This window comes from Natrix helvetica, assembly GCF_964273705.1.
Source record: "Natrix helvetica genome assembly, chromosome: 5".
Taxonomy (NCBI): domain Eukaryota; kingdom Metazoa; phylum Chordata; class Lepidosauria; order Squamata; family Natricidae; genus Natrix; species Natrix helvetica.
The window spans coordinates 153,921,388-154,054,604 of record NC_138551.1 but is presented as its reverse complement, the minus strand read 5'-3'; the positions used below and the strand labels follow the sequence as shown (position 1 = coordinate 154,054,604).

General features: G+C 52.7%; 13 protein-coding genes across 18 annotated transcripts in view; 5 read left to right on the top strand and 8 right to left on the bottom strand.

The window, feature by feature from the left end:
• VWA5B1 (von Willebrand factor A domain containing 5B1) overlaps window positions 1–11,977 on the top strand; it is a 23,877-nt gene extending 11,900 nt beyond the window's left edge. The window contains exons 10-22 of the mRNA XM_081954182.1: window positions 64–266; window positions 575–689; window positions 2,508–2,693; window positions 3,190–3,373; window positions 3,692–3,885; window positions 5,917–6,238; window positions 6,702–7,037; window positions 7,469–7,606; window positions 7,939–8,064; window positions 8,536–8,610; window positions 8,798–8,858; window positions 10,075–10,192; window positions 11,045–11,977. Coding sequence (XP_081810308.1) covers window positions 64–266; window positions 575–689; window positions 2,508–2,693; window positions 3,190–3,373; window positions 3,692–3,885; window positions 5,917–6,238; window positions 6,702–7,037; window positions 7,469–7,606; window positions 7,939–8,064; window positions 8,536–8,610; window positions 8,798–8,858; window positions 10,075–10,192; window positions 11,045–11,722 — 2,736 coding nt within the window. The 3' untranslated portion in view covers window positions 11,723–11,977. The remainder of the gene's footprint in view (window positions 1–63; window positions 267–574; window positions 690–2,507; window positions 2,694–3,189; window positions 3,374–3,691; window positions 3,886–5,916; window positions 6,239–6,701; window positions 7,038–7,468; window positions 7,607–7,938; window positions 8,065–8,535; window positions 8,611–8,797; window positions 8,859–10,074; window positions 10,193–11,044) is intronic.
• Window positions 11,978–26,032: 14,055 nt separating this feature from the next.
• MUL1 (mitochondrial E3 ubiquitin protein ligase 1) lies at window positions 26,033–31,236 on the bottom strand. 2 transcript variants are annotated; one of them, XM_081955526.1, is made up of 5 exons: window positions 31,182–31,236; window positions 30,288–30,431; window positions 29,603–29,690; window positions 29,091–29,211; window positions 26,033–28,221 (listed from the first exon to the last, which is right to left on the bottom strand). In XM_081955526.1, exons 2-5 carry the CDS (start codon window positions 30,405–30,407, stop codon window positions 27,525–27,527), a joined length of 1,026 nt encoding a protein of 341 aa, XP_081811652.1. In that variant the 5' UTR covers window positions 30,408–30,431; window positions 31,182–31,236; the 3' UTR covers window positions 26,033–27,524. The 2 variants fall into 2 exon arrangements, with proteins under 2 accessions (XP_081811652.1, XP_081811651.1); XM_081955525.1 differs by lacking the exon at window positions 31,182–31,236 and adding an exon at window positions 30,962–31,161.
• A 1,891-nt stretch (window positions 31,237–33,127) lies between these two features.
• On the bottom strand, window positions 33,128–40,851 carry PLA2G2F (phospholipase A2 group IIF). Its single transcript, XM_081954730.1, has 5 exons — window positions 40,226–40,851; window positions 35,197–35,248; window positions 34,509–34,653; window positions 33,618–33,724; window positions 33,128–33,490 (listed from the first exon to the last, which is right to left on the bottom strand). The coding sequence occupies exons 2-5, from the start codon at window positions 35,234–35,236 to the stop codon at window positions 33,324–33,326; spliced, it is 459 nt and encodes a 152-aa protein (XP_081810856.1). The 5' UTR covers window positions 35,237–35,248; window positions 40,226–40,851; the 3' UTR covers window positions 33,128–33,323.
• LOC309392751 (basic phospholipase A2 Sms-N6-like) lies at window positions 36,191–40,110 on the top strand (the record flags this gene model as incomplete). Its single annotated transcript, XM_081954181.1, is given in 6 exon segments — window positions 36,191–36,300; window positions 38,290–38,308; window positions 38,631–38,887; window positions 39,062–39,168; window positions 39,820–39,938; window positions 39,940–40,110. Coding segments are annotated over 6 exon segments (642 nt in total). The 3' UTR covers window positions 39,970–40,110.
• A 345-nt stretch (window positions 40,852–41,196) lies between the features above and the next one.
• On the top strand, window positions 41,197–44,990 carry LOC309393016 (acidic phospholipase A2 5-like). The gene is made up of 5 exons (XM_081954729.1): window positions 41,197–41,338; window positions 43,544–43,599; window positions 43,884–44,016; window positions 44,374–44,474; window positions 44,737–44,990. The coding sequence occupies exons 2-5, from the start codon at window positions 43,560–43,562 to the stop codon at window positions 44,925–44,927; spliced, it is 465 nt and encodes a 154-aa protein (XP_081810855.1). The 5' UTR covers window positions 41,197–41,338; window positions 43,544–43,559; the 3' UTR covers window positions 44,928–44,990.
• Window positions 44,991–47,333: 2,343 nt separating this feature from the next.
• LOC309393019 (group IIE secretory phospholipase A2-like) lies at window positions 47,334–50,990 on the top strand. Its single transcript, XM_081954733.1, has 4 exons — window positions 47,334–47,962; window positions 48,858–48,999; window positions 49,781–49,887; window positions 50,584–50,990. The coding sequence occupies exons 1-4, from the start codon at window positions 47,917–47,919 to the stop codon at window positions 50,718–50,720; spliced, it is 432 nt and encodes a 143-aa protein (XP_081810859.1). The 5' UTR covers window positions 47,334–47,916; the 3' UTR covers window positions 50,721–50,990.
• Window positions 50,991–51,083: 93 nt separating this feature from the next.
• On the bottom strand, window positions 51,084–56,175 carry OTUD3 (OTU deubiquitinase 3). The gene is made up of 8 exons (XM_081954719.1): window positions 55,915–56,175; window positions 55,090–55,238; window positions 54,605–54,717; window positions 54,062–54,184; window positions 53,742–53,873; window positions 53,538–53,634; window positions 52,469–52,626; window positions 51,084–51,896 (listed from the first exon to the last, which is right to left on the bottom strand). Exons 1-8 carry the CDS (start codon window positions 56,109–56,111, stop codon window positions 51,720–51,722), a joined length of 1,146 nt encoding a protein of 381 aa, XP_081810845.1. The 5' UTR covers window positions 56,112–56,175; the 3' UTR covers window positions 51,084–51,719.
• Window positions 56,176–59,908: 3,733 nt separating this feature from the next.
• Window positions 59,909–66,661, bottom strand: YBX1 (Y-box binding protein 1). The gene is given in 9 exon segments (XM_081954717.1): window positions 59,909–60,301; window positions 60,807–61,072; window positions 61,173–61,255; window positions 61,591–61,893; window positions 61,990–62,079; window positions 62,851–62,884; window positions 64,113–64,176; window positions 66,183–66,523; window positions 66,525–66,661. Coding segments are annotated over 8 exon segments (1,272 nt in total). The 5' UTR covers window positions 66,647–66,661; the 3' UTR covers window positions 59,909–60,301; window positions 60,807–60,837.
• Window positions 66,662–67,705: 1,044 nt separating this feature from the next.
• PPIH (peptidylprolyl isomerase H) lies at window positions 67,706–73,023 on the bottom strand. Of its 3 annotated transcripts, none has more exons than XM_081954726.1 (10): window positions 72,875–73,023; window positions 72,734–72,798; window positions 71,959–71,982; window positions 71,444–71,488; window positions 71,190–71,232; window positions 70,417–70,509; window positions 69,633–69,720; window positions 69,211–69,251; window positions 68,326–68,394; window positions 67,706–67,831 (listed from the first exon to the last, which is right to left on the bottom strand). In XM_081954726.1, exons 1-9 carry the CDS (start codon window positions 72,938–72,940, stop codon window positions 68,326–68,328), a joined length of 534 nt encoding a protein of 177 aa, XP_081810852.1. In that variant the 5' UTR covers window positions 72,941–73,023; the 3' UTR covers window positions 67,706–67,831. The 3 variants fall into 3 exon arrangements, with proteins under 3 accessions (XP_081810852.1, XP_081810851.1, XP_081810853.1); XM_081954725.1 differs by having other exon boundaries at window positions 67,706–67,805; XM_081954727.1 differs by lacking the exon at window positions 67,706–67,831 and adding an exon at window positions 67,907–67,975.
• A 773-nt stretch (window positions 73,024–73,796) lies between these two features.
• On the bottom strand, window positions 73,797–87,774 carry CCDC30 (coiled-coil domain containing 30). Its single transcript, XM_081954202.1, has 22 exons — window positions 87,700–87,774; window positions 86,276–86,431; window positions 84,011–84,131; window positions 83,298–83,494; window positions 82,747–82,827; window positions 82,024–82,192; window positions 81,336–81,458; window positions 81,060–81,220; window positions 80,657–80,794; window positions 79,833–80,047; window positions 78,065–78,275; window positions 77,825–77,989; window positions 77,441–77,650; window positions 76,810–76,961; window positions 76,379–76,547; window positions 76,058–76,179; window positions 75,825–75,966; window positions 75,499–75,635; window positions 75,286–75,400; window positions 75,015–75,088; window positions 74,039–74,405; window positions 73,797–73,841 (listed from the first exon to the last, which is right to left on the bottom strand). The coding sequence occupies exons 1-21, from the start codon at window positions 87,715–87,717 to the stop codon at window positions 74,222–74,224; spliced, it is 3,060 nt and encodes a 1,019-aa protein (XP_081810328.1). The 5' UTR covers window positions 87,718–87,774; the 3' UTR covers window positions 73,797–73,841; window positions 74,039–74,221.
• Window positions 87,775–88,530: 756 nt separating this feature from the next.
• On the bottom strand, window positions 88,531–91,790 carry PPCS (phosphopantothenoylcysteine synthetase). Its single transcript, XM_081953577.1, has 3 exons — window positions 91,201–91,790; window positions 90,638–90,741; window positions 88,531–90,154 (listed from the first exon to the last, which is right to left on the bottom strand). Exons 1-3 carry the CDS (start codon window positions 91,700–91,702, stop codon window positions 89,822–89,824), a joined length of 939 nt encoding a protein of 312 aa, XP_081809703.1. The 5' UTR covers window positions 91,703–91,790; the 3' UTR covers window positions 88,531–89,821.
• Window positions 91,791–92,068: 278 nt separating this feature from the next.
• On the top strand, window positions 92,069–98,476 carry ZMYND12 (zinc finger MYND-type containing 12). 2 transcript variants are annotated; one of them, XM_081955104.1, is made up of 9 exons: window positions 92,069–92,239; window positions 92,831–92,972; window positions 93,454–93,625; window positions 94,335–94,504; window positions 95,180–95,305; window positions 95,528–95,648; window positions 95,850–95,989; window positions 96,533–96,672; window positions 97,444–98,476. In XM_081955104.1, the coding sequence occupies exons 1-8, from the start codon at window positions 92,118–92,120 to the stop codon at window positions 96,650–96,652; spliced, it is 1,113 nt and encodes a 370-aa protein (XP_081811230.1). In that variant the 5' UTR covers window positions 92,069–92,117; the 3' UTR covers window positions 96,653–96,672; window positions 97,444–98,476. The 2 variants fall into 2 exon arrangements, with proteins under 2 accessions (XP_081811230.1, XP_081811229.1); XM_081955103.1 differs by having other exon boundaries at window positions 95,850–95,995; window positions 97,444–98,471.
• An 88-nt stretch (window positions 98,477–98,564) lies between these two features.
• On the bottom strand, window positions 98,565–123,476 carry SLC2A1 (solute carrier family 2 member 1). Of its 2 annotated transcripts, none has more exons than XM_081955101.1 (10): window positions 123,211–123,476; window positions 109,239–109,331; window positions 106,178–106,338; window positions 105,799–106,039; window positions 105,048–105,210; window positions 103,723–103,910; window positions 103,452–103,556; window positions 102,567–102,668; window positions 101,906–102,109; window positions 98,565–100,848 (listed from the first exon to the last, which is right to left on the bottom strand). In XM_081955101.1, the coding sequence occupies exons 1-10, from the start codon at window positions 123,226–123,228 to the stop codon at window positions 100,651–100,653; spliced, it is 1,473 nt and encodes a 490-aa protein (XP_081811227.1). In that variant the 5' UTR covers window positions 123,229–123,476; the 3' UTR covers window positions 98,565–100,650. The 2 variants fall into 2 exon arrangements, with proteins under 2 accessions (XP_081811227.1, XP_081811228.1); XM_081955102.1 differs by lacking the exon at window positions 123,211–123,476 and adding an exon at window positions 112,558–112,579.
• Window positions 123,477–133,217: the final 9,741 nt, after the last annotated feature.

The window sequence follows — 133,217 nt, the reverse complement described above, 5'->3', positions numbered from 1 at the left end:
AACAGGTTGGCCCAAGGCCCCTTCCTCAGTGTGCCCAGAGGCCTTTCTCTGCCTCTCCTGCAGGAGAACCTGGTGGGGGCCTGCGAGAGCATCAAGAAGATTCGAGCAGACATGGGCAGCGCCAACATCCTGCCCCCTCTGAAGTGGGTCATCCGGCAGCCGATCCACCGGGGCCACCCCCGCCTGCTTTTCCTGCTGACGGACGGGGCGGGGGCCAACACCGGCAAAGTCCTGGAGCTCCTGCGCAGCCACGCCTCCTCCACCAGGTGGGCCGGGGGAGTCCCGGCCACAAGAGGGGCTCACCTGGTTGCCGGACGGGTGCTGGAGGAGGTGCTGAGGAAAGGGAAGAGGGTTGACCCCAAAGCCCATAAAGACAACGAAGCACAGGAGCCTTTGGGGAAAGTTGCTTCGTTTTTTTCCAGCAAAGATTCTCCTGTTGAATCTGTGGCTAAAGTTTGCAGAAAAACCAGCCAGAGTTTCCCCCAGAGTGGCATCGCTGACAGGCATCCCTCCGGTCCCCCTTAATCCCCGCTTCTCCTTGCCCACCTGCTCCTCTCCCCTCTTTCTGCTGCAGGTGCTACACTCTCGGCCTCGGTAAGAACGCCTGCCGGAGGGTGCTGAAGGGCCTGGCTGCCGTAACCAAAGGAAGGGCCGAATTCCTGGCCGAGGGGGAGCGGGTGCAGCCAAAGGTGGGTGCTGCAGTTGAGAGGCCCTACAGGGGGGGAAAGTCCCACTTCCATCACCCCCCTTCCATCTGACTTCTTTTTTAAAGGAACGGCTTCCTGTTTCAACCCCAAGGATGAAGGTTAATTTGATTCAGTTCCTATCAAACAGGACGAGGAGGAAGGAAGAGGAAGGAAAGGAAAGCAGAAGAGAGGAGGGGATAAGAGAGGAAAGGAAAGGGAGAGAGAGGAAATAAAGAGAAAGAAAGAGAGAGAGAAAGAGAGAGAGAAAGAGAAAGAAAAAGATGATTAGAGGGCTTCATAAAACGTGTGAAGAAGAGTTGCAGGAACTGAGTATGGTCAGCCTAATGGAGAGAAGGACCAGGGTGGACATGATGGCACCTTCCAACATTGGGGGTGGGGGGCTGCCCCAGAGAAGAGGCGCTGGTCGGATCCTCCAAAGCAACGGAAGGCAAATTGAATCCTGTTTATTCCTCCCTTTCATAACCTGCCTGATCTCCATGGCCCCAAGGCAGCAAAGGAAAGGACTTTCCCCTCCTTTTCACCCCACCACAAGGACCCCGTAAGGCGGCCTGGGCTAAGAGAGGGGAAGGAGCCTGGGATTACTCCGCAGTAGATTACTTTGATCAATCAGTGAGAGCTGAAATGCTTGCCGGATAAAAACCTAACCACCCCGAGGACTATGACAGACGCTCTTCCAGAGTCTCTCTTGCTACAAATCCATTTCCCCTTCTGCAAAAGGAAGGCGGTGGGAGAATGAAAGGACCCCCACCTCCAATAATGATATGTGGTTCTTTCTCAGTTGCCGAATCTGTGAGATAAAAGCCTGGCATCAGGAGAGAGAGAGAGAGATGGCATCAATTGACCTCTTGGTGTGGTTGAAGGTCAGAAAATGCCAGCTCTTTGCGCAGGAGGTGTTTATGAGTTTTGTCACAGCCGTCATTAGCGAAGGGAGGGGGGAAATCTATAGCTGGAAGAGGGCAACGGCTCAGGTCTACAAAAGCAGGAAGGAGGGGGTTAGAAAGGTGCCTCTTTTTTAGAAGGGCCGCGTTCCTGTTCGGAGACCTGCCACAAAGCCCGTCAGGCATCCGAAACCTCTGGGGGCATCCCATTGTCCTCAGTGTCTCAGGCGTAAACCTTCTCAGGAAGATAATAGAGGAGGGGAGAATGCCCTCAGCCTTGTGGAATTCTGTCGCTTGTATCGTTCTAGTAAAAGTAATGCAACAGAATTGCAGAGTTGGGAGGGCCCTTGGAGGTCTTCTAGTCCAGCTCCCTGCTCAAGCAGGAGGCCTTATGCCATCCTGGGCAAATGGGTCAGTCCAGACTCTTCTTAAAAACCTCCAGTGTTGGATGGAGCACCTGCAATTTCTGGAGGCAGGAAATTCCTCTCCAGGATGAGTTTCCACCCGTGGCTTCTTGTCCTGCCTTCAGGGGCTTTGAAGAACAGGTGGACCCCCCCACTTCTTCTTTGTGGAAGACCCTCAGATATTGGAAGGGTGCTGTCCTGTTGCTCCTGGATCTCCTTTTCACTAGACTAGGCGTACCCAGTTCCTGCAACCGTTCATCGGATGTTTTAGCCTCCAGTCCCCTCATCCTCTTGCTTGCTCTTCTCTGCACTCTTTCCAGAGTCTCCACGTCTTTTTTACATGGGGGGGACCAAAACTGGATGCCGGATTCCAGACGTGGCCTTATGCAGTGGCCTTCCCTGCAGACCGGTCAGAAGAGATGGGTTTTGTTTGGGGTTTACTGCACTCAGGACTCTGCGTTTTAAGGGCAGCGATCCAGGTGACCCCCGTTCTGAGCTGAAAACGCCTTTGTCTTTAGATGATCAGGTCTCTGAAGGCAGCCATGGCACCGGTGGTGAGCGACGTCTCCGTCGACTGGGTCTTTCCCGAAACGACAGAAGTCTTGATTTCGCCAGTCAACGCCAGCTGCCTTTTCCCAGGGGACCGCCTGGTGGCCTACAGCATTGTGTGCGACACGTCCCTCTATGTCTCCAACCCCCGGCTGGTGAGTGGCCGTGGCCGACTGAGGTCCGTGCTGGCCCTGAGGTCCGTGCTCGGTCATCTGGGGTTGATTGAGCTTCAGTTTCCATCACGGTTCCTTGACACACAACGCACGAAAGAAGCCGCACTGAACGCTCGTGTCACTTCTTCCAGGATTGTTGTGACTTTGGACAGTCACTAAATGAATGGTTGTAAGTCAAGGACTTCCTGTATTGAAGCCAAAAACCAAAGATCTTTGATAGGAGATCATTGACCAATAAAAAACCATCGGGGGTCTTCTGGGAGGAGAGAATACGTCAATGCTTGGGTTTCCTCATAGGTAGAGGAGACCATCATGGTTTATCAGCGTCCCTAGATCTAGAAGGTAAAGAGTTGTCCTACCATGGTTTCCAGTGGCTCAGTCGGCTTCCTAAAGTGTTAGCCAGAGACCTGGCACTCTGCCACTGAGCCACCGGCCTGGAAGCCACGAATGCATGCCAGCCTGACCTTCTCTTCCCCAGAACAAGAGACGCCGGTACAGGATGCTGCATTCGCAAGAATCGGGAAGTTCCGTTTTCTTCCACTCCCAAGAAGAAGGAGGAGGAGGAGGGCTGGAGAACTGGGAGGTTACCAAGGATCCCGAAAGTGGATTTCCTTCGGAGAGGAGCAGTGGGGAGATGGGAAGCGAATCGGATGTAGATTCAGGTGGGTTTGGGAGGATTCAGCCACCGATCGTCTTTTTTACCAATTTATTCCTTTGCTTTGCAGATTTTGTTTTCCTTTTTGGTAAACGGGAGAACATTGGACTGTGGGGAGATAAGAATGTGGATCCTTTGGGCAGCTTTTAGGGAGAAGAGAAGCATGTTGGTATAAACATCCGGAGTGCAACTTCTATTATCTTTGCATGCTGGGGCCTCCTGCTCTTCCAGGGCTCCCAAACCAACCCCTTTCCCTGCCCAGGGTTAGCGAGCCTCTCCCGATGCCTAAAGCCAACCGATTATTTGATGCTGGTTGTTTTCTCAGGCATTGACCCCGTGACCTCCTCCCAGCGGAGGGCCTACAGTACCAATCAGATTGCCCACCGGGAGCCCCCACAGAAGCTCCCCACGGCCAGTGACTCCAGCTCCGTCCAGGGCTCAAATCCTCTGCGGAAAGCCCACCTGCAGGAGCTCAGCCGGATCGCTTCAGAAGCTCAGTCTTGGCAGGTGGAGCTTCAGGTGAGGATGGCGGAGGCTTTGAGGTGGTTGCTTAGGGCAAATTCACAGGGGGCTGGACTAGAAGACCTCCCAGCAGGTCCCTTCCAACTCGGTCCTTCTGTATTCCGAGACCCATAGTCAAAGGAAGGAGGGATTTCTCGACGGGCAGAAGGATGAACCTGGCCTGCAGAAGTGGCGGCTTCTCCATCAGTGGATGTGTTGAAGGAGAGACGGGCCAGCAGTTTGTCCAGAAGGCTCGAGGGTCTTCTGGCTGAGCAGGGGGTGGGACTAGAAGACCTCCAAGGTCCCTTCCAACTAGAGTTTAAGCACAGCTGGCAAACAAAAAACACAGTGACAATTCCATTGTTCTTTTCATGGACGCCCAAAGGTTGGGGCAATTCTTCTGCAGGAGGAAGTGTCCCCAGGGTGGGTGTGTAGAATCTGTACCTGTGGTATGTGTGTGTGTTTGATCGGACAATCACACACACACACATCTTTTCCCAAATGGGAAAACAGCCTTGGGGGAATTTGGTAGAGACCAGAGAGCAGCAGAGACCCAGCAGCCACTCCCAGCCCATTGCAACCCCCCCTCCCCCTTTTTAGGGAATTGCCAGAGAAAGCAAAACAAGGCAGAAAAAGAGACGCTTGCAAAGGAAGAAAAAATCCCACCTCTGGGCCTCCTCAGGATGTGCCGGGCGTGAGAGGGATCGATGCCATCTCTAGGACTGGCAGGCAGGTGGCAGTGCCCCCCCCTCCCCCCCCCGGCAACCCAGCTGCCTCCGCTGGCTCCAGAGAGCAAAGGTTTCCATAGCAACCCAAGGTGGATTGGTCACCCAGGCTGGTGAAGAGGCCTTAGAGCAGACCCTCGGAGGGGCTCCACGGGCCAAGATTGGCGGGAGACTGAAGGGCTTCGAGGGGATGATGGTTAGATCGATGCTGGCTTGATTGGCAGGAGACTGAAGGGCTTCGAGGGGATGATGGTTAGATCGATGCTGGCTTGATTGGCAGGAGACTGAAGGGCTTCGAGGGGATGATGGTTAGATCGATGCTGGCTTGATTGGCAGGAGACTGAAGGGCTTCGAGGGGATGATGGTTAGATCGATGCTGGCTTGATTGGCAGGAGACTGAAGGGCTTCGAGGGGATGATGGTTAGATCGATGCTGGCTTGATTGGCAGGAGACTGAAGGGCTTCGAGGGGATGATGGTTAGATCGATGCTGGCTTGATTGGCAGGAGACTGAAGGGCTTCGAGGGGATGATGGTTAGATCGATGCTGGCTTGATTGGCAGGAGACTGAAGGGCTTTGAGGGGATGATGGTTAGATCGATGCTGGCTTCCGCAGAGGCGGGCTCCTCCTGCGCCTGGGCTTCAGGGCGATCCCCTTGTTAAATCCCCCCCCGGTGCCCAAGGAGACCCTCAAGGAATGTAAAGCTGCCTGTGAGTCTCTGCAGCACAAAACCCACTGCCAGCCTGTTGCGTTCCTGCCAGGACAGCTGAGGCACAAGAGCCGGCTCTGTTGAGCGATCCAAGGAAGGGGCCTTGGAGGTCATCTAGTCCAGCCCGCTTCCCAAGCAGGAGACCCTCTGCCCTCCTGTTCTCCGCCTTCCCTCTTCCCTCCTGGGTCCCAGGCAGCCCCACGGGGGAAAAAAAGGGCTCTGGCCCCTTACTTGCGACCCAACTGGACTCCTTTCCAGAAATGGTCATAAGTCGAGGATAGAGGGAGTCAACTTATGTCCATTCATTTAATGACCGTTCGAAGTTACAACACGGCACTGAAAAAAAGTGACTTAGGGCCACGAAGCATCGCCATGGCAACGCGACCAAAGTTCGTGCGTTTGGCAGCTAACTCATATTTATGACGGTCACAGTGCCCCCTTTGGCGACCTCCTGACGAACTAAGTCCATGGAGAAGAGCCAGATTCACTTAATGACCGGGTTGCTGACTGAACAGGGGCTCACTTAATAATTGTAGCAAGTACGGTGGTGAGATGGGGCAAAGCTCACTTAGCAACCTTTTTTTTCAGTAATTCCTTTGAGCAGTCACTAAACGAAGCCTTTCAAGCCGATGGCTCCTTGTACTGACTTGGATGGCTGCATCCCGAGTCACACGTGTGTGGGGGGGAGGGAGGGGGGGCCTTCGTGTCTCCTCCTCCTCCTCCTCCTCCCTCGAGCGTCTCCCTCTGATCAGCCCCTCACAGCTGGCCCCACCCCAACCACCAAGAAGACCCGAGGTGCCGGCCCACGGAGGCCCTCTCTGCTCCAGGACCTGCGGCAGCTGCACGGGGGCCCCACGCAGGCAGGGGCAGGGGCAGGATCCGGGTCCCAGGACCCCAGCTCCCTTTCGTATGTGGACAGCCGGAGCCCCGGAGAGCTGGGTAAGCTGCAAGGGGGGGCTTGCATTGACTCTAGGAGGCTCCCTCTCCTTTGGATGTTGGCTTGTAGACCTGGGTGGCCCAACAAGGCCTCTTGCGTTGGGTGGCTTTGGGGGTGGACGCATCCACACCACACGCAGAGGTAGGGAACCCTTTGCAAAGTCAGAATCCCACAGGTTGAGCTATTCTTCGTGTCGTGTGCAACAGCCCTGCACTTTTCCCCCAAGTTCTCATCCTGCAGATTTTCCTTCCAAGTTTCTTGCAGAGGTATGAGAATTTGTGGGGGGGGCGGGGCGGGGGGGATTGGTGTGGACCAGGAAGGACCAGACCCACCTGGGGCTGCTTTAGGGAATGTTTCCTCTTGTAAGGCTCTCCGGAGTGGGACAAGGACCCCCTGCCCAGATGGCCCCACGTGACGTATGGAGTCCCATCACAGGGGGAATCATCTCTCTGACGTTTCTTGCAGACTCTGCCCAGCATCCTTCCTTCAACTTTGAAACAGAGTCCACCTCGGATTGGGACCTTCCCGATTTGGAACCAGGCTCCTCCGCCGGTGGTGGCTGGAGGGGGTCTCGGAGGTCGCTCTGCAAGGCCCTGGTGAAGGGGCTCCAGAATGGGCAGCCGGTCAAGTGGGAGATAACCTTCGACCTCGGCCCCCTCTTCCAAAGCCGAGGAGACAAGAGCCGGGAGGAGGAGGAGGAAGAAGAAGACATCTGGAATGAGACTTTCCACCACTTGGCTGCCAAGTCCATCGTCCAGGACTTTGAGCAGCTGGCCGAGAGGGAATTTGAGATTGAGCACGGTACTTGGGCAGCCCTGGCCTTCTTCCACTGATTTCCCAGCTGCCCCTTTCTCTCTCAGGGAGGCCTTGGGACTGCCCTAAATATATTTATATATATTTTCTGACAGGTTGTTTTCTCCAGAAAAAGGCAGATTTCTTTCTCGCCCGGAATTGGAACAAGACTAAATTGGTCTTTGTACATCCACAAGGCGAATCCCACGCTGCTCCTGGATGTTTAATGCAAAGCAGGGAACTCCAGTCTGTAAATGGGTCTGGGGTCCTAAGTTCCCTGGCTCCATGATGGGCAGGAAAAGGATTTTTTTAAAAAGCATGCATTTTCCATATTTTTCAGCAGCACAAATGATGGGAGAAAGAAAGAAAGACGTCCGGAGATTAGCTGAATCCCAGCTAACACGCAATTTGTCTGATGTCTTTGCTCCCTCCGTCTACAGGCTCTGGGCGGAAGTACCAAGCCAATGCTGTGCACACCAGCAAATCCTGCAACGTGATCAGCAAATTCACGACGTTTGTGCCGGTCGACCTGAGCAGCAACAACTATTTGCCAACCCTCGTGAAATATCCCAACACAGGTGAGGCTCAAAAGCCCTTGGGCAGGTACCTGCGTCGGCATCCAAAACCCAGATAGTGTTTCTCAATCCCGGGCCCTTAAAGGTGAGCAGACTTCAACTCCCAGCATTCCCCAGACAGCATGGTCCATCAAAGATTGTAAAACCAGGTGTGACTCACTTAACAACTGCTTGGAAATCCTGGTCATAAATCAAGGATTTTCGAGGCCCTTTTTTTCTTGGGCCAGATCGCTATCCCTTGTTCATCGCTCCAAAGTATTTCCTTGAGTTAAAACAGGGTCCTCTGAGGCCCTTTTAAGATGGACCTCCCCTCCCCTCCCCCGTCTTTTGTTGAGGTCTGCTGATGAAGCCCTCCAGCCAACGGAGCTCCGAGTCCGAGAGCCGACGACACCGGGGACTCTCGGCTAGCTGGGGTCGGATTCACGGCGGCGGCGGCGGAGACCGTGGGTTGCCAAACCCAAGTAAGATTTTCCCTGGAGCTCTTTTCCCATCCTGCTCGGTCATAAGTCATAAGGGCTACCTGTGCAACTCTGACGTCCTAACAAGCAGATCCCCTGGTCCTTAAACGGAGGCCCCCTGCCTTGAAAATCCATCCACACACACACACACACCCTGTTTCTTTGTTTATCCCGAGAGAGAGCAACCCATCCAGTGCTCAGCAGCCCCTCTACTTGGCTGCCAGAAAAAAAGCCCCCCCCCAAAAGCCCCCGTGGAGCTTCCCCTCTTGTCGTTTCTTTAATTTTCCTCCTGCAACAAACCGTTTGAAGAAAAGGTTTCTGAACTTAAAATTGGCTCCAGGATTGCATCACCTTCCCCAGCTGACCAATTTTACTCCGGGTGATGCTGTGCACCAAGGCGTACAATGCCTGAACAGGATTTGCTGCTTCAGGGTCCTTCTGATCCAGGGCCACTTTTTTCCCCCCATTCTGCAGGCGCAGAAGAGAATATTTCCTCTCCTTCTGCCTCACTTTTCCCCGCAGGAGGGAATCGCCAGAGTTTTCCAGACGGTAGGAGAGAGGGAGGGGGGGGAAAGCATTATTTATTCCTTTGGTCTGCTCAGCTCAGGCTCCTTCTCTTTGATTGGCAGCAGCTTCCTATGAGGGGTGGTCAACAAGTCTTAAAGCTGCCAAATTTGGAGACCCCCTACTCTAATTTATACCATAGGCCATTGCTAACGTCCACTTGTCTTTACAGGGTCACCACGCAGCCCACCCGTTTCCTCTCAAAAGCCCATCGAAAACTTCTTCGGTGCCAGGTAAAATTCGCTTTTTCTCCCCGAGGGTGGTGGCTGTTTACTCACACAAGAAGAGAAGAAAATATGCAGACTTTTAAGGAAATTGTCAGGGATTTGCCCTCCGCACAGTCACCCATACGCTTGTGACGTCCCGGCTGGACTACTGTAACGCTCTCTACATGGGGCTCCCCTTGAGATGCACCCGAAGGCTGCAGTTGGTTCAGAATGCGGCCGCGTGGGCAGTTTCGGGAGTCGCTAGGTACTCCCATGTAACACCTCTCCTGCGCGGGCTGCCCTGGCTACCTGTGGCTTTTCGGGTGCATTTCAAGGTGCTGATTATCATCTTTAAAGCGCTCCATGGCACAGGACCTAGTTATCTGCGGGATCGTATCCTGCCCCATACATCCCTTCCGCCGATCCGCTCGCACAGAGAGGGACTCCTCCGGGTGCCGTCCACTAGGCTATGCCAGCGGGCGACGCCCAGGGGAAGGGCCTTCTCTGTGATGGGCCCGACCCTCTGGAATGACCTTCCCCCTGATATTAGAACAACTACAGACCTCCGCTCCTTCCGTAAGAAGCTTAAAACCCACCTGTTCAATTTAGCCGGCCTGGCCTAATCCCAGCTTACCCACCTCAGTCTGCATTTTTAAATTCTATGGGTTGGTTTTAGGCTGAGTTTTAATTTTTACCAATTTGTACAGGGGTTAAGGTTTAATTTGATTTTAATGGTATTTATTTTAATGTGTATGGTTTTTAATGTGGTGCCTGTACACCGCCCCGAGTCCCTTCGGGGAGAGGGGGCGGTCTAGAAATCAAATAAAATTAAAAGTGAAATTGAAAATTAAAATTTGGCATTGTTACTAGATTCCTAGCAATAAACAGGGTTTATTATCCCTCTCTCTGAATCTTCTGAAGATTACATTCCCCATGTTTTAAATATGAATATTTTAAACTTAAAATATTTTGCACGTTCTGTGATCGCCACAATTGGAACTCAGATCAAGCAATGAATGGAAACTAATGTAGAAAAGACCCAACCTAGAACACAGGGGGGATTTCCTAGCAGTGAGAACAAATAACCAATTTTGACTTTTGTTTTCTTAGAAGGTGAAATGTTTTCCTTTTAAAAAGACACCCTGGGTGTGTGTGGGGGTGGGGATGGGGGCCAGGGGGGTGGGGGGGATAGGTCTGGCCGTGTGATTGCTTCTTTTTCTGCCTCGGTTCCTTCTTCCTCCAGGCTGAAGTTTAACAAGGCCAGGCTCCTGACTAAGGCTGCCCGAGGCTTCATGCGGAAGTTTCCTGCCAAGAGCAATGAGCTCAGTTCGGAAAATGAAAATGTCGATTATCTGCCACTGGTGAGCACTGGTGGGCAGGAGGGGGGGGACGGACGGACGGTTGGACGGACGACTGGGGCTGCCTGGGAAATTTAGTTTTGAGGAAGTTGGAAGATTTTATTTTCCTCCAAACTCTCTCTCCATCTAAGCAGGAAGGTGGAGGAAATGTATTTCGGTTCCATTCCCAGGACCAGGATCTGAACCAAAACAAGCTACAAACCAGGTTCAAATCGGATACGGCAGTTCACACCTTAAGGGCTGGGGTCTCCAAACTCGGCCCCTTTAAGGACTTTAAGGACTTCAACTCCCAGAATTCCTCAGCCAGCCATGCTGGGAGTTGAAGTCCACATGTCTTAAAGGGGCCGAGTTTGGAGACCCCAGCCCTTAACAGCGCATGCAAAAGTGCCTTGCGGGTGGACCATTTCACTGCCCTGCCTTATCCAGAGTCCGATGGCCAATGCTTCCATCCTAGTTTGTAGAAACCTAGTTCTCTGTCAGGTCTCCATTGGGGGGGGGCCTTGAGCAACCTTAATTTGCCTCCGAGCGTCTGCTGTTGGGGGCCGGCCTCGGCCGTCAGGTGAGTCCCTCCCGAAGAGAATCCATACCCCTTCTCCAAATCTCAGGTGGGCTTCTTCACGTCCCAAGAACAGGTGAGAAGGTTGTGGTGTCCCCGCTGGAGGCGGGGAGAGAACCAGAGCAAGAGACAGATGCTGTGGGACCTTCTGGCTGGGCTGGCTGAGGAAAAGCTGGCTGCCCTTGAGGGGCCGCTTCTCAGCTCTTCCTGCCCTGTGTGCTTTGGAAAGTCCACAGCATCTGAAGAGATGAAAGACTAAACTCTTTCACTGAGGCCCTCTCCTCCGCCTTTCTCCTCAGGTGTCTCTCCAGCTGGCCTCTGGCTCCTTCCTCTTGAACAAGGCCTTCTCCGAGGCCATCCACGTCCCCCTGGAGAAGCTCAGGTGGACCTCGCCCTTCGCCTGCCACCGCCTGGACCTCAGCCCTTCCAGCAGCTCCAGGAAAGCGGAAGGTCCGGGAGAGGCCAAGAGCGCAGGAGAGGCTGGGGCTCCAGGGAGACCCCTCCAACAAGAGGCTGAAGGGGTGGGGGAGGCCACCCTGCGTGGACCAGCAGAAGCCTCCCCCCCGGCCCCCAAGGCCCAGGCCAGCCTGTCTCCTCCCTCCATCACCATCCAGAACTTCTCTACCCCAGAGGACGCCCCATCGCCGCCGGACAGTGGCCGAGGCTCGGAGACCGAGACCTCCGAACTCCAGGCGTGGCTGGTCGACGTTGAGCTCCAGCAGCGAGCCGAGCCGGAGGGGATGCTGTGGGCCACGGCAGTGGCCTTGGCGTGGCTGGAGCACAGCTCGGCCTGCTACTTCACCGAGTGGGAGCTGGTGGCCGCCAAGGCCAGCCGGTGGCTGGGAGAGCAGGACATCCCGGAAGGGCGAAACCTGCCGGCCCTCAAGACGGCGGCTCAGCAGCTGTTTGTGCTGCTCCGGCACTGGGACGAAAACCTCCAGTTGAACCTGCTGTGTTACAACCCGAAGGATGTCTAGGAACGGGGGGGGGGGGGGGGGGCGAGCAGAGGCAGGGAGGCCGCTCTGGGCCCCACCCCAGCTCCATCCAACGTCAGCCAGGCTGCCGTCCATCCGGTTGATGCCAGGGGCTGCAGCTCCCGCCTTGGGTTGGGCTGCCTGGAGCTGGCGCTGGCTGGGGAAGGTGGGAGCAGGTGGCCCTGCCACCCTCGCCCTCCGCTCTGCCCCATGCCCCATTATTCAGCTCTGGACGCGGTGCTTCTGGGCAGCCGTTGTCTTCCCCCAGGGTGGGGGTCGCAGTTGCCCTTTGCTCCATCTGGGGCGGGGAGGAGGGGGGATCAGCAGATAGGTGGACCCTTCCAGGCTGGACTTCAGGGCTCCAGGGAAACGTTTCTCCCAAGGATTTCCCCTTGGGAGAGGATGCTGGCAGGCGTGGGGGTGAGTCTGTGGAGCTGCCCCATTGGGTGAGGTGGAGGGAAAGAGGCACCCCGGATTCCAGGGAGGGGCCAGGGGGAGGCGTAGGAAGGTCAGGGGGACCGTGCAAAGTTTGCCTTGGAGGGGTGGGGGTGGGGGTCAGTCTTCCGGGAGGGTCTTGGCAGGACCCAAAAGGATTAGATTGGCTGCAGTCGGTCTCTGGACACTTCCAACCGCACCCTCTCAGGCTGCCTCCCCACCCAATGTGGATTTCCCCCCCACTCCCCACAGGGAGTCCTTCCCCTCAGCCCAGTTGCCCGAAAGGGCCCCCGTGCCCCTCAGCTGCTCGTCCACATGCTTTGCTGCCGGCGGTGTGTTCGAATCCCCCCCCCCACCTCCGCATCGCATCGATCCTGCCATGAGCCAAGGGTTGCTAATTGCTCCCTGGAGGCCCCTCCTTCCCCGGGGGTCTCTGCTGGGGGCCCAGGCCTAATTATTCAGACCCTGAAAGGCCGGGGGGGGGAGGCAGAGGAATCTAACCCCCCCCCCAGCAGAAAACCTTCTTTGCAGACACTCCAAAGCTTTGCCTGGCTCTCCTGTGTGAGATGCCCTTGTAATCTTGCAATTTCGCCTTCAAGGTGGCAGATCCTGTGAAGGAAAGACCCCCACCTCACCCCCACCCCATGTGAAAATCTAAGAAAGTTAGCAGTGATGATTTTCTTCAGTTTCCTTCCCCCCCCCCCTCTCTTTGCTGGTTTCTTGTTACCATTTTATCATTTGTGGCTGCTTCAGTGACTTACTAAATGGAGAACTGTTGGGAAAGTGTCTGTCTGTCTGTCTGTCTGTCTGTTAAGCCCCCAGACGCTCCCAAGAAAATTCTCTCTCTCTCTCTCTCTCTCTCTCTCTCTCTCTCTCTCTCTCTCTCCCTCCCTCCCTCCCTCCCTCCCTCCCTCCCTCCCTCTCTCTCTCTCTCTCTCTCTCTCTCTGTGCATTGCTGGGCAAAGCCACTGGGAGGCACTGCTGGGCTCCAGTTTGGTCTCCAATTGGGGAGGGGGCTTCTTTTCCGTTGCTCAGGCAACAAGAGAGCAGCTCTGCGCTCAGCCAATGATGCTCTACGCAGTTTACTGCTCTCCCCCCCTCCGACCCCCCCCTCCTTGGATGCACAACCAACCTGGTGGGAGATGTTTGCAGAGCTGCTCCATCATCCAGAGGTCCTGCTTGTCCCAAAAGGCAACGGGTCCCATTGCCCACCATTCGGTCAGAACTGAAGAAGCTTCCTGGCTGAGAAGCAAAACCTTTTCAAGGAAAAAAAAAAAAACCCCAAGAAAACCCAGTGGCTTTTTGGAAAAAAACCACCTTCGGGAGTTCTGCCCAGGGCTCTGAATTTTGCAGAGGGGAGGGGGGGAGTTGTCTATATAAAAACTTCTGTTAGGGAAATGTTTTCCCTCCAGTGAATATCTGGACGCAGAGGCGGCATTCAGCCGGTTCTGACCGGTTCTGGAGAACCGGCAGTGGAAAGTTTGAGTAGTTTGGAGAACCGGCTGGGGATTTTGCAGTAACCTTCCCTTGCCACGCCCACAGAGCCACGCCCACAGAACCCGTAGTTAAAAAAATAATAATCCCACCACAGCCTGGATGGGAAATCTTTTGCAAAAACGGGTGACGTTTGGGAAAACTGCAAGGGAGGAGGAGGAGGAGGAGGAGGAGGAGGAGGAGGAGGAGGAGGAAAGACCCCAGCGTTCTTGGTGCTCTCTGAGCCTGGTGCTTTCCTTGCAGACGTTTCATGACCGAACTAGGTAACATCACCAGTGGTGGAAGGGAGTGGGGTTTGCAGGGAGGAGTTGAAGGAATAGGAGGAGAACTCCTCTCTTTTCCATCTACAAAGCCAGCGGGACAGAAGCTCCACAAGGCCAGGAAAAATTTAGCCATCGGCTGCCAACGATGAGAGCCAGAAACTTCTAAATGTGCGCATTGGCATTCCTGACCAATGTCCAACTATGTAACACGCAACGCTTCTCTCCGCACGCCAATTCACGGGCCTCTCCTGCAACTGAATCCCATGACGACCAGATCACGCCTGTCCTTCTTTTAATTGGAGGGTCGCTTGGTGGCAGGCATACGAGCGGGGGGGTGGGGGTGGGGGGGTTCCAACACCTCCCCCGGAGACGTGCCCCCCCCCCAACGGGGGCCCGGGGGAGAAGCAGCCGCCGCGAGAGCGAGGCTACAGATGGTGAGTGGGACAGGCGGAGGAGGACAACCGTGGCCCCAGGGGGTTTGCGTTGAAAAGACAACAAGAAACACTGAACAAGCTCAAAGTAAGAAAATAACAACATCCGAGGTCTGCGTGTGTGTTTTTGTGTCTGTGCGGAGCCTTGTGTTATTAACCTTTGCGCAACACCACAAGCACACATGGGCTAACAATTGTGGGTCGAGGGACTTTCCACTTACAAGCACTCCTTAACGGTAATGGAGGCTCTAAACCGCAACATTTTAATAACTGCGAAGATTCGCTTAATGACCACTGCAAAAAAGGTTGTAAAATCAGGCCAATCCTGCAGGTGACCCATTTTACATCATCCATCACGATTTACAACGTACAAGTAGTCCTCGACTTACAACAGTTCATTTAGTGACCGCTCAAAGTTACAACGGCACTTTAAAATGTGACTTAGGGGCATTTTCCACACTTACGACCACTGCAGCATCCCCCCTGGTCACGTGATCAAAATCCACCCGCTTGGCAACTGTCTCGTATTTATGACGGCCGCAGTGTCCCTGGGTCACGTGATGCCCTTTTGCGACCTTCTGAACAGCAAAGTCAAAGGGGATTCACTTACTTAATCACTGCAGTGATTCACTTAACAACTATGGCAAGAAAGGTCATAAAATGGGGCAAAACTCACTTAACTGTCTTAGCAATGGAAATGTTGTGCTCAATTGTGGCGTTTAATACAAGGCCAGCATTTTTAAGACGGAGGGTTTTCACATTTTATTATATTTTGTTTACATTTCATGCACCACCCAGAGGCACCTGATGGATGACTTTTATGATGTTGGCAGCGAGACAAATGCCATATACATTTAATAAATATACATTTGCTAAATAAGCAAACAAACCGAGGCTTATATGGTGGAAAGTGTGGTGTGAATCCATTCAATAGTGGTTTATTAAGTGAACTGTCCTTAAGCACATCACAGCTTTAGGTGCACCAATCTCCATTTAGCCTCCTTTGGCTGTTTGCTGTGGGGGGGGAACCACACATTTTGCACACAATCCCTCCTCTCTCTTCCCCTCCCTCAATTCCCCCCACACACACACTAGTTTCATAACTATTTCATGGTAAAATGCTGACCTGATTCAATGTGTCCTACTTGGACAGAGGAGGGGGGCGAGGGGAATTGCTTATGAAAATATATGAATATTTATGTATATACATTTCAGGCTTCGCTTCATCTGAGTGAGGAAAATCAGCTCAGAGAGAGAGAGAGAGAGAGAGAGAGCAGTTGTCAATAATTAACCTGTTTGTCTTTGTTTTGTGTGTGTGTGTGCGTGTTGAAGCTCAAACTGTGCAAGGAACATGCTTAAGAGACCCCACTTTGCAAGAGAACGCACTGACCTGTTTCTAACTCAGCTGGGTAACTTCCCGGTCCTTTCTGTGGCCTTCTCAAGAGTTGCACACTGGCTGAAAGTGGAGCAGAAGCAGCTACGGGGTTAGGAGTGGACACAACAACTGGCCCGATCTCCCCAAAGGCCTTTTATTGGGGGGGGGAGAGAGAGAGAGAGAGAGAGAGAGAGAGAGAGAGAGAGAGAGAGAGAGAGAGAGAATCAAGAGCTTAGAAACAGCAGCTCAGACCAGGTGCACAGAGAAAACATTTCGCTCACCTGAAAAACTCACTATAAGCAGAATAACAGAGCTGGAAGGGACCTTGGAGGTCTTCTAGTCCAGCCCCCTGCCCAAGCAGGAGACCCTGTGCCATTCTGGGCAACTGGCCGTTTACCCCTTGCCAAAGCTAAGCAAAACAAAATGCTTTCCTTTGGATGAGATTCTAAGCATCTAAGGTTGCTTTCTCTGGAAGGTTTTGCTAATAAATAGGAAATATAAATGCCCCAGGTCAGTAAAATACTCCCCATACACATACACACTCAAGGCAGTTTTAAAAAAAAGGGAACCATGAAATCGTTTTTTGGAGTGGCTTTTTAAAGTTTATATTTATTTATTTAGGAAATTTATAGGGCTGCCCAAGATAAAATCCCAAAGCAAAAACCCCAACAAGCCCTCAATTAAAAGGGTGAGGTTGTTAAACATTGGCCAAGGGAGAGGGAGAAGAGAATGGGGCAGAACGTCAGGGAGCTTCTCCAAACAAGGACCCCACGGAGTTCCCTTCGGGCTTTTGCATGTTAGCCTGTGACTGCAATTAACGTTGGATTGGGCCGGAAGGGATCCCAATCCCCTTTGACACCCAATCTGGAAGGTGGTGAGGATCACCCTTGAACCTCCTCTATTTGGGAATCTCCCCAACGCTTCCTGAAGCCATCCCACCCCCCGAGATCCTTGGTGGGGCTTGGAATTGGTCCCTCATGGGTGCACCACAGTTGGAAACGCCCGGCCTCTGAGGTCAGAACCGTTGGGCCGAAGAGCCATCTAATTTCTCAAATTTCTGCTTTTCTCTCCCCCCCCACCCCCCCAAGTTCCCATCACACAACAACAGATATGCCCTTGTTTCCATGGCAACCTGCAAGTTAATCCAAGTTATTTCTGTGTTTCGGGGGCAGGTGGTGTTGAGCTGTGTGGAAAGTTTGCTGCGTATCTCAGGCTCTGGAGAAGCTCCACGTCCAACGTGGCTCATTTGAAGCAGCCTCCGGTGGTCCCGTTGGTTTCCATCCTGGACCAGCTCCTCCCTCTGTTCCACTCCCAGCCTGTGTCTCAACCGGGGAGGAAGACGGGCACCTTCAGGGAGGGCAAAGGTCTGCCCAGGAATTCCAAAGCTCATTGTCAACTCGCAAAGCAATCGTGGGCTGCTCTCGAGTTGCCATGGGCAGGAAGTGGGGAGGACTGGCGGGCCACTGTGCAGAGGCCCCTTCCATGCACACCTTCCACCCCGTTGGACCAGGACTGAAATCCAGCAGGTTCTGGAGAACCGGTAGCGGAAATTTTGAGTAGTTCGGAGAACCAGCAAATGTCACCTCTGGCTGGCCCCAGGGGTGGGGGGGTGGGGGGAATGGGGATTTTGCAGTATCCTTCCCTTGCCATGCCCACCAAGCCACGCCCGCAGAACCGGTAGTAAAAACATTTCAATTTCACCACTGCCTTGGACCTCAGATGACCGGAGGGCCTCTTTGGACAATGTGATTAATGAGACACTCTGGGGGGAAGGAGGAGGAGTGGGCGGGGGGGGGGGGGAAGCAGGGTCAGAGTTGAACCGTAAGTCACGTGCGGCAGAGTTGGCTTCACTCGGGAACAGTGCTGGCCTGTTGCTCCTAATAAATAACTGGAATTTAAAATAAAATAAAATAAAATATATGGGCTGGAGGCTGACACTCATTCCAGCCTTCGTGATTCAAACCCTGCCCTTGTATGACGTTGCCTCTTGCGGGACCTAGGAGGAGTTCCGCCTCGTGGACCACATTTTAGGGGTTTCTTCTACTCGAGCAGACGGGGCCCGTCTCTTGCTGCTGAGTGACGCAGCAGGGCGGGGTAGAATTGAGACAGCAAAGGAAAGGAATCGTGATTTTTCTGCCCTAAATCGCGAATTGCTCCAAGCTCGGGTGAAAAGGAAGGAACCAGAACTTCAGTGGAGCTGCTGCACTGCATAGTCTTCAAGGGACGTCTGCTGCATCCCTGGAGGTTTTGTAGAAAAGGCCGGAGTCTCCCGGCTAGGGCAGGGGGTTGGACTAGAAGACCTCTGGGGTCCCTTCCAGCCCTGGGATTCTATCTTTGCCTAGCAGCTGCCCATCAGAACAGGCGAGCCCAGGGTTTGGGGGATGCGGTTGCTATGGCAACGGAGCATCCAGCCCGGCTCCAGGACCGCAACGTAGCTTCTCTCTTTCTCTCTACCCCAGTGGGGACGTCTCCTGCGGCCTCCGTCGCCAGCTTCTCTGCACGTAGGAACGAAGATCCCAGCCTGACCTTCCACGCAGGGGGCCACGCAGAAGGCAGAAGCAGCCCTTCACAAAGGAGCTGCCTTTGTGATGGGCTCCCCGGAGGCCCTCAGGCCTTGGCAAGCATTTTGTGAAGGTGGTGGGTAAAGGCAGGACCTCCCGCAAAGGGCTCCCCTTTCTCCTCACAATACCCAGGCCCTTAAGGTCTGAAAATAGAACAACAGAGTTGGAAGGGACCCCGGAGATCTTCTAGCCCAACCCCCTGCTCAAGCAGGAGGCTCCAGACTAGTGATTCCCAACATGGGGCCCTTGCCCTACAGGGGGGCAATTTGGACCTTCTTGAAAGGAAGTGAGTGGCCTTTTAGGCTTCCTCCGGGTGAGTAGAGGTCACTTTTTGAGTAGAGTAAGAATGGGGAGTCGCAGGGTCAGGGTTTCAGAGACGCTTAGGTGGGGCATGGCCAAAGAAAGGTTGGGAGCCACTCCAGACAAACGGCTGCCCACTCTCTTCTTAAAAGCCTCCAGTGATGGGGCACTTACAGCCTCTGGAGGGAAATAGTCCCACTGGTTCCTGGCCCTTCCTGACTGTCAGGAAATTCCTCCGTAGTTCCAGGTTGCTTTTCTCCTTGATTGGTTTCCACCCGTTGCTGCTTCTTCTCCTCCTGCCTCCCTTCAGGGGCTATTTGGGGAATAGATGGACGCCCCTCCTCCCTCGTCTCTGTGACAGCCCCTCAAATATTGGAAGATGCTATCATGCCCACCCACTCACCCCTGGCTTTTTCCAGCGGGACCCTTTCCTTGGGCTTTCGCTGGAGAATCGGATGAACCTTGTCCTCCCTGCGCGGTGGGACTCACAAGGCAGAGGCACGTCCGTCCTCCGTCCGGCATTCGCAAAAGAGGCGTTGAGAGGCCCTTTGCACCCTCTCAGGTTGCTCAGCCCTGTATGAATAATAGAAAGCTTCTCTGCGCATGGCCGGGCAAATGAGAAGGGAGCTCGAGGTCCTTCCAAAAGCCACCGGAGGAATCAGGATGCGGCTTGGGAGGAGCAGAGCAGCCATCGGAAGCTCCGTGATGCGTGTCTTACGAGCAGAGCTGCTGGAAAAGTCGTTAATGAGTAATGATGGCATCCTGATGGACGAGCTTCCCTGGAATGCTTAATGCCTGGTTGGGAGGCAGAATAGCGGAATGGCAAGAGCTGGAAGGGATCTTGGAGGTCTTCTAGTCCAACCCTCTGCTCTGGCAGGAGACCCTAACCATTTCAGTCCAATCTCTTCTTAAAAACTTCCAGTGTTGAAACATTCACAACTTTGGAGGGAATCCCTTCCACTGGTTCTTTGTCCTCTCACTGTTAGCACATTTCTCTCTATTTCTAGGTTGCTTCTATCCTTGATTAGTTTCTAACTGAACAGAAGCACAAGTGGGGGGGGGGGGGCATGATAGCAGTCTTCCAGTATTTGAGGGGCTGCCACAGAGAAGAGGAGGGGGGGATTTCACTGTTTTCCAAAGCACCAGAAGGAAACAATGGATGGAAAACAATGGAGAAGACCAAATGTTGTGGCCTGCCAGCGGCCAGTGGAGTAGGAAGCAGATTCGGAGAGTGAGGAGGTTGGGGAGGAAGATGGGCCAGTCCTGGAGTCTGGGGAAGGCTCTGTTGAGGGCTCTGTGTCGGAGGCAGAGAAGGGGCCAGGGCCGTCCGACAGTTATCAGCTGCCTTCGGAGTCAGACATCAGTGAGGTAGAAGAACAGCTGGAGCCTGTTCCCAGTGTGCGCATGCGCAGAGCGGCCAGACGAAGGGAGCAGCTAAAGAACAGGGGTTGACTAGGGAGTCAGGCCACAGGTGGACGATGAATTTATCTCCCAGAGGAAATAAAAGAGGACCGAAAGGGGAGTGGAATTTGCAGGACAATTCGTTTGTTCGGTCATTAGATTCGTTTCAGGAGTGTGAAGATCTGTCCATGAATCTCAGAGACTCTGTGCCAACACTTTCCTTGCACAGCACCTCATTTGGAAAATATTTTCATGGCAGCTTTCCAAGCTAGATAAGGTTTGTGGTCATAAATTCACCTTTAAAAGACTGTTTGCCAGGCCTTGGCTGAATGGGAATGAGAGGAATTCACATTCGTTTTAATAAAATGGGTTTTTTCGGGACCAGGACTCTCTGCCTCCTGTTTTTTGGGGAAGCCCAGATCAGAACACCAACCTGGAACTAGCGGCTGTATGGTTCACTTAACAATTGCAGTGGTTCACTTAACATCGACAGCAAAAAAAAAGGCAGTGGGCTAGCACAGCTCCTGGTAAGGCCGAACAGAGGATACAAGAAACATGATCAGAAACCACCGATTAAGTCATCATAATTTATTGTCCATTGCAGAAACACTCTTGTGCAGGATACACAAAGCTTGTAGGAAAAGACGCAAAGAACCTTTTTAAAACATCATTGCAAAACGCAGCCAAAGAGAAGGATAAACAGATGGCAGGCAAGGCAGCCCTTTTTCATTCTCTGTGTGTCATGCAATTGTTTTTAAAACAATCAGACTTCAATCGGTACAAAAGAGAAGTGAACCACAATCAAGAGAAAATTCTTTATGCACAGATCAACCAGTTCGGTAAAAAAAAAGTCCTTACAGAGAGGCAAGAATTCCTCAAGTACAAAAAAAGCAACTTCGAGTACACACGGAATTCTTACAGAGGAAACAGAGAAACAAATATTTTACATTTTGGAAAATATTTGGCACTCTTCTTTCAGGATTACAGTTTGTGTATACACACCTTTCATTTGTTTGTTTCATTGCACAGTAACAGAAGAGAATCAACTTTTCACCAAAGTATTTTTAAAAAGCAAAGATTGGTTCGACACCAGCTTTCGTTTGCTAGGGAACATTTTAAAAATGCACGCAAGTACTTTTTAAAAAACGCATCTCCCATTTTCCATATAAAATTACATTTCTCTATTTGCAGCACCTGAGTGACTTGAGCATTGCCCCAAAGGTCAAATACTAGAACTACAATCCAGTTTTGGGGAAATAAGGATAACCTTCTTCCTGGTTCAAACTTTCTCTTTAAAAAGTTCCTTACATTCCAGAGATTTCAAAAGGTAACCAGAATCACATACAGTGTGTGTTGGTTTGTGTGTTTGTGTGTGTGATTTACAAACCATCCTTTTGTCCCTCTTTTACCTTTGCAAAATCCAAGAATAAAGATAAATATATATATATTTAAAAATAGAAAGTACAGAACATGTTACGTGCAAGCTGACGGAATATTTTTTGCAAGGTGTCATCATGTAAACAAGAACTCCGAGACCCTCTCTGCCCACCACCCCAATTATTTCTCTTTTTGCAAGACTTTTTAAACGTCCAACTTGAAAACTGTACTTTCTGGAGAGCGTGCAGGAATAAAAGGCTTTAATTCTTCAGCCTCCCGGCCACTCCTTGAGAGGCGTCTCCAGTTGGATCCCAACGTGGTGCTGAAGAAATCCAAAACCCACCATCGCTCTCTGCCTCTTTCATCCAAAAAAAGTTCTTCCTTTCTTCATGTTTTTTTTTTTTAATGAACGATTTTGCCCGTTCTCGTGCTGAAAGGTGAATTATTTTTGCACCCCTCATTTGTTTAACTCGGTGTCTCTGGGCGAGACATGAAAATATATGTATATATATATATATATATTTAGACCCCCGGTGGTGGCTTTTCTGAAATGTTTTTCAGTACGTCATCAATTCGATCATCCTCAATGACAACTGGAAGCAGGGGGAAAAAAGGAAAGGAGAAAGAAAGATGAGTAAACACCTCAATTGTTGCCTTTTCGTTTATTTATTTCTTTGTTGTTCGCTTTGCAACCGCCGTGCTTAACTCTGGTCGTAATTCGAGAGCTATCTGTATCTACATCCAGGGATCACTGATCAGGCCAAGTAAGAAAACAGACAGGTTGGTTTACACAACTTGTGAAGACGGGGTTGGGTCCTACCTCACCTGGAGACACAAAATACCCACCCCGGAAAATCTGGTCTAATGAGTTGTGGGAATCTAGTTTAAGGGGGTTTTCTCTATAAGGCAAACACTCTTTTTTCTCTGTAGCACCGAAGGAGGTGAGGTTCTTCACGAACATGCGTGCATTGCACAAGGTTTGCACACGGACAGATACACCTGGTACACACCACTATCCTGTTGCTCAGGAAACATCGGTTTGGGTACAAAACCAGGTGAGTTTGATTGCTATTTTGAGAAGCAGATTATAGCACAGTCAAGCATTTGATAAGGTTCCCTTCAGATTCTTAAACAGGCGTTTTCACGGTCAACAAAAATGACCCAAACACACAGAGAGAGACACACACACAACAAGCAGGACTCAAGTGGCAGCAAAAGAGTTTTCTGAAACCACAACAAAAAGCATGTTTGTGTAGCCCTTAATTAAAGGCAGGATCTGTGTAAATGGAGACTAGAGACACACAGGCTTTTGTTGTGTCTCAAAGGCGGCCACTGTTCTCCAGTCAGCCTTCTGTCCTTCTGGTCAACATCGGGTTGACTGACTCAGAAACCTCCCAATTGGTTTCTCTCCGGGATCACCAGACGGCTGCAAAGGGGGGATACAGGGAGACCCTTCTGTTGTTGGGTCCCTCCCTCCCCCTAACACACCGGCCTCCTCCAAAGTTTGTGATCGCTCCTGTCCCGTCTTGGGAGGGGTGGAACCGATCTGCTCCATCTTGACTTCTACCCATCTGGCTGCCCTTGGAGACTGTCCGCACGAGCCCCTCCTTAATGGTAGGAGACCAGCCCCCAGCCCCACCTGGACGAGTCTGCTAACTCAGCCAAATATGGGGGCGCAGACCCCACCCAGCTGAGCAGAAGGGCTGACCCCCTCCCTGGGCTGGGGGCTTACCTGGACCCCTTCCTCCAGAGGGCTTAGGAGGGGGTCAGCACCCACCTTTTGAGGGGGGGTGCATAGTGAGGCATACACACCCCTGGGGCAGCCCCCCTTTTCACAGCCTTCCTCAGCACCCACCCTTCCAAAGGGCTGCCTTTTGTCTCCTTCTCCAAGGGAGGGGGGATGAAGGGGCTGCCACCCACCCAATGCAAGAGAGTCCAGCGTCCTGTCTGGAAAGCGAAACTCGACCTGAGCACAGACCCCCAACCGCCTTCATCACCAGCCAGGAGGAGGAGGAGGAGGAGGGGGGGATGATGGGCTTTGCGCTCTCTGCACGCCTCACCCAGGCTGGGTTGGGCGGGTGAGCAGAGCAGCCCACCAGAGGGGGAAGCCCACCCCAAGACCCCCACCTGGGGTTCAGGGGGAGAGGGGGGGGAGTCTAAAGCCCCTCGCCCTGCTGGCAACGTTGCAGAGGGGCCGTTGTATGTGTGTGGGGCGGTTGTCTCCTCCCTCCCTCCCCGCCTCTCTTACCGCACTTGCTGCGTCCGATCTGGGCCAGTTTGGGGGCGCGCTTGCCGGCGCCCCCCGACCCAAAGCTGCTGGTGTCCTGCAGGCGGCAGGCGAAGGCCAGCGGCGCCCCTTCGCCCGCTTCCCCGCGGGGGCTCAGCTGCACCTCCGACATCGCGGCTGCCCGGCCCGAACGGAGCGCAGGTGCCCGCAGAAGGAGCGAGCCCAGCAGCCGCGCAGCAGCGCTCCTGGCTCAGCGGCGCCCCGCGGGAGCCTCCCTCGCCCTCCGCTCCCACCGGCGGCTCTTCCCACGCGTGGGCCGGGCGGAGGAGCGGGGCAGCCTCTCCTCCCGCCGCTCTCCCGCCTCCCGCGCTCCTTCCCCGCATCGGAGTCGGGAAAGGAAGGAGAAAAGTGGGATGGACGCCGGGAGCGGGCTGGGCTGCAAGTGCACAAACACACAACACACACACAACACACACACAACACACACACACACGCAGAGAGACAGACGGACCGACTGACTCACTGACTGGGAAACACACACACACGGAGGGAAGGGGGGATCCTCCTGCTTGGTCTCCACAAAGCGCCTTTCTCTTTCCCTGCCTTTGAATGTCCCGGTTGGCAGCCCCTCCTGCCCTTGGGAGCCCAGGAGCTCCTCGACTTACAACCACAACCGAGCCCCCCCCCCTCATTCCCTCTGCTGAGCAAGGCAGCTGATGGGTGAGTCCCCCCCCCCCTTTTCCACAACCTTTCGACGGTCAAGCGAATGGCTGTGGTTGTTCAGTGGGCCACACGGTCGTTAAGCGGACCCAGCTTCCCCCATGACTGTGCTTGTCACGTGACCCCGGGACATTCCGACCGTCATAACTATGTATCATATGCCAAGCGTCCTAATTTTGATCACCTGACCATGGGGATTATGCAAGATTGATGCGATCTAAGAGAAATCAGGACCTTGGAGGTCTTCTAGTGGAGGTCTTCTAGTGGAGCAGGAGAGGTCTTCTAGTGGAGCAGGAGACCCTCGGCCACTCCTGACAAACAGCTCCCCAGTCCTTCAAGACCCACAACTTCTGGTGGCCAGCTGTTCCACTGCTTAACTGTTCTCACTATCAGGAAGTTTCTCCTTAGCTCCAGGTTGCTTCTGTCCTTGGTTCGTTTCCACCCGTTGCTTCTTCTTATTTATTATTTATTTATTTATTATTCACACTTATAGACCGCCCCCTCTCCCGGAGAGGACTCGGGGCGGTGTACAGTCACTAAAATACATTATAAAATACATACATAAACAATTAAATTAATACTGGTGAAGGAGGTTATGAGACTGTAATCGAATAATAAATATAATACGTTAAAAGCCTATAAAACCCTTAAAACCCAATTAAATAAATCCCGGGAGGTAAAACTAAGACAGTGCCAGGCCAGCTGATTGAAATAGGTGAGTCTTTAACTTTTGCCGGAAGGAGCGGAGGTCGGTGGTGGTTCTTCTCCTGCCTCCTTTCAGGGGCTCTGGGGAATAGGTTGACCCTCGCTTTTTACGGGGTGGTGGTGGGGCAGCCCCACAAATACTGGAAATCTGCTATCTTGTCGTCGTCCCCCCCCCCGCCCTCCTTTTTACTAAACTAGACATCCGCAATCCTTGGGTGTGGATCCTTGGGTGAGTGTCCATTTAAAGTTAGTCCCTGAGCTGGAGGCAGCCCCGATTCTCGATTCTCGTGTGCCCAAGGCCCTGGGGCCGCCACTGTCCGCCTGCAGGTGCACCAAGGAAGTTCTGTTTACTTGGCCACGGATGCCATGCGGTGGGGGAGGCGGGGCAGAGAAATTGAGCTGGCTGGCTGGCCAGCTTCCCGGCTGCTTTGCTTTGCCAAGGGAAAGAGCAGAGGAGACCACAAGAACGAGGCTGCCCCCTAGTGGTCTCCAGAAGAGAGAGGAGAAGAGGCCTTCCGATCCCCCCAAAAGCGGAGAATCTCAGGGCTCAGAAACTGAGAAACACCAAACTAAGAGCTTCTAGCTGCGCCAAAAGGGTTAAATATTGATCAGGCAGAGGGCACACTCGGGACGCCCGTTGTGTGTGCACACTCCTCTGAGTGTGGGATTGCGTGTTTGGGCTACCCAGGTTAGTTGTGTAGGCTGTTTGAAAGAGGCTCAGTTCTGGGTTTGAAACTCCATGCAGCCTTTGCTAGGCTAGGAAGCAATTCCCAACACAGCAGCAGTGGTTCTCTCTTCCTTAAATACCCCCCCCCTCCGTCTCTTTCCCGACACACGGAGGGTCCTCTGGAGGCCAAAAGGATCCTCTGGAGGCCAAAGGGAAGGGCGGCCCTGCTTTATTCTGGGACCTGGGTAGGCAGGGAAATGGGACCGAAAAACGACATTTGGGGCCAAATACAGAGGGCTGATAAAATAAGAAAAGGTGTGAACTCCACACGGCTCCAGAAACACCCATCCTGGGGGGTTCAAGAGAGAAGCAACGTCTGAAGACGATTTATTCACACGCGCCAAGAGATTTTGGCATTTTTACCAAAGCCACAGCCAGCAGTTCAATTCCGGACTGAGTGGGAGAGCGACATCGCTCGGCTTTTGTTGATCTGCACAAAGAGCTACAGCTAAGCCCCCTCCCCACCCACGAACCCCCCCCCCCATTTTACACAGCAATGTCCAAGCCAGTTCCTACAGCAGCTACAGAAGAGATGGGAAGAAGATCGCAGGGTCGGTTTTATGGATAAAGAAGTGGAACTGATTAAGCAGATAAAAGAGACTGGCCCAAAACAAGTTAAAAGAATATATAATGTACTGTTAGAAAGAGACTCAGAAAGTGAATTGGTTAAGGATTGTATGATTAAATGGGCTCAGAATTTTGGTGAAGTGGTTATGTTGGAAACGTGGGAAAAAATATGGGTTCAGAATGTTAAATTTACACAGTCACAGAATTTAAGGGAGAATTTTTATAAAATGTTTTACAGATGGTATTTAGATCCTAAAAAATTATCATGCATGTACCCAAATGTTCAACCAAAATGTTGGAGATGCGGGTGTCTAGATGCTACCTTTTTTCATGTATGGGGGACTTGTAACAAGGTTAAAGCTTTTTGGATAAAAACATGGTGGGTTATGCAGAATGTATTTAAGAAAAGAATACAATTCACTCCGCAAATGTTTTTATTGGGTATAGCTAAGGATTTTACCAAAGGGGAAACAAAATTGGCCTTGTATATGGTCACAGCAGCTAGGTTGTTGATTGCGCAACATTGGAAAAAAGATTTTTTACCGACAATTGATCAATGGATTCAGAAGCTGCCGGGGTTCGCCGAAATGGCAAAAGTTTCAGCTTTCTTAAAAGCTCAGAAACAGGAGGATTACACACAGGAATGGGCAAAATGGATTGATTATATACAGAATAAATACCAGACTAGGAGTTATTATGTAGCCTTTAGGTAAGAATGTTTAGACTGATAGATGATCAGAGTAAATAATATATGGGATGTTTGGAATTGTTAGAGTGGTATACAGCGGAAGTCAGGGGGGTGGGTTTGTGTGGGAGGTGGGGGAGGGTTAGGGTGGAGGGCGGGGCAATATATATGTATGAATAAATTAGAAGATGGGATTAACGAAACATTGTTATTTTAGGAGAAATTTATATTAAGAGTTATAGATGTTAAATTAGCTTAGAAAATGGGATCAATGTGTTATTATTAATCTAAGAGAAATTTATATTGTGTTTGTTGGGAGGAGAGGGGTTACGAGTAATTTACTTTAAGACGGGGGGAGGGGAGGGGGCAAAGTATTTGGTATATTTGAATGTGAATTTTTGCGGGGGGGTTGGGGGGGTATAGCATTTGTATGAGATTTACATTGTATGGCGGGGGGGTGAAAAGGGGGAAAATCTGTTTGTACAAAACTCTTTTAATTAAAAAAAAAAAGAGAGAGAGAGGGAGGGGCATCACCCCTCAGCTGTTGTACAAAGGCACCACCCGGGCGATCAGCTGCCTGCAGATGGGGCAGTGCGGGGGCCTGGGCAGGGCCTCGTAACACTTGAGGCAGGAGCACACATGCCCGCAGTCGAGGAAGACGCAGGCCCGGCTGTTGCCCAGGCAGACCACGCAGGAGTTGGTGGCGTCCCCTCCGGCGGCCAGGCCCTCCAGCATCTGACGCAGCCGCCGCTTCTCCCGCTGACACCGGTACTGTTTGTGCAGGACGAAGATGAGGAGGGCGCAGCTGGCCAGGCCGCAGATCGTGGTCAGGACCTTCCAGAACCGGACGCTCGACTCCTGCCGCTCGAGCAGCGCCTCGAACCGCAGGCTGCTCAGGCAGTAGCGCAGGCCCTGCTTGGGGGGCTGCAGTTTGATGGTGCTGCTGTCCAGGACCAGCTCGCCGATCCCGGTCAGGGCCGTCCCAACGGTCAGCATCTCTTCGGTCTCCTTGATGCCCTTGGGTCGCTCTCCGCTGATGTAGTGGCCGATGGCGTCGGTCAAGGACTGCACCGAGGGGTGGAATCTCTCGTAGACGGTCTCCAGGCTCAGCTCCGCAGCACTGAGGGGCTTCAGGACCCTCACGGCCACGTCGGGGGGGCCCTCGCTCCCCGGGGCCACCAGATCAAAGGGGACCGTGTTTGTCCTCTGGTGGATGATCTTTTCGTAGTTGTTCCTGGGGAGATTTCATCCAGAATGAAAAATACCATTCTTGCACAATTTTAGAGTCTCTCCCTTCTCGCCCCCTATGAACATGCAGTGGAAAAACCGAGGGACTTTAAGACGGGGGTTCTTTGTCAAAAGTCTCTAGAAATCTTTGCTGCTCCCATCTTCTCTGAACGTCTGGAGCGATTGCTTAAAGTAGGGATGTCACGCAAAGTGGGGCAGACACCCCTGATCTGCACTGAGTCAGCCTCAAGGAAGCCGTTTCCCAGCCTGGATCCTAAGTTTCAGATCTAAACACCTTTGCCCTCCACGGGGGAAAAGAAAATGCCAGGAACGAGACTGCTGGTCCCAAAAGCCAGACAGCTTCTTAAAACTGACAACATTTAGTGTGGCAGAGATCTGAAATCTATTTCATTAGTTATAGTAAGACAAGCAAAGTATAATGACAACGATAATCATAATTCAGTGCACCCAAACGCCCATACATGTAAAAAACAGTGAAATGTATATTAAATTCGTAACAGGGAACTGCTCAAGGGAGAAACACTGGGATATTTCAATGCCTAGGTTAGGCCAAAGCACTTGGAATTTAAGCAAGAAGCTGAACATTTTGATCATTTCCATATACATGAAGAATATTTTTATAGGTCTTATGACCATAAATTAACCTCTGAGAAATCATGAAACGTTCCCACGGCACCTGGAAATAACATCTGTGAGCCCCCAAAACTTTATCTCAGAAATAAAACAACCGCCTTTCTCAAATTCTTGGGTGTTTTCATGTGGTAGCTTACAAGACTTCAGGCTACAATAATCCCACTGATGTTGTAGTTCTCATCCGCCAGTTAGCAAGTTCCTAATTCCGAAATGAGGCCTTACCAGAAGTGGGTAGTCCGGTTCCACACCATCTTGTGCTCCTGAAGGGTCAGCCTCTGGACCACCCCCTCGCAGCTGTCCACCAACTGGCTGTGGAGGCTTTCCTTGACGGAGCGCACCACACCTGATCGGGGCAGGAGAGACCGGGCAGTGGTCAGTGAACGGAAGGAGGGAGACACCCACTGTGCAGAAGCCAGCAAGGAGTTGGATGGATGGATGGATGGATGGCAGGCTAATTGTTTAGTGCAGTCTAACGGCTCTCCAGATGGGTGGAGGGATTTTTTTGGGGGGTGGGGGTGTCATCAAAAGTTGAAGCCCCCCCTGCCCATCTGGAGGAGAGTACCCAGGAAGTCAAATGGCCAGCAACCTCCTGGATGGTCAAGCATCTGTAGGCCCGTTTGGTGAATGCTTACCAGTGGTGTCCCTCATGGAAGATGGTACAGGTCAGGAGCCTCCTCTGACAGTGGAAATACACAATTACACTTACACAATATTACCCCACAGGAAGGACATACCTTCTATCACCGCGTAGGGGACGCATTTTCCCGGAGCTCCCATTAACAGGTTCTTTAAGTCCTGGTCCAAGGTGACCTTTTTAGCACCCTGGGGGAAGGAAGGAGAGAAACAGACTTCGCAACAGCATCCTCTGAATCACAGCAAAGAGATTGCTTAAGTTTTCAAACTTCCCCAAACATATTTTTCTGGAAAATTGCAAAGCGGAAGGAAACTAACTGTTAGTGAAATTATAAGTATCAGCAGGCATGTCAAAATAGATCCCCACCATTGAGATGACCTCATCCCCTTTTTAGACACATCCACCTCACTGCGTTTGGCAAGACAACTTCTGAGCATGAACAAAACATCCAGAGTGGTGGATGTGGGCTTCCTTTATACCCAACCCTTGTATGATCACACGTGCAAATGAATGCCAGCATAGATTGTGCTTTCCTGAGTGCCTTTCCTGAGCTTGCCTCCAGGTATTTAAAAATCTTCAAATGGACTCCTTGTTTTTCTTTTGGGGGGGCTCGGTATTTTGAAGATTCCCAGATATACAGTGTCAGCCTACCAATAAATCTCTTTTTAAACAGTTTCCGTAGCTGCTCTGAAAAGTTGGAATCAAGCCAGCAAGGCAGATGTTACAAAAACAAGCACAGGGATCTCAAAAAGCTGCTTTAAGCCAGGATCCAAATAGCTGCTCACCTTCAGACTGTCTGCAACTTTTGACTTGTGTCTGTAAACGGCATAGAGGATTGCGGTAACGGCTGAACTGGTTGCCAGAAGGATAATTTCACCCATGGAAGGGTGCCTGGCGGAGTCCATGATTATCGCTCGAGGGTGCCTTCCCTGTAATAGGAAAAGAGAGAAGCATCAATTCTGCCTTCCTTCAGTCCACATACTTACAACCCACTCGTTTAGTGACCGTTGAAAGTTACAACGCCACTGAAAAACTTAGGACCATTTCCCCACTTAATAACAGTTGCAGCATCGCTGCAAAATCAGATGCTTGGCAACTGACTCATATTTACGACGGTTGCAGTGTCTTGGGGGTGGGTGGGTGTCACATGATCCCCTTTTGCGACCTTCTGATGAGGAAACGCAATGAGGAAGCTGGATTCACTTAACAACCGTGCTACTAACCAAAAACTGCAGTGATTCAGTGAACAACTGTGGCAAGAAAGGTCGTTAAATGGGGCAAAACTCACTTAACAACTGTCTTGCTTAACAATTGTGGTTGTAAGTCGAGGACTACCTGTCTATTCCCTCCTCTTATCTTTCTTAGTCAGTAGGTGTACAGTCACAACACAGAAGCAACCCCACAACTATCGCAAGCTGGGCGTCTTTGGCCCGGCCCCCTCATTCTCTGTGGAGCCCACCTTACAGGGTTGTTGTTGTTGCTGTTGTTGGGAGAACAGGAGGAGGAAGGGTTTTGGGGGTGCCCGGAAGGGAACTGGCCCGCTCCTGTGGCAGAGAGTTCCGCAGGCGGACGCGACCTCCCCGCCCGCCAGACACTTTCGGGGCGCCCAGAAGAGGCCCAACGCTGCGCTGACGGAGCCCCCCCCCGTTTCCATAGCAACCGGCGGGGAAGGCTACTACCTGCGTCCGTGCGCTCCGTCAAGGCACTTCCGGGATGGAGCGTCGCTTGATGACGTCAAAAGGCCGCGCGCTTGGGCTTTTACCATAGAGAAGGTAAATACGGGGCTAGAACCCGGAAGTGAAACTCTGAGGAGCCACCATATGGCCACCAAGGGCCCATAGAGTTTGGAAAAGTCTAGAGGCGACTTCTTTAAAGAATCTTCTTTTAAACCCATTTTACCGCCTGTCTGGCCTACCTTGCAATGCTGTTGTAGCTTTCGTTTTTCTAAGGTTTTTAATGGGAACATGGGGGCCTGGAGCTAACCGGCAAGGGCTTCACCCCAGCTACTTTGTCCTCCTCCTTTGCACTGCAAACTAAATGGTGGCCATTCCTTCCTGGCCTACCTTGCAAAGCTGGCATCCTTGTCTTTTTGCTCTCACCCACAGTTGCACCTGCGGGATTTTGCATCTTCAACCCCAACCTTAAATCTCCTTTTTTTATGCAAATTAAAATCCGAGTGGGAGGAGGGCAGAATGAAGCCCCACCCGTGTGTTTCGCACCCAGGACCTCCAGCAGCAGCAGAAAACTCCGTCGAGCACCAAAGTCCCTGAGAAAAGCGTCCTTCCCTAATGTTCCATGGTGTAGGGGACTCCAATTCCCACCATCCCCGGCTGATGCCATTTGGGCAGGGGACTATGGGAACTGAAGTTCCAGAGGATGGCGCTGGATTTGGGGAGGGCAGGAAGCATTGCAAGGAAGCCCCAAGGGCAGGAATTCAATAGCATTAGGATGGGAGGCCACCAGGTGATCTAAGGGTTGTATAATAAATAATAATAATAAATTTATTTCTTAGCCGCACCCTCTCCCGAAGGACTCGGTGTGGCGTACAATAAAACACATAAAAAACAATATGGACAATACACACACAGAATAAACGAACACGCGTACATGGAGGAGGTACGAAGATAAGAAAAGACAGTTAAAACATAGTTTAAAATCCCCTAATAAAAGTCTAAAAGTCACAAAAATTAAAAAACCCGTCAGGAGCAGTGTGAACGAACTATGGTTGAGCCAGGCGGACAAAAACAAACATCCTGTAAATGAGCAAGCTTCTTCCAGGCTCTTGCCAAGAGATCTGCCTGATGCTTTGGAGCTGAGCTTAATCCTGAGGAATTGTGCAGAATTCTCCTCCTCTGTGTAAATTTAAGAGCCCCCCCCCACCTTGCTCACTCACAGCTTCTTAAATGATTCAATTTAATCCTCCTCGAGAGGAAGAGCCAACGTCGCGACAAAACAACGTGCGGTCTCGACTGTCCTAGACCGCCGTTGATACTTTTACCACTGCACGGTCCATATGGATCTAAACCTATTAGATATAAGCTCTAAATAGTGAGTTGGGGGGGGAAAGGGGAGGGAATGCTTAGATATTTTATTAATTGATTTCTTTTTTTTAAATATGTTTTAAAGGAGTAATGTTATTGGAGGTTTATTGAAATTGCTAATGAATGCGAGGCGGTGGTTGTGTCTTTAAATACAAATGATTTCAGATAAAAGCATGTTTAAATAGTTATAGTTAAAGGACAATGGTGGTACATTGATATTAAAATACATAAAGATTTTTGATTTAAAATGTACAATTCAATATGGATGAAGTAATGATTGTGGTAGAAATGCACGAAATCCACTTGTAACCAATCGACACGCTTTCTACAAGATGTAATGAAGGATGATTCTTTTTTTGTGTTTTTGTTTAATTAAAACAATAAAAAAAATTCAAAAAAAAGAGCCCCCCCCCCTTGCTCACTCGCAGCTTCTTAAATGATTCAATTTGAATTCAACCACTTTTTTTGGACTCAGCAGGATCCACCATCCTATTTGTTCCCACACTCTAGATTTCTGCCCAAGTTTTCCCTTATGCTCATCTTAGGAGACTCCTTCCCCAAATGTCAAATGAATGATTTAAAAGAAAAATAAACGTTTATTATACACGCTTACACCACACGCAAAGGCTTCCGATCCTTGGTTGAGGTTTGGGAGAACCCGAACACAAGTCTCTGTCTACAAGCCCCCCCCCAAAGGCCCAGGCTCCGGGAGCGGGTGGGGGCACACTGGCCAGGCTGAATGCCGTCCATCTGGCAGGCACCAGAGCGCCCCCATCCCCCTCAAAAGTCGGGGCCGGGGAAACACTTGGGGGTCACCTCTTTGCACATAACGGCGGGATAATGTCGCAGTTTGCGGTTGTAGGTCGGCGCTTCCCTTTTGAAGCACAGGCTGGTGTGTTTGTCGCACTCGCAGGCCGAGGTGGCACACACGGATGCGTTCTTGTGCTCTGCCGGTCGGAGGAGGAGAGAAAATCAGGCCAAGGGAGGGGAGGGGCATCTCAGACTCTTCCCAACCTCTCCCCCCTCCCCCCGCAAAATTGTGAATACCACAAAAAAAAACCTGGGAGAACTCACTACACAGCACGCTGTTGTTGACCATCAGGTATCTGTAGTGGTCGATGTACGGGTGGCAACCTTGGTGATGCAAATGTTCATAGCAGCATTCGTGGTCATAGCAACACCTGGACAGAGAGGCAGAAATCAGATTTTGGAGAGAGGGAGAGTGGGGGAGAGAGAGAGGGGGGGGAGGGAGGGAAAAGACCCAACACAAAAAGTTTCCTTCCTGCACAGAAACTGTTTTAAAGTCCCTTTCCTTCTGGCTCTGGAATGTGTTTCCATGGTTATTCTGCCCGTCCTTTCGAGATCCTGAGGCAGCCTCCCTGGGCAAGAAAGAGAGAGGAGTGCCAATAGCTCTGGACTTACAACCATTCGTTTAGTGACCAAAGTTACAACGGCACTGAAAAAAGTGACTGTTTTTTCACACTTACGACCGTTGCGGCATCCCCCATGGTCACATGATCAAACTCCAGACGCTCGGCAACTGACTCACATTTATGACGGTTGCAGCGCCCCTTTCCCCTTCCTCAGTGGGGAAGCTAGATTCACTTAAGAACCGTGTCACTTGCTCAACGACTGCAGCGATTGCGTTGCATGACTTTGTGTACAACAAAATTTGCGCAACTTAACAGCTCTGGCAAGGAAGGTCATAAAGGGGGGGCGAGACTCGCTTAACAACTGTCTTGCTTGGCAAGTGAAATGTTGGGCTCAATTTGGTCATAAGTCGAGGAGCAGCTATTGCTGCAGAAGGCTGTTGCTCTCCTTCGCACCTCGTCCCACAGCCAGAGGGGTTCACGTGGGTGGGGCTCTGGGCGCTTCAGGAAGGGAGGTCATGCCTCCGGGAGCTGGGTTCAAAAGAGGGGGACGCAGTGGGGAGGGGGAGCCGCCATCTCAGGCGGCCGCACTCACGTGTCTGTGGGGTCCTTCGGCTTCCCTCGCCCGCCCTTCCCGCAGTAGCAGCCGTAGCCGTTGAAGTAGATGAGCGCATTCTTCTGCGTGATCCTCTGGATCATCACCTTGAAGTTGAGGATGCTGCTGGCGGTGATGGCAAACACTGCAAAGAGAGGGAAGAGGCTAGTCCTCAAGAGGTCGGCAGGAAGGACATGCAGGCCAGCATGGGTGGACTCCAACTCCTGGAATTCCCCAGCCAGCTAGTCTGACCTTACCCGTTTCTTTTTCAAACGAACCCTAAGGCATAAATGCTCCTGCTTTGGCTTTGAAAGGGAAGGCAGGCGGAGGAGAAATTTCCCCCTCCTTGGTAGAGCTGAATGCGAGCAAAAGTCCCGAACCAAATAAAGGAGGGAGGGGGGGAAAAAACACAGAAGGAGAAGAAGGTTGGAGAACAAAAGAAAGGGAAGAGTCAGGGGAAAGCAGAGCCTCCCAAAGGGGCTTTTTGAAAAGGCGAGTGGAATTTATTCCAAGAAACTTCAGTTGCCTCTTGAAAAAGCTCTTTTGGGACCTGACATGACTGACAACTGCCATAGAGTTTTAGGGAAAGCAGATCCCTCTTCCTCTTTTCAGTGTGTGTGTGTGTGTGTGTGTGTCCCTGTGATGAAGAGGAGGAGGGTGGGAGACCCCGGAACCTACCATCACTTACCGCTCACCCCCATCACCATGGCTACGTGAGACAGCTGCATCTCTGGAAGGGCCTGGAGAAGGAGAAGAAAGAGACGGTCGCCTTTATCATTCCTACAAATAAGTCATGACTGAGTTGGAAGGGACCTCAGAGGTCATCTAGTCCAACCCCCGGTCCAGCAGGAGACCATCTACCATTCTGGGCAAATGGCTATCCAGTCTCTTCTTGAAGACCTCCAGGGATGGGAGCACCTTCTGAAAGAAGGCCATTCCACAAATTAATTGCTCTTATTATCAGGAAAGTCCTCCTTAATTTTAGATTGCATCTCTCCTAGATTAGATTATCTTTATCCCCTCAGCATCCCTGGTTAATTTCATGCCTTCTAGCATCTTCCTTACTCTTTTTGTGGGTGGGTGGGTGTCTGTTTTCCCCACTGTTTTTGTCCCTTTCATTTTGCTTCTGAATTGCCACCGAGCTGCGGGTCCCAAATCAAGGGAAGCGGGGGGGGGTGTTGGAAAAATATTTCTCAAAGACACCCATCCTTTTGGAAACCAGGAAAGGCTAGTAATAAACATTTAAACCCCGGCAGTCTGCAAAATCCAGCAGGCCCTGCGAGGAGGAAGCTGCCAACTGAAAGGGACTTTCACGTAAGGGGGTTTCTCCTTTTCTTACTCCCCCTCCCGACCTTCCAGAAAGAGCCTGGAGGGGAAACCCACACCAAGAGAGGCAGGAAGCAGAAGTCAAACAAGTGGAATTGTGCAACTTTAGCCCTGCAAGGCTCAGCTGGGTTATATACCTTGTCCCAGGTATGACGGGGAGCCTCTCTCGGCTGGTCACCTCCCACCTCTTTCCTCTGCTCCGGGGGGCTCCATGGGGACCCCCTGGGAAAGCTCAAACCCCACAGATTGGCTTCTCCAAAAGCGAAGCTGGGTGACTCTCCGCCACTGGATGGAACCACTGCAGTTTTGTTCTGGAAGGCAAAGTGACTGTGATGCAAGGAACTTTGGAACGCTTGATGGGGAAATCAGGGCACGAGAAGCCCCCGGGCAGCCAACGTTTCTCTGACGGGGGCCTCCTGGGAGAGTTTTCTCCTCCAGGAAAAGAGATACGAACGGAGAGAACCGAGTCAGAAAGGACCTTGGGGGCCTTCTAATCCAGGGCTCAACAGCCACCAGTGCACAATTTATTCAGCTTTTTGACCCTCGGTAGGCCAACCATGGATAAACCCAAGAAAAGAAAAGTTTCAGAAGAAAACAGAACTTCTTATTCAACTCCATAGGCTAATTTTGTGGCCGCTCAGGAAACAGTCCAGGCACGGGAAAGGTTTTGTGGCTCCGGGTGTTTTCTCTTCTGTGGGAAACGGGTCCAAATGGGTCTCCGAGTGTTTAAGGTTGCCCACCCCTGTTCTAGCAGGAGAGCCAATGCTATTTCACACAAACGGAAGCCCTCCTGAAAGCCTCCACTGATGGAGCACCCACAACGTCTGGTGGCAAGCTGTTCCACTGATAAATCACTTTGTCAGGAAAGTCCTCCTTACTTTGAGTATGGATGTCAGAATACATTTGGAAGGGACCTTGGAGATCATCTAGTCCAACCCCCTGCTCAAGCAGGAGACCCCAGACAATTCCAGGCAAGTGGCTGCCCCGTCTCCTCTTGAGGACCTCCAGTGACCCACAACACCCAGAGGGAAGCCGATCCACTGATTAATTGTTCTCACTGCCAGGAACGTTTTCTTAGCTGAATCTGTTACTTCTCATCCTGCCCGCGGCTGCTTCGGAAAAGCTGTCCTACCTCTCAGGGTCGTTGTGAAGCAGAGACAAGCTGACTAACGGGAAGCCTCCTTGATCACCTGGCATCCTAACTCTAACCCTAACCCAAGCAAACAGTTCTTTTTTCAAAACTCTTGAGCAATTTCTTCTGGATTGGCCTCCTACGTTTGCTTTTTCATCTTCGTTGGAACCTTGATGCAGGGAAAAGGGGCTGCCCAAATTGCCAAGGTCAAAAATTCACTTCTGGCTTCCTGTTTTTGGGAGGGTGGGGGTGTTTCAGGAACAAAGAAACTGAGGGGGGAGGTTCCTCTGGAGCCCTCTATAAACCCCCGAGGGAGCCACGTTCGACTTCTGCAGCTCAGAGTCCTCTCTCTTGCACTGCCAGAAGAGGTAAGGGGGGAGGGGGGGAACGGAGGGCGGGAGGGGGGGCCTTGCACCCCACAGCAGCTTCCCAGAAGTTTCTTCCAGTTCTCTTTCTCCGCCATAAATTAAAATGCATTTGCAAAATTGTAAATTGTAAGGTTTTTGTCCACGTCCAGAATAGAGTTCTTTTTTCCACTTCTGGCCTCCCACCCTCTGGAAAAGAGAAGCCAGGGATTCTCAGGTTTATTGTGGGATAATTTGAGGGAGTCCGTGGATTAGATTAGATTTTAGGTCTTTTTGGGGGGGCCGGGGGGGACGACCTGCCTTTATTATTTTTACAAATAACTCCAGGCAGTAAAGTTATGTAATCCTCCATCCTCCTGGGATCACTGCGCTTCACAGAAAACATTTCCCCAGATGCAGAAAAGTTCCCCCTCACCTGTACAGGTGGCCCTCAACTTACAACCATTTGTTTAGTTTCGAAGTTACAACGGCACTAAAAAAAGGTGACTTGTGACCATTTTTCACAGTTACAACCTTTGTAGCTGAAGATGGGACCCTCCTTCCTGCTGCTGCTCCTCCTGTTGACTACTGGTAAGGGCCAAAGGGTCTTCTCCCCACGGAGGTGGTGGGTCCAACCTTTCTGAGGAACAGCTGGACAGCTGCCCCTCAAGGAAGGTTGCGTTGCCTTCCCTGCACCGTCCAGAGGGGTGGACTACATGATCCTTAGGGTCCCTTCTGATTGGGCAGCTCAGCCCAGAACCCTTCGGAAGACGGATCTGACAGGCATCCAACTGAGTTCACCGATCAAAGCCGACGTTTATTTTAATCATGATTTGCTGAACAAGCCAAGATTAGCAGGATTCACGTAATGTATCAGAGCATAAGCCAGAGTTTGGGGCTGGGCTGCTTAACACACGAAGCCTAACTGACAAACGAGGCTTTGGCCGTGGTGGGCTCTAAGACGGACCTCAACTTTCAGGACCAGGGACAGCAGCAAGGCAAGGAGGGAAGCTGTTTTTTTTATTTTATTATGACTCTGGCAAATGAAATCGGGCAGGACTCATTCAATGACCAAATTGTGGTGGGTCCCATTGAGGTCACAAGTCAGGGACTCTCTGCAATTCCTCACTTTGGTACTGGAGATGACAAACCTAGTCCTCAATTCCTAGGACATCCTCCATAGGACATCTCTAATAAATTAAGTTTCATCATGGCTTAAAGCGGGTTTCTCCCAACGTTTCTCCACTTTAAGACGTGTGGAATTCAACTCCCAGCATGTCCGACTGAGGAATTCTGGGAGCTGAAGTCCACAAGCCTTAGAATGAACACGTTGAGAGGCCCCTTGGTTCCTGCTTCACACGAGACCACAACAATCCCACAAATCTCGGCTGCTTCTCACTTCCGGGGGTTCCAACCGCCCTTTGTCTTCCAGGGCTGCCCACAACCCAGGGAGGCTTGCTGCAACTTCACCGCATGGTCACCCAGATGACCGGCAAGGCGGCCATCCCGTATTATTCCTCCTACGGGTGCTACTGCGGCCTGGGGGGCAGAGGGAGGCCCAAGGATGCCACCGACAGGTAAGGGGGTGACCCACCGCCATGCCCCCCCCATCTGTGAAGCCGGTGAGCCTCCAGGTGTGCTGAGGCTCCGAATCCCAGAATCCCCTCTGGAAAGCGTTTGAAAGACCCCACGGAGGCCAAATGGGAAAGGGGGCTTCCCGGGAGACACCCCTTCTTTTCCTGCTCCCCCAGGTGTTGTCAGAGGCACGACTGCTGCTACGGCTGGCTGGAGGAGTGGGGCTGCCGCCCCCATTTCACCCGCTACAGCTACAGCCTCCGCTGGGGGTACATCCAGTGTGGTGAGTTGCCTTGGGAGCTCTCTGGGGCCATTCATGCACCCCCACAGCCCTTCTGTTCCTGGGCACAGCTAGCCCACGGCCACAGTGGGGACCAGAATCTCTCTGGCCGGCAAGGTGAATCACACCTCATTTTACGGTCTTTTTCCCCCCGCCATGGCTGCTAAGCCAATCACCGCAGTTGCTAAATGAATCACCTGACCATTAAACGAATCCGGCTTCCCTCACTGACCATGCAAGAAAGATTGTAAAATCAGGCTGGGCAGGTGAGCGACCTGATTAACGACCGTCATGAGTTACGACCTTGACCGTTACCATCGTAACTTAAGGACCACCTATCATTACTTTATGGTTCTACTCTTTTATCTGGCTTTCACTTTGTTTAAAATTCCTTTTTGTGTCTTCCTAAAACGCCTACGGGGAGATGGGTGGTAAATAAATGTAACTTAATAATAACGGACAGCTGAGCCTCTGGTTCGAGCCCCCCCTCCCCCCCGGGCCTTTCACTCCCTATGGGACTGTGAAGGGGTGAGATTGAGGGGGGCTGTGAAGGGAGGCTGGGGGGCCAGGGTGGGGGCTTCAGTCTCACGGCTGTGCACAAGACCTGCTCCTTGGGGCTCTCTCTTCCTCTCTCACGGGGCTCTTCTATTGCAGGCAGCGATGCCAACTGGTGCCAAGCGGGGACCTGCCGCTGCGACCGGGAGTTGGCGCTGTGCCTGAAGCAAAATGCAGGCTGGTACCAGAAGAAATACACCCTCTACCCGAACTTCCTTCTGCACTGGGCCGTCTGCCCCCTGCTTGTAGGGCCCGGAGGGGCTTGCCTGGCAGGCTGCCAAGCGGGTCGAACCAGAGAACAGGAAATAAAAACCCCTCTTAAACTCTCTTGTCCTTGCCTGGGGAGGCTCTGGGCAGACACATCCCAGACACACAATGGTCACACACAAAGGGAAGGCCACTCAATGCCCCAAAGTTTGGGGCTGAGAGGGCAACCCCATGAGGGTGGGGGGGGGGAGGGGGGAGCGGCGGTTGGGAGGGCGTTTTTGCATCCGTCTGCACTTACACAAGAGTAAGGCTGGTGGGGTCCATGGTGCTCTCTGAGCCTGGAGGTTTCCTTGCAGACGTTTCATGACCCAACTAGGTTACACCATCAGTGCTAGGAGAGAGGGAGGTTGGAGAAAGAGGAGGAGGAGGAGGAGGAGGACGACTGTGGGGTCCTTGGTGCTCAATTCTGGCCCTATGTCAAGGACCACTGCATTAAACTGCAGGATTTCCTTCTCAAGGATGAATCTGAAGATGGGGGGCTTATCGGGACAGACCCCGTTCCAAGGTTTCCAAAACTTTTCACCCCCGTGATAAAAACGCGGAGGCCAGGAAGAAGCAGAAACTCACTTGGCTGCTTTAAGGCCTTCAGGTCCCAGGGCTTCACTTAGGGCCTCATTTTTACCCCAAACCTCTGGCACGCCCAGATTAAGAAAATGGGCTTGGGTGGACCCAACAGAGAACTGCCTGGCCTTAACGGATCCTATTCGAGAGGTGCAAAGGCCCACCCTAACCTCACCTGCGAGACACACACACACACACTCACTCCATTTGAGCCTCGGCCGGCGTCTTGGACAGCCCCAAACGATGCCCCAAAGGTGTGGCTGGCATTCCCCTGCAGGCCGTAGGAAAAAGATGCTTCCTCCTGCGGGGCCACTGGGAGGGCTGCCATTTGGCCCAGACACCCCCTGCGTGAAACCTGGCTCCTGAGAGGCTTGCAAAACAGACCCCCTTTGCCAAGCAAAACCACTTTCCATTCCCCCCTCCCGCCCCCGCTCTTCCTTGCCCATTTCCGGGGCCAAATCTGTAACAGGAAAGAGGGTGATGAAAGATGCCTGCGGAGGGGCCAAGCGCCGACTTTTGCCACCCGAGTGGACGAAAGGTCAGATTTCTTGCTCGGAGGCAGGAAGGGAAATCGGTTGGAGAGGCCTCTGAAGATGGTCCTCCAGATGAGAGCGTGAAGGAATGGGGAAGCAGGTGCCCTCCCTCCCGCCCCTCCCCTCCCCTCCCCTCCCCTCCCCATAAAATGTGCCAGCCGCAGGGGGCAGAGAGGCAGAGGGAGCTTGGAGGGAGAAGACACGGTGCTTCCGCCCCCCCCACCCCACCCCCAACGCTGACACAAAGGCTGCCCGGTGTAAGTATCCACGCCTTTGCTCTTTCCCCCCAGCCTCTCTTCTCTTTTGGATCCTGGCTATCCTTTTACAGGGAGCCCTCGACTTACAACCGTTCAGCGACCATCCAAAGTTACAGCAGTGCCAAAAGAAGGGACTTAGGACCGTTGCAGCAGCCCTCACAGCCACGCGATCAAAATTCGGAGGCTTGGCAACTGGCGCGTACTCACGACGGTTGCAGTGTTCAAAATTTCCGTTGCTAAGCGAGACAGTTGCCAAGTGTGTTTTACCTCATTTTACCACCTTTCTTGCCACGGTTGTTAAGTGAGTCACTGCAGCTGCTATCTTGGCAACGGCTGAGAGTTGTGAAGAAGCGTCAATGATTCCCTCTTGCTGGGACTGAATTCCGGAATTTAGTTCTGGAAGCAAAAGAGGCGAAGGAGTCATAAAATAAACCCGACGGGAGAGAAAAACACGGATAAGTAAAGAATTGGAAAATATGGTATGTATATATTGTTCGATAGGTAGGAATTGGATATGTACTTGTACTGATAGTAACTATATAATGAAATGAAATGAATGGGTAGGTAATTTTTACTTTAACCACGTATGCCTGTGTAATGGATAGATAAACTGTTATTGCTGTAAGATTTTTTTTAAAAAAAAATATGGAAATGACTTATGCCAGAAATGCCGCATTATTTCCAATGTTTTTAATGTTTACTTAAAAAAAAGGAGAAGAGCAAAAAAAAAAAACCCACCATCCCATTTTAATGGGTTTCAAGTGTTGGATCGCACCCAGTTTTTAAAAACTACTTAAAACTTTTCAAGCAGCCACGGCCGGCCTTGGTTAGATTTGGCTCCGGTCACCCCCAACCGAAATAAGCTTCTCCTGGAAGAGGAGAAAAAAAGGAAGCTTCGTTCGGTTGCAAGTGGCCTGTCCGGGCAGCCAAATTACCCTCCTTTTGCAGCCCCCCTTGCTGCGATTCTCTCTGGTCCCCTGAAAGCAGATGGGCAAAACCAGACCTCTGGGTGTCTCTCCTTGGATCCCAGCAGAAATTCATTTTTTTATAGGTTCCATTTATGAAATGTAATGCACCCGTCCACCCTGGGTGGCTGACAAAGCATCCTTCTCGATTAAAACGACGAGCAGGATAAACTCCAGGGAACAAAGGAGATAATCTGGATTAAAAACAAAAGAGGAGCAAAGGATACGGGACGACCGGATGAGGAGCTGGGGTCAAAACCAGTTTGCTTTTCCGCATGTCAAGCTTCTTGTTCTTCTTGGCCAGGGGAAGGGACCCTTCGTGGCCTGTTTTGGGGAAACTGAGTCACCTTGGCTACTGCGAGACCTCCGAGGGGTTTCGATTTTGGTAACCCATCTTTAGATTCCTCAAGTAACCATGTGACTCACTCAACAACGGCAATGATTCACTGCGGCAAGAAAGGTTGCCATGTCGTAGAAAAACCTCACTTATCAAATGTCTCAGCAACAGAAACTTTGGGCTCAGTTGTGGTCGTAAGCCGAGGACTACCCATAGTTTGAATTTTACAGCCCCCAAGGAGGGTCTCTTCAATCCTCCTTTCGAGGTCACAGCCTCCCTCCATTTTTTTAGGGCGAGGGGAACCTCAACCCAAGTGAAAATCTGTGGAAGGCGAAGCCAGGACAAAGTTCCTTTGCCCAAAGTTCACACCAGCAAGAACAAATCTAGTATTTTTTTTTTAAAAAAAAGATTTTTTTTTTTACCATGGCTAGGTTTCAAAGCAAGAGCGGCCAGCCATTGGACTGGGATGGTGTACGTCCTCCTGCCTTAGGCAGTGGGTTGGACTAGATGACCTCCAAGGTCCCTTCCAGCCTTAGACAGAATGCTATAGACAGAATGTTTATTTCTGTTCATCTGGAGACAGCTGCTCATTAGAATCTTTGCTGCTTTAATACATCTTAACAACCATTAAAAAGGAAGAAAAACAAAAGGATTCCATGATCCTAAAATTAAGCCCCTTTTACCTTCTGCCGTCCATTTTTTCATTTCTCAAATTATTTTGGCCAATATTTCATGTTCGAGGGGCATCGGATTTTTGGGGGGAGGAGGGCAGCAGAAACAGCCCCAAAGCCCACCCTCCATAAATCGGACGCCCTGCGAACCTTAAATGTTGGCCAGAATAATTTGAGGCGTCGAGGTCATAAACCAAAACGAAGGACGTTAACGCAGTCTGCTTGCTTGCAGGTCTGGATTCGAGAGGATGAAGGTTTTGTGGATGGTGGCTGTGCTGCTGGTCAGCGGTGAGTGAGTGAAGCCGAGAAGGGTGGAGGGGGAATACAGGAGGATGTGCAGATAAATTCTCCCTTCTCCGCCGAAGGCAAATGGGGGTTAAAAGCTGACTTTAAGGACCAACGTCGTTAAGCGAGGCATCATGGGATCCCACCTGATCTTACAATCTGTTTTTTGGCCATGGTCATTAAGCGAGGAACAGCTGCATCTGCCATTAGAGAGAGAGAAGCGGAGAAAGCGTCCCTTCTCCTTGGGGAGGGTGTGTGTGTGCTGAGACTTTTCTGTCTTTTTAAAGCCGAGGGGAGCCTGATTGAATTCGGGAGGATGATCAAGGAAGAGACCGGGAAATCCCCCTTCCCCTTCTACACCTTCTACGGATGCTACTGTGGCCTGGGGGGCAAAGGCCGGCCACGGGACGCCACTGACCGGTAAGCCCCCAGGCTCCATGACTTCTCACCCCCCAACAGTCCTTCTCTCACTTGGGCTGCGGGGGGGGGGATGGAGGGGGGAGGAGGCCGAAAGAAATCCGGACACTCAGCAACTGATTCATATTTATGACGGACACACTGGGGGGGGTGTTTGTGTCATGCGATCCCCTTTTGCAATCTCTGGACCAGCCAAATCAAGGGCCCCCACAACTGCATTGCTCACTGAAGAACTGCAGGGAACCAGGAACGTTTTCCAATCTTGGGGTGCAGGGGTCTCATCACCCCCATTGCTGGACGGGGGACTTCCTTTCGGCTAACTCCGTCCGGCCTTCCCCCTCCCTCCCTCCCTCCCTCCAGCTGCTGCTTGATGCACGACTGCTGTTACGAGAATCTGACCGACTGCCACACCAAAACAGACCCCTACCAATACAGCCGGGAGAGGGGGGTCATCCATTGCGGTGAGTGGGCTGCCCGGACCCCGGTTCAAATGTTTTCCCACCCAGAACCAAGATCCTTTCCTCAACTTCGAGCCATCTTTGACTTAAGGTGTCGTAGGGTGCAAAACCCAGCCTGTCCACTAGATGGCTGGCAATAGGAATTCCTTGCATCTCTGCTGCCCTCCGGTGGCCAGGCCAGGATTGGCAGCCTCACGAGAACACGGGCTGAGCAGCCCTGGGAAAGGGTGGGCAGGGCTAAGCAGCGGCTTTCTTCTCCTTGCAGAAGGGGGCACCTGGTGCAAGAAGGAGATATGTGAGTGCGACAAGGACGCGGCCATCTGCCTCCGAGACAATCTGGACACGTACAACAAAGAATACCGCTTTTACAGGGACTCCAATTGCAAGGAGGGTCCGAAGAACTGCGAAGTCTCCGCAGGCCAGGACAACCCCCCCCCTCAAATTACACAATTGTAGTTGCGTTACCCTATTTTTCTGAATGCAACACTGGTTAATAAACGGGCGCCAGCTTGGCACAAACGACCGGCTTGTGACCTCTCTTATTACGCATTTTTTGTGTAAAGTGCACACACAGGATAGGAAACCGGCTTGGCCTGTTGCCCTATCAAGATTTTCTGATCCCCCGGTTGCTTCAGCAAATTAGCATTCTAGTCCTCAAGGTTCTCAATAAAGGAATTAGAGGATTCCTTCCACCAAGCCAGGATACAGAGTCAAGTTCAAAACCTGGGGACCGAAGCAAGAGGCTCTGGAGAGGCTCCCCCCCCAAGATCAACTTAAAACAACCCATTTAAGATTCTAGTCCTCAAGGAAACCCTTTGTGCAGCGACACATTTCCACTTCCACAAAAAATAATAATAATCAGTGGTGTAGAGGCGGCCTGGATCTCTTTTCACGTCACTGCCCAGAGGGCAGGAGTGGCTGATGGGCCATGGGGTGGATCTTTGCGTCAGAAGACCTCTTCCTCCCCAGAGGAATCCTTTGTTTACATTGCGGTTTTTACAAACGACCCTGGCATTTTGTTTCCCTCTTGTGTTTTTGTTCCAGGCTGATTCCACGCTTAATTAGAGTTGCCCAAAATAAACACACTCACAAGGAATTGTTGGCACAGCTGGCATTGCACACGCAGCGGGAAAGAGCTTTGTGTTTGCTTTTCGTGGGCTGCTTAAAACAGCTTCCCGGGGCACAGGGCACAAGCCCACGTGAGCTCCGTGATCTCACTCCTGGCTCCGGTTGGGCGAAGGGCTGGGACTTTGATGGCTGGCTTTGTTTGTCTTGGAAGCCAAATACAGGTAGGCTTACAACAGCTCATTTAGTGACCGTTTGAAGTTGCAACGGCACTGAAAGAGAGAGAGATTGGGGATCGTTTTTTCACACTTACGTCCGTTGCAGCGTCCTGGGGCCACACGATCCCCTTTTGCGACCTTCCGAACAGCAAAGTCAATGGGGGAAGCCAGATTCACTTACCGACCATGATTCTAACAATATAACTGCAGGGATTCACTTAACAACAGTGGCGAGAGAGGACATAAAATGGGGCAAACGTCCCATGACGACTACCTTGGGCTCAATTACGGCCGTAAGACGAGGACCCACTGTGCGCAAGTAAAGCATGGCGGAGAAGCTACGAACACGGCTGCCAAAAGGGAAACCGAGTCTGGAAGTCGCACGGAAGCTGCCCGTATTTTAAAAGATCACACAAGATAATTTTTTTAAAAAACCAAAGAAGGCAAAGGCTCTTTGCTCACTTTTAGGGACACAAATAATGCAGCCCCTGAATGTCCAGAGAAAGAGGCTGGAGAGGCAGGAGGGGAAATGAGAGGAACCCCAACGGGTAAATTCGCATCCAGCTGCCCACATTTTCATGGCCTGGTAGGATGGCTTCACTGTGGCTCCACCCAAGGTCAGATTGGGAGCCACGGACCAGTTTCCCCAGTTCCACCAGGTTGGAATTTTGCCAGCGGTTGAAAAGCCACCAAAGATCCCTTGAGGATAAGGAGTGAGCAAACTTCTCCTTATCTTCTCGGTCCTTCCTTCAAGGGCTTCCTTTGACCTTCCTCCCCGCTGACTTTGGATGCCATCCAAGCCCTTCAACATGCGGAGGAAACTTGGATGGGCTCTCCGTGGTCAGAGAGCTAGGAAGCCGTGTTGGCAGCTGAGAAGAAGGGGGGATTATGCCCACAATGGAGACCTGGGACGTCTTAGGGTGTCCTTCCACCGTCCGTGGGTCAATGCACAGCTACGGATGGATGATGGCGAGAAGGTCCCACAGCAGACCTTCTCTGGAGCGTGAGATGGCAACTTCTGGGCCGGATGAAAAGGAACGTTGCGTGTCAGGACTTATTTCCGTGTCCTCTGCACTGGGCAGGCCACAACTGAAGCCCCCCGTGTGGTTCTGGGCACCCCATTTCTGGAAGAAAGCGGATGATTCCGAGAAGTGAGAAAAGGATTTAGAAAAACCAACTGGAGGAACGGAGAGATTTAAAAACCAGAAGAAGAAGAGAAGAAGAAGAAGCTGGGTTTTACATACCAGAAAAGAAACGAACAAGCAAGATATTCAGGAAGTTATATTCCACATCCACAAGGATTAAATTTGGATTACTCCAAATCTGGATAAAAAAAAAAATCAGGTCTAAATTGCAATTAGCAGAATTAAATATAGGAGGTCCTTGACTTACATCCATTCGGTTTTGGACCGCAGCATTAAACGCTTCAGCTCCGTCAGGTTGGTTTTCCCGCTTGCGGCATGGATGGGCTTTGTGGTCCTTCCGAACCAGGGTTTGCCGGGCTGCCTAATGTCTGAACCACCACACGGAGAGCTTGTGAGGCGGGTCAACAGCTGAGCTCCCTTGGGGGCAGGTTTCCTTCCAACTCTATGGACCCCCCCCCGCTCAAAAGCCCCCCCTCCCCCAGATCGGACCTCTCCCTCCGAGTCCACCACGAAGGGAGTTACAAAAGGGTGTCGCTTCTCCTAGCGCGACCTTCTCTGGGGTGGCTGACTTGGAGGCTCTGCGTAGCTTGTAGCCATGGAAGGACTGGAGGGAAGATGGACTCGGCTTTGCCCATCCTGGCTTTGCACACTCCCTCTCTGAAAACACTTTGCTGGGGCCCGGAGGCTCCGCTGGGCGAGTTGTGTCCTTTGACTTGAGGCTGACAGATCCAGGGTTGCTCTGACGAAGGTTGAGCCTTTCTAGCTGTCACGGCAAAGAAAACATCCCTGGGCTGACGCCTGAGGCTCCCGGCATCCGCTTCAGAGCCACTCCTGAGCTGGGGTGGTGGACTGCAAGTCCGCTGCCCTGTAAGCGTCCACCGGTTGGGCTTCCTCTGGGATTCTGGGAAGTGAACTTAAACCAGCCGGAGGGGGCTGGACTAGAAGACCTCCGAGGTCCCTCCCAACCCAAGGATTGTACGGCTTCCTGTCTGGCGTGGACACCTGACTGTCTCCAGGATGGCCCGTCCGCTCTGTGGCAGCAGCCCCGTCCTTCTCCTCTGTGGTGAGTCCTTGCCTGAGAGATGGAGGGGAGGGGAGGAGGGGACGAAGCAAAGGATGAGGCAGAACCCAGCGGAGGCCAGGAAAGGCAGCGTTCCCAAGACCCCTAAGAGTCTCACAACTCAATAAAGGAATATTTCTAGCTCAGGGTTGAAATGAGGGGCCCCGGGTGTTCTCTGAGCTTTGCGGTTTCCTTGCAGACGTTTCATGACCCAACTAGGTAACATCATCAGCAACGCTGGCTAGTTTGGTAAACACCTGCAACAAAACAACCAAGGTCAGAGACCAGCAAGGACCCCCTTCTGCAGCTCTGCACGGTGGCCCAAAAGGTGCAGAGTTTTGTTCCTGCTGATGTGGAAACTCCGTTCCTTTGAGAACAAACTGAGAGAGAGAGGAAATATCCCCTCTGTGAACTGCCCCCCCCCCAGGCTCCTTGGCTGGGGCCAAACCCCCCCCCCCCAATTTTCTGAAAAACACCCTGTGCTATTTCACCCTCTGGAGTAGAAGGGAATTAATTCCTGGGGCGAAGAGGGAAGTATTTGTCCAGAAGGGAGGAGAGAGCAAAAGGAGGGATTTCTTGATAGCAATAAGGACAGTGGATTCTCCATCCCAGGAGGTCTTCAAGAGGAGACTGGAGTGGACAGACATTTGTCCGGAATGGTAAAGGGACTCCTGCTTGAGCAGGGGGTGAGACTAGAAGACCTCCAAGGTCCCTTCCAGCTCTGGGATTGTTATTCAGGTGTGTGTGAGTGTGTGTCAGAATGGCACAAAGGATGCCAAATCCTTTGATTGCAGAAGCATCGCCCGGGGAGGGTGGGGGGGGGGACAGTGGTGGTGGGGGTGAGCGAGGGGCCAGGTGGGGGGTGGGGTGACAGCTACCCTCTCGCTCTTCCTTCCAGTTCTGGTCTTTGCCAGCGCCAATTTGATCCAGTTTGGACGGATCATTGAACACTTGACCGGAAGACACGCCCTCATCTACAACGGCTACGGCTGCTACTGCGGATGGGGGGGCTCCCGGCAGCCGATGGACGCTACGGACTGGTAAGGGGGGGAGGGGGCGCTTGGGGGTGGTGACGACCCAGGAGGGGTCCTAACATCTCCTGAGCCCCCCCACTCATTTCTCAGAAGCTCCAAAGCATGCCGGCACCTCCGCTCGGCTCGGCTATTTCTTCCCCATCAGCTGGATTGCAAGTAGTCCTCGGTTTACGACAGTCCATTTAGTGACTGTTGGAAGTTATGGGATCAATACTCAGATGTTGGGCAATGACTCATATTTATGACGGTCTCAGTGCCTCGCAAGGAAAGTCAGTGGGGAAGGTGGACTCACGTCTCAAAACTGCGTTGCCAGCGTCACAACTGTAGTGGCTCACCTAAGCAGTGGGGCAAAAGTCACATAATTAACTGTCTCGCTTAGCGACATAAATTTTGGGGGATTGTGGTCGTAAGCCGAGGACCGCCTGTAACTACGGAACAATGACGTGAAGGACGACAAAGGAGCCCAGTGAAAATGAATACCTCAGTCGGAGAACTGATGAGCCGTGTGGGTCAAGGAGAGGGGGGGGGGGAAGAGCCTGCCACTCAAAAGGTTTCCCAGCCAAAGAATCTCCCCCCAAATGCAGGAGAGATTAAAAAAAAGAGCCCCAGGGGGTGGGGGGGTCCCCTGACCCCAGACAAAGGATCCCCTGTGAGAACCACAATGCAACTCTCAAGTCAAGGCTTTGCTTAGCAAATATTGACCCAGGCAGGCGCCCAAAGGGACACACCAACGTTGTTATCTTGTGGGATTTGGCCGCACAATTGTGGGTCTGTTTTTTGCTTCCAGGTGTTGCCGGGTTCACGACTGCTGCTACCAGGCCCTGTCGCTCCGGGGCTGCAAGCCCAAGGTGGAGAAGTACCTCTACTCCGCCAGGAAGGACACCGTCACTTGCGGTAGGTGGGGGGCACAAACCAGGTCAGCACGGAGGGGGCAGTTCCCAGCCCCCCCCCCATAAGTCAGACTGGCTGGGGATACTGGGCTTTGAAGTCCAGGGAGGGGGCCAGGAGGATCCTCTGATGCAGCACCGGGACTGCATTCGCATGCAGCATTATAGGCAGTTCTCGACTTACGACGGGTCGTGACCGACTAAATTCTAAGAAAATGTCCTTAAGTGAATTCATTGTCCACAATGGGCTGTTTTTTGGCCTGAAAATTAACAACTTTGAACAAAAAAAATTAAAAGTCACAAACTGAGGCAAACGGCCGTAAACGCGGATTAGTTGCTGAGCAGCCAAAATGTATTTCTTAAATCTATTTGCCACTCATTTCACTGTGGGGGTAAAATGAGTAGGGGGGCAGGGCAGGCACCCGGATTTTGAACCTGGGTCGTCAGTCTCTTTTTTGGGGGGGAGTTTTCCATCGTAGCTTAAAACCGTCACTAAGCAACTGGTCATTAAGCAAGGACCGCCAGTGGAACATTTTCTCCCCTAATTTCTTTTCGATGAAGCCCCTCTCTCTCTTAATGAGGGGGGCTAATTAAGAACCGCCTCTCCAAATCCGGGGAAGGGCCCAGGCGGGAGAGATGGGCTCCCAGTTTTGGAGGGGCACAGATCAAAAGCAGGCAACCCCCTCCCCTCTCTTCTCCCCAGGTGGGGAAACCGAATGCCGGCGGCAAACCTGCGAGTGTGACAAAGCGGCCGCCCTCTGCTTCCGCCGCTCGGCGTTTCAGGACAAATACATCTGCTACCCAAACGTCTTGTGCCAAGGACCCACCCCGGCCTGCTAGGGCCTCTGCCGCCACTGGGACCCCCAGAAAGGCCAGCCCTTCCGTGCCCGGGATGGGAGGAGCCCACCAAAGCGCCCCGTCCCCACACGGCCTTCTCTTTGTGAGTCCCTGAACCATTGCGTCTTCTTGGGCAATAAAGCGACAGTTCAAAGTTACGACAAAAATAGCAACTGACTAAATCCAGGGGTCCTTTTTGGCTCTGGCATCCCAGGAGCGCTGGCGTCTCCCTTCCCCAAACTAGTCCGAGGCATTTTCATGGCAGGGTAGCGCCCCCCCCCCCCAGGGAGGAGACCCACTTATCAATAGACACCCCCCCCCCAAATGCATATTTTGGAAGGAGTTGGAGAGAAAGAAACGCAGAAATTGTCTTTGGAGAAAAACAGGGTTTTTAAAGCAAAAACGGCAATTTCGTCAACATTGATATAATTACAAATTGAACCAAAAGGCGAGATCTTGCAGGCTTTGCAGAAGAGCTGCCCACTGGGGTGGGGGGGTGGGGGGTGTTCGGGGCATGTAAAAGCCCCCCCCCCGCCTGTCCCTCTGAGCTCTTTCAGCCCCCAACATCTGACGCCTGAACCAACCGAGGAACAGATATTTCGGGGGGGGGGGGAAGAAACTCCCGCAAATGTTGTCTTCTACCCGCAAATGGCTTTTGGAAGCCCCAGCATTGCCCTGCCAAGACAGCCTTCCCCCTTGTGAAGCCCCCCTCCCAACACTCACCAAGGGAGATCTGCCCCCCCCCACCAGCCCCCCCCCTTAAACCTCTTGTGCTGAACCCCGCGGCAATGAAAGAAAAAACGAGAGCAAAACCTTTGGCCAGCGATTCTTCCCATGTTGATGGAAGAAAGGAACCTGCCAGGAACGTGAGGAGGGGACCCCCAAATGGGCAAAGTAGCCCCCTCCTCACCCTGTCCCAATCAGCACCCACCGAGGTGTTGTTTGTGTGTCTTGGGGCTTCCCCCTCTCTGGAAGAAGCGAACGCCGTCCAGCGCGGCCGAGTCAGATGCTGAGGGTCGCAAAGGTCTTGACCAGAGTGACCTGCGCCTGGGGGTCCCTGGCGACCGTGTTATTGTCCGAGGGGCTGTCCTTGCCGGCCAGGACTTTCTGCCGGTGCCTGTCCTCCTGACGCTTCTTCTTCTCCAACCGCTGGAGCTCCTTCTTCTGCTTGGTGGACACCTGCCGGAGGGGGAGAGGGGTGGGTAGGATGGGTGTGTGTGGATGGGCCAACCCAAGGAAGCATCTGCCCGGGACCTTCTGGAGCCGACTCCCCCCCTCCCAGAGATTTGGGGTTCAGGTGTCTGGAGTGGTTGCCCTGACAGGCGGAAGGCGCCTCGGAGAAGGCTGGCAGGAGGCCCGTGAGTTCTCTGCAAAGGGGATAAAAAGCAGCCAAGGATGAACGAGACGGCAGCCCTCTGGATTCCTGCTGACGGAGGCGAAGAGGGGAGGCAAAGAGGCTGCCGAGGCCCAAAGACGGGGATGAGGAGGGAAGCTGGTCAAGGGTTGGACTGGAAGACCTCTGGAGGTCCCTTCCAACTCTGGGATTCTTCCACCCAAGGGGGAAACCACCAGAGGTCAGAGCAAGGCTGGGCAACGGAGCCGGAGCTCGGCAGGAGGGTTGCGGAGGGCGAAATGAGGAGGGGAACGAAGCAGGAAGGGGCGAGAGATGGCGGAATCCGACCACGGGGCTGGGGTGATTCAGAGCAAGCAGGGCCGGGAGGGGGAAGCTGCAGTTCTCTTCCTTTAGGTACCTTCTGAGCGGGGCGGTTCCTTTCCACGAGATTCCCACGAGGGTTATTATTGTTTTCGACTTCCTGGTGGCCCAAAGTCCTGCCTCGGCTTCCCTTCTCGTCCCACGGGGCCGGCTTGGGCTGCGGGTTCGGCCTGTTGGCCTGGTCTTCCTCTGCGCCTACAAAGAGAAGGGCCGTGCTCAGCCGCGGGACTCCCGGGCACTGGGAGTTTTCGAGAAACAGACTGGGCTGCCATCGGTCAGAAACGGGTCTCCTGCTTGGGCGGGAGGTTGGACTAGATGACCTGCAAGGTCCCTTCTGACTCCGTTATTCTGTTACCCTATGACAAGCCCAGGAAAGTGGCCCTCCTTTGCGTGGGGAGCAGCCAGGCAAACGGCAGAAGACCCCGGCCGATCCAATTTAAGCAATTTGTAGAAAATATCTGCAAAGTCTCAAAAGCCGAAGCAGGGAGTCCGGTGCCGCATTAAGAATCAAGCCGGAAATCTGGTGCGGACACTGAACTGTCTCTGAGCGGGAATTCCAAAGAGAACGGGGTGTTCAGCATCACGTTGGGGCTATTCCTACTTCTCTAAGAAAAGAGTTTTGCGTTGGCACAAGCGGTGCCCTTTTGGTCCCTGTGGGTGAATTTGTGCCCCTCCTTTCGGTTTTTCTCTTCTTGGGTCAGGTTTGGCCAGAGGTTTTGTGGAGGGAGGGAGGGAGGGAGGGCTGGCCGAAAGGTTAAAGAAGTCCCTTCGCCTGAACGAAGGTGAGCTGAAGGCCTACGGCCCTTTGCAAACGCACCTGCGCACCAACCCACAAACGGACACAAGCTTTTCCAGCAAGCAACCGACGCTTCTTCACTGTAAGAATACTTTGCAATAAGCACAAGTCTTTGCAACAGAGTTTTCCCTGGAAATTATGGGGCTTCAGGGTAGTGGTAACTGCACTGATTTTGTATTTATGATTCTCATCCCTGAAGGAAGGAAGGAAGGAAGGAAGGAAGGAAGGAAGGAAGGAAGGAAGGAAGGAAGGAAGGAAGGAAGGAAGGAAGGAAGGAAGGAAGGAAGGAAGGAAGGAAGACGGGACTTACGGAGTTTTTCCAACTCTTTCATCTGGAAAACGGCAAAGATGGCGGACTCAATGCTGTAGCCTTCTGCCTCCAGGACTTGGGAGATTAAACCAACGTCCTGAGAAGGAAAATAAAATGAGACACCCCCCCTGAACACATTTCAAGCGCCTGCGTTGTCGTGGCAAACAGAACCCCTCCAAATTCCTCCTGCACAAGGACCCTCACTGAGCATCCGGTGGCGTTGTGGACTTTCTGGAGAGCGTCCTCTATTTCCTCCCGAGTTTCTTCTCTCGGCTGCTGCCTCTCCCCCTTCGCCTGGGGGGCCTCCTTGTTTGGGGATTCATTTTGGCACAGCATCTGGGCAAGACGAAGGAGGGGGGGGAAGCGTGTGAGTGTGGTTTGTGTGGAAAGAGACGGGTTCCACTGGGTGAGCGTGAAGGCTTGGGAAACCCTGAGGAAGCCCAAGGCACGTCAAGGAGAGACTGTATACCCCACCCTACCCCACCGCACCCTTTGGCTCCAAAGCCCACTGGGCACAAGCCAACCTCCGTCTGCAGCCAAGCGGGAGCCGCCGAGTTGTCGTTGACCTTTCGGACGCTGTCGTAGTGCTCGCCGTAGCGGTAGGCGATGTGCAGCTCTCGGGCGTTGCTCTTGTCCGTCCCATGGATCTGAGAAAGGAAAAGGGAGGCTTCTGATGGGGGAAGAACTTTGCTTCGGGGGAAGGGGGGATATTAAAACAAATTTTCAACACGGAAGGAGGGAAGGAAGGAAAAGGAAGGAAGAAAAGGGGGAGGGAAGGAGGGAGGAACAAACAAGCAGAGCTAGGAGGCAGGGGTGGCCAGGACCAGCTGAAAACCAACTGGATGGAGTTTAACTCCCACTGTGACAACACCTGGCAGCCGTTTAACACATTTCCCTATTTCGTTCCCATTAAATGTTACAGCACAAGAGCCCCTGGCAAAGGTTTCCCAAACCTCCTTAAGAGACCTCCAAGGCTTTCCTGAGTTGGGGGAAGTCCCCCCATGGCAAAGCGATTGCATTGGGGAGCCTCCCCTGGTGGGACCGCTGCTTTTTCCTGGGAGACCCACCTGCCAGAGGGGGGCGTTTTGCTGGTGAATGACGATATTCACTTGGTTGTTCCTCGCAAAGGCTACAATGGCGTCATTGCCAGCAAACGTGCCCGGCTGGGTCAAATTGGCAACTGGAAAAGATAAAAAGGAAAGGAAAATCCAAGGATGAGAGTGTGCAGACCCAGGAGAAAGAGCCTCCATGGAACAAACCAACACCCCTCACCCCCAATTAGGGGAGGGAGGGAAGGAAAGAAGGAAGGAAGGAAGGAAGGAAGGAAGGAAGGAAAGAAAAGGAAGGGAGGGAGGAAGGGAAGGCCCACCAAGGCACCCCAACTCCTCAGAGGTCCCCTGAAAGGAAAGGAAACCAAGTTGGCTCCTGGACTGTGGTACAAGGGGACAGTCGGTGAAAAAGCCACCGTGGCTATTGGAGGGCTAACAGTCCAGCAGGGCAAAGGCAGAGGAAGTGGGCGGAGGGGAGTTTGGGAGAGGCCAGGGACACCCACTGTGCTTCTCGAAAGGGACGTCGTCCTCCACGAAGGGCTCAAAGTCCGACCGCTGTTGGATCATGTAGGCCACCGTGTCCTGCCGGTGCTTGAGGTGGTTCCGGGAGTGGCCCTCCAGCTGGTCCCCGAGGGCCCTGAACAGGCAGTTCCTGGTGGGGGTGGGGGGGAGATGGGGGAGAGAAAACACAGGGAGGACGGATGGAGAGCCTGGCGCAGGGACTGACTTTATTCTAATGATTGTGGCATTCCAGTATTCCACCTTTTGCTCCCCTTCCGTGTTACGGATCCTGTATTTGTTTTCATTTATTATAGTGCTCATATCCTGCCTTTATTATTTTTACCAAATAACACTTTGCTTTTATTTTGTTACATTTTTTTCCTGCTGCCCCTTCTCTCCCCTACAAGGAGCCTCGGCATAAAATCTTCACCTGTATTTTATACCTGCTCGATTTTTAGGTTGCTCCCTGCAGCCATATGGGCAGCCATAAAGTTATTGCATTGGATTAACTGGACTCGAGACTGTCAGATGGGCAGCATATAAATTAATAAATTAAAATGAAATGAAATGTAAAATAACAAGGCTCCAGTCCTCAGTAAGGAGCAGAGCAAGAGGGAGACCAGCCCACAAAGAGGGCGTGGCCTAGAGTAGGAGGAGGCCTACGTGGCGCTCACCAGCCCAGCCCACCTCACAGGGTTGTTGTGTGTTTGTCGGGGGGGGGAAACTACAGCAAGGAAGTCCCCACAACACGAATCAGTAAGGTCGCCCTCGATGACGTCAGGGCCGCGCCACGTAGCCGTCGTGGGCGAGGGGAGGGGCTTGCTTACCCGTCGCCCGGCACTTCGCGCAGGCGCAGTCCGAGAGCTCGCAGCTGTTCGTTGAGGCCGCCGCCGTCGTGTTCGCCCTCGCCCTGGGCCCGGTTGCGCCTCTCGCGGGCCAGCGCTCTGCGGGCCGCTCGCTCGTCCCGCTTCCGCTCCACCTCCGCCTTCCCCGGCCGCGCCCGCGCCGTCTGCTTGCGGGACATCGCCGCCGCCGCTGCCTTCGGCGCGGCCTTTGCCACTGCGCCTGCGCCGCCTTGCGACGTACGCGGGAGCCTTTAGAGGCGAGTGCCAGAGCGGAGAGGGAATCAGGCTGAAAAAGTGGGAGCCCACGTGGTGGAGGATTGGAATTACACCTAGTGGATGCTCTTGATTTTTCCCTACTACGCCCATTGCAGAAAATGAGCATAAAGAGAGTTTTCGGCCCTTTTTTACTGCACACAAAATCTTGAAGTGACTTAATTCTTATCAAACCGGAGTAGAATTGCCTGGTATAAAGCCTGGTTTCTTGCAGCGCCCCCTTCAATTGGGATTGTTCCGTACACTTCTTTCTTTACTCAATGTTTACAGCTGCTCACCTCACTTTTATTTATTTTATTCATTTAAATAAATATAAATATTATTTATTTATTAAGTGTCTGTAGGTGGCTTACAATAAAATACATCGTTTAGAACAACAACAAAACCCCAGCTGGGCAAGATAGATGCTGTCATCCAAACAACGGATGCATTAAGGCAGGAGTGTCCTGGCTGGAGAATTCTGGGAGTCCAAGTCCACAAGTATTAAAATTCCCAGGTTTGGACCCCCCTGCATTAAGGGATCCAAAGTGGAGGTGGATGATTCCACCTAGAACTCAGGGGAAATTAACTGACCCATCCGTGGAGGGGGTTGGCCTTCAGAGCTTGTGGGTGCTCCCATCCCTGGAGCCCTTCGAGAGGAGATTGGACAGCCCTTTGCCCAGAAGGGTACAAAGCCTCTTGCTTGGGCAGGGGGTTGGACTAGACGACCTCCCAAGGCCCCTTCCAACTTTCAGGCCCTTTAAACAATTGCACAAGCGGAACTGACTTGAAGAGTGGGTCAGCCGGGAGTCTTGGCAGGCCTCGTGGGTCACTCAACCTCATCAAGTGGCCGAGGGAAATGTTAGGGTGCTTCCAAAGCGAAGGCACGTCCCCTTCATTTATCGCCCTGACCTCTTCCCCATTATGTCTTTTTTACTAGCCCCCTGGTGCTTTCCAGAGAAGGGCAGCTTCACAGCCATCAGGGGGTCTCCCCGGGATGCACTTTTTATCAGCCTGGGGGTTTCCAGAGCAGGTTTCTGGCAATAAAACAACCCCCCCCATGTGGTTATGGGGGGACTCCTGGATCCCTTGAATGCTCCACACCTCAGCTGTAGCCCTCGCATCATCTCACGCAGCCCGGGTGCCCCCTTCCCAATGCTTTTTTTCCAAGAAGACCCTCGCTTGGTCCATTTCCGCAAAGGTTCCTTGGGAGGGTCTGCCCCTTGCAGGAAGAGCCGTGTGGCACGTGGCTTTTGAGACAACGGCAGAAGCAGCTGCTCTTTCCAGACTTGGCAAGTGTTTTGTTGGTTATCCGGAGTTGGCTTTCGGCTGTTGCTACCCCAGGGAAAGGGCAGCGGGTGTGTGTTTGTGTGTGTCAGTAACTGTGATCACCGTTTGTTGACTCAGGCATGTTTGTGTCACTTTTAACCATTTCGCTCCATCCCGTCTGTCGGCTGTTGTTTGGTTTAAAGATCATCTTTTCTCACAATGGACACGCCCTTCACCTCACCTAACCTTTCCCTAAACCGGAGATGACAATTTCTTTCATTATTATATCTGAACTCGACAAGGTATTAATTTTTTTTAGGAAACTAAATATGCCCCGGTTGACCTACTGCTATAGTAACAGAATACCAGAGTTGGAAGGGGGACCTTGGAGGTCTTCTAGTCCAACCCCCCCCCTCCAAGCAGGAGACCCTAGACTATTTCATGGTCCAGGTAGACCCAGCTGCCTATGATCCCCTGATGGGAGGGGTTCTCGAGGGGATGGGGTCAAAAACGCCCGTTTCCTGTGGAAGCAACAGAGGCAGCTGGGTCTCTCCCCCTGCTGGCCTAAAAACACACTTAACCTCAAGCGTTTTCCTGAGAATTCTTGTGCTTTGGAAAGGCCCTTGAGGCCTGTTGACCAAGGTCTCAAAGGACCACACCCGTTTCCAGGTGGCAAACACACCGTCTCCTACTAGACTTGGTGAAGTCTACTTAGCTGCCCCAACCTGACCTCCGGTGACCTGCTCAGCCCAGACGTCCTTCTGCCGGTCCAGGGCACCGTCCCAAGCCCGTCAACCTGATCTCCTAGTAATGCAGGAGGCCCTCTGGCCAGAGAGACCATCGCCACCAAATATGGCTGTGATACACTGGGGGCTCCGGCTGAGTCATATTCCTTTTCTTAACTGAAAGCAGCTCCGTAAAAGATCTTGAAGGGGTTGAGAGAGAAACTTTCTGATTCAAGACGCCGTTGTTCAAAACTCAGCCTGCTGAGAAATTGGGACTTCTGAGGTTTCAGTCTCCGTTTTTTTCTGGAGATGACCATCTTGATGAAATCAGATTATTCCTTCCCTTTTCATACGTTTACATGAATCATACGGACAACTGTCAGTCAAAGGAGGGTCACGTGGGGGATTCTAGGCTATTGACTCAATGCAGTATAGAACTCAATGCAGTGTAGAAATCCTGGACAAGCCCAGTAAAATTCCCTCTTGAAGAGCATCAATGAAAAACACAACGCAACCTCCGGCCTCTTGCCTTCTTGGCACCCCCAGACTCACAAAATCAACCTTCCCCCCCCCCCAAGGCTGTCTGACCATCTATTATTTTTTGCAGGTTTCACCCCAAGATCTCCCCGTCAAGAAAACATCAAAGCATCTTAGCTGTTTGGGCTTATTAAAAATTGGGGGGAAAGGGGGGAGCACCTTACACGTTTCAGATGCTCCCAAGGCTGCTATAACCAGAAAAAGTCTATTTCCTTGAATTCCGTATGGGGAGCTCTGAGTTCCTACTTCCATGGCGAACGGGGCTCTCCCACCCATCACCTGCTTAGAGGAAAAGGAGGCCGGAATTACGCTTCCTGTAGGAAAAAGGAAGCTGTTTTCGCCTGCCTGCTTGGGAGACACGATTTCCCTTGCCATACCATTTGCTCCTTTCCTCTGCAGGGAGGACACTCCCGTTTCCATTCAACTCAACTTCCTAGTCCTCAGCTTTTCTGAAACGGCAAGTATAATCTGCAAACGCAGGCAAGCCTGCTCTGAGAGTGTCAACACTTTTATCTCAAGCACCAGATGATCCCAGCTACAAACGAAACCTCGGCATCTGAACTGATCTAAACACAGCAGCTTCCTCTGAAGCCCTCGACTGCACTCCTAAAGCCACCTGCGGGAAGCACAACGTTCCTAGCTAAGAATATTTAACTCCAGGTGGAATTCAACAAAACCTGCTTAAAAGCAGAGTGCAAGTGCTACAAAAATCTAGTTGTTTTAAGAGGAGGGTATACCATCTGCACGTACAGAGTTCCTGACCGATGGCTGAAAATGTAAATATTGCTTTCTGCCATGCTGAGTGGCCAAATACTTAAAATCCCCAGTTGGAAGCCAAAAATATATCGAATGGCAAAACACAACAGAACACCCCTAAATTTGATGAGAATCCCTGGAAGCATGGAACCTGGTGGTAGTTGAGGAGGGTTGCAAAATCCCCAAATCCCTCTGCCAGTTTGCTCTTTCCTGGGGACACTGGGCTGACTTTCAGGTCCCACCAAGCAGCTTCTCCCTGGGAAGTTCATCTCCTCACCCCAAAATTCAGTTGCCAAGTCCTAAACAAAGAGGTTCGGTCCAGGGATTTCCCAGGATTTCCCTGCAACAATCCAGAAGTTTCTCTGTTTACAATCTCTCGCCCATCAGCCCTGCCCTGGACTGGCCAGCATGGAATCAGACTCACAGCCAGACCACACTGAGCAATTCTTAAGACCTTTATTTAAGAGATGCTTGCAGTTTGACGTGAAAAAATCAGGTGTATTCATACAAATTAAAAATGAGGTTCTTAAAAATCGCAACTTGACCAGATATATGAAACAATTTAAAAACCTTTAAAGGTGTATTGAGAAAAAACAGGCCTTTTAAAAAACATGTTTGTCGCTCCCAAAAGGAGGAGACAGCTTTATAGGTAAAAATAATAGAAATCCCGTGCTGCATAGATTAATGCAGAGAGTTCGAGGAGTTATCTGGTCAACAGCAAAAAGCAAGCACTTAAGGTCTTCCGTTCCAATTCTTCCGTTCATATTTCTTATTGCTGGAATTTCAGATTTTGTTTTATTTCAGACTCTCTCTCTTCTTTGATGACTAAACTGGAAATAGAAAGAAAGCCACAAGTAATAGGACTGTGTCCGTCCCCCCCCCCACCTCCCACGCCAAAATCCACGGTGGGTCCCGGCTCAAGGTTCCCACCCACCCACGCCCATTGAAAGCAATGAAAGCCAGAGAGTTGGCAGATTCAGATCACGTCCTAAAAGTAGGCAGACAAAACAGGCAAGTGCCCATTCCTATTTTGTTCCGTTTTCTCTCTCTCTCTCTCTCTCTTCAGGTGAGGCCAGAACTGGGCTAAAGAGCCACCTCCAAGTTCACCCCAGCAGAAAACTGACCGCAGGACTCGCAGGGGAAAAGGGCTCCCCCGGCAGGAAATAATGGGCTACGGAGAACCATAATGCAGGCTCTTCGAAAGCAAGCGGGGGTTATGTGGGGGCGTCTGATGCCCAAACAAGGCCTATGCTGCATTAACTGGAGGGCCTACTTCGCTTAATACGGGCAATTTCCATTGCTAAGTGAGACTCCGGCCCTCTCTCAGCCACTCACCCGGATGATGGTAGAGATGGTAAGCCGGCATTTACTCAGCCCCGCCCTGCTCGGCCTCGGGAGCGGACGTGTTCTCAGCTGATGGTTCGGCTGCCTTGGTCTCTTTGCCATCTTGTGGTTTAGGGTTCTCTGGGCGTCTGCGCCGGTAGTTGAAGTTGCGACGGTACCGACGCTGAGGTGGCTGCTGACCCTGGACCTCATCTGCTTGGTTCTCCTTGTCTTCTTCGTTGCCTTCCTCCCGGGGCTGCCGCTGGCGAGGAGGGCCCCTGAAAAACCCGGTCACGCTTGAGACATTTCACCTTGGCTTTTATGGCCGGGCCCACTCCGGATGCGGCAGGGCCAGCAGCACGGCCTGTAGGGACTCACCTGCGATAGCGCGGTCTGTAACCCCGATACAGGTTCTGTCTGACAGGCCTGCCTTGTTCCCCTGCACCCTGGTTGTCGGCGCCCTGCAGGACGGAGGAGGGACACGCTGAAGCCGGCCCATGAAAGCCAACCTCTGTACGGACACACATGCAGGCTCTCGGGATTACCGTCCGGCCATCATGCGTTAACTCCCATTAACAAAACAAAAAGCCCTCTGCTTTTAAAAGCTGCTTTTGTTCTGAGCCAGCTGGGAGGCCTCTTCCCAGCAGATGCACCACAAGCAACGGCCAAGGTCTTGCAACTCTATGTCCGATTTCCACAAACCCAGAAACAATTCTCCTTCCACAGCCCCCCAACCTACCTCCCTACCTCCCTCCCTCAGACAAGCAAGCAAGCAGAATAATAATCCGTGAGTTACCTCCACTAGGTCTCCTTGCACAGGGGCATTGGAGTACTGTGGCCGCCGGCCGTAGGGCCGACGCATGTAGTAAGGGGGGTACCGCCTCCTGCGGTAGGGGCGGCGCTGTTGGGACTGCCCTTCCGGCAAGTTCTCTGACCCCTCATTCTTTTCCCCACTCTCGCTGTTTTGGTAATTTTGCGGGTAGTTGCGCGGAGGGCCTCTGCGCCGAGGGTATCGTCTGTACTGGTTACGGTCTGCTGCGTATTTGCTGCCTTGCACAGGAACACCGCCAGGACCTGTAACGTTGGCTGCCTCTGCTCCCTAAAAAGGAACATTCCCCCCCCCCATGGTGGTCAGTAAGCGTCAGCCCCCTCCCCTTTGGGGCTGCCCCCCACCCAAGAAAAGCCCCTCACCCACCTTTTCGCCTTCGACCACATCAAACTCCACAGTTTCTCCATCTCCTACACTGCGAAGGTATTTCCTGGGGTTATTCTTCTTGATAGCAGTCTGAAGAGGAAAGGAGGAAGGTTTTAGAGAGAACACGGCAACATACTGGAAATATTCCAGTGAAAACCTATGTTTGAGAAGAAGGTGGGGTGGAGACCTGGGAGTTGACCAAAAGGTCAACAAGAAATATAGGAGAGGCAATCGTGGGATACAGAACAACAAGAGTTGGAAGGGACCTTGGAGGCCTTCTTGTCCAACCTGTGTTTGCTTAGGGGACCTTAGGCCATTCAGTCAAATGGTTGCTGTGCTTCTCCAAAGTCAAGGCCTCTCATGGCAGGGGGTGGGCAAGAGCAGGACTCGGACTACTAGGCTTTCAAGGATAGAGAACCTGGTCCTATTCTTGTGTTTCCTCTCCCAAATCACACCAGAATGCCGTTAATAGGCCCCTAACTGCTGCCTCAAGCAAAGCAGACAAAGTCTGTTCCCAGGGAGAAAAGCATACGGAAGGTGGGAAGGCCAGGACAAGGACCAACAAGCTCACCCGATGCAAAGTTCACTGCCTGTGGCAGGCAAATAATACTAAAGAAAGGTTTAAGAAATAAGTAACTAGAAAGAAATTGCACTTCTGTGGACATGCGCAGGCTCTCAGAATCATAGTTTGGCCATCATGCATTAACTGAGATCTCCCATTAAAAGAAAAACTACTCAAAAAGTTCTGGGCCAACACAGACTTTCTCCCTCCAATAAACTTCTCTTTGTTTCAGGAAGGCAGAAAATGCTTCCGTTTCCTCAAAAGCTAGCAAATCCGGTTGCATCAACAAACCATCTCACCTGGTGGACAAACACATCTTCCTTGGTGTCATTCCTGCAAAACAAGGAGTATCGATTTCAGAAAACATTTGACACAAAAGAACCAGCATTCCCTGGCAAGGAGTGGTATCACTTGGACGGAGGCCAATCCAAGGCTGGGCCCTGCCAAGGAGAGAGAGAGATCGTCCCCAGTCTACGCCCTCCACTTTCTTGAGCTAAAAATACAGGAGGCGGCGATTAACTTGACGTTTCAGATTTCTCCTTTGCAAACTCCTGCAATTAACAAGCAGCCAAAGCTGGAAAGGTAGGCCAAGCGTATTGCTGGCTATGTGGCAGCTCTCTTCTGCAGAGGCATTTTCATGAATTTTTGATGAAGGGCTGGGGTGTACATGTGTGTGGATTACCTCCTCAATACAATTTCTACTTTCAGGGTGACGTTTACATAGGACAAAGAATAAAAGCAGTGGGGATTCCTCTGCCTGAAAGGACCCAGTCTTCACGAGCCCAGCCCGGACGAATCATACCGCCTGGCGTAAGAGAGGTGTCAACCGCTGGTAGGAAACGCCAACCTTTCCAGAAAAAACATTTTCCCAGGTGGTGCACCTCCACGTGGGAATTGCCACAGTTGGGACACGTAATTTAAACTTCCTGCCCAGGGAAGACGATTTGCACAGGGAAGGGCAGTTCACAGGTGGCCCAGCTGTGCAAAGGTGAAGGACCTTCTCTCAGTACCTTAAAACACGTAGCATAGTTTTGAGAGGACTATAAAAATAAGGGAAACGCCCAGAACTTGACTGAATGTTAAAATGTTACATTCCAGAACATTTATTGGGCATTATTTATAGAGGGCTGATAAAGTATGACTCAGAATCCAAACAGAGCATGATTAACTGGATGCAGAACCTACATGCAGCAGTCAGAGAGGGCACAATAGGGATTTCAACAGAAACGTGAATCAAGTACCCGGAACCAGCTTTGTCTGCACGACAACTGTTGCAAGCCTCTCTCTCTCTGACCTCTCCCATGCAAGAAAGACTCATTGTTTGTAACCCTCAGAATGGGGATGCACACTTAGTGTGAGCTTCTAGACCAGACCAGCTGCCACCCAGGTGCCCCCATCCCTGACAGGTCACCTGGTCAGGGAGGGTGGGAACTAACAGTCCAACACACCTGGTGGGGGATCACGTGGAGGAGGGCGTGTCTAAATCAATAGAAGATAGCTACAAACTGAAAGTAATAACTTCACTCCCAAGCAGTTGTAACGAGAGCCCTGGTCACCTCACCTGTTGATGAAGCCATAGCCATTCCTTACGTTGAACCATTTCACTGTCCCCAAAACCTTCAATGCTGCAAGAGAGAAAAGGTGCGAGACAGGTAAGAACCAGCCCAGCGCAAGACCTCTGTCCTTCTTGATTTGGACTTCCCACGTAAAAGCCCCTCTGTATAACCCGCCTTTGTCTTTCAGCTGCAGCAGCAGAGATTTCCCTATCCTAAGATTCAAAGGTTTGTTTTCATACTGGCAGCCAGAAGAATTTCATTTCAAAGCCCCAGACAAGAACTCTCCTGACTCGCAAGGAAAAACATCACAGGAAGCCTGAAAGGTTGCCAATACAGAGGTAATTATGAACCAGCACCCCCAGTGCCACAAAGGTGCTTCTCCCCTCCCCCCCACACACCAAAGGCAGCTGGGCTTTCTTGATGCTTTCTTTCAAAACCTTTCGCTTCTCATCCAAGAAGCTTCTTCAGTTCAGAGCATTCTCAAAGAAAGCACCAAGAAAGTCCAGCTGCCGTTTTTGGGGGTGGGGGGAGCACTTTTTGGACAGGACCTGGATGATTGAGAAGCTCTATCGCCATTTGTCCCTCCCGATGTGCTGGAATTTTGTTCATGGCCAAAACTGCAGAGAAAGAAGCAGCACCACTGACAGTACTCTACTGATACATGTTAAAGCTGTACTTCCTCTATTATCCTCCTCATCTTTCCTACCTTCTCCTATTGATATCTTGCATTACTTGGTTGCTTGTATGTACAGGTAGTCCTCGACTTACGACCACAACCCAGCCCAACATTTGTTGTCATGCGAGACATTTGTTAACTTTCGCCTCATTTTACCACCTTTCTTGCCACGGTTGTTAAATGAATCACTGCAGTTGGTAACTTAGTAACAGGGTTGTTACTAAGTGAATCTGGCTCCCTCATTGACTTTGCTTATCAAAAGTTTGCAAAAGGGGATCACGTGACACAGCAACGTCATAAATATGAACCAGTTGCCCAGCCTTTTGATGTGACTACTGATGCTGCAGGGGTCTTGAGAAAACCAGTCCTAAGTCACTTTTTTCACAGTGCCACTGTAACTTGAAATGGTCACTAAATGAAGTGTTGGAAGTCAAGGACTCCCAGTATTGCAAGTGGTATATATTAAGGGCATATTAATCGTATACTGAATTTTAACACCTTCTTATGGTTGGGGGGAGGGGCACCCTAGCACCTTTGCTCAGCCCAAAACCCCAGCCTGAGCAAGGAGGGGAGGATTCCTGGGGGCCAAACGGGGGCTCTGCCAAGGCAAGCAGGGGAAACCGAGCCAGGAAAGGGGGGGGCGTCAGTCCCTCTCTCCCTCCCCTCCCGCCATCTGCTCCTCACAGCCAGCAGCTGAGGCCTTCCTTTGCCAGCAGCAGCAGCCCACCCCCAGCGCCCCTTCCCCAGCAGACCAGCCAAGGGGGCCATTGCGAAGCCCCCCCCTCTCCCCAGGCAGGCCCCCAGCGCGCATGTCATAAGCAGACAAAGGAAGGAGGTGGGAACCGGCGCCTCTGGCTGTGGGGACCAGGCGGCAGCGGGTTCTGTGCTCGCCCCCCCCCCCCCGCCGGCCGCCTCTCCCGGCTGACCACCCAGCACCCCGAACTGACCACGTTTGAGCCGGGCCAAGCTCCGCGCAAGCGCACAGAGGAGCGAGCAAAAAAAAAAGGGGTTCCGCGCGCGGCGGACATTTTGGGCCGCCTCGGCCCCTCCCCCTCCCACGCGCTCTTTTCCCCCCCTCCCGCCACACTCGGCGCAGGCGCGCTGAAGAGTACGAATCGCCTCAAAACGGCCGCGGCGCGCGCCTCAAGCGGGGTGGGGAGGGAAGGGGGGAAGAGTGAGGAATGGGAATGGAGAAGCGGGCGAGCCAATGGGGGAAGCGAGGGAGGGCGAGAGAGGCCAATCAGCGGGCGGGACAGCGGGACGTGCGCGAGGGGGAAGGGAGGGAGATGGGAAAAGCTGAGGGAATACGGCACGCGCCCCCCGAGGGCCCGCCCACCCTCCCCTCACGCGCACGCGCACACCCGCTTTCTCACCACCACCCCTCCTCTTTTTCCCTCACCGATGACCTTCTTGTCCCCGCCGGCGGGGGGCGCCGCCAAGCCCAGGCCGCCGTTGGTTCCGTTGCCGCCGCCTCCGCCGCTGCTGTTGCCGCCGTTGCTGGGCTTGGCCTCCGCGACGGTCGGGGAGGGGCCGGTGGGCGACGCCAACGGGACCGCCGCGGGCGGGGCGGCCGCCGGAGCCGCCAGAGTGGCGGCGGAGGGGGGCGCCTGGGTCTCGGCCTCGCTGCTCATGGCGTCGCTGGCTGTCGGTGGACGGTGGTGGTGACTGGCTTTCGCAGCAGCAGCGCCGCCTCCCGCGCGGTGTTGATGGTGACTCGGGGGCCGGCCGTGGGCGGGGGGGCTGCTCCCTTGCTCCGGGCTCGCTGGGCTCCGCTCTCCGCTCCCGATACCGATCGAACTGGCCACAATGGCGGCGCGCACTCTCTAGCCACCCCTCAAGCGCCGCCCCCCGACCCGCGCTCATTGGCCGCCACGCGCTGCCCGTCAGGCGCCGCGCTGGCTCATTGGGCCGCAACGGCAGCCCGAAGCGTTCCCTGGTGCCTGGTTGGCTCGGGCCCGCCGCCCGTCAGAATTCACGCCCTGCTATTGGTTGGCTTCTTCGACGTGTCCCTCCCCCCCGCCGAAAGGGCGTGCCCCTGTATGCGGGCTTGCCCCCTCGCGGGGCTCCTGATTGGCCCGGCGCCCGTGCGCCTCGCCCCCCCCCGGGGAGAAGCGGAGCCAGGAAGTGCCTTTCCCCGGGCTGGCCCGTCCGAGGCGCACGTGGTGGGGGATCCCCCCTCGGAGCACCCCGCTGCAGCCTCCCGCAAGCCGGTCCCCACGAGGGACAGCAGCTCTTGCGATGCCCAGCCCCACGCTGGCCGAGATCGGCCCCCTCCTCTCCCATCGCCCGCTCTGCCAGGCTGGAGCAACTTTGGTACTTCCAAAGCGGCCCCCCCTCAAGGTCATTTGGGCAGCCCCCGGCCGCTCTTCTTCCACGTGTACCCCCGGGAAGCCCCTAGCGATCCCCAACCGGCGCCCTTGGCCAAGAGGCTCCTGGGCAAACGGCCTGCGCTTCTCTTTGCTTCCGCCTGCAGCTTCTTCGAAATGAGGAATGCCGAAGGTGTGGGGGGGGGGGGCAAAGTTGTAAAGTTTTATCCTCCTCCCTCCCCGTCTGTTCCTGGTACCCCTGATAGACGTCTGCCTGCTGGAAGACGACGATGGACTGGCCCTCCCTGGGAGTTGAAGGGGTGGGGGGCAACCCCTATCTTAGGAGGGTGGCAACCAGGTTGACTCAGTTGCAATCTTCCTGCCCTGCAGCAGCCTTTAGTCAGAGGTGCCCCGCGTGCTTACTTGGTTCTTGGGAGCCACAAACCAGCAGGGAGATCTGGCAGGCTCAGGAGGGAAAAGAGGGAAGGCAGCACTGAGAGAGAAAAGGTATAAACAGCAGGGCCTGAACGCCCCCCCGCCCCCGCAAAATGCACCCTCCATTTCCAGGCCCTCTGACCCGTGCGCCCCTTCCTAGAGACATGATGATGGACAGAAATTTTATGAAAATCTCTTTATTTACAAAAGGGGGGGGGGGAGAGACAGACACACATGGAATGTGGGAGGAAGGATGAGCGGTCAGGAACTGTTTGGCATCCCTGGACAAAGAAAAAAACAAACGAACCTGGAATCAGGAAAGAGGCAAACCATTAGCCTCCAGGGCTGGATTTTCTCCAGATTTGGGGCCGATGCAGGGCTGGCGTTGGCAGCTTCCTAAGTGGCGACACACTCGGCGGGGAGGAGGAGGCTCCCAGGCACAGAACCGCTTCTGGAGAGCAAGAACTTTGTGCCAAGTTAAGGCAACAAAGAAACTTGCATGCTTTGGCTCCGTAAGTGCGGTTCCACGTTCAAGTCCTCCTCCAGCAGCTCCCTGCGAGGCCACAGGGGCTGCCAATCTTCCACGCCGGGGGCAAGAAACATGGCCATAGTTTGGACGCGTGGAAATTCTCTTTGTAGACCAGGGTGGTCCAACCTTGGCAACTTTTAAGACCCGCGGACTTGAGTTCCTAGAATTCCCCAGCCAGCCATTAACACTGATGATGTTACCCCCGCCCACCCCCGCTTCCCAGGGAGCCTTTTAGAGGCCACTTTGGTTGCAGAAACTATGGCAACACCTACCTACATCTCTCCACACTGGGCAATCACCACGGGGAGCTTTGGTTTGTTATTCGGCCCGGTGGGCACGTTCTGCAACAAGCACAAAGCGGGTGAGCAGCTGTCCAGAAAGGATAAAGAGTAGTAGGGGCACCCTGGCCCACAGAGCCATTACCTGGCTAAAGAGGCTCTCTCTGCAGCCTGCTCAGGTGCACATAAAAGAGAATATTTGTAGCTCAAGGTTGGACTGTGGAATCCTTGATGCTCTCTAACCTGGGGTTTTTTTTTTCCTTGCAGATGTTTCCAGGACCCAACTAAATAAACAGACCAAATCCCATTCCTTACTAGCATTGATCATGCTGCTTAGTTTGTTAATGAACTGCCTGCAAGAAAATGAGAGCATCAAGGACCCCACAGTCCTCCTCCTCCCCACACTCACACCCTGCCTTCTAGCACTGATGATGTTCCCTAGTTGGGCCATGAAAGTTTTGCAAGAAAACCGCCAAGCTCAGAGAGCCCCCAGGACCCCCCAGTCCTTCTCTTCCCTCCCCTCTGCCGCCTCCTCCTCTCCACAAACCCCACTCCCTTCTAGCACTGATGATGTTTCCCAGGTGGGTCATGAAACGTCTGCAAGGAATCCGCCAAGCTCAGAGAGCCCCCAGGACCCTAACATTCAGGTTCTCTTGGACAGAAAAAGCCAGCAGAGAGGCATGGACACCACCTGCTGCTCTTCTAAGCTGCCCGGGCAGGATTTGAACCCTGAAGGGAAGGATAGGAGGCTCTGAGAAGCCTCGGGCTGGAACAGCAAATTAAAATAATGTTTCCTCTAGAAAGCGAAACCGCCTAATTTTTCTGTGGTTTCTTGGACGGCAGAGTTTCAACCCGAACCCAGAGACAAGCACGACTTACCTCAATTTTCCTCATGACTAGAAGCCCATCAATTATTTTACCTGCCGGGGGAGGAAAAAAGAACAAGCAATTCTGAACCCCTTAGCCGAGGAAGAGCCATGCCGGTGTGCTCTTTAACCCTTGGAGGGGAGAAGAAGAAGGAAGCAGAGGGGTGAGGTGGGGGGGGGGGGACACACCCTTTATGACTTGGGGACTTCAATTCCCAGAATTCCCCATGCTGCTCCCTTAACCTTTTGGGTTCCTGAGGCAGCAAGGAGGGGAGACACAGAGACAAGCATTTGGGGAAGCCCAGAAAATGGCTTCCCAGGGCAGATGTGCCATGAATTTTGGGGGGGGGGGGTCAGGATAGGCACGCCCAAGCTAATGGGGGAGGGGCGGACCAGGGTCCCTGGCCTCCAGCCAGCCAGCCAGCCGTGACTCACCGAAAACCACATGTTTCCCATCCAGCCAGTCGCACTTGGAGCAGGTGATGAAGAATTGGCAGCCGTTGGTGCTGGGGCCGCTGTTGGCCTGCAGGGAAAGAGGGGAGGGGCAGGTGAGGAGAACGACCCCTCCTCTGTGGTCAAGCCTTCTCCGGCCATTCCAGGCTGGGGGAGAGGATTCAAAGGTCCCTTCCTTTGGAGGGTCTCCAGTTCAACATTGCTATGCAAGACCTGGGCGTTGGTGGGTTGGGGGTGGTCTTCCTGCTGGGCATCCCTGTTAAAGGATACACCCCTCCCCCCCCAGCCCTCCTGAGCCTGGCCCATTTGCCTGCCAAAACCGAGCAAGGCCGGAGCAGCAGCTCCCGTAAACAGCCAGCAGCCTGATCCAAGGGGTTCCGGGGAGCAGGAGGAAGGGGAGAGGGGCTGGAGTTAACCCTTTCCTCCCAGGCACCAATCCCGATGGAAAGTGGGGAAACTCGGAGAGTGACCCAGAGAGAAGAGCAAACTTTGGGGCTGGAGAGAAGCCCAGAAGGAAGGGGAATGCTCTCCGTCCTGGCCTTTTCAGATACACAGCCGAGCGGAAGGAATGGTCTTCTAGGGGCTTCCTGACTGTAGCCCTGCCCCCCCCCAATCTAACACAGGAGGCGAGGAAGGCAGGGATAGATTCCTAGATGGTCTCACCCACCCCAGTGGCTCTCCCACTGGCCTCTCCTAAGCATGCCCCTCCCCCAATACGAATCTGCATTCAGGCCATGAAGGGACCCAACTTCAGGCTCCTCTTTACCATGGAGAGCAAGCCGGGAGCCGAGTGCTTCAGCTTGAAGTTCTCGTCGGCAAAGGGTCCCCGATAGATGCTGGCCACTCCAGTGCCATCTCCCTATGGAGAGAGACGAGGGAGGGAGGGAAGGATGGTGAAGAAAGGAAGAGGGGAAAGGGGAGGGAAGGAGAGAGGGAGAGAAGAGGGAAGGGAGGTCTCATGAACCCATGCAACAGTTCCCTTGGCAAACAGGTATAAAACCACTGATCTGGAATGAGCCTGCTCCAATGACCAATTTTTAAAAATGACATTCTAAGTGCACCAGTACAATTTGCAAGGACACCTATACCTCTGCAATCACTCCTTCCTTATTCCTTTGATACTGCATTACAAATGGTTCCCCCCCCCCAATCAACTAGAGCTATAAACCCTACTTATAAAATATGAACATGGAAGAGAAAAAAGGGAGCCTTGCCAGGAAAACCTCAGGGCGAAGGAGTTCAGTTTGCAACGGACTTCCCTTCCGCGATGTGGAAGTTAAACAGAATCAAGGAAAGGAGAAGTTTAAAACAGCCACTTCCTTCCAGCAAAGGTTTTTTAGCCTGAACACTAAGTTTTCCTGAGAAATTTAGCTTGGGTTTCTGAAGGAGGGTGCCAGGGTGCAAGTCCAGCTCCTTGGTGGGGTAACTTCCAATCTCATCCGCATAAATGAGCTTGGCAAATGTGTATTCATGTAGCAAAACTCCCAAGTCAAATGCCACTTTCCCTTCCGTGAAAGAGCTGTGAAGTTAAGTACCTACGTTTACAAAATCACCTCCTTGGATCATGAAGTCCTTTATAACCCTTGAAAAGGAAAAGAGAAATATTAAGAGGCGAGGAATCCCACAGCCACGCGTAAAACACCAGCTTGGAAACTTCACAAACAGGTTGTTAAACCCTGGAACGCGAGGAGTCTTTCCCACTTAAGGGAAGCCCCTCAGGATAACAGACTAACTGAGTTGGAAGGGACCTTGGAGGCAAAAACTAGCCTTCCAGAGCCCAAAGGCCAACATACCTGTGAAAAGTGCTGCCTTTGTAACCGATGGGAACACCGTCTTTCCTGCAAGAGAAAAAAAGCAAACTGTCAGAAATTGGCAGATGCCCCAATAGCCAGTGACCGAGATTTCTCTGGACCCCAAGAGACAACGCCCCAACTCACAACCTGTCATTTCTCACTGTTTTGTTTTGAAACCATCACTTTGTGCTCTTTAAAACTGGCTAATTTCCTCAGATGGAAGTGGGGTCCAAGGACAAAAGGACAGAGAGTGGCAGCAATTCTCTTCATTATTTATCACTTTATTTATTACTTCCACCTTTTATTGGCTGTATACTTTCCTGTTCTTTTGCAAGTACACTGAGTGCTTCAGTGCCTGAGACAAATTCCTTGTGTGTCTAACCACACTTGGCTAAATAAATGTATAAAGTATAAAATATAAAGTTAGGTATTGTTCTTCTTTTCATCCTGTGCTGACAGTCTTCCAGGTGGATCAAATCAATCGTTTAATTGAAAGCTCCAAAGAATCCACCTACCTGAATTCCCCCGTGCAAAATTGCCTGGAAAGAAAAAGAAAAAAGGCTGAAGGTTAAACCGGGATGCAGAGAGGAGGCTGATTATTTGGAGGAAGAGAGTTAAATTCAGCAAAGAAACTCCCTGGATCATTGGGAGAGAGAGGTGGAATACGCAGCTTTAAATAGGGCTTTCTATACAGCTCAGCCCAAAATTTACCTTGATTAAGTGAGGTTCCCCCCCCCACACTTTATGACCTTTCTTGTCATAGTTGTTAAACAAATGGCTGCAGTTGTTTAACTGCACCGTACAGTCATTAAGCGAATCCGGCTTCCCCCATTAACTTTGCTGGAGGTCGCTAAAGGGGGATCATTTGACCCCGGGATGCTGCGACCCTCATAAATGTGAGTCAGTGGCCAAGCACCTGAATTTTGAACACGTGACCAGGGAGATGCTGCAACAGTTGTAAGGGTGAAAGACAATCATGTCGCTTTTCCTAGTAATGGTCATTAAATGAACAGTTGTAAGTCGCGGACTAGCTGTATATGTCACAAAGACCATGGGCAACCAAGTGGTGGGGAGTTCCGCAGGAAAGGGACGCCTCTGAGCTCGGAATAGGGGGGGGTGGGGAGAGGCTAGTGAATGCCTTTCCCCAGAGAGCTTTGTCTTTATCTCCCTGCGCCCATCATCCCCAGCCAGCTGTTAAAGGAGTGGCGCTCTAGGACGGGCCGCTCTGTGGCGCGCTGCCGCTCTGGCCTCCCTTCTCTGTGGCACCCGCCTTCCCGCCGGCTCCCTCACCTGAAGTTCTCGGCCGTCTTGGGCACCACGTCGGCGAAGAGCTCCACCTTCATGCGGCCCACCTCCTGCAGAGGGACGGAGGCGTCAGGGGCGGAAGCCCGGCTCTCCCTCCCGGCCCCGCTCCCTCCGCCCGAGGCCTACCTGCCCGCCGATGGTGACATCGAAGAAGACCACGGGGTTGTTGGGGTTGGAAGCCAGTACCGCCATGGCGACCCCCCCTCTGACCCGGAAGCGGAAAGACGCGCCGAAGAACCAGAAGTGCCGCTTCGCTGGAGCGCATGCGCAGCTCACTCCTTCATTGAGTGTCGCTTTACAGCCTGAAGTCGACGCACCTGCTCGTCCGGCTGCGCCTCACGAGGGACCCGGTGCAGGAAGAGATGAAGCGGCTTCCTCGGCCAAAATCCCTTTGCAAACCCTGGAAAAAGAGGGGGGAAAGCCCCGATTCCCCTCTACGCCTCCCTCCCTCCCTTATTTTCCTTCCTCCTTTCCTTCCTTCCCTTCTTTTCCTTCCTCCCCTTCTTCCGTCTTCCCTCCCTCTCCTTCCCTCCCGTCCCTTCCTTCCCTTCTTCCTCCATCCCTTATTTTCATCCCTCCCTCCCTCTTCTTCCTCCTTTCCCTCCCTCCCTTTTCTTCCCTCCCCCCTGTCCCTTCCTTCTTTCTTCCTCCATCCCTTATTTTCATCCCTCCCTTCCTTCTCTTCTTCTGTCCTCTTTCCCTCCCTCTCCTTCCCTCCTCCCTCTTCTTCCTCTTTTCCCTCCCTCCCTCCTGTCCCCTCCTTCCCTTCTTCCTCCATCCCTTATTTTCATCCCTTCTTTCCTTCCCTCCCTCTTCTTCCTCCTTTCCCCTCCCTTTTCTTCCCTTCTTCCCTCCTCCCTCTTCTTCCACTTTTCCCTCCCTCCCTCCTGTCCCTTCCTTCCCTTCTTCCTCCATCCCTTATTTTCATCCCTCCCTTCTCTTCTTCCGTCCTCCCTCCCTCCTTTCTTTCCTCTTTTCCTCCTTCCGTCCTCTGTCTCCCTCTTTCCCTTCTTTTCTCCCCCCTCTTCTTCCACCTTTCCCTCCCTCCCTCCTTTCCCTTTCTTCCCTTCTTCCTCCATCCCTCCCTTTTCTTCTTCCTTCGCTCCCTTCTTCCATTTTCTTCCTCCTTTCCCTCCCTCCCACCCTTTTTCTTCCTTCTTCCCTCCCTCCCTCCCTCCCTCCTCCTTTCCCTTACCTCCCTTCTTCCCCCATCCCTTATTTTCCTCCCTTCTTCCTCCATCCCTCCCTTTTCTTCCTCCTCCTTTCCCTCCCTTCCGCCCCTTCAATCACCGCAGGACACAAAGTGGACTCGGAGGGCCAGGGTTGTAGAAACAAATAATCATTGTTTTAAAAATACACTTGACGGATCCCCCCCCCCCACAGGCCTGTCCATCTCAGAAGCCCCCCTGGTGTAGGGTGGGAAGAAGCCCAGCCGCGGAGGCGGAGGAAGGGAAGAGGCTTCCGGGCGCTTGCTCAACCGATGGGGTGGCTGGGCTGGTCCTGGCGGAAGTCGGCCGGGGGCTTTCTGGGGACGGAGAGGTTGAGGCAGCCGATGCGGGAGCCTTGGAAGGCCAGAGGGGAGAGCAGGGCCTTGGGGCCGGCCTCCACGGGTGGCCCCTCTTTCAGGGCTTGGCGGAGGCCGCTGGTGACCGAGAAGCTGCAAGGGAAAGGCCCCACTTCAGCCCCCTCTCGGCTTCACAGGCGGTGAAGGGGCCCAAAGAAAAGCCCTCGCTGCTCTTTGAAGGTAGACTGCTCCTCCACAGGGAGGCTCCGCTTAGCTCGCTGGGTCCCCTTGGAGAGTCGCGGTCCGGGTAGCCCCCCCTGTTCAGACGGCTCCAATACGGGGAGCGACCCAGACTCCATCCCGATGGAAGAGGACTTCAGAAGCACCAGGTGCCCCCCCACCCCCGCCCCTGTTGGCCAGACAGGCTAGGAGGGGCCTGGGGGTCCCCCCAAGGGCCCTGAAGTGGCCCTCCCCACAGAGCGCCAACCGCAATGATTCACTCTCCCCGGGTCAAGAGTTTAGGGGGCCTGCTTTTATTCCTCGCCTGCCCTGCCTCGCCTGGCCCAAAGGCAGGAGCCTGAAAGGATAAGGGGAGAAGGGGGGAGGGGGGAAGCGGAGGCTTTGCGGGGTGGGTGGGGTTGTCAAGGAGGGCCGGCTGTGCCCCCCCCCCCCCCCCGGCTGCTGCAGAGGAAGGGGAGCGCCCAGCGCCAGAGTCCTGTCCCGGCTGGCCCTTCAGAGAGAGAGGCCTGCCTGGGGCGCTACCTGAAGCCTCCGGGGAAGGGCAGGAGGAGCTTCCTCTGCAGGGGGCATTCGGGGAAGCCCAGGCTCTTCAGCTCCTGCGGAGAGAAAAGGGGGACACACACACACACAGGAGGTTTCACAAAAGCCTCACCCACAACCACACCCCCTGAGCCATCCAGCCTCCTCCTCCCCTCTCCTGGACGGTGCTCTTGGGAGATCTCTGGGTGGCCTCCCATCCTGGGCCCAAGGTGTGTGTGTGTGTGTGTGTAGGGGGAGGGGAAGGGGGGCTCACCTCCAGGCTGTGGACGTGGATGGTGCGCAGGGCCCGTTCCAGGATGCCCACCTGCAGGCTCAGCTGGAGGCCCCGGTCGTGCAGCTGCTGGTTCTCCCCCTCCAAGAGCTGGACCCTGGGCAGGAGGGAGGGGAGAGGGTGGGTGGGTGGGTGGGCTGGGGTCCCTTCCTCCCTCCCTCCCTGCTGCCCTTTCAGCCCCTCCCCTCCCCTCACCTGCTCTGGAGGGCGCAGAGGGCCTGGCCGCTGCTCTGCTTGGCCTCCTCCAGGCTCTGCAGCTGCTCCAGGAGCTTCCGCTGCTCTCGGAAGAGGCTCTCGTTTTCACCCGTCACCCGCCGGATCAGCAGCTGGTCCTGGGTGCAAAAGGCGGCACGGGCTCAACAGGCAGCCCTGCAGAGAGGGGCTCCCCTGGGAGTGGGTTTTTTTTGGGGGGGGGGCGGAGAGGGGCCTCCGACAGGTGAGGCTTCAGGCGGACCCATCCGGCCTGGGGACCTTCCCACGGAGGGGGGGGGGACGGAGGGAGGGCGGTGGGGCTGCTCTACCTTTTCGGCCTGGCTCTTGGAGAGCCGCACCTCGTCCTCCAGGTACCGGATTCGAGCCTCGCGCAGCTTCACCTCTCCCTGCAGCGTCTCCTTCACCTGCCGCAGCCGGGCTCTGTGCCGCAGCCGCCGCTCGCTCTGTTTCCTGGGGAGGCAAGGCGGGGGGAGAGGGGGGCTTAGGGGTCCCGCTGGGTCCCTGGAGGAAGCAGGCAGCCCCCCACCCCCTGGAGACCCACCTGAGGGAGACGTCCAGCTGCTTCAGCATCTGCCTCTGCTCCTCACAGAGAGCCTCCTTCTCCCGCTGCAGGGCGGAGAGCTCCTCCGAGAGTCTCTGGCTGCGGCTGCGGGAGTGCAGCTGCTGCAGAGGAAGAGGGGTGGGCTGGGCTCAGTTGGGGCTCCCAAGAGGGAGGGAGGGAGGGGAGGAAGTGAAAGGAGGGAGGGAAGGAAAGAGAGGGAGATAGAAAGGAAGGAGGGAGGGAGGGAAGGAAGGAAGGAGGGAGGAAGAGAAAGAGGGATGGAAGGGAGGGAGGGGCTTCTCCATCCCCAGGGCCGCTGACCTCCTGGGCGAGGGCTCTCCTCTCGTCCTCCAGGGACCGCAGCTGCCCCTCCTGCTGCTGGGCCTGGCCCTGCCGGTCGGCCAAGGCCTGGAGCAGCTGCGCCTCCTTCTCCCGCCAGAGTCTCCGCTGCTGCTGCTGCCGCTCTTCCTGCTCCTGCTCCAGAAGCTTCCTGCAAGAGGCCAGGGTGGGGGGTTGGGGGGGGGTCTAGTCAGGGGAAGCACTGCCTCCCCCCCCCAGCTCCACAATCAGACTATATGGCCTTCCTTCCCTCCTTCCCCCCCCCCTCAACCCGAAGCCCCCGCTGCCTCTTGTGCTTTGCTGCAAGAGGCAAGTTGACTTTTCCCAGCTGGGCCCCCCTGCCCTCCCCCCAAAAGGGGGGGGGGGAGAGAAACCCCTCCTGGGAGACGGAAGGTGGGGGGGGCTCCTCCTACCGCCTCTTCTGCTCCTCCTGCAGAGACCGCCGGGCTTCGGCCTCCTTGGCCCTGGCCTCCCTGGCCGCCTCCTCCAGCTGCCTCCTGCCCAGGGCGGCCTGGCTCTCCCACAGCTGCCTGCTCTCCTGCAGCCCCTGCTCCAGCTCCTGCACCTGGGGGGGGGGGGCGGGGGGGACACGCACGGAGGTGCTCAGGCCCTGCCTCTAGGGGAGGTGCCCCTCCTATGGTTTCCTCCAGCCCCCAAGGGGGCAAAGGGGGCCTCCCCCCCCCCCCGGGGCTCTGGACGGCAGAAACAGGCCCCTTTCCGCACTTCCGGACCTTCCGTGGGGGGGCGGCCGTTTCTCTCCCTCCCAGAGCCTCTGCGCAGGCCCTGCGCTCCCCTGGAAGGAGGAAGGGGCTTACGTGGGGGCTCCTGGGAGGGGCCAGCCAGTCCTTGCAACTGACGGTTCGGGGAACCAGATGCAAAATTAACCTCCGGTTTGACCGAACCGGCTGAATCCCCCCCCACCCCCTGCTCCTTTCCCCTCCCCCAAACGGTCCTTCAGAGGAGGAGGAGGAGGAGGAAGGTCCCTGGGGGAAGGAATGGGGGCAGGCGATCCCTGAGTTGGTTGAAGGGCGAGGGGCCACTGACCCTTTTCTCGGCCTGGGCGGCCCTCCGGCTCTCCTGGGCCAGCTGCTCCCGCAGGCGGCTCTGCTGCTGGGCGGCCTGGGAGCACTGGAGCAGCTGCAGCTCCAGCTCCTTCACCTTCTGCCGGCTGAGCTCCCCCTGCGCGGCTAGCGCCCCACAGGCCTTGGAGGCCTCCAGCCCCTCCGCCTGCGCCTGCCTCAGCTCGGCCTGCGTCTGCAGAGACAAGGGGAGGGTCTCTCTCTCTCTCTCTCTCTCTCTCTCTCTGAGCGGGCAGACCTCTCCTCACCCAACTGGGGGGCGGCACCCGTTTTCTCAGCCCGAACTGAAGGGGGGCGTGCTGGGCATGCTCAGGGGCCCCTCCCCTCCCCCCCCCACCAGGCGACCCACCTGAAGGTTTTCCTGCTGCAGCTGCAGATTCTGCAGCCGGAGTCCCAGGCTCCTCTCCTCTTCCAGCCTCAGCCGCTTCTTGGCGGAGGTCGAGGTCTGCCGGGGGCCCCAAAGCAGCCCGGGGGGCCCTTCCTGCGGCTGCAGGGCTCCCTTGTGGGGGGCTCCCTGTGTGCAGAAGGGAGGAGGTCAAGAAAGGACGTCACGGGGTCCCTCGCTGCGGAAGCCCCTCCCCCTCTGCACCTGCTCCGTGTCCCCCGTGGCGCTTCCCGAGGCAGCCCAGGGCGGGCAGGGCGGAGGCCCATCACCAAGCCTCTCTCGGTGGGCACTCAGCTGACGCTGCACGGCCAGAATCTCCTTCAGGAAGGAGGGAGCCCCCTCCTCCTCCTCCTCCTGCTTGGCCCGGCCCGGCCCCTCCAGCTCTCCCATCTTGCTGGCTTTGGACGAGCGACGGCTGTGGGGCAGAGAGAAAGGGGGCATCACGCGAGGGAGGGGATGCTGGCCGCTCCTCCCGGCCCCCTGCCGTATGGTGAATGGCAAGGATGAGCCCAGCCCTTGGGACCCTCCCCCCCCTCTGAAGGAGGACCCTGTGGTGGTGGGGCCCAGGGGAAGGGCCTCCTCTGCGGTGGCTCCCTCCCTGTGGAAGGCCAGACGGGCTCCTATTCTGACACCCTTTCACCGGAACTGCTTTGGCCAAGAGGCCTGGGCATCCCCCGGGTGGGGTGGAGCCCATCGAGCGGCTCCTTTGATTGACTGACTGATTGATGAGACTAGAACGGGGATTGTTTTGGTCTTTTCATACTGGTTTTTATTTTCATTTTTCAATAAGCCGCCCAGAGTGGCTGAGAGTCAATGGGCAGCCATAGAGTGGGCTAAGGTGGGTTAACGCCTGTGGGAGGGGGGGGGAGATGGGGGGAGGGAGGGGGATGCCGCCTGGAATCCTGGGAACTGTAGTCCCAGCTGCAGCAACAAATACGGAGGGAGTCTTTAAACGCCCGCCTTCATCTTTGAGGCAGGAGGGGGACAGATGCCGCCCCCTCCCTCCGGCCAGAAACCTCCCCCCTCCCCCTACAGAGATCCCCATCTCTTGGAGCAGCCCCTGCCTTGGCCCTCCTCCTCTCTCTCGGGAGGGCGGGGGAAGAGGGGAGCCTGCAGCAGGAGCCCAGATATTTGGGGCCACTGGCACCTCCTGGGCCCACCAGGCCAGGCACGATGTCAGTAGGTGACATCAGAAAGGGGGAGGGTCCCCCCCCCACCTCCTCCAGCTCAGGCTTCTGAAGTCCAGAAAAAGGGGGGGGGGGGGCTTAGCTCCTTCTCTCCCCTCTCAGAAACCCCCCACCCCCCAGCAGCAGCAGCTGTGACTGAACCGCTTGGGAAAACCAGAAAGATGCGGCCGCTTCCCGAATCCTTTTTCAGCTGTTCAGTTGGTGTTTTTCTCCCTTCTCCCTCCGATCCCTCCCTCCCTTGCGTGTCGCGCCTTTCAAACTCGGCACCCAGGTATGATCTCTGACCCCTGGGAGCCTTGTCAAGTCTGGGGCGGGTGGAAAATTGTGATTAAAAATCCCATTTGGCCAGAATGTAAATATAATGGTGATATGAACAACTAATATTATTACAACTGTTAGTACAGCTCTTACTACACGATTGCAGAGGTTAAAAGCCGATAGGAAGGCCAACGGAGAACGGAGAACTACAAAGGCTAAACGCGATACAGAAGGCTCTGTGTAAGTATTTCACATGCTCAGTAGGTTTCTCTTCTCTTTCCTGCATTTGTTGTTGTTTTTAAAGGTAAAAACGTTTAATGAAAACCATACATATATAAAAACCCCATTTTTAACACCTGCGCTAAAGAGTGGGGAGACTCGGTGTGTCAGTCGAGTTCCTAAGACACGTGGGCTTCAACTCCCAGAATCCCCCAGGAGGTCTTAAACCAGCCCCCTCCTTCCGACCGAGCTCTTCATTGCCAAGACAAACCGGTTTCTTTTCCAGGGTTCTAAGGTTCCAAACTCACGTGGAGGGTTCCGGTGACCGCCTTGGCTCTCCATCTCCTCCCTGGCTCCGGACCTCGTCTTCACCCGCCCGCCTCCTGGCTGGGAATCCGGGGCAGGAGAGTCTGCTTGCCAGAACTCCACCCTCCTCCTCCTCCTCCTCCTCCTCCTCCTCCTCCTCCCTCTCTCTCCGGATGCGCCGGTTCAAGCGCTGGCACTCGCGGGAGAGCTCCAAGACCTGCGGGTTTCATTTCTAATTGATTGATTTATGAAACTCATTCGTAGCCTATGAAATCAATAATTCTTTAAATACGTATTCACTCATTCAGTTTAGACTTCAGCAAACGCAGAGTCCCTTGAACTGGATTCATCTCGCCTGTCTTTACACCTGAAAAAGCGGCACGTTTGTGGTTCTCAGTTTATGACCGCAACGTCTGTCACTAAGTGAAGTAGCCGTAAGTGAGGCCTGCCCAATTTTGCAACATGGTTGCACCGAAGGCCAGGAAGCCTTGAGATTCCAAATTGAGCGTGAAAACGTTTGTCTTTATCTCGCACAGAATCACCCATTGGGGGGGGGGGGGTGTCAGTCTTTTGTAAAAGGCGGTGGCTGGCAGGCACACTGAGACGGGGACCGGAGGACTATTTCACAGGGCGACCTCGGCTTAAAACCTTTCGTTTAGTGACCGTCCAAAGTTACAACGGCACTGAGAAAAAACGTGACATGACCGTTTTTCACGTGGCCGCTGCGGCAGCCGCCTGGTCGCAAGTGCCCTGGGGTCTTGCGATCCCCTTTTGCGACCGTCTGCCCGGGGGAAGGCGGATCCACTTAACGCCCGTGTCGCCTCACCTTGGCTTCGAGCCGCCCGTTCTGGTGCAGCAGCTTCTCGTGAGTCAGGTGCAGAAATTCCCTCTCCTGCGCCGCTCCCTGCATCACCCGGAGCTCCCCGTAGAGGCGGAGGAGCTCATGCCGGTAGCCGTGCAGCTCCTGCGGGTTCAAGGGAGGAGGAGGAGGAGGAAGAAAGGGGGAGCAACAGGGGGGATCAGGGAAGGAGGCGCCTGGCGCTGGTGACGTCACCCAGTTGGGCCACGAAACGGCCAGGCTCAGAGGGCGCCAAAGGGCCCTTCAAGGTCAACCCATCCAGGGCTCCCCTCCAAGGGCCGCTGGGAGGATCCAAGCGGGAGGCATCCGTGGGGAAGGCGCAGAGCCTCCCGGGAGAATCGGAAGTGGGGAGGGGAGAGACGTGACCTACGTGCTTAAAGAAGCCTCCCAGGTCGCTGGCTGCCTCTCTGCTGCCTGCCGAGACCCCCGGAGAGGCCTGTCTCTCTGCCTCTGGGAAGCAGAGACGGCCGTGCAGCAGCAGTCTACCTGTCCCCGGGTTCTGCTCGCTGGCCTTCCACAGCTCGGAGGCGCCTAGAAGGAATCAGAGGGTCGCCTGGGGAGCCTGGGGCTTTTCGGCCTTGGCAGCTTTGAAGCGGAGTGGATTCCACCTCCCATGTTCCCCTGCCAGCCGGGACTCTCTGCTTACAGTGGGGATCGGGGTCCAGGGCCGAGAGGGCTTCTCCGGGGAGGGAAGGTTTCGCCAACGATTCAACGGGTGGCTGGGCCCCCTCGCCCTCCTCGCCCAGCGTCCCTTGCCAGATCTCGGCTCCTGGCAAAAAGAGATCTCTTTTTTAAAAAAATATACAGGCCATTCTCGACTTATGACCACTATTGAGCCCAAGGTTCCTGTTGCTAAACAACAGGCAATCAAGTGAGTTTTGCCCCCATTTTGCAACCATTCTTGCCCCAGTTGTTAAGCGAATCACTCCGGTTGTGAAGCTGACCACACGGTCGTTAAGCGAACTGCTCTCCCGCACGGACTTTGCTCGTCAGAAGTTCGCCAACGAGGGTCACGTGGCCCCGGGATACTGCGACCGTCATAAGTAAGAGTCAGTTGCCAAGCTCCTGGATTTTGATCACGCGACCCCAGGGAGGCTGCAACGGTCGTGAAGCGTGAAAGAACAGTCATGCATCACTTTCTTTGGTGCCGTTGTTAGCACCGAACTAAATGAACCGTTGCAATTTGAGGACTGCTTGCAGCCAGAGTTCCCCCCATTGACGAGGGACGTTTGGGGAATTGTAGTCCCGGCCCAGCCCACTGGGAGACTTCAGCTCCCAGAATTCCCCAGGGAAAAGGAGGAGAGGAGGAGGGAAGGAAGGAAGGAGGGACCCACCAGCCAAGTCGCGCAGGTTCCCCCGCTCTCCCTCTGCTGCGTCCAGATCCTCCTTCAACGCCGGGATCCCCTCCTGGGCGCTCCGGAGCCTGTCTGGGGCTCCCTCCAGGCCTCGGCCGGCCTCTTCCCGGACGGGGCACCCTCCGTCCGGCTCTTCTGCCGAGGGAAGCTGGGGGACAAACCACCTCTCTCTCAGCCAGAGGGGGGAAAGGACGGCCAGGGGCGCAAAACAAGGTCCTCTTGTTGTTGTGGCGATTGTTGCTCTAGTCACAACGGAGAGGTTTTCATCATGCAGACTGCAAGGAGGGAAACTCATCCAGAGACACAACGGGCAGCCTCTCCCCAAATAGCGGGGCTGCCTGAAGATAAAGACTCTCACCGAGAACCAGGAGAGTTTTGACCCCGTGACTGCCCGGGAGGCTGCCACGGCTGTAAGCATGGAACACGGTCCTCAGTCCCTTTTGCCCCTGTAACCTTAAATGGTCCCTCAACCGAATGGCTGCAAGCCGAGGACTCTCTGCGGGCCCTTGGTCGGAGTTGCAACCCTGTTCCAACTCGAGTTTCTTAAAGGAATTTATCTCTTTCTATAGATGTATGTGTGGGTGTGTATATGTGTCTGTCTGTCTGTCTATCACAGCTCCGCCCTCTGACCGGATCGGGGTCAGATTTTCCTTTCATAATTTTCTCAACCTCTTTTTATCTTTATTTTTTGGCTTTGCTCACCTTCCCTGGGAGGTGGTGCAGGGATGGTTGTGGCTGGCGCAATCCCTCCTCTAACCTCGGATGGAAGAGACGCCATTCATCCTTCAGCGAGGGAAGAGCAAAAGAGAAGGCTTGCTGTTGTTGTTGTTGTTATTTTGTTTAGCAAAGGGAATGCTGGTGTGAGAACCCCAGCAAGGGGCCAGACTGGAGACTCAAAGTGCAACGAACAAGGACATTCCATTTCGCAGCTACTAAGATTGTTGGCCGAGCAGGGACAAAAATAGCAGAGAAGCGACTGAAGTCAGGGAAATGGGCCTCTTGTCAGTTAACGGGAGCACTGATTTATCACCTGCTTATCCGGCGCTCAGGGGCCGAGGGCCGTGATGGGGCCCAAGAAAGCAACACTTAATAACTGAGCAGCTGGCCTTTCAGACCAAGAGAGCAGGCAGCGGGGAAATCTCTGCCATCTCAGCCGCCCTGGGAGGGGGGAGGGGGGGATCTGCATTTGAAGCCTTCCCTCCTAGCCCCTAACCCTCGGTGCAACCCCACCACCCACCCCGAACAGAAAAGACCTGCACTTGTAGGGAGTCCGCGCAGGGCCTCCCCAGGCAGTGGGGGTCTCCCAGCCCCTGCTCCAGCGCCTCCATCCGCTCCAGCAGAGTGCTTCTCTCTACCAGCAGGTAGGCCACCTGCTCACTGGGGCTGCTGTGGACGATGCTGGCCAAGCCCTCCAGTGCCAGCAGCTCAGCCACCTCCTTATGCTGAGACTCTGGGGAGAAACACAAGGCAGACCCCTATCTTAGCATGGGCCTGGGGGGGACTCCTCTCTTCCCTCCCTCCAGAGGACAAGGAATTGTATGCCACTTTTGCTGCTGAAGGAAAAGCAGGCTATCGTTCCAAACGACAGGATGGCTTTGCATCTGGGTGAAGCCACGTTTGAAAGGATAAGCAGAGTAAACGCTTGAACTGCTGCTGCCTGCCTTCCGCTTCCGTGTGTCGGCTTGAAAGTGACCCGCCTGCAGCTCAAGGGGTCAACTCTAAAGGTGGGCATGATGGGCTGGGGGAGGGAGGGAGGAAGAGAGGCCCCTCTCTAGCTGGGCCTGCCAGGAAGCCTCCACTGGGAGGTCGTCACTACAGGCCCAAACTCTGCCTTGTGGACTTGCGTTACAATACGACCTGCCAGAACGGGGAGGCTGGGAGGTTGGGCGGCAGCAGCCCAAAGGAGGCCCAGCTTCTCTTGCAAGGGAGCTCCCCTCCAGCCGGGAAAAGTGCCGAGGGCCGGTACCCTGTTCCAACTGCAGCTGGGTGAACTTCGTCCTCAGCTCTTCGTTTTCCCGTTCGTATTCCACCGCCAGAGCGTCCCGCGCTTCTGTCAAGGCCCGGACGTGATCGACGTAATTCTGCACCTGAAAAGGAGGAGGGGGAGGAGAAGGAGGGTCCCAAACTCTGCTGTTTTCTCAGCTGAGCAACATCCTGCCTCTCAGCCTCCTTGCAAGCCTTAAGGGCAGCGGTTCACAACCTGGGCAGCTTGAAGATGGACGGACTTCGACTCCTAGAATTCCCCAGCCACAGCAGCCTTGGGGGAAAAAACCCCAGCTTTCCAGATTCTGATGGTCACCAGGTGGCACTCTGGCTCTGCCAAAAGAAAGATTCCCCCCCCCACCCTTTAGTTCCTCCTCCCCGATCAGAAATCTGCATAACCAGAAATTCAAGCCTCCTCCCTCCCTCCCTCCCTCCACGGGATTCAGGGCTCCCTACACTCAACCATGGCAAGACGTGGAATCCGGTTTATTTCCAAACGGAGTGAACTATTTCAAAGAGAGGAATTGAAGGGAGCTACTACGGGGCTCTCCTGTCCCAGAAGAGAAAGCTTTAGGGAGACCGGACAGCCGTTGGTCTGGAAAGGTACAGGGCCTCCTGCTTGAGCAGAGGGTTGGAATAGGAGGCCTCCCAGGTCCCTCCGGACTCTGCTATTCTCTTAATTCCGCAGGCTGTTTCGGATCATAGAGATACTTGAACAAAGCTGCCCCCTAATTCATGGCCTTCAGTCACAGAAGGGGGCCGTTTGACGGTTTCATCGTCCGAATGACAACAATTCACGTCAACGGAGGGATTCAGGGCCAAAGCAGAGCGGCCCAACTTGCCTTCCGACGGTTCACAGCCCTGGAAACATTTGAAACCAACCAAGAGACGCACAGCACAGCTGTGCTATTTTTACCCCCCTGTTGTCTTGGAGCAGCCAATGGAGCCCCCCCCCCGCCCCTCAATTCCATTCTGACCCTTCTCCCCTTTCGTTAACCCAAAGTCCGAGAACAAACGGACTGTACCCAGACATCGCCAAGCGAGACAAGGGGAGGCGGCTGACCCAGCCTGCCCTTCCTTCTCAGCGGGAGGAAAAGGGAGCATTTACAGCAAACCGGAGGGTGGGCAGCAGTGGGTCGCCCAGCCAGGGGGCAAGGGCTGCTTTCTCCCCTGTCAAGATGACGACGGCGGGGAAAGGAAACGCATCACGGGCCGAGCCAGGGAAGCGATGCTTGGCATGGCCTGCAAGAATCCCGCTCCTCTTGTTGTCTTAAGTCCCCGCTTTGAAGGCTGCAAAGAGGGAAGGAACCCACCCAGCGCTCTTTCCTACCCTCCAGATCAGACGGGCGCGAGAAAACAGGAAGCGCCGCTCTGCGGAGACCGCGTTCTTCAAGGGGCTTTGCGCAGGAAGGTCCCCTGCGGGCATCCGACACTGAACCACAGGCCCAAGACGCAAAAAGGCCAGGAAAGGCAGACGCTCCGAAGAATGGCGCCTCTCGGCTCCAAGAAAAGCAGGATGCCGAACAAAAAGGAGACGGCCAGGTTTACGTCGGTCTCTGCAGGGGCTTTTAAGGGCAACCGGGGAGCAGTCCAAGAGGCCGAACTGGGGCCGCTCCCAACAGCCTGCCCCCCTTGCCAGCTTCTCCAACACTCCAAGCCGTGGAAGGGCTCGGCTCCGGGCACTGTGGGCGCTCCGTCACTCAGGAAAAGATTGGGCAGCCCTGGCATAAGGTCTCCTGCTCCAGGAGGGGGTTGGACGACCTCCGAGGTCCCTGTGATTCTAATTACATTCCTTCCATGCAAGCAAATGTTTGATTTAGAAGCCAATGCTCATTCTGGTTCAACCTGAAGGTGGCTTGAAAGGGTTCACAGCTGGTTCTCGCTTAGCAACTGCTTCGCACAGCGACCGTTCACAGTTACCAGGGTGGTGAAAAAGTGGAAGACTAACGACCCTATTGACTAACTTAACTGCAGCGATTCACTTAGCAACGGCGGCAAGGAAGGTTATAAAATGGGGAAAGAACTCATTTAGCACGTGCTTGCTTAACAACGGAACTTCTGGCCTCAAGGATGGTTGTAACCCGAGGACTACCCAGAGTGGGGCGTCTACCCCACTAATGAACCGCACACATTTTAGGAGGGCAATTGGGCATTTTCCCGAGTCTCCACCCGTCCCTAGAAACTGGGGGTGCCCCCCCCCACCCCCGGATGATTGGGGCAGCCTAATCGTTCCAGAGGGGCTCCCCACCTCTGTCATTTCTTCCTCCAGCTGCTGACGGAGCAACGCCCCGGAGGCGAAATGCAGCTCCTCAGGGCCACGCAAGAACCAGGGCCACGCATGGGCTAGCTGGGTCTCCGAGGGGGAGGTGGGAGCGTCTCCTCCTCCTTCGGCCTCCCCCGGCGGCTGGAAGAGAGAAAAGCATCCACGTCAGTCAGTTCCCTTCCGCAAAGAGGCCAGCATGGCGACACAGCTGGGCAAGAAGCCTTGGCATAACGCGGCTTACGGCCAGGGCAAACCATGGTTGGAACCGACTCTGGCTTGGCGCTCCAGAAGCAGCCCCCGAAATCGAATCTAAGGAGGTTCTAAGCCCCATTGGTCCCCATCGTCCCGAGCCAGCACTGTTCAAGGCTGGGGAGCATGGAAGTCGGAATCCAATGCATTGAAGAGTCCATCCACCTACGTATTCATGCATGTGTACTTTATACACACACACACAAACATGTATGTATATATACATGTATATACTCTGTGTGTGTGTATTTAGATTAAATGTATATAATATACAAATGTATACAAATACAACACAAACATAGCAAAGGCAACATTAAAAATAAAAATATGGTTTTCTGTCTGGATGGTTTTCTGTAATGAGCCGAAGTACAGAAAGAGGGAGTAGTGAGCTCCCTCCCATATTTGGGCATACCAGGGGTTGTAATACAAATACATATATATATAACACAAATACATATACATACACACACACACACACACACACACACACACACACACACACACACTATAGATAGGTAGATAGATGATAGAGGTAGACGTAGATATATATTCCATATACACATATACATACATACATACACACATGTATACACACACATATGTACATGTATACATATACACGTGTGTGTCTTATGTGTACACATGTATACATATATACACATATACAAATGCACACACATGCATATGTACAGACAGTCATGGAGAGAGATTTTTATATTATTTATTTAGCCATCCCACTTGCAAAGTGATTTAAATTTAATAAATTTTGCATGCCTTCCACATTTTTGCTTTTTAATTTACCTATTCTGGGGTTCGGTGTGTATGTGTCCATGTATGTATGTATGTATGTATGTATGTATGTAAATAATATACATACATTTATGCCTAAATAAAGGGGGAACGTACGTGCGTGTTATATTCTTGCCCATTTCTGCAAGGTAGGAGTCCATATAACTGGAATAAAATCAGTCAATACATATTTATAGCCGTGGTTAGGGGAAAAAAAAACCCATGGCCAGCCCGTTCTTCAACCGCAACGCCGTGAGTGGAGCCTCCTTGGGCGGGAGCAGTCTACCCTCCCCTGCGCCCACCGCCTCCAGAATGGTTAATCCCGGCCTCGCCCGCCGCCACCGCCCTTCCTGGCCCCCTGGCAGACTCACCGGCCGGCCTCCCTCCATGAGGGCGCCGGGGCACCAGCCGGGCCGGGCGGGAGGCGCAGGCGGCAAAGCAGGCCGCGAAACCATGGCAACGCGCGGCCTAGGCGCGCCGAGAGCCCTGGAAACTGGCCACGCCCCCTTAAAGGAACCGCTTCCCATTTCTTTCCACGCTGATCCAACCGTGCTTTGCTGGGCGTAGGATAACGGGGATTTAACAAGCTGGGGGGGGGGGGGGGCGGGTTGTCCCCAAATGGGGAGGGGGACGCTCTTCTATTGCAGGAAGCCCATCCTGCCATAACCCACAGATGAAAATGGAGAGAGAAGCTAAGCTTTCAAACCTGGTTTTCGGTACTGAACTCATATACAGGAGAAACCAACATGCAACCTCGACCTGCAACAATGTTGGATCCCATGCCATCCTTGTCTTAAGGAGGCAAGCCATGTTTCAGGCTCCAGCATCAACCCAGGGATGTCCCATCGTACTAGGATGCCCTTCAAACCTGGCCCCTTTGTGTGGACTTCAGCTCCCAGAATTCCTCAGCAAGCATGCTGGGAATTGAAGTCCACACATCTTAAAGCAACTCAAGTTGAGAGAATGTTGTTCTGGTAATTTCTCCCCCAGTAGCAGCACCAAAGGCCAGTGACAGACCATGCGTGTTAGAAGTGAGCTCAAAGCCCATCTGAATAGTATTGCACCAAGAAAACCAGCTGCTTTAACCACGGTTTACAAAACACACCATGAATATAGGGTACACATGTCAAAAAAACCACCCGTTTTGCCTAGTGCGTGCTAAGCCAAAGACACATAGGGGCAAGCTAGAACAACACATACAATTTCTTGAGTCTAGTTTCTGAATTTGTTTTTATTATTCTGAATCTCTGTATTATCTTCCTTTTTCACAGCCTTCCTCAAGTATTACATTCCTTTTTCTGGTCAATTTTAAAACACGATCCAAGAAGTTTGACAATTATAGCGTTTGCAAACACAGGGCAATCAATTTTACCATTGGGTCTTAGTAACAAAGAAACCATAATGTGGCTTGATTAACCTGGGGTGTATCATGAAAGCATAGCCAGCAAACCATTTTAAGGAAGGCAGAACTGAGCAGCAACACAGTACAGGAAGCCCCTGACTTACTACCACAAGTGGTATCAGAACATCCGTCAGTAAGCAATGCAAGCATTAAGTGAGTTGTGCCTGATTTTTATGACCTTTTTTTGCTGTGGTCATTAAGCAAATCAGCCTCCCACATTAATTTTGCTGTCAAAAGCTCCCTGGGAAAATCACGACTGGGGGAATCACATGACCCTGGGATGTTGGTTGCCAAGCCCACACATTTTGATCCAGTAACCGTGGGGGGACTCTGCAACAGTTTGTAAGTACATTTGTAAGTTACATTTTTCAGCATTGTCCTAACTTTGAACAGCCATTAAACCAACAATCATAAGTTGAGGACTACATGTATAAAATTCACATTTCCTAAGGCATCAAAGTGATGGAAGATTTAAACCATTTGACTTTTTTCTTGCAAGAGAACAGGAAAACATTAACTTCAGAAAAGGTCAGGTGGAGACATTTTGGACAAAAAAGACAACATTGGAACATCACTGGTCCACCACACTCCAATGGATCTATTATTTGACCAGTTAATAAATTTGGGACTACCCAAAATTGGGAGACGATGTCAACAAGCCAAATGCCGGCTCAGAAATTCTTATTATTTTGTGCAAACTGGCTTAATTCAAGGTGGAACAAGATTCAGAAATTGACTAGAACGCTTTTCAATTTTTCCTGAGTGATTTTTACCAAGGCGACGGGGAGTGGGGTGGGGAATCAGGTTGCTGTCTGTCTGGTCTCCAAAACACCAACCCCTGTGATTGTATCAATCACGCACCAGAGCGAGTCGTGACTTGGAATGTTTCTGTCCTTTAAACCTTCCCACCAATGAGCAGCAAATGGGTCTGGAGATGTGCAAAGAAAACCAGGAAGCTGTGTCAGATTCCGCCTCCCTGACCCCAGTTAATGAGATCTCTGTTAACAGGAAATAGAAGCTTTCCAGTGTCACCATCACCAGCTCCTAGCAGTTCTTAAATTTATAGCTTGAGAACTTGGAAGATTTCACATTTATCCATCAGGGAATAATTTTTCCATAAAGGCTCTGTGCTGGGATACTAGGTGGTTGACAATCTTGTCCTCAATCTCTATGCCTTGGGCGATTTCCTCCTCCGAAATGGACAACGGGGTTTCTGAATCCTTAGTCACAACGATCACGGTGGTTCTTCGCGAGTCCAAGGCGTTGGCAACGACTACCTGATGGTTGTATTTGGCCAGGGCCTGCCTGGCTTTTTCAACCAGGATCGAAGGATCAGTTTCCAACTTGAAGGAGATCACAAAGGCCTTGGGGGCCCATTCCTTAACCAGAGGAGACAGCATTTTGGGTACCATCTTCATGGTTATCTGCAACAAGGGAAGCAGAGAGAATTTAGCAAAAGGCAGGAATACGTTTTCCATCCAGAGAAAAAAAAATAGCAATAATGCTACTAATGGCCCTCTTCAGGTGCTTCCTCAAAGCACCTAAAGGCAGGACAAGAAACAACGAATGGAAACTAATCAAATAGAGAAGCAGCCTAGAACTAAGGAACAATTTCCTGAGAGTAAGGAAGTGGAAGTGCTTGACTTCAGACTTATAGGTGCTCTAACACTGGGGGCTTTTAAGAGATTGGACAGTCATTCGTCTGAAATGGTATAGGGTCTCCTGCTTGAGCAGGGGGTTGGATTAGAAGACTTCCAATGTCCCGTCCAACGGTTATTCTCTTGTCTCCTTTGGGCCCCCCTTTCCAGCTCTCTCATCTTTCCCCTTTCTCCTCCCCCAATTTTTCCACTTTTCTGTCTCATAGCTGCCATCCTTATGGAAGGGCGTCCCACATCATCTCCTCTTACCTGGAGGGGCCCATCGGAAGACTGGATTTTATGTTCGGGCATCTCTGAAGGGGGGATGTAAAAATCCGACACAGCCGCTGCCAAGTAGAACATGGCACTGGAACCTGACGGGCCAGAGTGAGTGAAAAATACAGGTATGAAGGGAAAACCAGCTGCTCCATCCTTCCAAAATAAAACTATAAAAGCAAAGCTACCGTCGGCCAGCCACCCGAGAGGCCTAGAATTCCCAGGTTCCTAGGCATATATGCTGTAGTATTTCCATGTACTGCATTTACTTTTACTGCAATAGCATTAAGTACCGTTTGTGTGTGCTGCGTTTCCACGCATTGTCCTGGGTCTATTTGCACCTACTGTATTGAACTTACAGCCATAGTACTCCTCCACGTAGGGTTTGCATGCATTGCATCAGCTGTCCTTGCAACTATTCTAAAAGCAAATATTTACATGTGCGGTGTTCCATTGCACTGGCGTGTTTCTGCATGCCTGCCTTGCATTCATTATATCCCCGCCCTGCCTTTCCCTGCATGTGAAGTAAAGGCCTTTCCCTCCCAGCGGGGCCTCACCGAGCGGGGCCAGGGCGCGGGCGGCGGCGCGCAGCAGGGCCAGGTACTCGGCCAGCCCGGAGAATTCCAGGGCCAGGAAGGCTCCATCGTTCCGGGCCCGGCCGTAGGCGCGCAGGGCGGGTAGGAGGGCAGGGAGCGCCCCGACGCGCACCGCACCGTCCTCCTCGTGCACACGCAGCAAGTCCAGCAGGGCCGGGCCGGGCGGGGGCAGGACGCGCGCCCAGGGGAAGGCCGAGCGCGCCCGGTGCAGGAAGCAGACGGCGTAGCCGGCCGCCGCCAAGCGCTCCGCCGAAGCCGCCCCGCGCCGCCCGCTGCTGAAGTTCTCCAGGAAGCGGACCGCGCGGGCCTCCAGGGGCACCTGCGTCCCGCCGGACGTCACCAGCGCCACGCGGCGCCCGCCAGCTCGCTGCGCCTCCGCCCAGACCCGGACGCGACGCTCTGCCTCGGCCGCCGCCGCCGATTCCCGCTCCCAGGACGCCGTCATCGCCCCCGCAGCCGCCATTGCTGCCGCCCCGGCCGGAAGCCCCGCCTCCTGCGCCTGCGCTCTAATTTCCTAGTTAAAGCGACCTTCCGGGAAGCATAAGCGGAAAAGGTGGGTCTTTCCGGCCAAATCTTCATGTCACGATGGCCTCCGCTTTAAGTCCCGCCTCTTACGCTCGTCCAAGTCAGAGCGCCTTTCCGGGAAACAACCGGAAGTGGTCTGAAGATTTGGTTTTTCTAGCCGAGCGCTTCATGGCATGGCTGCCGCTGCTTGTTGCGCCTGCGCGCCACGCCCGTCCCATCCACAGCACTGCTGTTCCGGGAACCATAACCGGACGTGGCGTATAAAAGTGGGTCTTTCTCGACCATGATGGCGGCCGCCGGAAGCCCCGCCTCCCTCTTAGCAACGGCGGCCCTAGCAACGGCGGCAGGGGAAGATGGCCATGCAGACGGAGTGGCTGGTTCCCCTGGCTCAGCCCCGGCAGAAGAAGCGGCGCTGCGAGCTCTGCCTCGGCCCCGCCAACGTCCGCTGCGCCGCCTGCCTGGTCACCTACTACTGGTGAGTGGCCCTCAGGCGGCGCTCCGTCCGGGAAAGCAATTGCAATTCTCCCTTCCGAGTTGCTCAGCAAAAGATACACGAGTGTAAAGTAGGTCAGAAGAACGAAACAAGTGAAAAACATGCGCTATAGATAGATGCATATATATACATACGTGCACACGTGTGTAACGCTCAACAGTGAGCAAGTAAAAGAGATATAAGATGGGTCATAAAATGTAAAAACACGTAAAATAGATTTTATATCACAATAACATATGCAGGCAGGAAGAAATGCCCCAAAGTACATGTTATCCTCAGCTTACGCCCACAATTTCCGTTGCTAAGGGAGACAGTTGCTAAGTGAATCGTGCCCCACTTTATGACGTTTCTCAGCCCAGTGGTTCCGCCAAGTCGCTATTTTCAGTGACGTTGAAACGTGTAAAGTCGAGCACCCGCTTCATGCCTTTGTATCTGTGTTTCAGTTTCCTTACCTAGTGACGGGGGCAGTCCTCGACTTACGGCCACAGTGGGGACCAGAATTCCTGCTGCTAAGCAAGATGGACGTTAAATGAGTCATGCCCGGTTTTATTCACTTCCCCCCCCTTTCGCCAGTGACGTGGACCACCAGAACGCCGACTGGGTCAGCGTCCATGCCAAGATCTGCCAGCTGCTCATCCCTCTGCGGGCGGCTCCCCCCTTCTACACCTCGGAGAAGGAGAGGAAACTCGGGGAGGAGCAGAGGCGGAACCGAGAGGTAGGCCAGGCCGTCAGAGGCATCCAACGCAGGCAGTTCTCGCCTTATGACCACAGTCGAGCCCAAAATTTGCTAAGCAGGGCAGTCCTTAAATGAGCTTTGCCCTGTTTTACAACCTTTCTGGCTGCAGTTGTTAAATGAATCACTGCAAGTTAGTCCTACGGTTGTGAAGTGGACCCGGCTTCCCCCTTGATTCTGCTTATCAAAAGGTCTCAAAAGGAGGATCACGCGACCCCGGGATACTGCGACCGTCATAAATACAAGTCAGTCACCAAGCGTCTGAATTCCCATCCCGGGATGCTGCAAGTTGTTATGTGTGAAAAACACTGCTGTCACTTTTTTCAGGGCCGTCGTAACCTCGCAATGGTCACTAAACGAATGGCTGTAAGTCGAGAACTACCTACGCCACACCTAGTCCTCAGAGTCTACTGGAAGGAGAGAAAAAAAAACCATCTAACCTTTCAATTTTTGCCCCCCGCAGATCTTCCTGGCTGATGTGACCTACGAGACGGCCCAGACTTTCCTCATCGAGGGCCACTACGAAGACGCCATCCCGGCCGCCCTGCATTCCCTCAAATTCAGCATCAGCATCTATGGCCCCAGTGCGGTGGAGCTGGTCCCCGCCTACCTCATCTTAGCCGAGACCAGCTTGGGTGAGCCGCATGGGGGATGTCCTACTCTGACACTCTCTGGTCACCTCCAAGCCTCACTCCCAACCGCCCCCCCCCCTCCGTCTTAACTGTTCTTTTCTTCTGCCAGCTCTGCACATGCGCACCCTGGGAACAGGCTGTTCCTCTGCCTCACTGACGTCTGACTCCGAAGGCAGCTGATAGCTGTCAGACGGCCCTGGCCCCCACTCTGCCTCTGACACGGAGCCCCCGTCCGAGCCTTCCCCAGACTCCAGGGACATCTTCCTCCCAAAGCCCCCTCACTCTCCGACTCTGCCCCCAGCTCCACTGGCCAATGTTTGACCACAACATTATCTATCTCCCTATCTCTATCATGTCACATCTGTCATTTCCATCCATCCATTAAATTGCTGCCTATCTTGTTTGAAAGCGACCTTGCAGCCTGATTTGTGGTCTTTCCAGCTGGCTTCTGCCAAGCAAAGTCAATGGGGCAGGCTGGATATGTTTAACAACCACAGTGGAAGTGGTTGTAAAATTGGATCCATCCATCCGTGATGCCTTGCTTTATGAATCACCTCACCCTTTTTTTCTGAACTGAGTGATGAATGTCGCCCCCAGAGTAGTTTGGGTTTGAGGGTTTGTGCCTTCAGGCCTTCTGTCTCTGCCCAAGCCGAGATTCCTGGCTGATTTCCCGTTTCTTGCGTAACGTGGCTGCCTCTTGTTGGTTTTCCAGGCCTGGCTCATCTCTCGCAAGGAGAAGAGTACCTGGCCCAAGCCCAGTGGATTGTCCTCAAGAACACCCACTGCAGCTACCACGTTCAGTCCAAGCTGTATCGCAACCTGGGGCTCCTGCATGCCGCCAAAGGGAACTTGGATGAGGCTCTGTACCACCTGGCCAATGACGTAAGGGCTCAGCGGGCCGATGCCACCCTTGAGGGCCTTTCTCTCTTCCCTTCAGAGGGGCGCTGCAGAAGGGGCAGCCGCCCCAGGGGGGAGGAGGGGGCCAAGGCCTGAGCAAGGGGGAGCCGAAAAGACAGAGTCGTTTCTTGATTAATTGAAACCAGATTGCGAGGGACTGAAACCCTTCCATGCTTGTGAGCCCTGAATCGACCACAAAGCAGGTTTGCGTAACATGGAGGGGTTACTGAGAACTTCCTGCCTTCCCAACTTGATTAGAATCAGATGGGACCTTCGGCTTAAGTCCAGGGACTGTGCACCATCTGAGAGCCCCATCCGAAACAGACCAGGGGGTATCCCGGGAACATTTGCAGCTGAGGGTGAAACCGTGGGGTCCTTGGTGGTCTCCGAGCTGGGTGGGTTCCTTGTAGGCGTTTCATGACCCAACTAGAGAACTTCATCAGTGCTAGAAGGGAGTGGGGTTTGCGGAGGGGGAGGAGGAGAAAGACTGTGGGGTCCTTGGTGCTTCTCTGAGCTGGGTGGGTTTCCTTGCAGACGTTTCACTACCAAACTACCCCACCCCCACCTTCTCCCCCCCCGCCCCCTCTTTTCCCGTCAGCTTTGACCAGGGGGCCTCATTCTGTGTCCCTCTCAATTCCTCCCCAACGGATTCCACCACAGGTGTACTTTGCGTGTTGCGCTTTTGGGACAACGAGCAATGTGGCCGTCTCCGGAGGCTACTTCCACATGGCCAATATCTTCGCCCACCAGAATAAAATGGATATTGTGGATTCCTTGTATTGCGAGGTCAGTGTTCACACACACACACGCACACACACACGCACACGCGCACACACGACCTGGCTGGGAGTGAGAATGAGTTTGTCTCAAGCAGTTTAAAAAAAAAAGGGGATTTAGGGTTTACGGCACCCTAAAATGTTAGGCTCATGCCACCCTCCCCCCTTGATTGAATGAAGATTACCCTCCTCATTGTTGTTATTGGGGCTTCCATGGTTTCCCCTCCCCCAGGTGGTGGATCTCTGGTACGATCACTTCAGCCACTTTGTTGAAATCCAGTACCAAAAACTCATCACTCCCGCAGAGGTCGACCTGCTGTCTGTGGAAGACGGGACAGAGGAGGACGTACTGGGTAAGGAGCCCCCCCCCTTTCCCTCCCCAGGTGGGTCAGGAGGATCCACACACACCCTGTGTTGTAGACCACGTGCTGCCTGCCGTGATTCGTATCGTCTCCCCAATGTCCCCCAAAGTCCCCGGGGAGCCCCCTGCACCCTTTCCCACCGCTGGGACCCCCTCTTTCTTCTTCCTCCTCCTCCTCCTCCTCCTCCTCCAGATGAGAAGCAACGGGCCGAAGCGATGCAGATGCTGAACTCCATCTTGGGTTTCCGAGAAGCGTCTCTCAGGCGGCAGGCAGAGAAGGAGGCCAAAGTGCTGCATGCATTGGCCATGTTTCATTTCTTGGTCCACGATCCGGTAAAGGTAACTGGGGAAAATTTGTAGGGTCTGAAGGACGGGAGGTGCTGGAAGAGAAAGGTCCCCAGTCTCTTCTTGAAAACCTCCAGTGATGGAGCACCTACAACTTCTGGTGGCAGGTTGTTCCACTGGTTAACTGTCCTGACTGTCATGATAATTCCTCCTTAATTCCAGGTTGCTTCTCTCCTTGATGAGTTTCCATCCATTGCCTCTTGTCCTGCCCTCAGGGGCTTTGGGGAACAGGTGGATCCCCTCCTCTTCTTTGGGGGCAGCCTCTCAAATATTTAAAAACTGTGATCCTGTCACCCCTGGTCCTTCTTTTCTCTAGACAAAACACACCCAAGAACACAAGAAAGCATCCTGACATACGCCCTTCCCTAGTTCACACAAAGAACGTCAACAAGCATATTTGAACTTGCAAGGGGGGGGAAAAAAAACACAACCAGCTGTGGTTTTGCTTTATTTTTCTCTCTTTCTGCGAAGGGCTTAACTTTATTTACCCTGCTTTTTCATTTCCCCCTTTCCCGGCGTGCCTCGTTCCAGGCAGATGAATTTGTGATGAGGTATCTACGAACCGCACAGTCCCTGCCCAGATGCGAGCCGAAGGAATCACTCTACCACTTGGTCAAACTGATCCGATCCAAAGGAGAGCAGGCCAAATAGCTCTTCCCGGCTCCCTCAAGGTAAACGGTCGCCAGCCGCCAAAAAGGAGCCCCCGTCTTTCGTCCTTGTGGGATGGCAAAAGCCGGGAACATGTTTGCACAACCGTGTCGGGAGGCAAGATCCGGGTCACAACATACCTGTCACCTGCTCCCCCGCAGGCACACGGAGTCCTCAGCTTACAGCAGTTCGTTTAGTCACCGTCCCAAGTCCCAGTGGCCCTGAAAACAGCGACTCAGGTCCATTTTTCTCACTTGGGGCCGTTGCAGCAGCCCTGTGGTCACCTGGTCAGGCTCCTGGCAACTGACTCGTATTTATGACGGTGGCAGCGTCCCGGAGTCACGTGATCAATGTCAGGGGAGGAGCCAGATTGACTTAACAACCGTGTTCCTAACTTTTAACAACTGCAATGGTTTGCTTAACAAAAGCGGCGAGAAAAGTCGCAGAGTGGGACAAAACTCACTTAGCAAATGTTTCATAAGTTTTGGGCTCGATTGGGGTCGTAGGCCGAGGACCACCTGTGCGTCCCAAGGGGTGGTCAGAAGGCCAGCGTCTTGGTTCACGCATCCTGCAGAACCCCCGGTCTGTTTAGCGACCATTTGTCAAAGAAAGACTACTGGCCGTAGTTGCCAAAGCGCCTAAATCATAAACCACTCAGGCCTCCAGGTCTGAAAGGAAAGTGCTCAATTTTCAAAGCCTACGAGGTAATTAACAATTTTTACTTATTTATCTCTCTTTATCTTTATCTTCTTTCATCTCTCTCTCTCTCTCTCCTTGATTCCTTGGCCTTTTAGACTCCGAGGGTCCTTTGAGTAAAACTGGAACCAAGGAAAGCAAAGCCCTCCTCCGAAGGAGAATCGAAGCCGCCTCGGGAAGAGGAGAATAAGGGGGGACACGGGAGCCATTTCTGGAGACGGCCCCCTTAAAGACAATTATTTGCTATTATCCCAGGACTTACATTTATTTTGGCTGGAGGCCAGGATGACAGTTCCCAGTTGAAGGCCTGCCTGGACCCATCTACGAGGCCCTATCACACCACACGCCACCCAGACTCCCTTTAATGGACTATTCAGCCCCAGGGGGAATGTCTGTTTCTTCTTGATTGTTCCTTAAATCTACCCTCTTATTGTCCTTTCAAACTGACCCAGATGAATGTTGTGCCTTTGGGGTGGTTTGATGCAGCTGCTGTGTGTGGGTGTGTGGGTGTGCGGGTGGAGGCTTTCTGGTCCTGTTGATCAGTGCTGTCTCAGGGGTTTCTCTGCTGGGTCTCGGGGGTCTTTTTTCCATCTCTGGAGGAAGGGGGAGGCTAAGACCACCCAGCCGAGAAGTTTGAAGAAGCAGTTCTCCCCTAACCCCCTTCCTGCTGCTTACAAAGAAATTTAGAAAACCAGCAACCTCTAAAAGACTCAGGAGGGAAAAGTCACCACCAGGAGGTCTCTCCTTCCCCAAGCCTGATAGACATTGGCAGTTTTCTAGATTTCCTGTTAAGCAGCAGGAAAATCGCTCCTTTCTCCTTCTGGGGGCTTAACTGCTCCATTTGTGGTGTTCTCGGAGACTTCACCTCTCCCCAAACATCCTGAATTGGGGTGCAGCAGTCACTCCCCAGAATCCCCGCCTGGGGCTGCTGCCCCCTGAGGAATTCTGGGAGTTGAAGTTTGCCTCTGCCAGGTGCCCAGGCTCGAGCAGATTTTACAAGGCAAGCAGGGGATTTTTTTTTACAAATTCTCCCCCCCCCCCCAACTGAAGCCACGTCGCAGGGGACCCAGTCCCAGGTTTTATTGTATTGATTTGATCCGTACAAACGCCTCCTTCTCTCCCTTCCTGTTGGCACCTCAGAAAGGAGCCACACACAGCCCCCCCTCCCCCACCCCCCAGTAACAGCAAAACACAAAAGTTAACATTAAAAAAAAAGAAGTAGCCTAGAAATGTAATTCTTTTATTCAAGTGCAGTTGTGTGTTGTATGCCTTCGGTTTACAAACAGACAAATAAATAAAATATACATATATTATTAAATAGGCGCGTTTAATTGTCTTGCTTCGGGGCTTTTCTTTCTTTCTTGCAAACCTGTCGAGGACTAGCAAACACAAAACAGGAAAGGCCTTTTTTTTTTCTTTTCTTCTTTTTTTTAAACCAGGTCGGCTGACTAGAGACTAAAGAAAAAACCTAACGTTATCAGTGCAACGGGTTCAGCTACAGTGCAGGTGAGATACTCTATATAAAAAAATAAGTTTATCGCAGTCAAATGCAGCTTTTAGCGACGCCTAGAGAAACTACTAGAGCTATTCAAGGATACAGTCTTTGCAGGGCTGGAAACAAGGCTCTGTCCACATGAAACAGGAACCCCCCAAAAATATACATACATAATAATATAAATATTTTCCAGTCTAGGAAAGCTAGGAAAACGGCTGCAGCTATTCTCATTTGGGGGGGGGGGGGGGAGAAGGGTGTGTGTGTGTTGAGCAAGTCCAGTTGCCAAAGACACAATAGAACTGCCTCTTCCAGACCTCTTTTGCAGGGTGGGTGGGTGTGCAAGGAGGTTAATGGGGAGCCGGAAAATGATATTGGGGAGGGGGGGGCTGTTTGTGTGTGTGTCATTCTTGCCCCAGGGAATGACTGCGGGGGGGTTGTTTGTTGGCTTTTGGAGTGGGTGGGTGGGTGGGAATTAAGTCAATTTCCAGGGCAGAGAGAAGGTTGGGACTGTTGTCTTTGGCCAAGATGGGGAAACGTTCTTGCTTTGGACCCAGGACCACACGCCCTGCACCCGTCCGATTCTGAAGTCAGACCAACCTCACCCTGGGCAGGAATCCGAGGGAAAGTATTTCTGAAAAAGAAAGAATTTCTCTCTCCCTCCCTCCCTCCCTCCCCATCCAGGGAAGGGCGAGCAGAGAAGAAGCCTTGGGGCCACCTACAAGGGAGGTCCCCCAGGGTGTCCTTCACAGCTCCTGGAGGATTCCCACCAGGGCACCCACCGCTGGCCCCTCTCAAGCTTTGGAACCGGCTGAGGGGCAGCCGTGGGACCCTCTGCCTTCAGACGCCTCAACTGGGAGGGGCCAAACCCTGCAGCCCCCTCCTCCAGGTCAGAGACAGCCATCGCTCACCCCAAAGGTTAACAGCCTGCAGTTGTTGCCCCCAAACCGTTAAGGCCAGCCCCCCTCTGCCAGAGGTGCCTCGGGCTAGATCCCCGAACCGTCTCAGTTCTTTCATCCTCTCCCTTGGACCACCCAGCCCATGGTTCCCGGGCTCTGGAGGATGAACAGGAAGGCCCCTGGGGCAGAAGGAAGGGGCAACCAAGAACTTTTGTTCCTGCCAATTTTCTGTTGACTTTCAGTAAATAAAAGCTGGGCAGAAGAACGAAGGGCTTCCATCTTGGATTGTTTTTTTTTTTTGTGGTGTGTCCCCACCTGTAAAAAAAACCCCACCATCCCTCTGAGAATGTGATTGCCACTCCTCAAAGGACGCCCCCCCCTCAGCTCAGTTCTTCTCCCCAACTTTTCAACCCCCCCCCCCATCTGACCCTCCCAATCCCCTCCGAGTTCCTTCCCAAAGTTCCGCTCTTCAGTTTCTCCCCGTCTGTCTTGTATTTAACCGGCATTTAACGGTATTCAGTGTTTTGTCTCTGGCAATGCAAGGGGGGGGGAGGTTGGGGGCGGAGGGGGCGAAGGGGAGATGCTTTTTCTCCTTTATAAAACAAAGAGGAAAAAAGAACACAGAGTAAGGAGGAGGAGGAGGATGGGGGGGGCAGAAGTGCTATCATCGCAGGAGGAATCGTTGCTTCTGAAGCCTTTTGACCACGTTGAAATCCTGGACTGGAGACCAGCCACTAAAGGTTCTTCCTAAGGAGCTACGAGACGGGCCCTTTGCCCAGAGAGACCAGGCCCAGGTGTGGCTGGAGTCCACTTTTTCTTCTTCGCCTTGGGCCTGGCGCTGTGACAAGCATGTGGAGAAGGCGGGCGGAAGGGCGAGAGTGATGCGGAGGGGATGCCTGCCCACCTCCCGAACTTCAGACCTGGGAGTCGGCTCCCAAGCTGTGGAACTCATCCGGGCTCTTGTCTCCGTGGGCGGCACCCCCTTGGCGGAACTCGGAGGCGATCTCGTCGAAGGTTCGGCCCCTGGTCTCGGGCACCTTGAAGTAGGTGAAGATGAAGAAGAGGACCAGCAGGATGGTGAAGATGATGAAGACGTAGGCACCACAGAGGTCCTGTAAGAGACGGAGAGGAAGGGGCATCAGGGCTCTGCTTGAGGGAGGATAACTAAGGGTGACTCCATCCGCCACCAGCGCTAAGTCAAGGAGGTTGGGGGTAGACACCCTTCTCCTGAATGGTGGTAGGGCGTCTCCTTCAAGCAGGGAGAGGTCCCTCGATCACCCCCATTAAAAGTGGCCCTTTCCTGTGCCCACCCTCAAAACTCCTCTGGCTTCCACGATATTGATCTCGACAGAGGTGGAAGCTTAATTTTTAGAAACTTCTAAATATCCGGGCAGGATGGAAATCTCTTTTTTTAGATACTTGGGAAGGAAGCATGGAGAGACTCATTGCCAGAACTTGGCACTCAATGGGGAGTCTCACTTGGGGTGAAGAGGGATGTTCTCATGTTAGGCCCTCATTTCATCGTACCCCACCCTCACTCTTCTCTGATCAGTTTTCCAGACTCTTCTGTTATTTCAGAAGAGGGGTCCCACTAATTCTCCAAGGCACCTGAAGGCAGGAGGGGAAGCTAATCAAGGAGAGAAGCAACTAGAACTAAGGAGAAATTTCCTGACCGTGAGACCAATTAAACGGTGGAACAGAAGTTGCCTCCAGAAGTTGTAGGTGTTTCATCACTGGAGGTTTTTAAGAGGAGATTGGACAACCAGTCTCCTGCTTGAGCAGGGAGTTGGACTAGAAGACCTCCAAGGTCCCTTCCCTTATTCTATTATTCTCCCAGATGTAAAAGCAGACACTGAGTTCCTCAAGGAAGTAGAGATGGTAGTTGGGTAGCTAGAGCGTCTGACTTTCAGACTACGCAGAAGGAGGAGGAGGTCTACCCAGCCAACCTTGGTTGCTCTACGTCTCTCAGGAAGGATGGAGTAACATAGAGGGAGCATGTAAAATTGGGAAGATCTGAAGCAAGCTGAAGCGCTGGCCTGCTACTTCTAGTGAGAAACAGAAGCTTCTCAAAATGTCCTCCTCCTCGGTCGCTTTGCCACAGATCGACCCCTGGAAATCAATCACATACACGACGTCCCTCTCGGATGCCCTCCGGAGCTCCACACTCACCGCCACATACTGGAAGCCCATCCCTACGATGAAGTTGGCGGTCCAGTTGGACAGCCCCGCAACGGCGATGGCAGCAGGGCGTGGGCCTTGGCTGAACAACTCCGCCACGATGAACCAAGGAATGGGCCCGGGGCCAATCTCAAAAAACGCCACGAAGCCCAGTATGGCGACGATGCTGAGATACGACATCCACGGCACATCACTCTGGCAGAGGAAGAGAAAAGCGAAATAGAGTTGGGGAAAGAACTTATAGTTGTATTTCCCATCACTTTGGGTGGCATTCTTGAGGCTTCTTTGGAGACAAATTACTGGTGTGTCTAATCACATTTGGCCAATAAATCTGTTCTGTTCTATTCTCTGTTCTATTTTCTCTTCTATTTTATTCAATTCTTCTTTTTAAGAATTGCAGTAATTCAATTGAATGTGATCGCTTGGAGAAAAACCAGCAGAACGTTAGACCCAACCCCCCCACAGTAGATGCTCCTGTTGAGGAGAACATATTGAGTTCTCCTAATGTGTTGGATTTATCCTTCCCATAATTTCATGGGAAAGGATCGATTCCTGTGCCAAGAATCGGGCATATGAGATGGTTAGTGAAAAGGTCAGGGTCCTCCTCATTGACCCTCATGGGGCCTCTGACGGATCCATGTTTCCTACTCACCAGTAGTGCCAAGGCGATAGTCATCAGAACCGCACACATGGCCATCCCCATGAGTCCGATGAGGTGCAGCGTCCTTCGGCCGGCCCGTTCTACCACAAACAGCTTCAGAGAGAGAGAGAACAAGAGAGATACATCAGCATGGAATGGATGGAAGATCTCCTCAGAATCATCAAAAGAGCTTTGGGGAGACCACGCATAGGAGTTAGAGGTCATGACGCTAGGTGAGTCGTTGACCTTGCCATGTACGAAGCAACTTTGAGGAAGCGGCTGTTGATTCAGGTTGGCATTTATTCATCAGTTACGTTCTGTGGAATTAGCACGCACCTCTGCAGAACATCTGGGCCATCTGACTGAAGAAGCTTCTTGGATGAGAAGCAAAACGTCTTCAAAGTCCAGTTGCCTTTTGAAAAAGCACCTCTGGGACAACCATCGACTGGTTGACTGAGACCTTCCACTGACATGGACCATCTGAATGATCTCATGTGGGTTCTGAAGACTTGCCACGCTCCCTGCTCCAAATGAACCCCCAAGAGAGAGGTTCCCCCATGGCCATTTAGGAAGACCACTCAGATTACTGCAGCTGGCTTGGGAGAGGTGCACCTCATTAGGGAATGTGATTTATGACACAGAGTAAGGAGAGGGAAGGAACAGGGGTAAAGCTCAGCTATAACTCAAACAAAGCTTAGATCTGACCACGAAAAGGCCTATTGGTGCTCCTCATAAATGACTAGCTTTGTATTGAATCTTGGCTCGATACTCATGAATCAATTAGAGCATTTTTAGGAAACCTGACAATGCCTATTATAACACCTATCGCCGTAGCCCCTTCCTCCTGTTTGTCCTCTCTCCAGGTCTGCTTTCTTAGCAAGAAATCGCCCTGCTCACCGAGACAACCGTGAAGGCTGTGTTGACAACTCCAGCCCCAATGGTGGCGTAGACGGGTTGCTGCACTCCGGCTCTTTCAAAGATATCCGTGGAGTAGTAGAAGACCTTGGAGAAGGGAGAGAAGAAGAAGAAGGTCGATACAATATAAGAGCACTCAGTGGCGTTTTGGGGTGTTGGTAGATGCAACAAGTAACATACTCTCCTACTCAACAGGGTAGTGGGACCTCAAAACCAGCATTTCACCACAATTTCTCGCCCAACCCATATTTACCGCGTTGATCCCCGAAAGTTGCTGAGAGAGCTGCAGTACGATGGCAATCAAGATGGGCTGGCGGTAGAGAGGGGAACGGAAGAGCTCCAGGATGGTGACCTTCTTCTCCTGAAGCATCTGCCGGCTCTCCTCTTTCATCTCCTGAAGGTCCTTGCTGACATCGGTGGTCCCGCGGAGCTTCTTCAGGACTGGGGAGAAAAACAGGAGATTCTTGCGACTCAACAGTTGGGACCCCTGATCCTCCAAGCGTGGCTTCCTCCCTCTCCCCAGCTGAGAAGGAACCTTTGGTGGTGGGTGGGATCCAGGCTGAGGAAGACGGCCTTGGTGGAGACACACTGGAGCCCAAAGGGGCCTGGGCATTTTTAAATACCAGAAGAGCCAAATAATGTTCAGAATTAGACCAATTCACTAATTCACCGGAGTATGAAGAGGGGAAGGGGGGGGGGGGGAAACACAACCAGACTTATTTTGGTCATGGCAGCTAATCTCAATTAAATCACTTTTAGCCTTCCTGCTGGAGTTGATTTCCTAATCTGGTCTACCTGGTGGGGACTCAGAAGTTCTCTCAACTGCGTCTCTAGTGTTTTCTCTATTTCTGACTCTGCTTCATCTGGACTTCAGAGGTTGCGGCTGCCCCGAAACTGGGGGGGGGGTTCGAGAAAAGATTACTCAACCATTTGTCTGAAATGGCAGAAGGTTTCCTGCTTGAGCAGAAGGTCAAACATCAAAGAGCCACAAAGGTCCTAACCGGAAGCCCCCTCTTCGATTCTGGAGCCAACCGGAGGTCCGGTTCTCCCACCACGGAGGCTCTTCCTAGCGTGGTGTCCTTCTGCTACCTGTCCCAACCGAAAGCCCTATCAATTGTGGAGCTGGTGGACAATAGGGGGCCGCAGCAGAGGGGATGAAAGAGCTACTTGTTGCCAACCCCTGGACTAGAAGACCTCCAAGGTTGCTTCTGTTGTTCTGGGGTTAAGAAGACCTCCAGGTAGCATAAAAGTCAGGCAAGCGTCCCAGGTTCCTCCCTCTGCTTTGGGATTATTCGAAAGGACAAGAGGCAAGAGAAACGAAGACAATGGGTGGGGACCTTCCTTCAGAACTCAACTTACATCTGGACATGCTAGCCTTCAATGAACGCTTGAGGACCTGATGGGGACATTTCAAGGCCATCTGGTCTGCCCCAGATCAGGAGACCTGGAGAAGCTGGAGGTGGGCTTGATATTGTAGGCCGAGAGAGAGAGAGCTCCACCATGGAGAAATGGAGACCACAGCCATCGAGAAATCCAAAAGACGTAACCTGCCCGTCTCAGCGACTGGTGCCAACCTACCACTCTTAGCTTTGTTCTCCTCGTTGCGGTTAATGAGGAGGAAGCGGGGGCTCTCGGGAGCAAAAGGCATCAGGATGCACTGGGCCAAGGAGGGGATGAAGGTGAAGCCCAACAGCAGGGGCCACAGGCTTTCGTTCCCCATGATGAGGTCGATACCGAAAATCTGTGGAAAAAGGCACAGTTGGGAAGGTGAGAATGGGAGCCCAGGAAGCGTGAAGATCCCTGAGGCAACCAGGAGAAAAAGTAGGTCCCCCCACGTTTTCCTAGAAGACCCCTTGAGGCCCTGCTCAGCCCCTCACGTGCGTGGTCGGACTAGGATTTAAATTGGGGACGGAGCGAGATGATCTTCTGGATTTTTCCCCTTTCTGGAGTTTAGCTACCACAGGTTATCCCACAACTCTTCTCCTCCACTGTGCTTTGTGTGGGGTGTGCTGACTTGTGCAACAAAGACTACGCCCATTCCTGGATTCCTCCAGATAAGAAACACAGTGGCTGCATCTGGTAGAACGAAGCGTGGTGGGCAAAATATTTCCATCTTGAAACCCTGCAAGCTTCAAGGGCCCCGTGTCCACTGGGGAAATGGCCTCTTGAACCCTCAACCTCTCTCCTAGTTGGAAAACCTGTGGGATTTTGGCTGTGGCACTTGGGTTGTGGCTGTTTCAGTCCAGCCATTGTGATGTTGTTGGTCAAGGATTCATCCTTCCCCCTCAACAGCCCCAGGCATCCCCTCCCCCCCCCGAGAGCCTCTCACCTGTGCAATCAGGATTCCCACCACGACCCCAAGCTGGTGGAGGGTTCCCAGCGCCCCCCTCAGAGACGTGGGGGACACCTCGCCCACGTACATGGGCACAAAGCCGGTGGTGAGGCCCGAGTAAATGCCCACGATGAAACGTCCGAGGATCAACATTTCAAAAGAGCCGGCCATCTTGGAGAAACCCATCAGGATGGCCGAAAGGAAAGCGAGAGAGTTGGACATTAGCATGGAATTCCTCCTGGGGAGAGGGAGAAGGACAACCACCGTCAGCAAAACAGCCAGGATCAAAGGAAAGGAGAAGCTTTGCCGGGGGTGGGGTGGGGGGGTTGGGCTAGAAGGCCTCCGGGGTCCTTCCAACTCTCCTACTCTGACTTACCGTCCAAAGCGGTTGACAAAGAGCCCGACTGAGAACGACCCAAACATCCCACCGACGGAGAAGATGGAGACCGAGAGGGACCAGAGGGTGGTCCTCATGCCTGGAGTGATGTACGTCCCGTATCGGTTGAACCATGTTTGGTTGTAAAATTCTTCTATCACCTGCAAAGAGGAGGAGAAGGGCTCTACTAGGTCGAAGCAAGAAGGTTTCTGCCCCACACAAGACGCTTCCACCCCTCAGACCTCCCCCAGGAGGATTCTGTTGAGACACCAGCTGGCACCCAAAGACGGCCTTCCCCAGAAGTTCCAGGAAGCCTCCTGAGGGGACGGATGCTTTCCATTAGTCTGGTTGCCGCCCGTCGTGGTAATGAACCTTAGACACACACACACTCTCTCTCTCTCTCTTCCCCTTTAGCTGACTCCCCCAGACATCCTGTCACCAGCCAGCCACGATGCTTCAGGGTGAACCGTCGCGTGATTCAGCCTCAGGAATTCCTTTATGGCTTAGGGGGCAACACCTCCCGGAGTTCTTCTGACTCAAGGAGACTTCAGGTTAAGGTTGCCACAGGGGCATACAGTCGGTGAGAAGGACACAGGCGGAAGACCAAAGCTTTGCCTCTCAGCCATGAAAGCCACGAGGTTGCAGCCAGGTGACTCCGGAGACCCTGGACGGCCTTCTCCCAGGCCCCCAGCCTCCGTCCCCTTGAGCTCAGGCTGCTGCTGCTGGTGGTGTTGCCAGTGAAAACATTGGCTGCTCAGAACAAGAAGAACCTGACCTGGAGACACGAGAGGAGGCTGAGTGGGCCAAGCACCCGCCTCCCTTCGTGCAAGGCAGCCCCGGGGCAAGCTGACCCCTGGCTTCTCCTGGGCCAAGGATCCTGGGGTGTTGGGGTTTTTGGAGCCGGGGGACACCGGTGTCTTTTTTCCACCAGAGGGTGGCAGTGGTCCAGCTGGCCTGCGAGGGACGGGCACCTGGCCAAGCAGGTTAGAGTGACCTAGAAGGAAATAGGACCTCAGGCGCGGGGGAAAGATGTCAGATGGCTGCTGAGTCACAATGGAAGGGCTGAAATGGGAGGAAGGGGACTGTGGGGTGAGGTGGGCTTCTTCTCGTAGCACCACGACCTCCTTCTCCTCCATCTTCACTTAACCATCTCTTTTCTCTCATTCTCCTTCCCCTCCTCCTCCTCCTCCATCTTCCCTTAACTTTCTCCTTCCTCTCATTCTCTTTCTCCTCCTCCTCCTCCTCCTCCTCCTCCTCCTCCTCCTCCTCCTCCTCCTCCTCCTCCTCCTCCTCCTCCTCCTCCTCCTCCTCCTCCTCCTCCTCCTCCATCTTCCCTTAACTTTCTCCTTCCTCTCATTCTCCTCCTTCTCTTTTTCCTACTCTCTACCTTAAATGTTCTCTCCTTCTTCACATTCTTCATCTCCTCACACCTTCTCTCCCTCCTCTCCTCCTCCTGGGAAGTCAGCCCATACAATCTGTTGTTGTAGGCTCACCTCTCTTTGTCCTGCTTTCCTTTCCAGCGGTGTGTCCTTTGGGGTGTGGTGTGTGCGTGTAAACACACCAAAGAGGAAGGGTGGGTGCTGAGGATCAGGGTGGGAGCCGCATTCCCCAGATATGGGTGCGGGTGGTCAAGGCAGCTCAGGTTTCCCCGTTCTTTGAAGCTCCTCTGGACTCCAGTGGTTGGACCCAATCCTGCCCTACGTAACCCTGTTCTCCTTGAAAGACACACGGACACAACGCCTGTGTCTTTGTGCCTGTCTCTGCGAAGGGAAAGAACCGCAGCCCCGCTATGGACGGAACAAGAGGCCCCAGGTGCTTTCCAGACTCAAGAGCCTAAAAGAGCCTAACGCTTCTGAAGGAAACCATGGTTTGTTGAACAAAAGCACCATTCGCTGGGAAGACGCCACACATCAAATCGGTTTGGGTGGCAGGGGGAGAAAGGCAGCCTCCCCGATCCCGAATCAGCATTTCCTCCAAGCCTTTGGGGAGGTGAAGGCAAAGACCCTCGGCCTCCCGCTCACCACCTGAAGCGCCCAGGCCAGATTAGGCAGCTCTTCCAAGGCCTCTCCAGGCCTGCCTATCGCTTTCCCTGGGGGCAGGGGTGGGGTGGGGGTGGGGAGTCTGATGCAACCAGCCAAGCAATGAACTTCGGCCTCCTGTCCTTGGCCGGAGGGCAGGCGGAGTCCCGGTCAGGGGGGACGAAGGAGGCACCTTCAAGTGGGGCTGCATTGTTCCCGGATGAAAGCAAGGAATCGAACCTGTGACCTGCTTGTTCCACTATTGTGTCATCGTTGTTTTCCAAGGTTTCGTTCATCTGGTTTTTTTGTGGAGTTTCCAATCTTCTTTTCCTGTCGATCCACAGGATGGCCAGGGTTGTGTTGAAGGGAGGCGTCTCTTGAGCAGACACATTTTGTCTGAAAAGAAGGACTCGGGGTGACAGGGCAGCAGCCTTCCAATATCCCAGGGGCTGCCCCAAGGAAGGGGAGGGGGCTCAACCCCTTTCCCTAGCCACCAGGAGGCAGGAGAAGAAGAAGCAACAGGTGGAAACTCTTCAAGGAGAGAAGAAACCTGGAACTAAGGAGGAATTTCCTGATAGGGAGAAGAATTGACCAGGGGAACAGCCTGCCACCAGACGTTGTGGGTGGTTTTTAAGAAGAGAGTGCACAACCTTTTGTCTGACAAAGACAAAAAGAGCTTACACTCACCCCACACCCCGCTAGGGCTGCAGAAGCACTAACTAGCTGGCAACTAGTTAGTTGCAACTAACTAGCTGGATTGTGGGTCTACAGCGTACACCTTGTTTTCCAGACCGCCCTTCTTTGAAGTTATGACAGACTCCCCCAAAATTACTTGCAACCGGCTTCTGAAATTCCAATGGCAACACACACAGACACACAGACACAACTACGTGAGAGCATTTCGTAGACGGGATTTGCTTTGCGAATGAGCTGCTCACTCCACAACCCATTTGGCTCACGTGGGGGCAGCCGAGGCAAGCTGGCTCTTCCGCCAGAAGGACAATGCGGTTGTGTGATTTGTGGTGCGAGGCAGCGGCTCTTACCCTCTGCGGTGCGTTGATTACTCCGGTGTTGTACCCGAACTGCAGTGACCCCAACACGGCACCCCCAACGGCCAGCAACAACTGGGCAGTCATCTGCTGGGACAAAGAAAGAGCACACCAGGGTTAGTCAAACTGGGAGCAACTGGTGAAACTGGGATACGCCACCCAGCCGCGCTACTAACCGGCATGTCCCAGGGTATGATTTTGGCACCGTGTAGTGACATCAGACCACCAAGAGTGACCGTAAGCAAGACAGAATTGGGGTCCGGAACATTTTCTTAAGCCCAGAATTACAGGATGACATTCAGAAGCGGTTCAGGTAGATTTCCCCCCCCCATTTCACATAGGTATAAGGGGAGGGGGGGGAAGTGCAACAGCATCATCAGACTTGCAAGATTAAAGTCACTTTTTTCAGTGCCATTTGAATGGTCACTAAAGTGAGGACTGCCTGTGCTTTGCCCTGCCTCGGCTGTCCCTAATTTAGGATTTGACAGACACAATTTTAAAAAAGGCTTCTGAAAAACCCAAGTTACGCGCCCTGAAACAAGCCAGCTTTTTCCCGCCAATCTTCCAATTTCCTAGCCCCCCCCCTCCACCTAACCAGGTTATCAATCGAGGGCTTGTTTGGGCTGCCGGTTACGAGAGGTGACCGCAATCTCGGCCGCTTCATCTCGCCCGGCTCCGTGCCAGTAATCCAGGCATCCGATTCTCGCCAGCTGACCTAAGCGGCTTTGGGAGGCTCTGACGGCCCCAATACCACGCTCCAGTTCTCACGCTCTGAATGTCCATTGTTGTGGTCCAAAGGGTATCGACGGACGGACGGACGGACGGACGGGAGGAGGAGGAGGAGGAGGAGGAGGCTGAGCTGGCAACCGCGTGAATCGGATTTGGGGCAAGCTGCCTGCTTTTAGGCTGCCTTTGGGGCCAGGGATGGGGAAGGGGGAAAGCAGGTCCGTCCGTCCGTCCGTCCCCCTTATTTTCTTTCCAAAACCATTCAAAAAAAAAATTGTTTTGAGTCCCAAGTCCCTGAAACTTTGCCCGGCTGAACCACCCAAGAAGCCGTTAGCCGAACCCAGCAAGGAGGTCACCTCCTGCAAAGGCCATCCCTGTGAGGATTGGCTCTAAGGTTACCTTTCTGTCAGCGTTGTAAGCATGAATGGTCGCTAAACGAGGCCACTGATAAATGAGGACGATCTGTAGAACTGGTGGGCAAACTATAAACTCAGAATTTGATCTGCTCTATGCAACACACTCGGTTTATGATGGGAAACCACAAATTATTTTATTCAATTAAATATATATATATATATTGTTCAACAAACCATCTTTAGGCTAGCATTGCTTCCTCATGGAGGGGCGCACCTGGCTGCAGGCCTCCCTCAAGAAGCCCAGGGTTCAAATCCCCCTTACAAGCTGTGCATTTTCAACACTTGTTTGGGAGTCCCGCCCACCAGTGGAGAGAGGAGGTCACAAACCCATCATCCCCACCGCCGACCCAGCACACCGGCTCGCCCTGCTTGCCCTCACCCTGACCAAGAATGTGAGAAAGGAGCCCCGCGGCGAGGTTGCTGGCGTCGCCTCCATCAAAGGGGCCCCATCCAGACCCTCCCTAAACCCCCAAGGGGAACCTGGCAGGGCTTCAGAAGGAAGGAGTGGCCCATGGGCTGGGTGGTTGGTCCAGGTTGAAAAGAAGGAAGGGAAGAGATCTGTTTTTCTAAGCAGCCCCATGTGCCCAGGAGAGCTTTCCTTCAAAACAAGGAGAAGTCCGGGGTCGGAACGGCAGGGCAAACATTTCGAAGATGCTCCCCACCCTTCGGCCGGACGGTGGGAAAATAATTTCTGGATTTGGTCTCTTGTGCCAGAAAAGCTGCCTGGTTGATGCCACCGAGGCAGAAAAGTATCCCTGGAAGGGGTCCTGCCACGCGGGGGGAAAGGCTCCCCCGGACTCACGGCAGCCGCAGTCAAAGTGCAGGCAGTCCTCGACTTACAGCCATTTGTTTAGTGACCGTCCAAAGTTTACAACAGCACTGGAAAAAGGGGACTTGGGATCCCATTAGCCATGGGATCAAAATTCGGATGCTTGGCAACTGACTCATATTTACAACGGTCGCAGTGTCCTGGGCTCGTCCTTCTGACCAGCAGAGTCAATGGGAAAGCCGGATTCACTTAATGACCGTGGGACTAACCTAACAACTGCAGTGATTCACTTAACAACTTTGGCAAGGGAAGTTGTAAAATGGGGCGGCCTACATTTCACAGCCGTCTTGCTCAGCAACAGAAATTCTGGTCTCAATTGTGGTCATAAGTCGAGGACCACCTGTATACAGTGAAAACCAAAATAATAACATCAAAGCCACGAAGAGGAAAATGCAGCCCTTGGAGTTTGTCCTTTGGGGGACCAGAATGTGCCAGTCCCAACTCTCTGCCTGCCTTTTGCAATTTCCCTTTGTCTCGGTTGCTGACCTGCTCTCCCCCCAAGGTGTGGTTGTGCTCGCAACATCAACGACACACACAGGCACCTGCGAAAATCCACCTTTGTCCCGTCACCCCATGGAAGGGAAGGCAGGAGCTGAGCCCAAAATCACACCACGGGGCAAAGACCAGAGGAAGGGAGGAAGGAAGGAAGGGAGGGAAGAAGGAAGGAGGGAGGGAGGGAGGGAGGGAGGGAGGGAGGAAGGAAGGAAGGAAGGAAGGAAGGAAGGAAGGAAGGAAGGAAGGAGAGAGACAGAGAGAGGAAATGAAAAATTGGGAAAGAGGGAAGGAAGAAAAAACTGGGAAGAATGAAGAGGGTGGAAGATGGGGATGGAGAGAAGGAGGGAAGAATGGGAAGGAAGGAATAAAGGAAGGGAGGGAAGAAGGGGAGAGAGAGAGAGAGAAAATTAAACATTGGAAGAGAGGGAAGGAAGAAAAAACTGGGAAGATGGGGATGGAGAGAAGGCGGGAAAAATGAAAAGGAAGGATGGACGGAGGATGGATAATTGGAAAAGGAGGGAAGCACAGAGGGAAGTGAAGAGGACAAAGAGAAGGAAGGATGAGAGTGGAAGGAAAGAAGGAAATAACCCCAAAGGGACAAAGCCCCCCAAAAAGCGAATGTTCAGAATTACAAAATGAAACTGAAAACGTTGTGCTTCTTTACAAAACAGCCTTCTGCCCCCCACTCACCCCCAACGCCCACCCACCCACCCCTCCTCAAACAGGGCCAACCGGACAGGGCCCTGCCGTTCCTCTGCCTGGGATTTAACCTGCCAACCAAAGGGAGCTGGCTTTTTGTTTTTTGTTCAGGGAAAGCTACTCTTGGCCGCCTGCCCGAGAGACGCACCCGATTCCTCGGCTTCCTGCTTGACGGTGATGAAGGAGGGAGCTATACAGATCTCCAAATTCGGGCAGCGGGTTCCAGGGAAGGGAGCAATTACATGGCTGGCCCAGAGCCAGTGGCGGATTCCAGGTTTAGCGTGAGGCACGTCCCCCTCCGCCCGCCTCCCAATTGTATAATACACACAACCACAATCACATGCTCCCGCCTTTGCCAGGGACCCAAGATGACACAGCACTTTCCCTGCCGCTGCCGGCAAACATGATGATTACGGTGGATTAATGCTTCGGGCCAAGGAGGAGGAGGAGGAGGAGCGCTTGAGACCCAGGCAGGCCCAGATGCGAATCTCGCCTTCCTGGCATCCGATTCCCCCACCTGGTGGTGAAGGAGCCCTGTGGGACCATGAAACTTGCAGGAGCAAAGAAGAGACTCGGCGGGAAGATTCGGAGACGGGTCACTGGCAAGAGACAAAAGGCCCATTTATTCGGCCTATCACCTTTCTGGCCACAGCTGTTAAGTTAGTCACACGGTCATTAAGTGAATCCGGCCCCTCCGCTGAGTTGGCTGGTCAGAAGGTCGCCAAGGGGGAATCACATGACACCCCTCCCCCAGAATGCTACAAGCATCACAAGTACGAGTCAGTGGCCAAGTGCCTGAATTTTGATCACAGGGAGACTATGAGGGTCCTGAGTCCCTTTTTTCAGCCCCCATGTGACTTTGAACGGTCACTAAATGGGCGGTCGTAACTCGAGGATTGCCTGCGAACACTGGGGAATATCTCCCGGGGGGGGGGGGTTGGGTGGGACAGAAGGGGATGCGGGTGGGCTCCCTGCCAGGATCTGCCTTTCGCACAACCGGTTTTGCTCCCCCTCCAGTGGCAAATGTGACAATCCGACCCCGCCCCAGCCCCCTCCCCAATTGGCTTGGAAGGCCCCTTCCCCACAGCTCTTCTGACCGGCTGCTGTGACTCCTGTCCCTTTAAAGCCCCACACAACAACCACCTCCTCTGTGTTACAACACAACTGTCAAGTTTGCAAACTTTCCCCCCCTGCCCCCCCCTCCGCCTACAAGAAGGTTGGGGGGGGGAAGAAAACAGGTTCTTTGTTCAGAAAATTCTCCCCGCCCTGCAAGAGGTCTGGCCTCCTCCAGCTATTTTCCCTCCTGCAACCTTAAGCCGCTTACAAATTTAACCCCTTCAGCCTCCCCCGGGCTCCGGGCTTCCACTGCATGACAGCTACAGGCAGTCCTCGACTTACGACTGTTCAGTTACTGACCAAAGTTATGACGGGACTGAAAAAAAGGGACTCCGGGCAACCGTTCCAGCCTCCCCGTGGGGGTCCCCCGGTCCAAATTCAGACTCTCGGCAGCTGTTTCCTATTTATGACGGTCGCAGCTGTCCCGGGGTCACCTGATCCATTTTGTGACTGTCTGGCCAGCAAAGTCCGTGGGGAAGCCGGATCCACTTAATGACCACCAGGTTGCTAACTGAACAACTGCAGTGATTCGCTTAAGAACTACGTCAAGAAAGGTCGTAAAATTCACTGAACGACTGTCTCACTTAGCAACAGGACTTTTGGCCTCCATGGTAGCCATAAAGGCTGGCAGCCCCTGGCTTATGACCAGAATCAGGATTTAAACCGGGCACTTTGGAGCGATTCCCACCTCACTATACCACTTTAAACAATTCTTTTTGTTCCGTGAATCCCTACGGTTGGTAAGCGAGTTCCCCACGGTTGTTAAACGAATCAGCTTTCCCCCCCCCATTTAATTCCCTCTTCCGAAGGCAGCTGAGAAGGTCACGTGATCCCTGGATGCTGCGACCGTCATAACTACAGGGCTGTTAAAAGCACCCCCAATTTTGATCATCTGCGACGGTCGTAAGTGCGAGAACAACCATTGGTCCCTTTTCCCCACTTGTGACTCCGCACTAAACAAGGACTCCCTGTATCGCAGGTTGTACGTACCTGCCAATGAAGCTTCTTAAAAAATGTTGCTGAGGGTTATCTCGGTCAGGGAAAGTGGAAACAGCCCCCCTCCCATTCCCCAAACAGCCTCTTTGGACTGCCTCCCCCCCCCATAAAGACAGCTGGTCGAGGGCTGCGCCAGGCCTGTCACACCCAGCCACGGCATCCTCACCAGGAGCAACCTGGGTGTTTGTGTTTGTGGCAGCCGCCCTTCCAGGTAACCTGATGTTGCAAAAGCCTCCCCAGGTGTGTAAAGTGAGACCAAAAGACCTGGGGAGATTTCAAAAGATGGGCTGATGCAAACCAAGAGGCTTCGTGGGATGGGGGGGGCTCCTGATCCTCCCCCCACCCCCTGGTTATCCTGCTTGAACAGGGGGCTGGACTAGAAGACCTCCAAGGTCCCTTCCAGCTCTATCCTGATTAATACGTTGATTGAAATGGCCTAGAGATCTCCTCCTTGAGCAGGGGGCTGGACTAGAAGACCTCCAAGGTCCCTTCCAGCTCTATCCTGATTAATACGTTGATTGAAATGGCCTAGAGATCTCCTCCTTGAGCAGGGGGCTGGACTAGAAGACCTCCAAGGTCCCTTCCCACTCTGACATTATTCTGCACAGGTAGCCCTCCACTCACAGACACTATTGGGCCCAAATTTTTGGTTGCTAAGGGAAACACTTGATTTTTCTCTATTTTACGACCTTTCTTGCCACTGTTGTTAAGTGGATCACTGCCGCTGTTAAGTTAGCAACATGGTTGCCAAGCCAGTCTGGCTTCCCCGTGGATATTGCTTGGCAGGAGGTCGCAAAAAGAGGGTCATGTGACCTCCCCCCCCCGGGACACTGGGACCGTCGTAAATACGATTCAGTTGCCAAGTGTCTGGATTTTGATCACGTGACCACGGGGAAGCTGTAACCGTCGTAAGTGTGAAAACAGTCCTAACTTTTTTTCATGCCGCTTTCATTTTGAACGGTCACTAAATGAACCATTATAAGCCAAGGACTACATTATTATTACACTTGCTATATTATCATTCTTATCGTTATCGTTATCGTTATTGTTATACTTTCTGTCTGTTTTGCAAGAACGCTGAGAGTTTCTGCAGCCGAGACAAAGGTCTTGTGTGTCTAACCACACTGGGCCAAATAAATAAGGAATAAAGTAAGGAGCCATAAATTCTCTTGCAAAACTTTTCTGTGCCTCTCTGCCCCCCCCCCAAAAAACCCCGAATTGAGGAGAAAGGGGGGGCAATATGCAGGGGGGCTCCCACCCACCCACCCCCGTGCTCGGGCATTGCTCCCTTGGCTCCAGAGGCCGAGGAAGGAGATTTTAAAATGCCCAGGCTTGAAATCCCACCTCTCCTACGCCTCCGCGGCCACGTAGCGCATCTCGGGAGCTGAATTTGGCACGATGGATGCCCCCCCTTGTGCCAGTCAGCCTTCGGGGAGTTTTATGCATGAGCGGGCATGGACTGGGTGCCTCTGCCCACGTCCGCTGGCCTCGGATTCCAGGCAGGGGGGGTGGATGGGGGGGGAGAGGCATGTCATGGCAGCCAATGAGTGGCTGGCGCTCTGCAGAGGGCACACAGTGTCTCCGTTTGGCCTGCAGCGGCCGACGGGTTTCTCTTCGCCCGCTGACCATCGGAGAGGCCGTTGCATGATGCAGGCATCGACAAGGCTGCAGGGTCTCCAAAGGGGGAAGGGTCCCATTTGAATTCTACCAATCCGCGTTTCAGGGAAGGGGAACAATAGAAGAACAGAGTAGCAGAAGAATATAAGAGTCAGAAGGGACCTTGGAGGTCTTCTAGTCCAGCCCCTTGCTCAAGCAGGAGGACCTTTCTTACAGACTAGAGAATAACAGAAGAATAACAGAGGAGGTAGGTAGATCGATAGGAAGAAGGAAGGAAGGAAGGAAGGAAGGAAGGAAGGAAGGAAGGAAAAGGAAAAAAGAATGGAAGGAAAAGAAAAAAGAAAAAAAGAAAGAAAGGGAAGAGAAAGGAGAAAGGATAAATTCCATGTCCTTTGTCATTCTGTTCACTTTTTTAAAAAAGTTAAAATAAACATGCCTACAGGGTGATGTGTTTTTGCCAGACATATTTCAAATTGCTACTCCACCCAGGAATAGTAATAATAAATTACTTAAGTCTCCTGAACTGATCTCACACAGCCCCTGTGAACGTTTTTCTTTTTTTAAAAAAAAATAAGGTTTTTTTTTTATTTCCAAAGATTGTACATAGATAATAGAAATACATTCGAAGGTGAAAAAGTGAGAAATCTTTAAAAAACAAAGGAAAGGAAAGGCAAAAGCAGGAAAGAAAGAAAATAAGGAAAGAAAAACAGAAGAACAGATAATGTGAGGCAAGCAGTTAAGAAGTATGGATTGATCCATATAAATAATGAGAAAAAATAGGTACAGCGTATGTATGTATATATATATATACAGCCCAAAACCCAGCCTGAAGATGGCGAGTGAGACCTCGCCGAAACGTTGCCAAGACAATCTCAATCTTACATGGGAAAAGACCTGAATATATATAACACAAATATAACACATATAACACAAATACATATACATACATACATACATACATACATATATATATATATGTGTGTGTGTTTTCGTAGATTTTCACAGGTGTAGGTGTGCTGGTTTTGTTGTATTCGGGTCTTTTCCCGTGTAAGATTGAGATTGTCTTTGCAATGTTTCGGCAAGATCTCACCTGCCATCATATATATATATGATCTCTCATTTATCTAATCTCTCTCTCTCTCTCTCTCTCTCTCTCTCTCTCTCTCTCTCTCTCTCTCTCTCTCTCTCTCTCTATCTCTCTCTATCTCTCTCTCTCTCTATCTATCTCTATTGCTATCTATCTATCATATTTATCTATATATATATCTATCTCATCTACCTATCTATCTATCTATCATATATATATATTCGATTCCCAGTAAGGGTATGGCTAGCTGATGAGAGCTAAATAGCTTCAAATAGATCTATACTAGTCTCCCTTTATTTATTTATCAGCACAAATGCAACACAAATGTAACAAAGGCAGTTTATATATCTATAAACTGGCTTCTGATCTTCCACTCAGCAGTTATATTTTAATCTCTATCCTATATCTCAGAAGTTATAAAATTCTCTTGACGCTTCTAATTGTGCTTGCCACGATTACAGCACAATTCTTTCTATAATCTTTCCCCCCCCCTAATCATCGAACCCGCAGACCCATTAAGATCATTTTCTATCTTAAAGAGAAGGAGTTTCCAGTCATTAACGGCTCTTAATGAGGCCCTTTCCCTAATCAAATAAGTAGCCCATCTCAGCAAATTCTCAATTCTGGTAGGAAAATCTCCCCCTTTCCCCAATAATGCCAACAAGGCTGAACGTCACGAGCGAGACTTTCGCTGTGCTAAGCCCAAAACAAGCTACGTTATGGACAAACAGCTTGGACAGGGGATCTGGATGCTGGCTGGTAACCAAGAGAACATCCACCTTTCATGGCAGTCTATCTTCAAATGCCAGGCATGTGCGTGAGAAAGAGTAAGGTGAAGGAGGGGGGAAGGCGGGCGCCAGCCGTGCTCCGGCATGTTAATGTTAACGTCTTTCTAAATGTACTTGCCAATGTCCTAAGAGAGTTTCTGGAACTTTATTTCCCGCCTCATCCTCCTGTGTGGGGTGCCGAGGGGGTTCTCTGGGAGCAGAGACTTTTTCAGGGTGGCTCCCCATCTGCCAACCTTAAGACGCCCACTTTCAGCACCACGGAGAGGGGGTTTTTCAAACAAAACCACTTCCTGAAACCTCTCCAGGACTTGGGCGTTTCTCTTCCCACGGTACCATATCCCCTCTACTGCAGGGGTGCCGTTTCCCCTGCTCCCTTCCCATCTCACCATATTGTTGCTGTTGCTGTTTTTATTGTCGTTGTTGAATGAGGAGGTTTCCCATTTTCTTTCCACCCCGCAAAGAAAACATCAGAGGTTGAATAAAGGCAGTGGCCAACTGCTTTCCTGGCCATTTGCTCATGGCGAATCGCCTTCCTGAACATGTGCAGAGTGCCTATTCCCAACGGCAAGCCAGGCTGACAAAATGGGGGGGGGGAACCAGCAAATCAGGCCAAGCGGAGGAAACCGTTTCTGAGTCAGCAGCTTCCTCCTTCTGACTCAGCCACCAACGGCCGTTGAGGTTGGGGCTGGTTAAAGAGTCAAGTTTGAACAGGCGAGGAGTGGGCTCAACCACAAGGCCTGAACCACGTTCTACTCCCTGGGCTTCTTCTCCTACCAGAATTCCCCTCCGAGCATTTGCAGAGGATTCTGGGAGTCCACCTCTCTTCCTGAAAAACCTCCAGCGAAGAAAGGACGACACAATCCCCAGGGGGCATCCTGTTCCATCCGTCCCTCCGTCTCCCCCCCTCCCTCCATCTGGCATGTGCCTTTATCTCTCTCAGAATCACAGAATCCCAGCACTGGAAGGGACCTTGGAGGTCTTCTAGTCCAACCCCCTGCTCAAGGCAGGAGACCTCACACCGTCCTGGTTAAATGGCTACCTTCCAAAACCTCCAATGATGCATCACCCACAACTTCTGGAGACAAGCTATTCCATTAATTAATTTGCCTGGGATTAGAGAATAACAGAGTTGGGAGGGACTTTGGAGGTCTTCTAGTCCAGCCCCCTGCTCAAGCAGGAGTCCCTTCCAGACAAATGCTTGTCCAATCTCTTCTTGGTGACCTCCAGTGATGGAGCATCCACAACTTCTGAAGGCAAGTTTGATTCATTCTTCTCACTGTCAGGAAATCTCTCCGTCGTTCTAGGTTGTATCTCTCCTGGATTAGTTTCCACCCATTGCTTCTTGTTCTACCGTCTGCTGCTTTGAAGAACAGGTTGACCTTTCCTCCCTTATTTCTGTAGGAGCCCCTCAAATATTGGAAGACTGCTATCATGTCAGCCCCTAGTCCTTCTCTTCCTTAGACTAGACATCCCCAGTTCCTGCAACCGTTCCCCCTATGTTTTATCCTCCGGCCCCCTAATCATCTTGATTGCTCTTCTCTGCCCTCTTTCCAGAGTCTCCGCATCTTTTTTCCCTATTGTGGTGACCGAAACCGAATGCAGCCTTCCAACTGCGCCTTCCCTGACCTTCCAGCCGGCCGAAGCGCTGGGAAGCCCAGTGACGGTTGGAGCAAGCGAGCAAGGCACAATAACACCCATTCTCCAATATTTATTATTCTCCTTTGCCCCAACAATGCCCCAAGGAAAACTCCCCCTGAGAGTCCCTGGGCCTCTGCCTAGGAGATCAAAGCCAGCCCCATTGTCTCCCCAGCCTCTTTGAAGGAGCTGGAAAAAGGGAAATTTATATATATATATATATATATCTCCCCCTCGCCTTCTTCACAAAAAGAAAAGAAAGAGGTTGTTTTGCATCCGTTTCCTAGACTTTGCTGAGAGCAGCGAGGGAGGGGGAGGGCGCATGTTTCTTTCTGCAAAAGGGGCTCTCCTCCCCCCCCTGGAAAATAATACGCAGTGGTGCGCTCCTGACTGTCACGTCGTCCCACAAGCCGTTCCAAACCCAGATCTTAATCCAGGCTCTGCCAAAATTCCAGTCCGGCTCTTCCCAGCCACCCTCGTGGTCCCTCCCTGCTGGCTGGCTTTGTGGAGCTGACTGTCGTGTGGTCTTGGACACACCATTCTTATTAGTAGAAAGGGGTGGGTGGGCCAAAGAAGCAGAAGCTGCCCACCCTTCCAAAGCCCCCTGTGGTGGGCTCAGCCACTTACATGAGGTGGGGCTCCCCTCTCCAGCCAAGCAGGGGAGTCGAACTCCAGAAACTGAAGGAAGAACCAGAGGCAGCTGGATCAAAAGTCCTTGAGAAGAAAAAATGCTAAACTGCCACATTTGGAAATAGCGGAAAATTTGGCTTCTCCAACTACAAGGAAAGCAGGAGGTTTAAAAGGGAGGCTAGCCTGCTGTGGGGAAGCCCCTCGAAATGTGCAGATTCAGAACAGAAGCAAAAGTCCCTACTTCACGAGTACATAGAATCACAAGAGTCCGAAGGGACCTTGGAGGTCTTCTAGTCCAACCCCCCTGCTCAAGGCAGGAGACTCTGCCATTCTGGGCCAAACGGTTGTTCAGCCTCTTCTTGAAAACCTCCGGTGTTGGGAGCATCCACATTCCCTCCTGAATAACAGAACTGGAAGGGATCTCGGAGGTCTTCTAGTTCAACACCCCCTTCCCCCCCCCACCCCCGTTCAAGCAGGAGACCCTCTGCCATTCAGATAAAGTGTTATTCTTTTGCACAAGGGTGAGATTTGGCTTTCTACAACCCAGAGCAAAGGAGCCAGTTGAGAAAACAAAAACGAAAGCCTTTACTTTTCTCTCTTGCTCACCATAACTCCCGCAGCAACCTTGAACTACTTCCTCTGAAGCTGGTGCATAACTTCAAGTATCTTTTGATGATAAGGGATGCGCTGACTTTCAGCACGTTAAAGAAGAAGAAGGAGAAGAAGAAGAAGAAGAAGAAGAAGAAGAAGAAGAAGAAGAAGAAGAAGAAGAAGAAGAAGAAGAAGAAGAAGAAGAAGAAGAAGAAGAAGAAGAAGAAGAAGAAGAAGAAGAAGAAGAAGAAGAAGAAGAAGAAGAAGAAGAAGAAGAAGAAGAAGAAGAAGAAGAAGGACACGCACGTGGGCCTAACATGGATGCCAGAGTCACCTAGGGAAAAATGGTCCTCTGCTCCCAGCTGCAGGGCTGAAGACCCCTCCTCTCCCCCTGGGAACCCCTGCCTTGTAGAAAGCCGACTTCAGAGTAAAGAGGGGACAAAGAGATGCTCAGACCTGCCCCCAAACAGACAGGAGTTCAGCTCAGATCTGGTTAGGAAAACCTCGCTCTTCTCCAAGAAAGGGGGCAGCGCTGGGCCGTTCACCTCCCCAGTTAAGCCCCGGAGTTAAAAGACACCCCCCTTTTTCACCCTCCTCCTGCAATTTCATACTTGGCATAATTTAAAGTAAAAATTAAAACAAAAGTGGGGGGAACCCCAGCAAAAATGAGTTTTAAACAAACAGCCTCCAAGCAAATACAACGGAGGCTTTAAACTCATTTAAATTCAGACTGCTGCTGACTTAAACATCCCCGCTGATTTATTTATTTATTTATTTATTTATTTATTTATTCCTTCCTTCCTTCCTTCCTTCCTTCCTTCCTTCCTTCCTTCCTTCCTTCTTCCTAAATTCAGCCTGCTGCTGATTTAAACATCCCTGCTTTCTCTTTTTTCTTTCTTTTTTCTCCCTTCCTTCCTTTTCCTTTCTTCTCTCTCTCTCTAAATTGCCCACCTCCCTCAAAACAGGGGTCTGTATAATATAACCAATCAATAAAACAAAATATGCAAATTAACATTAGAATTAAAAATTCAATTACGGTTATTATTTTTTTAAAAAAATGGCTTTTCTTTCCCTAACTTAAAAGTCCTTAACTCAGAAAAGGATGAAGCACAAAAGTTTCTAAAAAAAATTTTTTTTTAGTCGTTTGAAAACAGACCGGCCACAAATAAATTTAGCAGCCCAATAAATAAAAATGGTAAAAGTCAGTATCTCTAATCGAGCCGCCACCTGAATAAGCACCGTACAGCCTAAAAATACCAGGAGTCTTGTAGTAGTGGCACCTTTTCAGACTAATCGTTTTATTGGTTCGTGTAAACGTTTCCTTCGCGCCTCTGATTTCTGCCGCCCGCTGCTTGCCAACCCAGTTCTCCTGGCAAAAAAACTTAGACCGAAAGGGTGGGTACAGTTGAGGGTCGTCCTGATGGAGACCCCGCCTTGCTTGCCAATGTTGGCGGCCACAGTGGGGGGGGGATCCTTTGAATCTTAACCCCCAATTCAGAACAAGGACTATTCAGACCCTCGGCCTCTCCAGGGTTAGAGACCAATTTTACACCAGCTTTAATCCTGGTTAGTCTTCTGCGGTTTCCCAGGCCAAGAAACAACCCCCAGCGACCTCCCCCCCCCTCAGCAACTCAGCTAGGAGGACCCCCTTCTGCCATTTCCATCGAGAGGTTTTGAGACGCAGGAGAAAGACGGGACCTCCCCGACAGCTATGTCGCAAAACGGGGGGCGAAGTTCGCGCGAAGGGCCAGGAAGAGCCGGGACGGGAAGTTTTCCCGGGAAGGGAAAAGCAGTTTTCCCAGGAAGGAGCAGCGGCAGGGAGGCTCCCCAGAGGAGAGCCGGCCCCGGCACCCTTCCCTGCCCTTCCCGGCCGCGCAACCCGGATCTGCCGCGCGTCAAAGCTGGCAGGGCGGAGGAGGAGGAGAGGAGGAAGAGGAGGAAGAGTCCGCGGAGCGCTCGGCTCCTTTCGCCAAGCCGCTCTTTCCTTCTCGCCCTCCGAGTCGCGCTCCTCCTCCTCCTCCTCCTCCTCCTCCTCCTCTCCCCGCTCCACTCCTTCTCAGCTTTCATCCTTCTTCTCCTCCTCCTCCTCCTGCTCCTTCCATCCCTCATTTTCTATCCCTTCTCCTCTTTTCCTTCGCCTCTTCTTCCATCCCTCCTTTTCCTTCAGACCTTCTCCTCTTCCTCCATCCCTCCTCCTCCTTTCTTTCCCTATCACTCCTTCTCCTTCCCTTCCTCCTCTCCCTCACCCAGTCGGGGACCCCCCGAAGCCCGGCTCCGCTCTGAGTCCCTCCGGCCGGCGCCTGGTCCAGGGTCCTGAAGCCGCGCCGCCCGCCCGGCTCACCTTCCCTTCGGAAGCCATGGCTGTGCTCTGGCCGCTCTGGCTGGTCAAGGCGGCGCCCACCGCTGCTGCAGCGCTGCTGGGGGACGGAAGAGACGAGCGGGGCGCTTCTCGGGGCTGAGGCTGCTTCCCGGCTGCTCCGAGCGAAGCTGCGAGCGGCAAAATCGGCGATCCAAGGCCCGGCAGCGGCTTAAGAAGCGATTGGCCGGTGGTGGAGGTGTGGCGGGGGCGGGGGGAAGGTGGGGCTGACGCAACGCTGACGTCACGCCGGCGGGGAGGGGGGTGTCTCTAGTCCTCGGGGAGGGCGTTGCTACCAGGGCTGGGGGCTCTCCCGCCCTAATCCCCCTGGGGGGGGAGCAGAACACCAACCCCGCAAGGTTGAACCCCTTCCCGGATGCAGGGATGCAGAGAAGGTGTGTGCCACCTGGCTTCTTGTGAATGAACCCGGTTAACTCTTTCAAGTCTTCAAGGAAGAGAGTTAGCCAGGTGAATTCCGAAGAAGCCAGGCCAAGAGTTCCTTGAGCTCTTTTCTTTGAAGACTTCAGGACTTCAACTCCCAGAATTCCCCACCCAACCTGGCTCTGGTTTCCCTCCCCCTCCCATCCGGCTCTCCAGCGTAGAGAGAAAGGGACTGGGGGATTCTGGGAGTTGAAGTTGCGTCCTCCCTCCCTCCCTCCCTTCCAAAAGGACGTCCCTCGCTCGCCTGCCACGAGTGATCTGTGCGTCATTCAGACACGCCTGACAGCTCTAATTGGGGATTATTTCCCTACGGAAAGTAGCTAAGAACTCCTCTTCGCCCTGGCCTCTGTTGGGAGCTGCCCCTGGAGGAGAATTTATTTTAAAAGGGGGCCCCAAAATAACCCCCTTTGCTAACTTCTCTGCCCTCTTGCAGTAAGCCAGAGTTCCAAAAAAGCTGAGCACCCCACAATCCTGATTCACAGCCCCCCACACACACACACCAACCAACCACAATGGTGGATTCACAAAGGCACCTTTTTTTTAAAAAAAAATCCTGGCTTCACATCAAATGGTTGATGCAGAGGAGGAGGAGGAGGAGAAGAAGAAACCGCAACCTGAGCCTATCATCCTTCCCAGCGTCTGCCTTGCAGAGAAGACACCCACCCTGGCCTCCCTTGCAGGGTCGGCATTTACAAAGCAGGCGTACGTTGTTTCCCACCCACCGGGCTAAATTTGGTGACTAATAACAACCAGGAATAACAACAATTGTCTTGGTGAATAATCCCAATTCTTGAAATCTCCCCAGGGTTACTCCAGCCGGGGAGGGGGCTGCTCCCTTCTCCTTCCGGGCGCCCGGGAGGGTCACACCGGTTCCTATCACAACTTTGTTGTTTTGGGACCCTGTTGTGAAGCTCTTCCTCCTTCTGGGTGGGTTTTTTTTTCTTTTAAAAACTTTCAGATGTCACTCAGTGTGGTTTTCCGTTTTAAGTGCGTCTGCTTGGCAATTATCTCCCTGTAATGTCAACAAGGAAGCTTAATCGACAGACTCCTTCTTCAAAGGTGTCTGCATTGGACAATCACCATTGTAGGTAGTCCTCTACTTACGGCTGTTCCTTTAGTAACCAATGTAACAACAGCACTGAAAAAAGCGACTTAGGATCGTTTGCCATTTTTATGACCTTTGCAGCATTTAACCTGGGATTAAAAATGCAGGCCCTTGGCAACTGGCTCACACTTACGACGGTCGCTGTGTCCGTGGTCCCCATTTGCGACTTTCCAGCAAGCGAAGTCAATGGGGCAGCCAGATTCACTTAGCAACCGGGTCACTAACTTAGCAATTGCAGGGACTCACTTAACAATTGCAGCAAGAAAGGTTGCAAAATGGGGCAGAACCATCAGTGTCTCACTTAGCAACAGAGCTTCAATGGTGATTGTTAATATATCTGTATTCTCTTTATTATTCCATGTATAACAGGGGGTTGTTGTTTTAACACTTGTGATGGCAAAAGAAAATTTGTTTTGGGCTCCCTTCGAACCAAAGTTGACAATTAGTACAAAATCTCAGGATGAAGTGGAAAAATCCTCAAAAATCTCAGGCCAGAGGGCATAACCCCCCCCCCCATAATAGAGAAAATAAGAACCTGCCTCTAACCATTTTTATCTCCTTTCGGTCTAGTTTCTAATAGTTTTTTTCCCCTATCTGTTGCGATTCTGTAACCGAACTGTCATATATTCCTGACTAGCGGGGAAATTTTGCAATGCAAAATATGAACTTCTATTCATATTGCAAGCATGGGATGGGAATTAAACCCGAAAGTCTAATTTTAATTTAACCACAGCTTCGTTTCACTTCCATGCCTTGATTCTGAAAGTCAGAAATTTAGTTTTTCACCCTCTTTTGGTTTGAGAAGAGAGACGGGGGGGCTGGGTGCAATGCAAGTGACTGTATTCTACTCAATAAATACATTTCTTCCTCCTCCCCCTGCCCCCCCCCCGAACCTGGTGTGGTTCTTCCCCGAATTAAATGGCAGGTGAAGAACCCCGAAGAGGAAGTTGGTCCCTGCAGCCAGGCACGTTTTAAAAATTCTTCTGAAAAGGAGAGGAAGTGACTCACTCATCAGGACCCGACCAATCAGCGAATTTCCTTCGTTGTCAAAGTAACACCTTCCACACGTCTGGAGAGGCCAGCAAGGCTGAGCCAAATGGTAAATCTACTTCAGCCTCTCAAACGACGGACTCATGCTTACCAACCGATCCTCCAGTGACCTTCAGGACCCTTTGGGGATTTCGGTCAGCCCCATCGCAGAACGGTCCTCGCACACAAGGCCATTTTATTGGCTGAAACGTCTCTTCCCCCAAAAATCTATTAATGTGCAACCATTTACGTTAAGCTTCTAAGAAGCATTTTCTCATTGCTGGTCCCAAAAGAGACCTCAGCCCATCCTCGGTCGATAACGTTGTGATGATGCCCGTCTATTTTTAAAACCCAAGAGGCGATTCGGCTGAAGACAATTATGGCAAAAATACAAGTCATCCTCTACTTACGACAGCAACTGAGCCCAAGATGTACGTTGCTAAGCGAGACAGCCAAGTGGGTTTTGCCCCACTCTACGACCTTCCTTGCCACAGCTGTTCAGTGAATCTCTGTAGCTAAGCTAGTCGGCCGGTCCTTAAGTGAATCTGGCTTCCCCACTGAAGGTCGCAAGAGGGGATCGCGTGACCCCTGTTGCAACCGTCATAAATATGAGTCGGTTCCCAAGCGTCCGAATTGATCATGTGACCAGAGGGGGATGCTGCAACCGTCGTAGCTGTGAAAAACGATCTCTTTTTCCAGGGCTGTTGTAACTTTGAACGGTTGCTAAACGAGTGGTTGTAAGTCATGTTTCTCCCCACCCCCACCCCCACCCGGGGCTCCCTCTGGCCCAGGTGCAACCAACAACCTTGGGAGAAGGTCAGCAAAGAGACAATTCACCACCAACAAGTAAGTGTGTGTGTGTGTGTGTGTGTGTGTGTGCGTGCCTCAGATTCCCGGAAAAAGATGAAGCTGATGGGGATTGTCTGGAGATTAAAAAAAAAATGAAGTTCCCTTTTAGGGAAGTAGATTTTTATGACAAGCAAAGCTGTCATGTCCTAGGGGGGGGAACTAGACTCTGCAGGAAATTTGACCGCACGCAATAAATCCCTTTGGCTCTCAAATTCCTTTTAAAGGAGAATTTGGTTAAATTCTCATGTCTTGAGCTGGTTGTTTTTATTGCTTCCTTGCAAACTGATGGGCTTCCTGCTCCTTTGAGTAAAGCCATCAGTGCTCCTCCTCCATCTTGACCACTTTGAGAGGTGTGGACTTCAACTCCCAGGATTCCCCAGCCTGCACATGGGGTTGGACTAGAAGACCTTCAAGGTCCCCTCCAGCCCTAGGATTTTATGAGCCCCGTGAACGAGGCAGGGGGCCTTACAAATGGCTGCCCAGTCTCTTCTTGAAAACCTCCTGCGTTCGAGCGCCCACAACCTCTGGTGGCCAGCCGTTCCATTGGCAAATGTGATCTGGGATTATAGAATAACAGAATAGCAGAGTTGGAAGGGATCCTGGAGGTCTTCTAGTCCAACCCCCTTCTCAAGCAGCAGGCACTATGTCGTTACAGACCCCCAGTATTGGAGTCCCCACAACACCAATTGGCAAATTGTGTATAGAGGGAGGCCTCACAGTTACATACTGGATGTCCCTATATAGACTCACCTGAGCAATTTTGACAAGATGCAATAAAGCTGCTTCAGTTTGTCTAACTTTTCCCAAACAGGGTTTATGATTTTGGAGGCTCGGGAAACCACCGTTTTTATTATTTCTTGCCCGTAATTCCCGATACAAAGTCTTGGAGGAAAAATAAAACAACTCCCCCCCCCCAAAAAAACACCCCAGAACAGAACAAAACCAGTTCAACCCAGAGGCTAAACCCTATTCCAGAAAGTTATGGATTGTGTAATTGAGAGATGCCAAGGAATCCAATTATATATACCACTTAATGCCAATTATATATATCACTCACTCCAGGGTTGTTCAAACTTTTCATCGCTAACTTTTTTCTCCTTAATTAAGGCAAAAAGGAGGAAACATCCAATTTTGTTAGTTCTGCCAGGGCAGGAATCGGCTCCAGGCGACATGAGCAAACTTTAAATTTGTGTTGGCAACAACTTAGCCTTGCTGGGAAATACTTTCTAAAGATGGTTGCAAGAATTTTAAAATCTTCAATTTTGTCTCCCACGTGGTTTAGTGGGTCCTGTGAATTCAGGGCCGGGGGGCTTATTCAGTCAATCAAAGCTATGCAAACCACCATTCCTAGTTTAAATCTGGAAAATGTTGCCTGCAGAGAAGAGAGCCTCATGGGCTGGTTCTGGGATCCAACAGTACCTGCTCGTGCGTCTAACGGTAATAGCTAGGCATGTTGGTCTAAACAAATGAAGATTCTTCCTCCAACCCTCATAAAGTCTGTCCTGCTTCAGGAAATGCTCCACAGAATCAAAACTTCCACTGGCTTTCACTTCTCTTCCCCCCCTTTTTAATTGCAGGCTTGTTTTTTATGCAATGTTGATTTAAATATTTTATGTGTTCAACCATCTGGTCTAATGCCAGGTTTAAATTGTGTCTGGAAGCGGCTTTGCTTTTTTTTTAGCTGTAATAAAACTGAGTTGAATTGTGTGGGCTTCCTTTCCAGGAGAAAGTACGAGGAAGTCAGAATTAGGGGGCCAAAGAGAAGAAACCTGGAAAGGGAAACATCCACCTGGCTGATGCAAGCGGCTGTTCATAGATCAGAAAGATGACTCAACGTATGACCTCATCATAGGACCACACCAGCATCATGGGAAGACAGGTGTAGGCCAGAAATGGAGATGCTGGCAGAAAAGGCCAATCACAGAGTTGGAAGGGACCTTGGAGGTCTTCTAGTCCAACTCCCTGCTCAAGGCAAGGCACCTTAGAGACTTTATACCATCCCAGTTCCAGGACTGTCCGGTCTCTTCTTTTTAAACCTCCAGTGGTGAAGCCCCCACAACTGTTGGAGGGAAGCCATTCCACCAATTAATTGCTCTCTTTGCCTGGAGGTTTCTCCCTTAATTCCAGTTTGCTTCTCTCCTTGATGGGTTTCCATCCATTGCGTCTTCTTGTCCTGCTTTGGAGAACAGGTTGTTGACCCCTTCTTCTTTGGGACAACCTCTCAAGTACCGGAAGGCTTCTATCATCTCACTCCTAATCCTTCTTTTCATTAAAATGGGCATCCCCAATTCCTGCAACTGTTCTTTGTATGCTTCAGCCTCCAGCCCCCTCATCCTCTCGGTTGCTCTTCTCTGCCTTCTTTCCAGAGACTCAACGTCTTTTCTGTGCTGCGGTGACCAGAAATGGATGCCGTGTTTAGTATTTAGTCCCAGGGGGGGAGCATATTCCCACACTTCATACAGCCCAACGCCTCAGTGATGGATTGAGGGGACGTGGCACCTTGGCCTCATTGATTAGGTCCATCATATGGGTGTCACCTCTTGGATGTATTTTCTCCATCCCCAACCTGACCCTTCAGATCTTCCAAAGGTGCCTCATCCCTGCTTTAATGGAGCCCGTCCACCTCACTGTTGTGCGTCTCCTTCTTCTCTTCCTTCCTATTAATCGATCGACTGATTGTTGATTATTAGTTTGGACAACCAATTGTCTGAAATGGCCTGGAGTCTCCTGCTTGAGCAGGGGGTGGAATGGAAGACCTCCAAGATCCCTTCCAATTCTGTTATTCCCCCAGGATGGGGGATGGATAAAACCCACTTTCTTCAGAAAGCAAAAGCTAGAAAAACGGCCGTGCCAAATAAAAGAAACTAGGAGGGACATGGAGAACCAGAAATTAGGCACGCCATTAATTAATCGGATTGCCATGGGTGAGCCACCCAAGCCTGCAGCTAATCCCAACCCTTTCTTTGCAATGTTGCAAAAACTCCATTGCATGTTTGCAGCTCCTAAAACTTCAGATCCTTTGACGGGTGAGGGACCACTTGCCAATCCCCAGCGCAAAGATGCAGAGGGGCCTCTTCCACAGCAAACCCTCCCATTGTTCCCAAAATTGCCCTGTCTTTGAAAGCACCCAGATGTGAAAAAACCCCAGCCGGAGAGCAGGATGAAACATGCTTGAATCCATCTGCAGAAAAACACACCAGCTGCAGGCACCTTGCAAGCATCTACCCACGCTCGCAACCCACACCCTAAAGCGCTGGAAAGTTTGGCAGAGGTGAAAATATCGGACGTGGAAACGTTTGGACTAGAAGACCTCCGAGGTCCCTTCCAACTCTGGTCTTCTGCTTTGGTTCCCCAAACGTGTATCTTTTGTATATATATAAATGAAAGATACACGCGCACACACACACACACACACACACACACTTGCAAGCCTGATTGCCCCGTGCATTTCCCCCCCCCTTCTTATAATTCAGTGAATCACAGAAATAACAGAGCTGAAAGAGGCCCTGAAGGTCTTCTAGTCCAATCCCCTATTCAAGCAGGAAACCCTGGAGCCTTCCGGATAGGTGATTGTCCATTTCTCTTCTCAAAGACCTCCTGTGATGGAGCAAGCGCAGCCTTTGGAGGCAACCCGTGTTCTGATCTTCTTGGGGATGTTCTCTGCTTCACAGAAGTTTTATTTAATTCTTGCTGCTGTGCATTATCTCCACCAAGGTCATCCACCTGACCTTATGCTCTCCCACACTTCTGGGCTCTGCAAAATAACGCTGGGACTTTCTCTGACCCTCCTGCCCACAATCTCTTGGTCGACCCTACACACATCTAGCATGCTGCAAAACTCTTAGGTTTTGTCCCTTTGTGCAAGAGCCACGGTGCCTGCCAGCAGCCCTTCCCCCACGGTAGGCAAGGCCGGTCAGCCCCCCTCTCTCAGCCACCCTGGACACTGTCTCCATCTCTGGTTTCCATGCCGACAGACCAGGATCTCCTGAGTTGGCCTTAGCAACCTGACCAAGTCTGGTGCATTAGCCTGGAGGTTTCTCTTCATCTTCCTGTGATCCCCCACTCCCCCCACTGTTACAAGCCAAGGCCCTCAGACCTTAGAAGGAGGGAGCCCCAGAGGAGCAATGTTAGAACTGGGAGGGTCCCCTGAGGTCATCCAATCTGCCCCCTGCCCAAATGAAGGCCTGTTGGGAAGGGGAGAAGGAAAGACCACCTCAGACAAGAGATTAACAGAGAGAGACCTTGGAGGTCTTCTAGTCCAGCCCCCCCTGCTCAAGCAGGAGACTCTATATGCCAACTTCAGACAAAAGGCTGTCGGCTCTTCTTAAAAACCTCCAGTGATGGGAGCATCCACGGCGTCTGGTGGGAAGCTGTTCCATTGCTTAACTGCTCTGACCGTCAGGAAATTCCTCCTTATTTTGAGAATGGATCTCACAATAAAGAATACAGCATAAGAGTTGGAAGGGACCATGGAGGTCCTCTAGTCCAGCCCCCTGCGTATTATCCTGGATAAATGGTTTCTCCACTCTTCCTAAAGGCCTCCAGTGATGGGAGCATCCACAAACTTTTTAAACCGCTCCACCGATTAATTGTTCAATTCCTCTCTAATTCTAGGATGCTTCTCTCCTTGATTAGTTTCATTGCTTCTTGTCCTTCCTTCAGGGGCTCTGGAGAATAGGTGGAAACCCCCCTCCCCTCTTCCTTGGGGCAGCCCCTCAAATATTGGAAGGCTTCCGTGATGTCACCCCACGGTCCTTCTTTACACTACTAGGCATCTCTTGCCTCTTGCGAGGAGAACCTGAGTGACCCCTAAACCCCGAAGGGCCTGCAAGGTTCCTGCTCCTGAGCCAGGAGGGGGGAGAATGGGGCAAGGGCCAGGGGTGAAACCCAGCAGGTTCTGACAGGTTCTGGAGAACCAGTAGCGGAAATTCTGAGTAGTTCAGAGAACTGGCAAATGCCATTCTCTGGCTGGCCCCAGACTGGGGAGGGAAGGGGGATTTTGCAGTATCCTTCTCCTGCCACACCCACCAAGCCACGCCCACAGAACCGGTAGTAAAAAAAAAGTGGAATTTCACCACTGGCGAGGAGGAGGAGGAGGAGGAGGACTGACTGCCCACCTTTAAAAGAGCCCCAAATGAAACCGCAGTCAATCCAATCGGCTTCCATCAACCAACCCCAAGCAGAAGAGGATACAAACCCCATCTGACCAAGTCCACTTCTTGAGGATTGACTGGTGGCTGAGTGAGTGGATGCAGAAATAAGTCTCTGGCTCTTTGCCAAGGTCCCAGGCAAAGCCCCCCCCCCCCCCCCGTTCTCCCCCCTGTGGAATTTCCCCGAATGCGGCCACTCGGACTCCTTTGTGGAGGGACCAATTCGGTGACTGAAGTCTGAAAACAGCCATTTGAGCAGAGGGAAGTGGCTGAGGAGGCTTCCCTGCCCCTTGAAACAAGGCACAGGCAGTCCTAGGCTGACAAGCATTCGTTTAGTGACCGTTTCCTTTAGTTACAGCGGCACCGAAAAAAGGGACAGGAGCGTTTTCCACACTTACGACTGTTGCAGCCTCAGACGTTCATGTGATCAAAATTCAGGCATTTGGCAACTGGCACGGACTTATGACGGTTACCCTCTGCCTGCCTTGTTGGGGGGGGGGGGAGAAGTAGAGGACGGGTTTTGCAGTCCCTCCCCACAACTGCAATCTGCCTCCACACTGGATTGTGCATCTTGTGATCACATTTTTGGTTCCATTTCCAAGCTGCACCCATGGGGCTGTTTTAGCCTCTGAATCTCGTCTGTCCGTCCCTCCGTCCGTCCATCCATGGATCTACCTATCTATCCTCATCATGATCCCCTAATTTATTGAATTAATACCCCTCCCACTTTCTCCAGAGGAAACTCTGGCCAGCACAGAAACATTAAAACCACCACACATTAAAATGATAGAGCAAAATCTTAGATCCTTTCTGTGCCCCCCACCCAAAAAAACCTGTGCACAATTCAGGGGCCGTCAAAGATTTCTTACCTCTTCTTCCGTCCTGAGAGCATCAAATCCTGCTTGCCTTTAGCCTGCTTTCCCGTCCGTCTCCTCTGTTGCAGAAAGAGACCAGGGATGCCACAGAGGGTCACTCCCACACAGGTGGGAAGGGATTCAGTTTTTTTTTTCCTTTGCAAAACCAGCCGGCCCTACCTGGAAGAGGGATGCCTGGTTTAAACCGTGCGGCTTAAGTGACGAAGGTCTCTCTCGGGTTTGCCACACGGAGGAAGAGGCGGAAATGAAATCCAGGTTGTGTGACCACTTTTTTTGGTCCATTTATTCAGGGGCACAGCGTCCACCAGCCCACACAAGACGCCTCTGCAGAGGGCTCTACGTAGCAAAGGGCACCGGTGAATTCAGGGGCTAAAATTCATTTCTCGCTCGACCGGTTGCCGGCATGGGTGGCAGACCAGCCTGTCCCTTCCTCTTCTTGTATCAGAGATCAGCAAAGTCCTGGGTTTTCCCCCCTGGAACCTGGCTTAAAAGCAGGGCAAAGGAGCTCCAGACTGATTCCAGAAAGCTCCCTCCTCCTCTTCC

What these genes read in the sequence shown, in the direction of transcription:
- ZMYND12 (XM_081955103.1), top strand. Translation starts at nt 92,118, where the DNA reads ATGGCCATGCAGACGGAGTGGCTGGTTCCCCTGGCTCAGCCCCGGCAG. An exon ending in CTTAGCCGAGACCAGCTTGG is followed by an intron (nt 93,626 to 94,334) that starts GTGAGCCGCATG and finishes TTGGTTTTCCAG; the next exon opens with GCCTGGCTCATCTCTCGCAA. An exon ending in TGGTCCACGATCCGGTAAAG is followed by an intron (nt 95,996 to 96,532) that starts GTAACTGGGGAA and finishes GCCTCGTTCCAG; the next exon opens with GCAGATGAATTTGTGATGAG.
- LOC309393016 (XM_081954729.1), top strand. Translation starts at nt 43,560, where the DNA reads ATGAAGGTTTTGTGGATGGTGGCTGTGCTGCTGGTCAGCG. An exon ending in GGCTGTGCTGCTGGTCAGCG is followed by an intron (nt 43,600 to 43,883) that starts GTGAGTGAGTGA and finishes GTCTTTTTAAAG; the next exon opens with CCGAGGGGAGCCTGATTGAA. An exon ending in GAGGGGGGTCATCCATTGCG is followed by an intron (nt 44,475 to 44,736) that starts GTGAGTGGGCTG and finishes TTCTCCTTGCAG; the next exon opens with AAGGGGGCACCTGGTGCAAG.
- PPCS (XM_081953577.1), bottom strand. Translation starts at nt 91,702, where the DNA reads ATGGCGGCTGCGGGGGCGATGACGGCGTCCTGGGAGCGGGAATCGGCG. An exon ending in CCGCGCCCTGGCCCCGCTCG is followed by an intron (nt 90,742 to 91,200) that starts GTGAGGCCCCGC and finishes CTGGCCCGTCAG; the next exon opens with GTTCCAGTGCCATGTTCTAC. An exon ending in CTTCCGATGGGCCCCTCCAG is followed by an intron (nt 90,155 to 90,637) that starts GTAAGAGGAGAT and finishes CCCTTGTTGCAG; the next exon opens with ATAACCATGAAGATGGTACC.
- SLC2A1 (XM_081955101.1), bottom strand. An exon ending in TGGGAATCCTGATTGCACAG is followed by an intron (nt 105,211 to 105,798) that starts GTGAGAGGCTCT and finishes CTTTTTCCACAG; the next exon opens with ATTTTCGGTATCGACCTCAT. An exon ending in CTATCGCCTTGGCACTACTG is followed by an intron (nt 102,110 to 102,566) that starts GTGAGTAGGAAA and finishes TTCCTCTGCCAG; the next exon opens with AGTGATGTGCCGTGGATGTC.
- MUL1 (XM_081955525.1), bottom strand. Translation starts at nt 31,156, where the DNA reads ATGGAAACGGGGGGGGGCTCCGTCAGCGCAGCGTTGGGCCTCTTCTGG. An exon ending in AACAACAACAACCCTGTAAG is followed by an intron (nt 30,432 to 30,961) that starts GTGGGCTCCACA and finishes TTCCTATTACAG; the next exon opens with GGAAGGCACCCTCGAGCGAT. An exon ending in CCCCTACGCGGTGATAGAAG is followed by an intron (nt 29,212 to 29,602) that starts GTATGTCCTTCC and finishes TGCCCCGATCAG; the next exon opens with GTGTGGTGCGCTCCGTCAAG.
- OTUD3 (XM_081954719.1), bottom strand. Translation starts at nt 56,111, where the DNA reads ATGTCCCGCAAGCAGACGGCGCGGGCGCGGCCGGGGAAGGCGGAGGTG. An exon ending in AAAACGCCCCCCTCTGGCAG is followed by an intron (nt 54,185 to 54,604) that starts GTGGGTCTCCCA and finishes TTCCTTTCTCAG; the next exon opens with ATCCATGGGACGGACAAGAG. An exon ending in GGAACCGCCCCGCTCAGAAG is followed by an intron (nt 51,897 to 52,468) that starts GTACCTAAAGGA and finishes CCCCTCCGGCAG; the next exon opens with GTGTCCACCAAGCAGAAGAA.
- PLA2G2F (XM_081954730.1), bottom strand. Translation starts at nt 35,236, where the DNA reads ATGCAGCTGTCTCACGTAGCCATGGTGATGGGGGTGAGCG. An exon ending in CATGGTGATGGGGGTGAGCG is followed by an intron (nt 34,654 to 35,196) that starts GTAAGTGATGGT and finishes CTCTCTTTGCAG; the next exon opens with TGTTTGCCATCACCGCCAGC. An exon ending in CCGAAGGACCCCACAGACAC is followed by an intron (nt 33,725 to 34,508) that starts GTGAGTGCGGCC and finishes CTCTCTGTCCAG; the next exon opens with GTGTTGCTATGACCACGAAT.
- PPIH (XM_081954726.1), bottom strand. Translation starts at nt 72,940, where the DNA reads ATGGCGGTACTGGCTTCCAACCCCAACAACCCCGTGGTCTTCTTCGAT. An exon ending in ATGTCACCATCGGCGGGCAG is followed by an intron (nt 72,799 to 72,874) that starts GTAGGCCTCGGG and finishes GTCCCTCTGCAG; the next exon opens with GAGGTGGGCCGCATGAAGGT. An exon ending in AAAGGCAGCACTTTTCACAG is followed by an intron (nt 71,233 to 71,443) that starts GTATGTTGGCCT and finishes TTCCTTTTCAAG; the next exon opens with GGTTATAAAGGACTTCATGA.
- CCDC30 (XM_081954202.1), bottom strand. An exon ending in TGGAGGAAGAAATGACAGAG is followed by an intron (nt 84,132 to 86,275) that starts GTGGGGAGCCCC and finishes CCTCCTTTTCAG; the next exon opens with GTGCAGAATTACGTCGATCA. An exon ending in CGGACTCCCTACAAGTGCAG is followed by an intron (nt 82,828 to 83,297) that starts GTCTTTTCTGTT and finishes CCCTCGCTGAAG; the next exon opens with GATGAATGGCGTCTCTTCCA.
- LOC309393019 (XM_081954733.1), top strand. Translation starts at nt 47,917, where the DNA reads ATGGCCCGTCCGCTCTGTGGCAGCAGCCCCGTCCTTCTCCTCTGTG. An exon ending in CCCCGTCCTTCTCCTCTGTG is followed by an intron (nt 47,963 to 48,857) that starts GTGAGTCCTTGC and finishes TCTTCCTTCCAG; the next exon opens with TTCTGGTCTTTGCCAGCGCC. An exon ending in GAAGGACACCGTCACTTGCG is followed by an intron (nt 49,888 to 50,583) that starts GTAGGTGGGGGG and finishes TCTTCTCCCCAG; the next exon opens with GTGGGGAAACCGAATGCCGG.